Source organism: Parasteatoda tepidariorum, chromosome 6 (genome assembly GCF_982258835.1).
Source record: "Parasteatoda tepidariorum strain Cologne lab strain chromosome 6, Ptep-v5.0, whole genome shotgun sequence".
NCBI classification, from domain to species: domain Eukaryota; kingdom Metazoa; phylum Arthropoda; class Arachnida; order Araneae; family Theridiidae; genus Parasteatoda; species Parasteatoda tepidariorum.
In genome coordinates, this window is record NC_141760.1 from 99,660,743 (window position 1) to 99,764,210 (window position 103,468).

A 103,468-nucleotide genomic window follows, 5' to 3' on the forward strand; every position below is an offset into this window, starting at 1 on the left:
CACTATCGAACTGTAAAAAGGTGTGTTAAGCTTGATGCAGAGGCTAGAATAAAATATGTGAGCATGAAGCTAACCGTGAATATATCCGAGCAACACTAAAATCTAATTACCACTCCAAAAATTGGATGGTTCTTTGGGTAGTGTGTGGATGGAACTCGACGTGACCAATCCAGAAGACAAGAGATCTCCCGAATCGAGTATTTGCCTTCGTGGAGGACTTTTTTATGGAGCTAACCCGCATTTGCGTTACATAGAGAGGAAGACCACGTAGAGGAACCTCCCACAGTTAGCATGACGTCAAGGGGACTCTAACCCATGATCCGTCTACCACTGAGGATATTTTACGTCAGCACTGTGGTCGGTGCAAGCCGGATGCGGGAATTCGTGTAGACTGGGATTCGAACTCGATTCGCCGCATTGGAGAGCGAAAGCTCTATCCCCTGAGCCATTGCGGCTCGAGTTTCAGAATTGTACCGATATAATATTAGGAGCAAAGAGATATACTTATAAAAATTATGAAGAAATTGATAAACTTATGCTTTTTCTAAAACGCCTCGCGAATGTAAAAAATCAAATCATTGATCAAAATTTAATTCATTTAAGATATTTTCAATGGTTTGAGAGTCTAACTCATAATATATTGATTTACTTGCACATGCGATATTTTAAGCTACGAAATCACATTAAAAAATAGATTTCCTTTAAATAAACACATAATTCTTACAATGGAATTGAATTCTTGACTTTTAATTTATGAGAATATATCTAGAAAATATGGCACAAATACTTTAAATCGCTTATTATCATGGCGTAAACATTAATATTCAAAAGTTAAGCAAAACAAAATTTGGTTAACCACTAAATACGATTAAGTAGCCGAATTAGATATGTTCAGATCAAATTGTCAAAGAAAGATCAAACTATATTCAATAGAAAAATCATCAGAGAGCAAATCTAAGTGGTTTTAAATCCCTGAAAGATTAGTTTAAATTTAACACTAGTTAAAATCTAAATTTAACAAGAATATACAATCTATATCACTAAATTTTATAACTAGCTTAATTCCTGACTAAAGTAAAAGTTAATTAACTTTGACGCAGATGAGACGCCGGTGTTTATATTTTTTCCTGACTCAATTATTTAATTAATATATTTAATTAATTCTTAATGATAAAAATCAGTCTAATAGTTATTAAAACAAATCTCTTAGATAATTGCAATTATATTTGTGCTAAAATATAAAATTCAAAAAAGTAGTAGTTTTTTTTTCATTCATATTAAAAAAAGTATCGATTGATTTTGTAAATTAAAGAAATTTCAATGATTAATAACTGTTTCTCTTAGATCTAAATAACTACAAATAAATGATTCGGAACTGAGACGTCATAGAAGAAAAAATTTCTGATGTTATATTTCATAACCATAAATTATTAAAATGCTAAATATAATATTTTTCACTTATTTTGACCTAAATGAAAACAAAATAATGAAAAAAGTATGAAAATTCTGCGTCAAAGGGTTTACCGAAGGGTTTGCGGAAGGGTTAAATTCTATTCATGATGTTGTCTTTCGACAACATCATGAATAGAATTTAATTTTCTAGAACATATAAGAGTTTCGACATTATTAAAAAATTATCTAATTTTATTATGTTGATAAGGTTGGGAAATAAACAGATGAATGTGTTTAGATTACCCTATGAATTAATTCAACTTCAAAATAAATTCGGAATCAGAGATCGTAGCTTCCAGTTTTGTGCATATTCTAGCTGGGTATCATGTGGAAATCTACTATACTGGCATGCGTTGTGTGTTCTTTTATTGTTAGCTCTGCCAACACCTACTACCCTTGCGAGGGTTGCGGAGGTTTCCAAGATATTGACGAAGGAGACGGAAAATGTAGAAAAGATAGTGCATGAGATGTTTAGAGAGTATTCTATCTTTGAATTTACTCGTACGCATTGGAAAGTAATTAGCATTCTTAGAGCTGAAGAAGCAAAGTGCTTAATCGAAGGGGAGCGTGGAGTAAGAATTAAATGCATTTTGTATTGTTTAATTTAACACGAGATTAGCACTTTGATGCGGAATCTGTGGAGATTAGCACTTTGATGTGGAATTTTTATTAAATATGTTTTTCATACTTTTCTGTTATTTATTATTTCGTGTTATTTTACGTCAAAATAAGTGAAAAAATATTGTATTTAACATTTCATAATTTACGGTTATGAAATATTGCATGTATAAATGCATTTTTCTGCGTTAAAGGTAAAATATTGCAAACACGACTCACTTCTGAAAGATAATTTCTCAAATTTAAAGTTATTTAGATCTAAAGGAAACAGTTATTCATCATTGAAATTTATTTAATTTATAAAATTAATTATTGATAAATTTTTTAATTTGAATGAAAAAAAATGCATTTTTAAACTACGTTTTTTTTTTTTTTTTAGTGCAAATATAATTTCGATAATCTAAAATATTTAGTAACTCGTAGACTGTTTTTTATAATTAAAAAATACCAAAATATATTTAATGAATATATTAGACTTTTAATGACAGCGTCAGAAAAAAAATATGTAAAAAGAACACCGATGTTTCATCTGAATCAAAGGGTTAAGTTCAAAGCTTAGTATAAAGTGCGCAAAAGGAATTAAAAAATAATAATTAAAAATAAAATACCCTCCTAAATTACTTTTGATCTGATAATTAGATTTTGGTGTACTAATATTCAATCTTAACAGCTCGCCTGATTATTCCGAGTTATCTCGGGTACGCATATATTGCAAATATTTATCATCCCAAGAAAAGTCGGAAGTAGTAGAATTTGTCATTACATTTTGTTTTATCCCGTTTTTACACGATCGGAAGCAAAAAACATAACTTGCTGGGATTGGAAGATTGCCAAGTTTTATTTGGGAGTTTTGCTGTTGCATTGTGGGACGGCACACGTATTTTATGTCACTGCATATGGATGGTGTTTTCAGTAGATATGTAAACAATAACAATCTCGAGATGTATGCCTGCTCTAAATCCGGTTAGAAAGCTTACAGCCAGGGCCGGATTAAGACCTCTTGAGGCCCTAAGCACTGAAAATATTTTGGTGCCCCCCTCTAACAATTAGAAATACATCTGCTATTAAATCACGTGTTAATTCTAAATATAAAATCAAAATTTTTTTTAAAAGAAAATATTTATTTAAATAAAAAAAATTAAAATATGATCAATTGAAAACTTTTCAATTAATATAAAAAAAACTTCTGTTTGTGCACATGTACCATGTGCAAAAAAGCAAACACTTTGAATGACATATGATCGAAAGTTTGAACTTTTATATACTAAGACTCAAAATACTTTAGAAAAACAGACACATCTTTTTCTAAAAAAAGCATAACTTTTTTTTTAAATGTTCGAATTCTTGACTCTCGAAATATATAGCCATACCACTAGAATTTTTTTAAACGAACTAAAAAATTTTAGCGCACAATAATAAAATTCATTTTCTTAAAAATAGTTCCTTGTCAAAAATAATTTTTAAGAAGCATTAATTATTTTATATTATTTTATTTAAGAGAATAGACGAAAGAACTTTAAATTTAACAAATGTCATTTTAAATGACAAAATGTAAAATTTAATGTGTATTAAATCAGTCAAATACAACTGAATTATTCAATTTTAAAAAAGTTATATATTTAACATTTAATTTCTCAAGAACTATTCGACAGATTTCTTTCAAATTTTGTATTTTACCATTTACATTTATGTTCTTTAAAATTCTATAAAAATTTTTATATTTTTAAATTGAAAATTTTTCCGACTATTAATAATAAATAATTTAAAAAAAAACTATTTTTGTCGGGAAAATATTTTTAGGTAAATGAATTTTATTATTAGGTATAAAATTTTTTCAATTCGTTTCAGAAGTTCTCGAGACATTGCGAAATGCGTGAAAACTGAAATTAAATAATGGAGCCCAAACTTTCAACCTAAAAAAAAACTTTTGGGACCTTAATTTCCTTATTGCGAATATCATCCATATTTTGAGGGACAAATATCCAAATTTAACAACAACATACATATAGATATGTATATATATAGGTAGAGGAAGCACGTTTGCCTGACTTAAAAAAATATCTTCTGCACCATCTAATTAGCATATTTTAAGATTGGCCCTTAAACCATTTAGATTGAGATCTAGAACCTAAGTTAAAATCCGATCACTAAATCAAGAGTTATTCAGGTTTTTTACTTTTTTTATTTTACGCACTGTATGTAATACAACATACTTTTACAAATAATAATGCTTTTCATTACTTCTTTTTCCTTATTAAACCTAATATATTAATAATGATTGGAAGAGAAATGAGGGGAAAAAAATTGTGATGAGTAAATTTATAAATGCAACAATTATCATAAATGATCCTATAAAATCTGGATTAAAAATAATAAGTGAACTTATTTTATAATAACAACTCACTCTAGATTGCATCTGTGGAAAACAGAACTAATTACCTAATAAAATTATTACTATTTTGTTTAATATTTTGGACATTCTCTTAATTAGCCTGTCAAAGGTACAGAAGAGTTTAGGAGCAATAAATAACTAACAATTAAATCTTAATTTGACTAGTAAAAAATGACTTTTTAGAAAAAATGATAGAAATCACTTAAAACTACTCCATTAAACCTGTACATAAAAATGTCATAAGTGATAGCAGTAACTTTGGTCTGAAAAAGCTGTCTCAGTAAATAAACACTCTGTCCTCAATAAGTAAATAAATGCAAAAACAAAATACTTTAAATTACTATAAATTCAATTATCAGATTTTCGTTTACAAATTTTGAACATTCGTGTTTTTATAATACAAAACAAAAACATAAATAGAGCAACAATGAATATAATATAAAAACTAAACTTAATTAATAATCAGTAGAACATAACAAACCATCATTTTTAATTTATTCACTTTTTTTTTCTTTTGGTGTATGTTAACGATATTTTTTATTCCTGTATGCATACGCGTACATAATACCACATAAGTTTTATAGAAAATAATTTTAGGTTTGGAAAAATACAATCCTTAGAAACATAAACAGAGGTATTGTATGTAATTTTATTGAACCAACATTTATCTTAAACCAACCGAAATCTACTTTGCCTACTCAAATTTTATGTACTAAATATTTCACATATTCTTTACAACATTTAAAGACAAATTCATAAAATAAATCGAAATAAAATTTGTGTATTGTTACTTAAAATTTTTATTTAAAATCGAATAAATATTTAAATTATAACGTCATAGAATAAAATTTATTTCAATAAGATCAATTATTTAAAACAATTTAATTACTTCTTAAAACTTATAATACGGCATCCCCTCCTAAGAAATATGTCACATTGTATTTTTAACAAAAACTTGAAATTTTTTTTTATTACTTTTGAGTATTATTCTGTAATAGAATGCTTAAAATGTAAAAAAAATTATATAATTTTTAAAAATTGTAATTTTATTCTTTCATTTAGGTTTAATTAATTTTTTATTTTTAAAACATTATAATGCTTTAGAAAAATTAAACTCTTTACTTATATTTATTTAGACATAATCAATATTGATCGATAAATAATAATTATTGATAAAATTATTTGAGGGGTTTAGCTACTACCTGAAGCAACATAAGCTGTACACTATTACAGCATGCTTTCAAAAGCAAGAATAATGTTGATATAATGTTTATATTTAGAATAATGTTTCAGTACAATAAACTTTTTCTGTGCATTCACGTATAATTTTACCATTTTTTTTTTCCTTTCATGAAATTTATTTTTTTTCTTCTCATATTTCCGTAAAAATATCATAATAATTTTTAGAGTCACAAACAATAGTTTTATTTGTTCCTTATAAATTTTATATACAAGAAATGACTTTGTAAAAATAAGGAAAAACTACCGATACTATAATTTCAATAGCCTATTGCAATATTAACTATTTTAAAGATTAAAATGATAAAATTTAATTACGAATTGCAAATAAACTTTTAAGTTTTTAAGAAAAGATGGTTAGTTATTTTACATATTATACATTAAATGTTACATTATATGTTAAAATAACCAACTTTGAAATATCTTCTACTAGATCTTAGTACACATTTTAACACAAAAAAAGAAGAAAAAGAACTTTTGAATTTAAAATTTCGGTACAGGCAAAGATGATAAAAGAAAAATTTTGAAAATAAATATTTTCGAAGTGGAGAAACATCAAAGTTAATCATTTTAACAAGGCTATTTATCAAACACCTGACTTTAGCTTTTCCTAAAAATAAATTAGATTAATTAATTCCTTAATCCTTGATTAATTCCTTAATAAAATTAATTCCTTAAAAATGAAATATAACTTTAATTATAACAAAATTAAAGTTACATTTCATTAATCTGCCTTTAAAAACCTGTTCAAAATTTAATAATTAAAATTATTTGCCCAATTCCTAGATGATTCCTCAAGTATTGTTTATAAAAACATTTTCATTTTCAATAAACATTGGGAACAAGGAAAGGAATACAATTTAAATGGAATAAATGGTTACTTACGTCAACTCTAAAATTTCTGCAAGAGTCATGTTTGTCTTTATATGATCGTTGCCCAAAATAGTCACAAAAATCAAATAGTAAAATAATCGATAAAGTTAAATAAAAATTAAACAATGCGAAAAAGTAAAATAATCTAAACACGAACCAAGTTGAAACAAAATCCTGTAAACTAAGGTGCAAAGTGTTTACCAAAATGTTTAATTTGTGTGTATATACGGGGGTGTGTAAATACGGGAAATTAGTTACTGATTGTAGCTTAAATAAAGTTATTGGTTGAAAATTATGTCAATCAAGAAACTTTTCTTTTCCTAGACCTCCCACTTTCTTCAATCTTAAGTCATCATTTATTTGTATCTGTACCCCTCGAAAGGAAGACAATTTGAATTTTCTGAGATATGGCCCTTTCCTCTAAAAAAAGAAGGGGGAACGAGTCGACTATAGGATGCTTAAAGATATCTGAGATGAAAGGATGTTCTCTGTCTGTAGTAAATCAATTGGTTACACTTGTTTTGTCCTTAAAGTGGTTCTTCTCAGAAAATTTAGCTTTGTATTCTAACGCATATGTTGGGGACAATCACGGTGGTCCTTTTCAGGAACCTTCGAATTCATGAAATCGAATGCTGGCAATAAACAGCTTTTGTTGTTTTACGACGGGATTGTTTGTTACATGCAGAAAGCAAGATCAGGTTAAATTGAACCCGTTTCCCAGCAGTCTGGTGCTTATAATAAAATAACAGGAACAACAATATTTTTCCCACTCGTTTATGCAGAATGACCAATTTTTATTTTAAGAAAAAGTTAAATGGACAATGGAAATACCTTAATTAGTTATTTATTTAATTCAATCTGATGTACACACGAGCTGCAAGTAAAAATTAAAAGCAACGATAAAATTTATTTTTAGTGACAGAAATAATATTATTTTCAAAATATTTACATGTTCAAATTATCATCTTAATAAAAGTTGATGAAATTACACATATATGTATATATATATTCTCATTAATAATTTTGATTGGCTCTAACTTTAATCATAATCATTAAGGATTTTCTTTATTAGTTATTAAACATATTTTTAAATTCAATTAATAAAAATATCTTTATATCTTTCTTAAATTTGCTATTTAATTTTGATTTGAAATTTTCAGAACTTTTCTTATTTCTTAATTGTAATTTTTACAAATTTCGTTATAAGATGCACAAAATATAGTTTACTTGCACTAAACCCAATTCAATGATCGAAAATTTAATTTTATTGCTACTTATTTCATAAATTTGATTTTAATATTAAATTAGTTTTAATGGATACTCTTTTTAACGTATTTTTCACCGTCAACGAACATCCGATTCACATTGTGAATTTACACATCTTTTGTGCTCAACTTTTATAACATTTGTATTTATACAAGACTCTAAGGAACCTGTAATTTTTTCCTTATTAAAAGACTAGCTGCTTGCAATCATATTACATAGTATATATTTTAAGTTTTAAAATCTAATTTCAACATTCGCTGTATATAGATAAAAAAAATATAAGTAATGCGAAGTGTGTGGTCATATTTTCGCACATTTAACTTCTCCTCCACAAAGAAATTTCGAAAAATGATACTTAAACACAGCTCCTTTTTCTTAATTTAGTGAATAAAGAAATTATTTGACGAAAAATTTTGAAATAAATTTTTGTAACACAACCTTTACGTAATTTGATGACTTCTTTTTCCAGTTGCAATGAGAATATAATTAAAAATAAAGTGTAAGCAAATATTTTTGAAAAATGTGCAGCACATAAAAACAAAAACATGCACAAAAACTGCAAACATGCATAATACAGTTTTTTTTTCACATCAAAAATCACATATTTTGCATCATCAAATCATTGCATCAAAATGTTGTAAATAAATCTTTTTTTACATAAAAAAATCAAATTGACGAAGTATTAATTTTGCTACAACTGCGAAAAATATTATGTAAACATGAATCGTAGCAGTATGTTATAGAGTAATGGATAAATAAATAGATCTTTTATCGCATAGAAATTCGCTACCTAATTTAATTATAAGACCAAAAATTTTTGATACATAACATCTTTTGTTTTTTTTTCTTTTATTATGTAAAATTTCATACTTAGAAAAGCTTGTTATCTACTCTTAAAATGGAAAGTCAAAATAATAAATTTTTTAAGTAATGTTTCAAAAAAAAATTTCATTATATACTCCTAACATTTAGTCAAGCTTTGTGGTGCCCCCCTATCCCCTGGTGCCCTAAGCACGTGCTTAGTGTGCTTAATGGTTAATCCGGCCTTGCTTACAGCTGCTTACTACATGTTATTCTGCGAGGCGATATTTTCAAACGGATAATTTTGTTTTCAATAAAAGAAATAAATTAGATAATTTCCGAGCTCAAATCTGTCGTATTTCATAAGATATTAATGTTATTATGTAATTCTGGTGAGCTTGAAGCGAAAATTTGTTTTAGTTATTTAGAGATATATTGTTAAAAATGGTGATGTGTTTGCTAGATTTTGAATAACTCGCTTTTTTGGTAGTCTTGATATGGCCTCTTTCCATAAGTTTATTACTGTTTGTTCTTGTTGCAAGCTGTGCACCATCTTACGTTAGTGTAACACTTCAAGCATTGTAAACGCAAGTATTGTTAGCATTTTAAACACAAGTAATAAGTATAATCAAATACATTGTTTGTTAGAATCTCAAAACACGACGATGCCAAATAGCTTTAAAATACAACGGAAACAGTAATCCGGAAATTTAGGCGGTACCGAGCTTGCAGCGTTCCCTAGTGTAGAAAACACCATCCATACGATGGTTGCTGAATTTACACAGCAATAAGAGTAAAAAAAAATGGCACATTCCTTCACTGACGTTTGAGAGTTATCACTTTGTGTTGTCTGTTGTTTTAGGAACTATCCTACAAAGACTAATATTTAACTTTTTATCATTTTCACCAGATAATTCAGGATAGTAAACTGATGGTAAATTAAATGTTTTTTACGCATAAAAAAATTAAAATTTCAACTTAAAACTTGCGCATTATGTTTTGTTTTAGTTCCTTGTACTTATTAATTTAATAAAAAAAAATTGATTTTTTGCATTTTTTCCCCCTTTAAATAATTGGTAACGGAAGCCGTTAATGCAGTGATTCTCAACCACTGTGCAGCGGCACTTTTGTGTGCCGCCAAATATATATATATATATATATATATATATATATAATATATATATATATATATATATATATATATATATATATATATATATATATATAATATATATATATATATATATATATATATATATATATATATATATATATATATATTATATATATATATATATATATATATATATATATATATATATATATATATATATATATATATATATATATATATATATATATATATATATATATATATATATATATATATATATATATATATATACATATATATATATATATATATATATATATATATATATATATATATATATATATATATATATATATATATATATATATATATATATATATATATATATATACATATATATATATATATATATATATATATATATATATATATATATATATATATATATATATATATATATATATATATATATATATATATATATATATATATATATATATATATATATATATATATACTTTTTATAATTTTTCCACGCTTTAACCGCGTTAACATCTTTGACAATCTTAAAATAAGATGGAAGTGTTTAAATCGTATATGACATACAATTTTAAAAAATGTTGTAAGAGTTAATCATTAAAGTAAGCTATGCAAATAAACAAATTAACAAAGGAAAACTAAAAAAAAATTAAGCTAACAATTGATAATTAGTAAAAAAACTAGTTAAGAAGAGATCACAAAAAAATAACAGTTAATAATTATAGAAAACAAGCTAACAATTAATAACAAGCAAAAAAATAATTAACTGCTACTAACTAATAACAAATTGATGGAAAGAAATAATTAATTCCTTAATAAAAGTGCTTTTGTAGTACATATTATTTTATTTCACATTCAAAATTATTATCACAAACTATTTAACACAGTGTAAAATAGGTAATTAAACAACTTTATTCTAATTTCTTTTAATGTGTGCCTTCATATTTCGAAATCGTTAAAAGTGCGCCGCAACAAAAAAAAAGTTTGAGAATCACTGAGTTAATGGTTTGAGTTTTTAAACGAAATATGTTTGATAATTATTAAAGACGACGAGTTACGCAATCAGACACAAAAGTACACTCTTCTCTTCTTCGTATTTTGATTCCTGACTCAAAATATGAAAAGAAGCCACAAATCTTGAAAAATATGGTCCCCAAAGTTAAGGCGGAAAAGCGATAGAAGATTTAATTACGTTAATTTCACCTTTTCCGTATTTCGCTGTATCTGAAGAACTTTTTAAGCGAATTGAAATTTTTTTACACAAAACTTTGCATATTTATCTAAAATTGATTTCTCCTAAGAAAAAATTTTTGGTAGTTATATATTTTTTTCATTATTTCATTTAATAGTGGTATAAAAAATTCAGAAATCGTAAGCAATACAATTTTTAATATTTTTTTAAAGTTTGAAATTTTAAATGATAAAATACAAAATTTGCACTAAATAGTTCTAATAGTTCTCCAGAAATCAAGTTTTAAAAATTTGTATACATAAACTTGATTCTGTGATTTGACTTTCAGAAGTAACTTTAGACGGAAGATCGTTTACACTAATTAATTTTCATATTTAACATTTAGGTCCTTGAACCATTAAATGTGAAAAATCGATTCAGTCAAAAGTTATTCCCGGAATTCACTTTTTTATTTTTTGTACAGATATCATTATAATTTATAAAATATTTTGTGTTCCATTTATCTCTAAACAGTTCTATTACTCATTTTAAACTTATGAATTTGTATCTACAGAAATAATACCATTAAAAATATACATCCACTTTTCTGAGAGAAAAAACGCATACACTTCTGTTTGAACACTTAAATGATGGGCTTACCAAAGAAAAATATACTACTTAAAAACTATTCAAAGATTAAAAAAACAGGAAATAGACTTGTTAATTTCTTTTTAAAGACTTTTTCTAAACAAACGCACATACACTGCTCTTTTCATCATTTAAATGATGAACTTACCAAAGAAAAATATACTGTTTTAAAACCATTCATAGAATAAAATCGGAAATATACTTTTTAATTTCTTTTTTGAGGAAGGAAGATTCAATAATTATCCAAAATTATTGAATTTGTGCATTTTAATTGTGTGAGGTAATATAGTCAAAACTATAACAAAACAATTTTTTGTAATGATTTTCTGTTGTACGTTTATTTAATTTTGAGGGATTTTTGAATACACTATATTTTTTTTATCAGTAAACAGTAATTTAGAAATAACTTTATCGTAAGCTTCTACCCAGTAGAAGCTTATGATAGAGCTATTTCTGAATTACTGTAGAGGTTTACCCATTTTCTCAAAATAATTTGATCGCTTAGCATTGCCAAATGCAACATTAAATAAATAAATAATTAAAATTATTTATTTATTTAATGTTATTAATGGTACTGATCTAAAGTAATTAATGGGCGGTCTATTTAAAAAAGGAACGAAAAATAAAACATTTTTGTATAAAAAATAACAATGAGATAAAATTTTGTAAAACTAAGGGAGAGTGGGGTCAGTTGTAACATTTTTTACTTAACTATTTTTAACTAACAAAAAATCCAATATGTTATTAGTATTAATTGACAGACGAGTAAAGTAGACTATCCTCTACTAGAAAAAAAAGATACCTTATTTTAAATGTTATTACATTAGCTATTAACAATTTTTGACAGTCGTGCACTTGTTACAATTGTCCCCACTTACGGGATCAATTGTAACAGTTCATAAATTCAACTAAAACATAGTTAATTATACATATTATCATAGTTGTGATATATTTTTTTATTGATCAAAATAGTAGTGATATTTTGGGAGTAAAAATAATAATGAGCAGAGATTAAACTTTTAACTTTAAGGGGTTAAAAATTTCAATTTATGCTGCGAAAGGTGACAAATAAAATAATGCACATGCGACATAATATAAATGATATAGGAAACTATTGGTGGTTCCTAAAGAGTTAAGTAACGGTTTGTAAACATAAGATTATTTATTTTCAGTTGTTACAATCGTCCCTTTACTTATTGTTACTGTCGTCCCCAAGGCGCCATTTCAGCTTCATTTGTTAAAAACAATGCTAGTTAATTAACAAAACTAATCTTTTTTTTTTGAAATGTTAATTAAGCTGTCCACTTACATATTCGGTTAATAATTTTTATTAGTTTAAACAAAATTACTTTGTTACAATATAATATTCTAATACCAAAAAAAGTACTTACGTAGCGTGAAAATATCTTTTGTGATGCAACTCTTTCAAAAGTACATAAAAATGGTTGCCAGCAGGGGTGTACATGTAGATTTATTAAATACACCTTGTGCGCCACCTAGGAACCAAATCTAGAACCCGACACTCGAAATTTTTGCTCTGTTACAATTAACCCCACTCTCCCCTACTTCACAAAAAATGCACAAAATTACATTACAGTAAAAAAGTATATACTTAATTTCAAAATTAAGCATTCTCTCTACAGCCTATAACTTCTTATTTAAATCTTTCATATTTCTTAAGTCTTTTACTTTTCTAGCATGTTGAGTGCTACACCAGTCACCAGAAGTGCATAACATAATATAAAACTAAAAATTTACATTGTTATAAATTTAAATCATTAAGTGAAAAATGTATCTAAATCTTACCTTAACTTTTTTGTTACAAACTCAATCTTTGCATTGCTATAACAGGTTAGGAGGTCAGACGAGGATTTTCACAAAAATACGCATCGCACTTAATTGCATGATTTTCTCACCAGTAGCCTCAAACTGTCGGTTTGTATCATCTTTGTTCTTATTATCTAGTTTATTTACAGATATTACTGTTTTAAAATTGCTTTAATATGAGATTTGCAACTTCGATGATTTCAACTGATTGCATACATGTATCTAAAATTTGTTAAGCAAATTCACCAGAAAATTTTGCATACATTAATCTTATCATTATTCAAAGTTTTTTTAAATTATCTAAATATTCTGATAAGGTTGAGAAAGAAACAGGTGAATAAGTTTAAGCTATCCTATAAATTAATCTTCTAAAGGGACTTGGAATCATTGATTAATAGGTAGCACATATTTCTTTCTAGCATCGCAAAAGGTTTGATCTGAGAATCAATAAAATTCAACATGTGGAAATCTATTTTGCTGATATGTGTTTTATGTCCACTTATTGTAAGCTCTCATTCGTGTGACGGTTGCGATGATTATAAAGAAGTTGACGTAAGTGACGAAAATGTAAAAAAGATAGCAAATGAGTTATTTCAAGCTTTCTCAGATCATTTTTATGGTGCTTATCGCTGGAAAATTGACAGTATTACCAAAGCTGAAGAAGCAAAGTGCTCCAATGAAGAATGTGGAGTAAGTCAAAGAATTCTATTTAACTCTTTCGTATATTACTAAATTGAACTCTTAAACTTAACTTACAGATATGTATGAAATGTAAACGTTTTTTTTTCTGTGTCACATTCTTTTCGTAAAGGTGAATACTTTTCATTTGTGATATTACACTTATGTTCTTGTAGTGATTTTTTTAGTTAGGGAAAAAATACCATGATATAAGTACAGTGAACAGAAAATTCAATCAATTGAAACTCCTGTGGACAAAATGGTGGACAAAATGAATGGACAAAATGGTAGGTTCAAACGGCTGACGAAATTTGCGTAATTAATTAGTTATATCTATTCATTAAGTTGCTAAATACATCACAAAAACGTACTTTATGGTTTACAAATCTTTTTTAAATGACTTTTTCTTCTATCTGCAACGTTTATGTCTACTATTAGTTTTTTTTCCTCCTTTTTTTTATATATATATATAAAAGTCGTTGAACAGCCGACGCAATTTTGGGTTTACGACTACTAATGTTCAACTCCGTAGTCTTGTAATTTTGAACCTATCCAGAAAACAAGGAAACTCCTGGATCAGTACCCCTGGAGGTATGATTTGTTACTGGAACATGGAGGACTTTGAGACTGGACAGATTTAACGTGCATCAGTCACCATTTACTACACGGGGAGTCTTCAGCTGTGAAGATCGAACCCACGACCTCTTGGACATGAGCCCAGTGCCCTACCAACCAGGCTATAACGGCCCGTCTACTATTAGTTTTTATAACTGTCGTTGAACAGCCGACTCAATTTTATTTGTTTACGACTACTAATTTTTAACTCGGTAACCTTGTAGTTTTGAATCAAATCCAGAAGACAAAGGAACTCCTGGATCGAGTATAGGGAGAAATTTGCCTTCGTGGAGGACTTTATGATGGAGCTAGTCCGCATTTGCATTACATGGAGAGGAAGACCACGAGAACCACCCACGGTTAGAATGACGGCAATGGGACTCTAACCCATGATCCGTCTACCACGGAAGATATTTCACGTCAGCACTGTGGTCGGTGCAAGTCGGGTGCGGAATTCGTATCGACTGGGATTCGAACTCGGTTTGCCTCATTGGAAGGCGAACGCTCTATGTCCTGAGCCATCGCGTCTCTCTTCTATTATTTTGTCCATTTTCGTCTTTTGAGTTTCGATACTGAGGAAGGTTCTTGTTTATAGAACAGTAACTCTAGCAGGTCCTTTTTATTTATAGCTCTTTATTTATGCTTAATTCAGAAGTTTATTTTTAATCGACGTATTTAGATACTTGTCTTTCTTTAAAATTTTAGGGGGTGTAATCACAACCTGAAATATACTATCCCAAGAAATTTAGTCATGAAAATGAAAAGCTCCTTTAATCATGAAGTTTGAACCGCCTAATATTAATTTCACTTTTTGTAGATTTTGAAATATCTCAGTTACTATTTAAGTGATTTGCAAAATGGTTGCACTAAGTTGTTAAAATCATTTATCTAAAAACAACAATACAAAAAATAAGTTTTTATAATTATTTATATCATTTATTTTCCGATTCAAATAATTGTCCAAAAACTTCGAATTTCAATGTATTGTACTCCGAATTTGTTTTTATAGCATATGAAAGTGTAGATTGTTGGATGACCGTATACAAAATTTGAAAAAAAAATCAATCAGATTGTTTTTAAAAAATAAATTTTAATATGGGACTTTTTTAAAATTAACTACTCATAAATTATTTGATTAATTTCGCTCAGTATTCGCGTTATGTTACTTAAAATCACGTGGTTTAAAAGGGAAACAGTAAATTAAATAATAAAATATGAATAATTAAAAAGTAAATTGTTTTTTACATGAAATTACCATTGAAGAAACTAGTTATACTCATGTGTCATTTCGTAGCTTAATCTATAGTTATAACTAATTAATTATCATACTTGAGGTCAATCCTTTAAACTATAAAAATTGACATTTACGACGTTAGAATTTAGTGTTGCATTTTTTTAACTCACTGTGCAATTACATTGTAAAATATATGATATTTTTTTCGTAGAAAAATAATAGACGTTCTTTTTTGGTAATTTTTATCATGTTAGATAAATATGCGAGGCGAGGGTGGTAAATATTACAAGATATATTTTTTTGTTCACAAATAAAGGATCTTACAATGCAGATATTTATACGGCAGGCGGTTAAATAAAATATTGATATGTGAAAATTAAAAAATAGTTTTAAAGTAATGCATTTTTTGAAATTAGAGAAATTTTAAGGACCTGGTGAGAGTCAAAATATATTCCAATTTTATTTTATTTTTTTTTACTATTATTTCCCCCCATTGATGATTTGGATTGGAAAAAAATAAAAATCTTATTGCCTGATTAAATATGTACAATTAGAACGTTATGTGAAATGAAATATTATTCTTTAATAGGATTGGTTAACGTACATTAAGAAAAATCAATACTTATTCTCAGCTATTAAAAATGCATGACCCAAATTTTGAAGGGAAATATCTACAAATGTTACGAAATATGTTAAAATATATATTTCGCAGAAGTGGTTAGAATCTAATGACATTATAAACACTCATCTTTTAAAATAATATTTGGTGTCTTTAAAAAAAAATTTTGCCTTTAATTTTTAGAAAAAGAAACCAATTGATCATTAAAAGTTGAGTAATAAGTTTTATTTTTAAGGTATCCGAACACGTTCGGAGGATTTTTTTAAAAATATTAAGTTTCAGAACACTTTAATTATGTTATTATATTTATTATATGTAAAAACTAATATTAAATAAGAGAAATTGGACATTTATATTATATTTTGTTTTTAAAAGCTAAATAACAAGAAAAAAATGATGTTTTTTTCATAAAACTTGTGAAAGGATATACTTCACCAAAATTATTGTATCAAAAAAGTGTTATTATCAAAATAAAGAGCTGAATTTTGTCTAGTGATTTGACTACAATCATAAAAATATTTGGAAAATTTAATTTTTTATAGATAATTGAAAACTTTTTATGAGATTTTTGTCAAATTTTTTACTTCGTATTTCACATTTTAGACCAATAATAAAAAACTATTAAGTATTTTTAAACAATTGTAGCACAAGCACTAGAAAATATTATACATAATACACATACAAAGTTTTATTGAAATATATCAACAACTTTTTTAATAATGAATTTTGAAAGTTACTATTTTTGCGTGAAATTACATTCTGAGAAAAAGGCATTTAAAGTATAAATTATATCATTTCTATTTTAAAAATGCTTCAATACTTCTAAAATTCTCCAGATTTGTATGTGATACCTTCCTTTTTCTCAATTGTACAAATTTTTTGTTTTTTTTTCAACCCTATTTTTTTTTCTGACAATTTTTACATTAGTTAATGAATGGCGTTGAGACTCATACACACGCTCAAAATCAAGTTCTGTAAAACCTTTTAAAGTTTTATTGCCAGGGCTGACTCCAACTATGTCGAATATGCTTTTCAGTCCCAGAAAACCTTTATTAAACTGAGTAACAGCCAAATACACACCAAATTGTAATGTTTGCAATTCAACGAACACCTCCTTAGGGACAAATTTCCAAACAATGCCATTAAAGCTACTAATATAAAAGATAAATTGAGAGGTTCATTTCTAGCAACATTAAAATAATAATTATTTAAGTCAAAGAAAGATAATTATCCCAAAATAAAGATAAATATAACTGTTTTTGTCTCACTTCCGGTTTTGGAATGCTATTTCCGGTTTCATTTTTTAGTTATCGACTAATATTCTTTTAATCATAACTTTTGTTCTAATTGACGCACAGTTAAAATTTAAACTGTTTTGAAAACTAGAATAAACGGAGATTCGTAATATAAAATTAAAAAAAATTGTCATTTTAGGCTAAAATTCACTTTTTCAACGTGTACGGATACCAAACGAATTTGATTTTTAATTTTTTTAAAAAATTAAATAAAACAAGCTTAATGTCATTTTGCATCTTTTGTCTTTCTGTGTATTACTGCTATTTAAAATTGAAAATGACGTGTATTGATATTATTTCGTTTTCATTTAAAATTAAATTAATATTTATACCTGCTAAATTATGTAATATATCCCATATGTTTTATAGTACCTTTAACAAAAATTGATCTTTTACTAATAATATATCATTGTTATATTTCGTAAATGTCTCTTTTGTTTTTGAAGAAAGCATCATCTTATCGTATTAAAGTAACTGCTGTAATTACCAAGTGTTTGAAAGAAGAAGTCAGTTACAAAGACGCTGATGACTGTGAACCGAAAGAAAACGCTGTAAGTACGAAATTTTAGTTTATCTTGAAAAAAAAACACCGTCAAGTTCTAAAAAAATTATAATACAAATTACAAGAAAAAACAAATCAAATTCTCAACTGTTTAAAATGTAAACTAAGAGTGACGTCATGACAATAATTAACACTATCGAGAAATAAGGTTCAAGTTTTTTCTCTCTTAACCAATCAGCTTCTTAAGTTTTGTGACGTCAACAAGCATGCACCAGATTATGTCCTTTTGTTGTCCGTTTTCATACATTCAATCCAAATAAATCAATCTGTTATGGTCTATTCGTGCTATTATGATTTTATTTCAATTTTATTTAGTAATTTTGAATTCATGTAAGTATGATTTTAAAATGTTGAATATGAACAAAGCGCAGGTTTTCCATCCGACCAATCAGTGACATTTAAAAACTTGAACAGTGATTTGAACTTGAATAGTGAAGAGCCTGAATTCGACGAATCATCTAATTTCTTGGAGAGAGAAATTCCCCCAAGTTCTCTGAATCAAGATCTTGGACCGTTAAACATATTCCTGCCCTTTATAAGGTGAAAGGGCCCATCCACCTTGCGCTTTATATAAAGATATAGACAAAAATATAAGGGAACTTAAAGATATATATACACTCTATAACAAAAAAAATCGACGCACCAAGAAGGAGTTGTCCGATTGAAACGAAAATTGGTGGATAGGAAGACAATGTACGGAATAGTAAATGATTAAAATTTCAGAACAATTGAATAATTTATTGCAAAGTTACAGTAACAAGTTCAATAAGGTGTTGACCCGCCTCTAGCCTGGATACAAGCTGCCACACGGCGTGGCATAGACCGACAAAGCTCCCGGATGGTCTCTTGCGGTATTTCCTGCCAAATTCGATCCAATTGTCGAACGAGGTCATCAACATTCCGTGCCAGGTGCAATCGCCTTCCCATCATATCCCAGACATGCTCGATGGGAGAGAGATCTGGTGATCTGGCAGGCCAAGGAAGAGTTTGACAAGCCCGCAGACAGTTCATAGCAACACGTACCGTATGTGGTCTGGCATTGTCTTGCTGAAAAACCAGCCCAGGGCGCTGCAAAAGGAACGGTAGCAAAACAGGTCTTAGAATGTCGTCGACGTACAGCTGTGCAGTAAGTGTACCTCTAATGACGACCAAAGGGGTCCGGCTGTCAAAGGAAATGGCACCCCAGACCATAATGCCTTGTTGAGGGCCGGTGTGGAGTGCAATAGTGAAGGCAGATCCCCCCTCTGCCCTGTGCGTCTCCAAACACGTCTTCGATGATCGTCAGGACACAGTTGGAAGCGGGATTCGTCGCTAAAGACTATACGTCCCCAGTCGGCATCATTCCAGCCACATCTGTTCAAAACATTCATGCATACGAAATTTCAAAGCAATCGGATGATTGCTTCTTGGTGCTTCGATTTTTTTGTTATCGAGTGTATCTATATATATAGATCATGCGTGTATAGATCCCATGCATATGATAATTTTAAATCCAAGATTTTTAAGATAAGCACCGGTCCTGTCTGCAGATGAAGTCATCCTCTAGCTTAGTCTATTGTTTCGGCGATAGTGTAAACGTAGGTTGATGTCGCTCTTCATTTAATTTTCTTTTTAAGTGGAATTACATTCTCACTGTTTCAATAGCTATCATTATTGCAATGTTACGTAACAATACTTATGCAGAGTGAAGCAAGAAAAATCATTGCAATTAATTACTTTTGATTTAATGAATGCAAGGAATACGACGCAATCTGAATGGTTTTAACGATTAAATAAGTAAATTAGTGAGTTTTTCCTGTTAATTAAGCTATGAAACTTATTTAAAAATCTTTCGGAATAAAAATAATAGTGTAAGGTGGATCAGAAATTTTGTATACGAAATATGCGAGTTAATTTAATCCAAAATGGGTAAAATTAGGATACTAATTGTCTTTAACATTTGAGTTAAGTATAAAATGCAAGGTAGCTGTTCTTAGGGATATAACACAACACTGTAACTTCGCTTTCCTATTACAAGTTTGCGCAATTTTTTAATGTAATAGATTATTTTATGTTATCAAGTGTATAATTTCCACAATAATATAGTTTGAAGCCAGTTAACCGGTTAAAATGGTACTAAAAATAAAACCTCCTTATACCTTAAATTTCACAAAATATTTGACCATTACATATTAAGAAATTTAAAAAAAAAACATTTAAAAAATATATCTTACCCGGAATTACTGTATAGTTTACACGGAAACACTGTATCATTTTGTGCAAAATGTTTCGATATGTTTAAATAGCTCTACAGTTAAACTAAAAAGAAATTAACGTTAAGGAGGTTTAACTTTCAATTGCTCTCCTATCTAAACTGTAGGGACCATAACACTCAGATTGTTGTAGCTCCTGTAACGTCGAGAGTTAAAATTTCTATTTCAAAAAAACGTTTATGCAGCAAAAAAAAAAAAAATGCCCTTTTGTTATATAAAAACCCGTATTTACGTTTTGTCTAATTTCACAGCTAGCTTGAAATATATATCTTACAGTAATCGATTAGCATTTTTGCTGGCTGATTCACGAATCATTAAGATTGCATCTGAGTATGTAAAAATACAATCATTAGGCCAAAAAATATTAAGAACGATAACTTAAAAGTCATTCCGTTACTTTCTTTTTTGCGCACATTAGAAGTAATTTATGTTCAAAATGCATTGAATTTTAAGTTGCATTGTAATTCATGCAAAATGAATTAATTGTTTATGATAGCTCTTTTTTTGAAAATCATTTAACAGTTTTTTTTTCTTTTTTAAAATTTTAGATTTTAAATCAATAAGTTAGACTATTCTCTTCTATTTTAAACAAAATTTTTTTTTATTACTATTTCAATTACACACACACACCTAGTTATATATATTGTAAGTTAAGAAAAAAAGGATAAAAGGAAAAAATTGAAGAAAATAAGTTTTATTTACTGCGCATAAGCTGCAAGTATATAGAAATTTAAAAATATAGAGAAAACATTGAAAATAATAAAGATTAATGAAAAAGAAGAGGAAAAATTATAAACATAAAATATTTTTACAAATATTTAAAAAAAAAATTTTTTTTTTAAATTTTAAAAAGCTGGAAATTTTTTTTTTTTTTTTTTGGCTTTTAAATAATTTTTTATAAATAAAATTTTTTAATATTTTTGCAAATATTAAAAAAAAGTTTACTTAAATAATAAAAAACAGGAATTTTTTTTTTCGGCTTCTAAATAATTTTTTTTAAATAATTTTTCTTCTTCTCTTTTCATTAATTCTTGTTATATCATTTTCTTCCATGTTTTCTCAATATTCTTTAAATTATATATATATACGAAAGGCACATGGATACTCATCTTAAATGTTTTTGGTTACAATGGCTCTGTTACTACTCTTGTGATACTCAATAAGTGTACAATGCCGGACGTTATCCATTTCTAGTATTTGGCTAGAAATTTCATCACGAATTTCGAAAAAAAAAGAAGATAAAAAAAGAAATTCAATATTTAATAATTGTTTTCGAGTAAATAAGTGTTGGACAAATCTTTTAAAAAAAATTATAAGTATACAATGAACTTATTAATAACCAATGAACATCGAAATGAGTGGAAAGACATTACTTTCCAACTAATAATTGAATGAAATACCTCTTGAAATAATTATAATTATCTTTTTCAGGCTAATTATTACTGCAAACTTACCCAGACAAGAAATAAAGACGGTCACGAGATTTACACCGGTACAAGTTGTTCAAGAAAAGACATAGATTAGTGCATATCTTCAATGGGTGTGATGTGATATCTACATTATTAATATTGTTTTGTCTGATATTAGTATGTGGTGATCTAAGATCACATGTGAGTTTCAATAAAAACAATGAAGCAGAAGTGATGTTGGTTTGTACATTTGAAATTATTAAATAACTTTAAAATATATAGTTTCTTATTTTTTTTTCAGTAGATGATGTTGGACGAGCTGCATTGTAGGCAGAAATTGAACTCAGCCGTATCATGTAAAAGTAACTTCAAGAGTTACTTGGGGGAAAAAGATTTTAAGGACCTTTTCTGGATTTCGGTTTTTTCTTCACATATTCCGACTTATACAACTACAAGAGGAAGCATCGCGAAAAAAATTCATATTCATAAATTGAGCTGTGATATCTCAGGGGATAGAGCGTTCGCCTTCCAACGAGGCGAACCGGGTTCGAATCCCAGTCGATACGAATTCTGCATCCGACTTGCACCAACCACAGTGCTGACGTGAAATATCTTCAGTGGTAGACGGATCATGGGTTAGAGTCCCCTTGCCATTAGGTTCTCGCGGTTTTCCTCTCCATGTAATGCAAATGCGGGTTACCTCCATCAAAAAGTCCTCCATGAAGGCAAATTTCTCCCAATACTCGAACCAGGTTCGAATCCCAGCGATGGCTGGTCGATACGAATTCCGCATCCGCCTTACACTGACCACAATGATGGCATATGTATGAGTAATTGTACGTATGTTACTTATACATATATACGTCTACATACACACCAACTTACATGCATTGCACGTACATTAATAAATTGTATTTATATACGAACGTTCATTCTATGTACATAAAAATATACTAACTGTACATATATACAAACTGAATAAGCATATGTTGCGCAGTTGTAATTACTCGTAATCGTATATTTTAATTACACGAACTCGTAATTACTTGCAATCACGATTGCATGTAATCATATATTTGACTATTCAATCATAATCACTTGTAATCATTTCTTATTATGATTACAAGTAATCACAATATAATCTTATTCGTGTATTTATGTACGTATTTTCGTATATAATTCAATGTTTAAAAGTTTTCATTTAATAAACCAAACAATTCATTTAGTAATCTAAACAATTTATTTACATTTACAATTTATGCATTGTTTTAAAAATATACTATTACCTATTATCCCTATTACAATGTAATCAAGCCCACTTGAAATTATGATTACATCTAAATCGTGTTGTATTCATATATATATCACACTTATTTGAATATAAGATTATCTGTAATTGTTAGATTATAACTTGTAGTTATGATTTCTCGTAATCTTACTTTATGATTACAAGTAGTCATGATGACTCGCAATCCCGAGGGCTTGATTATTTGTAATTCTGATTATCTGTAATCACTTTTTATTGTGATTATAAATAATTATAAGCACTTGTAACGATAAATAATAATTATTTCCTACTTTGGTTACTTGTAATCATGATCATTACACATAGTTGATTACTGGGCAATCAACTATAATTAATTACATTTGAAATCGATTACTGTAATCAACGCTAAACTTGTAATGAAAATGCGATAATGCTTGCATTTTTCTCTGAAAAATAATTGATAAGATTTCAAGAAGTACACAGTTCATTTATGGTACATAATTCCTACCCCATTCACAATATACATTCAACATCATTTTACCGTATGGTAAAGTGATGCTTTTTTTTACTCTTCCATTTTACTCTTTTTGGTCTAATATTGTTCACTTAAATAGCAGAAAAATTCACAGCCCTCAAGGAATCATCACAAAAGTAAGAAGCTAGCACTTTTAAATTGTCATAAACATACTATTTTTGCATCATTAATCGATATTACTATCATATTTGGCATTATGAGGGTAACTTGGAAACTGTTCATGATAATGAACTTCACATTATATGCAGAACTCATTAAATTTTTTACTCTTCCATTTTACTCCTTTTTGTCTAATATTGTTCACTTAAATAGCAGAAAAATTCACAGTCCTAAAGAAATCATCACAAAAGAAGGAAGCTAGTACTTTTTAATTGTTATAAACATACTATTTTTGCATCATTAAGCGATATTACTGTCATATTTAGCATTATGAGGGTAACTTGGAAACTGTTCATGATAATGGACTTCACATTATATGCAGAACTCATTACATCAAGTTTTTACTGTGTAAAAAAAAATGATCTAAAAGCTTTCTTTAAAAGTGCGGCTTTGTTAAAACAGTGTTTTAAAGTTGCAAAATCATTTATTGTACGTCGGTATGCCATATTTCCATTTGTTTACTTGTTATGTAATTTAAAAATTGATCATGGTGTAGTTCTCTTTAAAATCATTCTAAAGTTAAACAATCTTATTTTAAATAGAAAATTTATCTTTTTCTCTTTAAAAAAGAAGACAAAAGAAAAACAGTAGAAGTATTGTTTCTTATTAAGCATTTTTTATTTAGTACATGAGGTTCCATCCTCTGCTCATTTTGCTCATCTATCCCAATTACCATCTTTATTAATTTCCATATTAAAACTAATTTTCTTGATACCCAAGATTTATAGATGAAATAATAGAATTTAAAAGTAAATTCAAGGATATAATTTTTAAACTAAAATATAGTTCTTCTCTCTCTATATATAGCTCTTCTTTTTGCTAAAAACATATAATGATTCGAAGCATGATTTCAAAGTAACCCAAAGAATACCTCTACAGTTTAACCATCATTAAAATCAGGCTTTTTATTCAAAGTTACCATTTCATTGTTCCCCAGCTGGTTTTTATTTTTTTTTATTTTGAGGCATATCATAAGTGGTAGACTGCATGGGAAACATCACTTTTTTCTAGCTCTCTCCTGGAGAAACTTTTGAATGTTGGCAAAGTTACTAAAAAATTCAAAAAAACTTTTGATAAAAAAACAAAGTTATATGCATGTTCTATAAATATATTTTTCTAAAAAGCATAGCAGTTGGCAGCTCTGGATCTACTTATTACTGGGTATTCGCTTACTCTACAAAATCCCAAGTCAGCTGCTCACACATAAAGTAGTACACATAGCTACCAACATGAATAGGAAAAAATCCAGTAGATTTTTTGAAATAATACAAATATCATGATAATTGTTGTTGCATAATGCACTAAATATTTCACACATAGGAAATTTTAGGCATTTTTTTAGTCGTTAAAATAGAAAAATGGCAATATTTTCCAGTTATGATTGACATTAAACATACTTGAAACGTTATTTATTATGTTTTCCCATAATTTCGAATATTAAAAGGAACATTTATAATATATATTATAAAAAGGAACATTATAATAGCTTAACAAACTGAGCAATTTATAACAAGAAAAAAGTTTTGAACGGATTTCTATAAAAGAGGATCGCTTCATTAACAGTAATTATTAGTATTATTAGTAATATTTATTTAAATACTCAAGCAAGCAAGCAATAATCTGTACAAAAATTCGATTTCAATAGGGAGTTTTTTGGGAAACTTACTCAATTTTAGGGAATTTTCTAAAATGCACAAAAACCAGAAGAACTTTAATTAAATCAGTAGACCAGAAGAAACTTTAAAAATCCTGTAGTCTACTGGAAAATCTGATAGAGTTGGCAGCTATGAGCAAATAGGCAGATCTCTAAAACCTTTAACTTTTGATAATAAAAAAAATAAATAATAGGCACACTATTTTTACACCTCCAGAATTGTTGGAAAATGTATAAAATATCAGAAAATAATCGTGAACATCGAAAATTTTGATGCCCTTATAAGCAAAATATATGAACAAAAAATTAAAATTTTTGAACTAATTTTTCTAGGTTTATATACATTTCATAAAAAATTCTAAAAACAATAAAAGTATCATTTATTTAATAAACATATAAACTTATTGAACCTAATTTTCTCTTATTGAGCAATTTTTCTTTTTAATAATTTCATCCATATTTACCCTTTATTTTTTATGAAAAATTATTAGTATCATAAATGAATTGAAAAATTTTAATATTAAGTTAAATTGTTATAAAATGTATAAAAAGGCTTACTTTAATTATTTTCAGTCAAAAAATATCTTCAATTAATAAAACATAGGGAAAAAACTAAGCTCTGATACGTTAAATTCAATCAATTAATCCTGAGGTTACGGTTTGACAGGGTTACAATCTGGACACCCTAGAGAATACATCGAAAACTTTACTCAGATGCAACGCAATGCGATGCACACAACACAGAAAATAAATTAGGCAATGACAAACGTGTGATCAAAATTTTGATTGCAACATTTACTTTTTAGATCTGCGGTTTAGATCTTTTTAGATTACGGTCTTGACATCGTAACTGTAACCTCACAGAATGACAGTTTGTGATTATAAACCTAGAAAAATTTGTTCAAAAATTTTAATTTTTTGTTTATACTTATAAGGGCATCAAAATTTTCGATGTTCATTATTATTTTCTGATATTTTATACATTTTCAAACAATTCTGGAGGTGTAAAAATAGTGTGCCTATTATTTTTTTATTATTATCTAAAGTTAAAGGTTTTAGAGATCTGCCCATATATTCTGGATTGAAATAGGTTATTCACAAACACCAATTTTATTTAAAAGAAAAAAACAATTTTATTACGATATATCTGTTACAATTGTATAAATGAAATAAAAAATTATTTTCACTTTATTGGACTCTTCCATATACAAAGGATTCCATCCTCACCTCCAGTAACTAGAAAACTATCCTAAAAAAGATGTAAAAAATATTTTAATAACCCATATTAGTCTTAGAGAGCATTCATTATAAGTTCAACTTTATGGCAACTTACATAGATGAATTAAAATATGAAAAGACAAACCAGTTAAAACCCATAATATTCAAATGTTCAAAAAATTCTTTATTTTTTTTAGCAATTCGAAAATTCAAGAATATGTGTATATTTCCATTTTTCTACATTATATTGGAAAAGAATAATCTTTCAAAATTAATCTTCATTTTTTCTTAAATTCTAAACTACAATAGCACAATAGTTAAGGTAAAAAAATCATTCAAAAATTTTTCTGTATGAATATATATTTTAATTTCACATAAAATGATTGTTACAGGTTTCGTACATATTGAGTATATGAGTCTTACTCACTGCTTATTGCTATGACTATTTCTAAGATCAGTTTTTTTTCTGGTTATTTATTTCTCAGATTAAAGAAAAAATTGGATTTATTTATTTATTATTATTTATTTACTCATTACTAATTATTTATTTTTTGCTAAAATCTGATTTATTGACATTTTTAGGTTTTCCAGATTTTAATTCAAACCCTGTCTAGTGATAATTATGTACTAATCTCTATGATGTGTATGTACCATCCACTTTACACCCTTTTTTTTTAAAAAAAAAATAGAGAATAAGTGAAATTTAGCACTTAATACCATAGTTTGTCTAAAATAAGAAATCTAGCCATTTGTCTGGATCCGTGGTGATGACTATGGAAACAAGGTAAAACTATTTCAAGTAAGGGTGTGGGGTCATTGATTAGGACAGGTTTTGGTCAGTGAGAGAAAGGTAATCTTTTTCTTTGGTTTACTGTGTCAGCCTTAGAGTGAAGAGAAGCTACTCTCCCTGAAATGCTTCATTCTTGTTTCCATAGCAGCAGACAGCCTCAGACTCAGTGGCGGGGGGAGTAGACAAACTATACAATAGTTTGAAATGGTTACACTGCACAAAACATAAATAATACAACTTACTGTAAATGAGATGATTGAAAACTGATGTAAACTAAATCTGACACAAAAGGTTTAAAAAGAATGAAGACACCTTGGGATGGCGGGCTATATATATATAAAAGTCAAACAGAGAATAACAGAATTGTTATCTGATTTTAATAATGCCCTGGATGGTTTGTTGGCTTAATGACACAAGAATAACTGGCAGTTAAGAAATACCATATTCAACTTAAATAATGTTATGATAATACAAACTCATGATAACACAATTAAATGGTGCTGACATAAAAATAAAATAATGAAGAATATGGAAAGAAACACGAGAAGAGGGGGAAAGAACACTAGATTAGCTTTTAGATTGTAAGCATATACTTCCAAAATTAACAAATGCTTAAATGAAATTACCTTTTTGCTATGACAAACTGTTCGGATAATATCTTTATGACCATCTCTTAACTCGCACATAATTTTCAACCCATTTTTATTGCAAGAATATAATTGTGCAGATCCCCTGAAAATGTATAAAACATATTTATCAATATTTTAGAAAAATTATGAAGAGAAAAAAAACTTATATTAGAAGCTATTAAACAGATAAACAGAAAAATACATTTGTTAAAATAGTTAAACGGTCAAATGCAAATTTCATTGGGCCAGGTATCCCAATACAAAAACTTAACAGAATTGCACCTTCCTACAATAAATAAACAGCCCAACAAATATAATTATTCAATAATAAATATTTATTTCTTCAGAAAATTATATTGGGCTAAACTTGCATTTTTTAGGGCTGTTCCAATATTATGTAAGCATATTTTAGGCAATTTCAGGCTCCCATTTTCCTCATATCAGCAAAAATAAGAGAATCACAAGCCCCCATTCTTACGCATGGAAGTCAAAACATTCCGATAGGTTTTTGCTTTTGAGTTTTGCTGTAGTATTCTAATTTTAGAATTAATTCAAATATAAGATTAATGTAATTATAAAATTTCAATTAAACAAAAATGAAGACCACAATTTAAGTAAAATACGTTCAAACGGAAAAGCGCTTTAAGCAACTAAAATTAAAATTGTCTTAAGAGGACACCATACCACGTGAGAAATTTTTTGTTGCAAATTCTCTTTTGCCTCCATGGCTAATTTAAAATTTAAAGTATAGGAAAAGTTAGTGCAGAGTAAGCCATGAAATTTCAATTACTGAAAAGAAATTTTTGAAATATAAAAATAAAATATAAGATATTAACTTAGGATTACGCAATGGATAAGTTCTTTACCAATAATTTGTTTTCATGTTGATTTTTTTTCTTCCTTCAAGCAACTGAAATTTTACGGCCTACTCTAGGTTTGCCTGAACTAATGTTTTCTTTCTTTTATATTTTAAATTAATAATGGAGGAATAAGAGAATTTGCGACGAAAAGTTTCTCCCGCAGTATGGCGTCCACTTAAGTAAACAATTCAAATAAAAAAGTGAGAATTTAAATTAAAGTACAAAAATTCATTTATTATTAATAGATTTATTTTATTTAAATTCTCACTTTTTTATTTAAATTGTTCAAATATAAGGTGTAACTTAGCATAAAATAAAATTTATATTTTTAATTAATTTCATTTTTAAGATTTGTTTTTTTTCTTTTGTGTTCAAAACTGTTGACCTCTGATATTTTTTGAAGAAATTTTTTTGACTAACTTAAATTTAGCATTTATCAATGTGTTATCAATTTTTGCTACATTTTTATCTTTGTTTTTTCTTCTTTTTTTGAAAATTTTGAGAGTTAAAAGATTTTAATGCCTTACATAAGCATTGCTCATAGCACCCCTTGCTTTTTGCCAACAAAAATAAGCAAATCACAAATTCCTTCCCCTTTAGGTACTGGTGTAATAATTAGACAGCCCTTTTACACAAACAGGGGTCTGTCTAGATTTTTCTGACAGGTACTTATTTTGTGAAAATTCAGATATAATTTGTGAAAATTAAAAATTATATTAAAAATTAACACAAAAATATGGATTTATCATTTCTTACAGGATACAAAATTTTTTTTAAAGAAAAAGTATTTTGTGAAACTATCATTTTCCATAAAGTTGAATGTGTGAAGGTAGCCTTAAATGGTAGTAAATTTGACCTGGACGGACCCCTAACAAACATTAGTAGACATATTTTACGTCGTACTTGAGGTGACAATCTGGGAAACATGCCTGAGGATGATCTGAAACCATGCATTCACAATTTTACACCTCTGTGGAGGGGATGGCTTCCCTGCTTGGTAGCCTGACAACCTGTGTACAAACTAACAAGCTTAAAAATAGATTTATTTTTTAAAAAAATATATATAAACAACTCCAACCCTTTTAAATTTTAGAAATAAATTTTCAATACACAAAATTAAATATGCTTTAAACTTTTTGGGCTGTGATACTCTTCAAACTAGGAGAATAGAAGGACTTAATAAGCTACGAGTTAACTGTTGATATCATATTTATTTCGACCCTTGCTTCTAAAGACACATCTGGAAAGACACTTAAGGACTCTTATTGTTAACCTACAAACAGTATATACGAACACAATTTCCTTATTAATAAAAGAATTAATATTTTGGAAAATTCTTTATTTCATTAAATTTATCGGAACACAATTATTGTAATTTAGAATCATAAGATTATAGCTAGAATTCCAAAGAGAGATAGAGGAGGTTACATGTTATAAATGTGCCAATTAAACACAACTGAAGTAATTAAAAAAATAGAAACTTTAGGACTTATGTAACTATTCATACTCATTAATCTCATAAGCCATAATGCTGAATAAATAAAAACTTGAATAATTAAATAACACAACTGTTAGTTCTTTGTTCCAAAAGCCAGATAGATAAAGTTATTAAAAATGAATAAAAACTTTGACAAAATAATTAAAAAAATAAATAAAAACTTTTGTACAAATGTACTTTTATTAATTTGAAGAAATCAGACTGAGTGAATAATAAAAAAAAAACTTTAATGAAGTTAATAAAGAAAATAAATAAAAATTTAGGTCATTAAATAACATAGCTGCTCTTACTCATTTGTTCCAGACACCAGATAAATTGAGTTATTTACATCAAATGTGTCTATTAAGTAATCCACATCACACTGCAAATAAAAGAAAAGGGATAAGTTTTTTTAATGTAATTCAAGAGAACTTTTATCAAGTATTTATAACAGTAGTGCGATTATGACAGAACATAGTAAGAAAAAGATTTGGGGAAAAAATGCTGTCTCAGTTTAGAATCAATGAGCAAAAGAAATTAAATTCAAATTTAAAAAAGCTCAAAATTAACTCATCTATTTTTTATACAAAATGTATAATTTTTTTTTTTAGTTTATATATTTTTATTCTTTTTTACTTTGTTTTCCTTTAAAAGCAAAAGAGAAAAATAACTAAGCAATATTTAGGTAATTAAACAGTTTCTCCTCAAAATGAAAATTGACAGTTCATTCAAATCAATTTAATTCATTAGAAGTCATGTAAATAAGAAATGGTAATGAATTAAAACAGTTTTTGGACGATATTCAAAGAACCGTCCAAAAATACTATTTTGAGCAATAAAACATTTAAATGCAAATTATAAGTAATGTTTGTTTGCAATTAAAAACACGAAAACATTTTCGAATAAGACTTTTCTTCATGTTGGAATAAAATAAAGGAAAATTATACTTTCAAGTAAAATGCTTTGAAAATATTTTAAATTATTTAATTTAATATTATATATTTACACTGGTTGGCATTGTTAGTATATAATATTTGTAGAAACCACAATTAATATTACTATTTCGTAAATTAAAAAAAATAATGAATAGATTTCATGGACTCAATTGACAAAAAGTTTTTCAAGTTCAAATTTAGTTATGATTGTAATACATTTTCTGTTGACTAAGTTCAAACATATAGTCATTATTGCCACACAAAATAATTCCAAGACGACGACAAACTAATCATAGGCCGTGCACATCGATAAGCAATCAAAAATGTAAATCCATAATTTTTTTTTTTTGCTTTAGTTAAGTACAATATGACCAGAAAATTTTTGAAAATGAGGTTTAATTTTTCAAATATTAGATTTAAATATGATCAAATTTTTTAACAACATATTACATATGAAATAACATTAAAAAGTTTAACCTTTTCACTTTTACATAAATGTTGGTAACCATTAAAGACATATATTGTCGAGTTTTTGAATAACATATTACAGAAAAAATTGCATTCAAGAAGAGGTTTAACCTTCTTACAATTATATGAAGTGATGCTATTTTTAGTTGTTTCTCAGAAAAACTACACCCATTTTTACATAGAATAAAACATTGATTTCCCTTAAATAAAAATTTTCTAATCATTGACAATCTTTATATTTGTAATAAAAATTTAATACCATAAAATCTTCAGACATTTGCTTTTTGTTTATAGATACAGCCGGTTTAACCTGAAATAGACAAACATTAACAAATTTTAAAATAGTTAATATACTTTAGTAATAAGTTAGTATATTTTAAATCTTAATTAACACTATATAGAACTACCAGAGCAGTCATTTTGACCTCAAAACAACTTTGAAAGGCACTGATTCCTAAATTATTATTTATATCAGCATACTTGACTTTCAAGACTTTTTCTAATTTTTTGAGGTCTTTGAAAGCGTTTAAGAAGATTTTTATTAAGTAAATATTAAACGCATAAAATGTTCTACTCCCCCCCCTCGAAAAAAAAAGACCAATGCTGTCAAAAGATTAAGATATAAAAGATTTGAGTGTATTACTTGGATATAGCCCTCTCCTTTTCCTCAGTGGGTAATCTTTATTTCATTTGCATACGCATTTGTCAAAATTATTTCATTTACTTTTACTAAGGAGATACATCTCCTGTTCACGATAGCTCACCAACCCTCGGAAATGCTTACAAAGCGCTTTTCAGATCGCTTTGTGATATGACTTCAAAATGGGTTTAGAAAAGACAAATTTGCATGTCTCTCTGAGAGATAGTAACATTTTGTGTCAAATTTCTACTCTACTTCATGATAAACTTATAAAATTTAATTTACAGCTCGCTCTCGCTGCATGAAGTACGATAAAAATTAATTCAGTACATGGAAAGTAAAACTGATAAATTAATTAAAATTCTTGCTGTCAGTAAAGAAACAGTAAAACATGAGGCCGAATTTTTTTTTAATAGTTTTATGAATCTAGGCACAGAGGAAGACAGAAGTGTACAGCTTGAAAATAATGGATACATTTAATTTTATTTTATAACCGTAGTTGAACGGTTGACCCAAATTTGGGTTTACGACTACCAATGTTCAACTCTGTAACCATGTAATTTTGAACCCAATTCAGAAGACAAGGGACCTCCTGGATCAAGTACTAGGAGAAATGTGCCTTGTGAAGGAATTTTTCAACAGAACTAACTCTCATTTGCACTACATGGAGAGGGAAACCCTGAAAACCTCCCACGGTTAGTCTCACGGCAAATGGACTCTAACCCATGATTCCTCTGCTGCTGAAGATATTTTACATCAGCATTTTTTCCTAATATTTAAAAAGAAATTAATGAAATATCATCCTTAGGCTTTTATTTGCTTTGAAGAAATTGCCTTATAGATTGATTAAATGCTTAGATGTTATTCAAAATTACACACATGAAAAATGAATATTGTAAAAATTCTAATTGAAAAAATATTTAATATAATCTTGAATTTGTTAAAAAATATAATCTTATCTCATATAAAATAATATTCTAAAATAGTAATCATAAATTAACAAAGAAAATAAGAAAGAAACAGTGAAACAAACTTCATTAGTTGACCAATATTGAAATTCTTCTGTACTGGTTATACAAGACAATGCATTAGTGACTCCCCAAGAAAACTTGTTCTGTTTTAAAAATGAATAATAGTCACTTACAAATGTTATCCAGAGCAAAACAATAAAAACAAAACACTGTAAAAACGAAATTATCTCAAAATTGGCGCAATCATACTATAACTAATATAAATTTTGAAACAATCCTACTTCACATAACTAGATTTTATCTTTTTACCAAACAAAGCAATTTACAACTCCAATGTCAATATTATAATCATTGTGACTTAAACTCTTAAAAATCACGAATCAAGGAAATTTATTTAAGGCATAACTATTTTAAATTAAGTAAATCACAATTGGGTATATTGTTATATGAATGTAAACATTCATTTTGTTCAGGGCTTTATTAACAAAACAAAACAAAAAAAAAAAAAAAAAAACAATTTTCATTTCAATATTTCTAGTTGATGTAATTAATTGGAGAATGACCTAAAAAAAGTTAGACAGAAAAATGTAACTTATAGTTAGAGTATCATTTAAATAATTAACTGGAGGGGAAGGTGATGCATTTGCTTGCAATAATATTTTAAAATAGATTCTTACAAATAATTAACAAGCAGTATATGCATATATTTAGAATTTTATGCAATAAATATTTTTTTAGCTACATCATTAATTGTTAATATTTAAATAATTTATAAAGTTGATAGAATTTTTGTATTACAAAGTTATGCATTGAATTTATTAAATATAATAAAATATAATTGAAAATAAAAAAAATATCAAACATCACAAGGGCCAAGTACCCTAGTTACACAGTAATATCAAATAGTAATAATAGTAAATAATAACGTCAAGTAAAAAAATAAATAGATTGCTTAGTGTAAAGATTTTTGCTAAATGGAATTTTGCGATTTTGCTGGAACCAAGCAAAATTATTTCCAAGGATGCTGTAAGGGTTATCTGTCTTTTTAAAATGAGGGACTACTATTTTTTACACCCTTCTCCCTTTTTTCTTAATATATCTGGTTTCAGGTAAGTGAAACAAAGTGTTGATTTTAGGGTGAATCTGCTGTTTAAGTAACATGGGATTGTTTACAACATGTGTTTGAAAATAAGAAGTCTCATGATGTTAGATCACTTTATTTGTAAGGACATAGTCAAAAAAAGTAGCCACAGAAATTTGCTATTTGGACCTACTAAAAACTAGAAGGTAATTAAACATAAATTAGAATTAATTACAATTTAAAATTTCAATATTAGCAGTGATTACATAAAGATGCAGATGCTGCAGTGAAAAAACTCTTTCGCCTAATCAATTAATATAATGTTGACAAAGAGTCATTTACTTAATTTTTTCAATATTGCTTTTGATTATACTTGAAAAAATAACTCTTAATGTGCTATATTTAAAATCATGCCAGTTAAATATGCACTTAATTAAAGGTAATATCGAAAGGTAATTAAAGGTATAAATTGTGTAAATGAACAGAAGTTGTCAACTTGGATTATAAATAAATAAAAAACATGTTTATTTTACACAAAATCAATTTTAAAAAACAACAAAATAAATTCAAGCTTAATCAAGTGAGATAATCTGCTTTAGTTAAATTTTCAAAATCATGCGCAAACCCCTTCCAACTGCTACTGGACACAAACAACAACAGAAACAAATAAAAATATCTAACATTTTTTAAAAAGCTATACAAGTTTTTATTATTTAAAAACCAATAAAACATGTACAGGAATATAATTAACAATTAAAAAAAATATAGGATTTTTTTTTACAGAAATACAGGGCAACTAAAAATATTGCTTTATGTTATGTTTTTTTTTTATATATATAATCATATTCTTGTCATAATTAAAATGTTAATGTGATCAATTTAACCTTAATTGTTCCAAGCTTTTAATTAAATTTACAGCATTAAATTTTAATTAAAAATCCCTTGTAATGGGCAATATGAAACATCTCTTAAGTTTATAGAGATATTGTTATTACAAAAGTTAATTTAAGTATAACAAGAAACTGCAAATATTTGCCTTAACTGTTTATATATTAAAGTTTAATAAATAAAATTTTATTAATCTAATGATTGGTTATGCAAAAAATTAAGGTAGATAAGTTAAGTATCTTTTTATAGTTATAATAGTTAGGAATAAAAGATATTTGATGCAAAATTTTTTTTTAAATATTTTATTATGTAAAATCTATCAAGCATTATTTTATAGTCATAATAGTTAGGAATAAAAGATGTTTGATGCAAATAAAATTTTGTTCAGATAATTTATTTGCATGTTTCGTTATATACATTTTCATTTACTAATTAGTCCTAATCAGACTTTGGTTTGTAGCATTTAATTTACAAAAAACATATCTTTTTTTTAATTAAAAAACTACAAATGATATGTATTTAAGTAACAAAAATTTTATTTAATTACTATTATTTACATAGGTTATGATGTCTAAGATAATAAATATGTAAATCCTTGATTAAGTTATTTAATAAGTTAAACATGCAATTTAAAATAATAGAAAAAAAAGTTTTTTTATTCTCTCTAGTAGATTTAAGCTCCTCAATCCCATTTAAATTTTACATGCAAAAATATTGAAACATTAGTTTATTTTGTAATTCTTTCAAAAATAATTTGAATATTAAGCTCTATTTTTTATTTTAAAAGACACAAATCAAAATATTTATACTCAATTTAAATTGCTAACACATTGGGCACTATTATTATTCAGGAAGATATCACAACTAAATATGAGGAATTACATATTATTCACATTGAGGAAAAGTTTTGTATGATAAAGTTTCTAAAAGGAATTATTTAAAACTCGAATAAAATTTTGCATTTTAAAAATATATTCTGGTAAAACTTTCCGAGTACAGAAGTTAATTTTAAAATCACAAATATTGTGAATTATTAAAAGAAAGGTGAATTTAAAGAAAATTAAACCACAAACACTCTCAAGTAAAGAAAATTGAAAAACTGTGATTTAAATAATTTACAAGTTCAATTGAATACATTTTTCTTCTTAGTAAATAAATAATTAATTGTAGACAATGAAAATAAAACTTAAAAAAGAAAAGAAAAAAAAAAGCATAGACATTCAATTTTCAAAAAAAAAAAAAAAAAAAAAAAAAAAATTATAAATACCCAGGTATTTATAAAGTTTGTGTATTCATCCAAATTTATGAAAATTATTTTACAGCTATAACTGTATCGTTGAGTAATCACTTGTAATTTTAAACCTAATTGGACAATGTAGAGGGTGTTGGAGCTGGAACCCCTCTCTACAACCAATGAGAGGACTTTCAACTACGACTATGATTCATTTAACATGCACGTTGCTATGTAAACATGCCAGTTGTTTTGTTATCTGCCAGAATCGAACTCACTGCCCCCACTTCTCCAACTGGCAGTGTGAGCGGTGCCCTAATTGACGGCACGAACAATAGATATTGTCAGACTAAGAATTTCAACGAATAAGGTTTGAGCAAAGAGAAAGGGGAGTCAAAAATCTTAAGTTTGAAAAACCACATAAAGGGGGAAAAAGATTAAATTGATTCAGAAGGGGAAGTTTAAGTTTTTAAACTCTGAAAAAAAAGGTGCTTTTTTTTCTCTTCAGGATTTTTTTATTTGTTTAGTTTATCGCGAACATTTAAAAATAAATTTAAACATTAAATGTAAGTGTAGTATTACATTTTCTTTCACCCTCATTATGCAAATATTTTTTGATTGGATGTTAAATATATGCTTGTATATATATAAGGCAGATTCAAATTAGATATATCAATATAGATATTAATGTATGGAATGACAATGGCTGTTTTATGTCGTGGAGAGTAAAATACTCTCTTGGATTATGTTTGTTGCTATGTCTTGGTTACTATGTCTTAAGTTATATGATGTTTAAGTTAAGTCTACTTTTTTTTCTTGCTTAGTAAAAGTTCTTTGTAAGTTTAAAGATGAGTGTTTTATTATGCTTGCTTTGCGTTTTCCACTACGCACTTAACAATTCCAACAGATATACAGAAAAGATTTCTTCCTTTTTTAAAATTACTTGTTGACCACCTTTATTATAGGTTTTCTCTTAGAATACTGCCACTTACTAAGCTTAATTAGTCGTATCAATCTATAGATATATATAGTAATTACTTTGCTCAGTGGAAAGTTATTGTGAAAACAGACAAAATCTCTGAGTGGCCACTTTGTTGCATTTGATTACAACTGTTAAACATCAACTAAAATCATGTATTTTAGAACTATCATAAAAACTTGAATAACTTACTACAGAAGATTCAACATTAAGGGTATTGTTCATGGCATCTTCTTCCGTAATTTCATCTAAATCAAAAAAATTAACCAATCCATCGACAGACGCTGATGCTAATTTAGATTCTATCGAATGATGAAACTGTACCTATGAAAATTAATTTAAAATTTAAGTTATATGTCATTAAATTAGAGCAATAAATATTTAAGAAATAAATGATTAAACAAATTAAGTATTCTTTACAATATAAATTAAACTAGTTAAAAAACAAATAAAATTTGGTTATCTTTGCACTGGAACAGATTAATGTAGAAAATGACACAAAAGCATAAAAAGTTAGAGACAAATAGTTAGATAAGTATCACGTTGTCGAGACATAAATTGGAGAAAAATACTGAAAAGAAATTATGCTCCTTTTTTGTGCTCAGGGTATTTGCATGTTAGTACTTCTATTTGAAAAAAAAAAAAACTGTCTGTTTAACTTTTTAGTTGATGTTTTTCACATTGTTTCCTACATTATTATGCTACAACTAACCGTTTAAAAAATTTCCAATGAAGAATTATTTGCCCAATTTTTATTTTTATAGCATAATTAATTAGTAACTGATTTCGTCTTTCAATAAAATACAATCTAAAAGTAACAAAATTTAAGAAAGTAAGTTCAGAGTTGCACTCAAACCAGGAAAAAAAATTCCCTATGTCTTCCCTGTACATATTATACACAATATATTAAAGGGAAAAATAGAATCACTGTGTATGAGCTGTATCGGGATACCTAGACAAGTCATAATTGCCAAAAAAACTTAGAGAAAAAAAGAACAGTTGAACATACTTAAAACAAATAATGCTATAGTAAATAAAATAGTTTAGTATAGCTGAAATATCCTTAGATATCCCATAGATTGCACTTTTAAAAAAATGAAAATAAGAAATAAAATTCCCTGCATTTTCCAAATTTCTAACGAAAAACTCAAAATTCTCTATTATTCTAGGTTATTTTTAAATTTCTGCATTTTCTAGGTTTTCCATGTTCTTCCTGCAGAGGGCCAACCCTGTAGTTACTTAACTTTTTTAAAAACAAATAGCAGGAATCTCATATAGGTTAACTAAATAATAACTATAGCGGGAGTATCATCAAAAGATATACTTTTTTACTATCTAGTGACTATAAAAATAGAAAATTGAATTTTAAACTGCATTTCTCCCTCATCACAGAACAAACAAATGTTTTATATTATCAGCTCTAATTTTCTCATGTCCAAGCTTTCCCAAGTTACGCAAAATATCTTTCAACTAAATTTTATACTTACAGACAGAAGTAAATTACAATACAGTCGAACCTCATTAATGCGAAATTAGCGAGACTATTATAATTATCTTATGTTAACCAGATTTCTCCATATCCAATACATCATGAAAACAATTCATTACATACTATTAACACATATTATGTACAACAGTAATATATGTAAACAATACTATTACATATCAAACAAATTAAAATAAGCTTAAAATTTTTAATTACTTTATTATTAACTATTTTATTCTTTTACCCATCTGCCACTACTAAACGATAAGAGCTTTATAAGAAAAAATAATTAATTAGTTAAAACCACTTTTATATTTGAATTAAAAGTTTTAAAAGTGATTTATATTACTTGAGTGATTTCATCAAAGTGGGAATCCCAGTATCCTCCAATAGCTTTTGACATTCTTTTATCCCTGAAAAGCAAACATATTTACCATATTTGTTGACATAATTAGTAAGTAACAATCCTAAACAGTTCGTAAATCCTGACACTCTTAATCAAAAACGAATTTTCTCTTAAGAAAAATCGTTAAAAACAGAAGAAAAACTATAAGCATTTAGAAAACAAAATATAGTATACTTTAAGCAAATACACAAAATATAATAAAAAAACCCATTATTTGTTTTTATTCATGATTCCATTACAATTTTTGAAATATCGCACTAAGATTTTTATTCATGTTATGTAGGATAGTCAAGGATAAGTTAGTAAAAAAGATTCTTAGAATTGGAAAGGAAGGAAAGAAAAAAAAGTAAAGACAAGTTTATCTGGTAAATGAAGACATTATGTGAAGAAATAAAATTTATGCTGATATTCCACAATTATGCAGGTAATTGTGAATTATGTGATCCTCTCTTTCTTTGCACAATTTGTAAAGCTCTAATCACAGTGCTATTTCAAGGGTAATTATGTACTCTCACACTTTCCAATTCTCCCTCATTCATTAATTTCTTTAGAGTTAATATGTTTATTATTATTATTTGGATTAACAACATGATTTCTTCAACTCACAGAAAATTCTTCTTGGACAGGAGATTCAAACCCTAGTTTGCAATTTTTCTTTAAGATATAATTTTAAAAAATTTAAAAATATAGGAATCTCATTAGCCTAAGAGTAAAGTAAAAGACTATAAATCTCAATGCTTTGCTGCTGTACTATATTGTTTTCAAAATTTAAAGGGGAAATGATATTAAAGGCAATGTGTAATGCTAATAATTAGGCAAATATTTTAAATTTTAACACAGAAAATACTTATTTTTTCAAAGAGTTTAAAAAAAATGCAATAATTATAATTTATAATTTTTCTCAACATTTATTAATTTTTAAAAATACAATAAAAATCATGAAATTAAAATTCTAAATTATTGCAAAAATAAAAAAAGGTTCTATTTATTTAAATAAGAATGCTTTTCATTTGGTTAAAAAAAAATTTTGTGTTTCAAGACATTAGAAGATGCTTTCAATAAGTTAAATATGTTCATAGAGCCTACTAGATCGCAACTGAATAAACTCATAAGTTAAAACATTTGGAGACAACTACATGCCTCCAAATAACAAAGACACCCAATGGATCCTTGAAATTCATACCAAAATACCAGGAAGGAATCTTCACGAATAACTTCTGTCCCTGCACAAATATACTGCTCTTCAGAATTATAATCAAAGCATGTCAATGGTTTTAGAGTCCCATCAGAATCATCTAGAAAATAATTGTGAGTAATCTTCTAAAAACAAAAATAATAGTGACAAATGAAAAGTGAAAATTTTATTAAAATAATAAACAGAAACCTTGACGTAACACAACAGGTTAGGATAATTACAAAAATTATGTAATTACATCAGGCAAACTGTTTAAACTTTTTCAAAGAAATCAAGCGCTTCAATGTTTAATCCATATTTTAAAATAACTATATTTTATTAACTTTTTATTATTATTTTATTAATACTAAAAAGCAATAAAATAAAAGATATGTGTGTTTGTAAGACAGCACTTCTTCAGTGGACACACTGCCTACAAATACACAGGAGCCTTTCTGTTGTCAGAGGAAAAAACTAAACTGACAGTGCCCCGAGGTCTCATAACGGATAGACAAATAAGAAAAAATCATTACCAGAATTGAAAAGCACAGAAAAATAATAAACCAGCAAACACTACTTAAAAGTACACATAGTAAGACTTGAAAATGAAATGCCAACTTATAAATAAAAATAGTTACAGTTAGATTAACCAAATCAAAATAAAATATAAAATATTTTATTTTGATTATATTATTTGTCTATCCATTATGGGACCTCGGGGCATTGTCAGTTTTGGTTTTTCCTCTGACAACAGAATGGCTCCTGTGTGTTTGTAGGCAGTGTGTCCCCTGAAGATGTGCTGTCATACAAACACACATATCTTTTTTTTTTTAATTTTATATTATTGCTTTTTCCTGCTTTAATGTTTGTTTAAATATCTAAATTAAAATAAAGCAAATTTGGTTTTAGCTGCTTAGGCACTTTTCCATTTTGATCTAATGTTTTGATTGTAAATTTACTTTTTGGTATCTTTTGCTTTTGTAATTTGGATTCATTTTCTGATTAGATAATAATAAAATAATAACAAACAAAACATAAGTGTAAAAATATGCAATAAAAAGAATCAAAACAAAGTAAAAACCTCCAATTTTTTATAGTTACAATTGTTTATAGCTACTCGTTTATTGCATCCCTTAACATTGCACCACCAGTGCTTATTAGTTTTGATATAATTCCATATTGTGGCCATTCACGCACATTTTCTTAGAAGAAATGATTCCATACTTTTGAAAATATGCTCTTGCACTGCCTTCGGTACTAGGCAAATTTCAAATTTGAATCATTTTGCAGCAGAGTAAAAATAACAATATATTTCAACACTCTAAAGAAAACTAATTTGCGAAGTCAATCATTACTTAGAATATTCGAGCAAAAACACTAACTAGAGAAGTAAAAGTATATATGGGTCATTCTCACAAAAACAGTCATTTTCATGTCCCCAGTATATTTTATGCTTGTTATACAGCTTACGAAAAAAAATAATTCAGGGAAAGTGTCCTTCAGAATGCAAGCTAACAAAAGAATAAAAATAAAATTATCAATTTTTATTTTTTATTTATTTTAGGTAATTAAAGTATACCAATATGTCATTCCCTCACTTGTCCCCACTGCTGATTTAAGAAAAGAAAAAAATTGTTTCTGAAATAAAAAATTTTTTTTTACAAATTCGTGTTTTTTATTTCAGAACACTGAAATATAGAATTCAGAAAATCAATTTTAAATTTAATTTCTGATAAAAATATTAACACAGCACTATTTTAAACTTTGTCCCCAGTGCTTCGCGTCATTCCCTCACAACAATGTTCTTATCACCTGCAATCTTCTTAGAATAAAAATATTTTAATAAAAACTTCAGAAATTAACAACTGGCATCATAGAACAAAATTGCAGTATGTTTCCATCTTCATCTTAAAGGAGCTTTGCTGTGGAAGAAATTTGAATGAATCAAACCAGGTAAAATTTTTCACATTTGTCATTCCCTCATGTCATTTTTTAGAGTAAAATAAAATACAAATTCATCGAGAAAGTGGATAATTATATGTTGCTTTCTTGTATGAATATAATTGTATGTGATTGACTTCAGAAATTAATTAGGCCTAACTGTTATTTTTAAATTTTATTGAATTCGTCATTCCCTCACTAGTGTATAAAGTGAGGGAATGATTCAAGACGAGTATATTATCAAATTTTTTTTGTTCAATCGTGCCAGCCAATTTTATTTCCCAAACCTGTAAAAACTATTAAATATATAAGACTAAATTATAATAAATTTAGATATACTTAGTATGTTATCATTTTCAAACTTTAAGTAGATGTAACTTAGATAAAAACATGTATTGAAATAAAATATCATTCCCTCACTATTAGTGTCATTCCCTCACTTTTTAAATAGTGAAAATAATTAATTTACTTATTATTTAATTTGAAAAATAAATTAAAAAATCATTGAATTAATTTATTTATTAAATTAATTAATTTATTTATTAAATTAATTAATTTATTTATTAAATTAATTAATTTATTAAATTAATTAATTAATTATTATAAATTAATTAATTATAAATTAATTATTTAAAAAATTAATTAATTTAAATATTAAGTATAATTAATAGGATATATACTTTCTTTATAATGCCATTACATATTTCTATTAATATAAAAAGTTTCAGAGCTTTTTATTCACTTTACTTTTTTGGGATTTTATGAACTGAAAAATGACAGTTTTCGTGAGAATGACCCATATATATATATATAATAGGTAGGAATTTGACAAAATAATTACATGTATTACATAAAACACAGGTATTTATTTATAACAAGAGTTTGAGTAATGGTGGAATTTAACAGGTGAATATTTTCAGAAAATTGAATATATTACATGAAGTTATAAAATATCTTTATCTTACCACTGTATGATTGAATAGGTTTTACTTCATTCCTGAGATCACATACCCTAGAAAATCAATTAAAATTAGTCAAAAATGATAGGTTTAAGTAAACTTAAATAAAAACTTGTATATGAAGAATAAAGTGTTTTAATACAATTTAATGAAGAAAATTGCAATGTGTAAAAATGTAGTAAAACATAACTATGTAGGATCGATTAAATGACTTTGCCAAAAAATGAATTATTATTTTTATCGAGAAGACTTTTGTTGTCATAATGGATTTAGAAAGTTTATGTATTTATAATCCTTCTAGAAAGATAATGATAATGTTGAAGAAACTTTATAAAATGCTTTAGTTATAAGATTATAGAAAAATTTACAAAACACAGTGACTAATTAGAAAATTAGCCCTATTAAAGTAGTATGTAAAAAAGGAATTGTTCTTGCGTACTTACAAAATTGTACCATCCATCGAACTAGAAAAAAGCAAATTTGGTTCTTTTTTGCTAAACTTGAGGTCTGTGATTTTGCTCTGATGCGCTAAAAGACAAAACGCATTAACAGTTTACTTTTTTTTAAATCAAAGTTTATTTTCACATATATTAATATTTTTTTCCAGTTAGAATTTTTATTATGAATCCAGAAAATTAAAACTTCTATATTACAAACAAAAAATCTTGTAAACATTATTCACAATACACATATATAACGAGGAATATTCTATTTGGTTATAAAAGTATAGTTTTCGAAACCAATGTATAGTGCACAGAATTTAATATATGATAAACTCACTATAAGTGAATAAACTATATTAATGTTTAAGAAACTGTTGACTTGCACTAGAAAAATTGTCACTTTTCAAGTTTCTATAAATCCACAAATAATCATAATTTCATCTTCATCATTGCTAATTGTTAAAAATGTCTGCATATAAAATAATGAAAAGTGGCAGATTTTAGAAAAATATTAGTGATTTATGAAAAACTGAAATTTAAGGCTGACATATCCATTTTTTAATGTTACAGACATGTAAAAGTAAAACTCTTTAATAACTTTAATTGTAAAATCCATATCATTAGGTCCAAACAAGTTGTAAATAATTGATACTAATTAGAAATGGTACATAAAAGAATCATAGTTTTTTTTCATATAATTTATTATGCTGTTGAAATTAGAAGCGTTGACTGAAAAAATAAGGGGAAGACCCAGTATTAAATGGTAATGAAATTAAAAAAAAATTAAAATACTTACTTTTATTACACCCTATTTTGGTTTGGCTTTCAACATCAAAAAGTATAATTTCATTTGAAGAGACAGAAATAGCGAGTTTTGATTGTTGCAATCTAGAATAAGAAAGTTATAAGCATATAAACTGGAAGAAAATCTAAAAAAATATACATTGAATTATCAAAAGAAACGAAAAATTAATTTTACCAGAAAATGTAGTAAAAAAAATAGCATAAATTATTTAACAACAGTATAAACTTGACTACATTTACCAACATCCTATTTTTGTGTAGAAATGTATAAAAATTTGGCAAAACTTAATAGAAACATTTATTTTGGTGTACAGGATAAACTAACTAAAACAGATTATGCTTGTATACATTTTTAAATGGATATATAGTTACTGCAGTCATGGAAACTGACCTAGAGATGCAAAAGTGGCTCGTTTATTGATTTTATTTTTAATTGAAATGATTTAAATGAAAAAAGAAGAAACTTACTCATTAACAGATGAATGAAGAATATAATCATCACATGCATGTAGTCTAGAAAAGCAATTCTTTGGCAGTGTTTCATCATTACCAACTTCCATTGGCTTGCTTCCTATAGGGGAAAAAAAGAAAATAATCTTTAAGATGACAAATAATACAAAACAAGAAATAAATCAGTTCAACAAATAAATAGAAATGTTCTTTTTTGATTAAAATAAAAGAGACTGAGAGCTTAATCAAAAAAATTTTACAAGCAGCCGATGCTATTATTTTATTTTATAACCGTTGTTAAACAGCCAACCGAATTTTCAGTATACGACTACCAATGTTCAACTCTGTATCATTGTAATTTTGAACTCAATTCAGAAGACAAGGGAACTCCTGGAGCAAGTATTATTGGGAGAAATTTGCCTTCGTGGAGGATTTTTTGATATTATTAACTCGCATTTGCATTACATGGGGAGAAAAACCACGAAAACTTATCACGGTTAGCCTTTCGGCAATGGGGCACAAACAGATTATTGCCGTCTAACACTGAGGTCAGTGGTAGGTGGTTAGGAATTTGAACCAATTAGCCACTGCCAGAATTCGAAACCGGTTCACCTAATTGGGAGGCGAATGCTCTATCCCTTGAACCACCACCGTTCAGCTTATACCATTGTTTTTATTTTTTATATCCGTCAATTTACAATAGAATAGCAACACATCATATACATTATACACAATTACACATAACTATAAAATGACTAAGCACAAAAGATATTATAGACGAAAAGAAAAAAAAAAGTAGTGAATTTCTCAGATCAGTTTTCTTTAATTTATGAAAGAAATCAATTATATGACTATAAGAAAGGGATATTTAAAATAATTATGTATGCCAAATGACAGTTTAACCTTATTAAGAAAAATTTCTTTTTAATACTTGTTTTGTTTTTATAAATCCCTAAGTTTCTCTTTATCATGTAGCTTAATAAGCAGTACAGCAAATGAGAGCTGAAAAACTTTTTTTTTCATGCTCTTATACTGATTTTCTAGTTTAGTTAATCATTTAAAAAAATGAAAGATTATAAGAATAACATTAAACTTAATAAATAAACATGTTCATTAAATATTTTAAAAAATATACCATTTTTAAGGGACATAATGTAAATATCCGAAAACGTGACTATTAAAATTGTTTTATACGAGGCTTGATTCACCTAATTCAAATGTTAAATACGATCAAGATATCGGTAAAAATGAATCATTTGTGCAATCAATACGAATGAAGACACAAATTGATATTTAACATCAGGCTTTTTTATTTTATCGAAGCCTTTAGAACACAATTTTTTTCTTTCACACACGTTTGTTTGTTTGTATTGGGTGAATGATTACTGACCGTTATGCAAAATTATTATATTTGCTTATAGCTTAGTTGTTGCAAAGAATCGATAAATGATGTTGTTGTTGTTAATTTAAGTCGCACTAGAGCTGCACAATGGGCTATTGGCGACGGTCTGGGAAACATCCCGGAGGATGATCCGAAGACATGCCATCACAATTTTGATCCTCTGCAGAGGGGATGGCACCCCCGCTTTGGTAGCCCGACGACCTGCGCGCGAAGTCGAGCACTTTACGCTAGCACAGTTTAACGAGGACCCATACCGCACACCCTCGGTCCCTACGCAGACTGATCCAAGTGGTCACCCACCCGCACACTGACCGCAGCCAGTGATGCTTGACTTCGGTGATCTGCTGGGAACCGTGTCTTAACGATCAGTCCACTGCGGGACATCGATAAATGAAAAATATCAATTAAAAAATTTTCATTGCTCTAATTTTAGTATTTAATGCCTATAATTTTAGTTTTTCCAGTTTTCTTTACCAGGAAATCTTGTAATTTGAAAGTTGCATTCATTGTTTATAACGTTCAGACGCATTTTTCATAATCGATTCTCGTTCGTCCAGACAACTGATTCGTTTTTCGTTAATCAGCTCTTATCGCTCCAGAAAATTGTTTCGTTTTGTATAATGACAAGCGTACTGTATTGGTATACAAATCATAATTTGTTTATGTTTATTTAGTAAACAAACGCTATTGTAAAAAGATAAACTTCAGAATAATATACTGCACTGATATTTATAGTTTGAAATTTCGTAGTAAGACGATGGAGTATATCCATACAATACTTAGTAAAAATTAATCATAATAATAAATAAAGGTGTATATATTTGGATACTTGACAGTAAAACTGTTTTCCTGCCCTTTCATTTATAGTGAGAAGTTCTATAAATCTCAGATTTATTATGAACATACGAAATAATGAATATGCCATAAATGTGCTGACATAATTGATTATATTGCCTAAAATCGTCATAAAACTGCCATTGTTTTTAAAAGCGCAGCTTCTATTTAGTGATAATTATAGATTAATGCCAGCTAAAGAATTTTAAATTAAAAATGGAATCTTTGGCTGAAAAAGAATGCAGTGCATTGGGTGGTTTATTTCAATACATTATCAATGATTTGAAGGTAAAGCTATGCAACTTTTCTATTTTTATGAATACACATATTGTGCATTGGTGATATTTAAAGCTATTTGATTATTTATTTTAGATTGCCACTCCTGTCTGGGAAGATTTTCTGGGAAAGGCATCTAAACTGCACACACACCTGAAGTAAATTTTTTTCTTTTTTAATTGAAAAACTTTTTGTTAGCCACTGAAAACTGAATAATAACAAATGATGCCATGTTTTTACATGCATTTAGAATTTTATATCAAGATGAACCCTCATAAATTTTCTCATATAAGATGATTTGAATAAATATTGGTTATTAATTAATTAATTAAGTTTTATGTGTATAGAATAAGTATTTTAAAGTATGCTAATAACTAAAATAAAATCATAATATTTTCAATTATAATTCTCATGATTTTCTAGTTATACATGATAATGAAAAATGATGAGATAAAAATAAATGAAAAAGTAGATTGTATAGTAAGATTATTTAAACAGCTTGTAATTTTTTTTCCACTTATCATAACAAAAAATAATTTTTTCTCTCTGACTTTAAAATCAATAGGTATCTTATAATAACTATAAGGTCAAGATACTCATATTTAAAGATGTATATACTATGATATGTGCTTTTAATTATTAGAAAACATGTTTTAAAAATAAATTATCTTAAATTTATCAACTGATTTGCTTCTTATATATTGATGAAAAAAACAATGTGTAATTAAAATTAGAAAAAGTCAATGCAGTGTTATGTAACTTAAGTTTAAATTTATAATTTTGAATGATAACATGAGGCTAAATTTTGTTTAAGTTATGGACTACTCAATTAGAAAAAATAAGGTAAAAATTTTAGGTTTTAATTAATTATCTTTGCATTTTTGAAATTTAATTATTTTTAAAAGTTTCATGTATTTAGGGTTTCTGTTGTAAAAATCTAGAAAAAAATGAAAAAATGAACATACATATAAAAATGGAAATAAAGTAAAAACTTTCTTAATTTATAACTGAAGAAATTCATTTATTTTTGAATGCACATATTTTAAGTGCATAGGTAATTAAAAATATAACCTTATAAAATTTGGCTAATTAAGTTTTCTAGAAGAAATTATTGGAAAGAATTCTTTTTATTTATTGGTAATATAAGTCAAAGTACTGTAAGATTGCCACTATTTTTAAGCAATTTTAACTAGTACTTAAACCTAAATTGTTATTACTATTAGTTTGATCTCTATTTTTCATAATATTGTGACCAGATATGTTCTTGTATATTAAAATTCTACTACTAACATTCAGAATTGCACACTTCTAGAAGTCACCATTTGAGCTTTATTGCTGAACTTTACTAAGTGTTTTTGAACTATCAAATACTGGTTGTATTTTTGTAAATATACTTCATATCTACCATGATAGGATGTTCAGGAGACAAATTACCCATCCAAATAAGATGCATTGTAAAATAAATAATATGAAATGTATGTATTATATGATATCATATTCCATAAATTTGAATTAAATTACAATTAAAGCTTTACATATTTTGATTTTAAAAACTAAAAATATTTTTTATCAGAAGATCAAAAGACGTTTTTAGAAAAGCTCTGTAAAAAGTACTTACTAAATCTTTTTATCTTTTAAATTATTAAAGCATATTAAATCTTTTTACCTTTTTTTACAACTTTGTACTAATTGTAATAGGTTTAAACTTCTTTGTTTGCATAAATGACACTGTAGCGTAACAGTGTGTGACAACTGAGCTAAAAGCATTAATTCCTCGAGAGGTAATGCTAAAATGATGTTGCTTGAGAGACTCACACGATAAGTGATGTTCTTTTTTGTGTTGTAGAGAAAGAGAGTTTTTTTTCTGAGAAGAGATATTTCTTTTGGGTAATATTTTGTGATTTTTCGTGTGAATGTTTAAATAAATTGTTTGGTACAACTCACGTCTTATTTCTGGTTGTTGTGACACAACAACACTGTTTATTCTTCACCATTGTGTCTCTAATTATTTATTCTGAAACATGCAAAATAAAATTTATATTTATGTTTTTTATTTCCCTCCTTTCTTTTTGTTTTTTTTTTTTTAGTAAAAAACTCAGTTAATGAGTTATACTAAAAAAATTCTCTATTTACTTTTAGGACATCAATTCAAGCATTAACTGCATTTTTGGATGCTTTTCAGAAAATAGCCGATATGGCTACAAACACCAGAGGTAAATTTGATTTTTTATGAATAAAAGTGCTTATTAAAATGTTAGGTTTAAGTTTAGATGTGAAATGTATTACTAGGCATTAATTTCTATTTGCTTATTTTACAGCAATTATTTTAACTTGTTTTACTTGTAAAATTGTGACTTTTTTTCAAAACTTATTTCAGAAGCTAACTTTAATAAATATACTGCTAGTGCACTACTTGTTTACAAATGTTGTGTAGTAAGTAGGTTCAAACTATGAATATACATAGGGGAGGAAGGCTAGCCGTTGGCATAATAAAAATCAGTCCCCCGAAGTTTGGTGTGGTCCCTGTGAATAAAGGAAAAACAACATTTAGGGACACAGCAGCTGAAGTTCTTGAAACCAGTGTTTTCATCATAGAAAAAAAATGGGTGAGAAAATCTCACCCTTTCTCAAAAACAGGGTGAGATTTCTAAAAACTAAAAAAACACAAAAACTCTTGGAAAAAAATCATTTCTTTAATTATAATACATTTTTAAGGTCTTCTATTTTTTAAAGCATTGAATATTTTTAGTACATCATCATAGAAGATTTTGCCCTTACAAGATATTTGTCCATTTTACATAAGTAAATAAAAAATTTGAATGTCTTACATGAAGAAACCTTACCCACGGTAAACACGTGGTTGCAGAGAAATGTGTTCTGAAAGGGGTTCCGTGGTTGTGTTTTGTTGTTCGAAAAGGTTCTGAAGAATACTGGTAAAGAGGGAAGCTAGATAATGGGGCAGATGTTGAAAATAATGAAAGATCCAGGAAGAAAAGTGAAACGGATTTTATTCTAAATGGCATAATTCGAAGCTTTTTCCAAAATGCTAGAAATTTGCGAATTTTGAAGTTGATTTATAGAATGCTTGAATTTCTTGCGGTAATAATTTTTTAATGCGAGAAAAAAAAATATGAGAGATTCTCGCGTTCTCGCGCTGTAGTGAAAGCACTGTGAAACGGATTTCCACCCTTCTCTCCTCCTAACCAATACAGGTGTTGGGGAGAAGAAGAGATTTCTCTTTTCATTTATTATTGTTTTTATTTATTCTTCACCTTTTTTGTAATTAAATATTTTTAAAAGGGCATCTATTTAAATGGTCTAAAGTGTGACTTAACTTTAATGAATTTTATAAATTATCATTTTTTAAAAAAAATAATTTTTGTGGTAACATTCATAGTACTTCTACTACATGTGATAGGATTAAAGTCATTAAAATCCAGTATGCTCAACAATTTTTTTAACATATCAGTAGGCTTAAAAATTTTATTTAATTTTCACATTTCCTACATATACTGCACATTATCCATAGTTTGTTCATTGTTTAGATAATTTCTGCACTTTAGCTGCAGTCTTTTATATTGATCAATACTAAAAGTAATTATTTAGAATAATAACTTTTTTTTCTTCGTCACTAAATATTTTATGCAATTTATGGAAATTAAAATTGCTGAGAAATTCTCTTTTAAAATTTCTCTTTCAGGAGCTACTAAAGACATAGGTTCTGCGCTTACAAGATTATGCTTAAGACACAGAAGCATTGAAGCTAAGCTTAAAATATTTTCTAGGTAATAATTTAATAATTTTCACTTATCTCTTTTATTTCTAACTAAGCAATTGATTAGCCATTTGTTTGAAATTTTTAATATTGATTAACACCTGTATTTTTTTGTTTAACTAAGAATGTTTTGTACTTAACAATATCATACTATTTATAAAATCTTTTTAAAGTATTTTCTTCGTGTTATTCATTGAATGTAGTAAATTAAATATTTCTATTTCTATATTATTTCTATTTCTATGTATGATATTTCTATGTATGATATTTCTATGTCATTTCTATTTCTATGTATGATATTAATTTTTGTCATCATGTATCAATCCTGCTTGTTATTTATTTATTACATATTTTTTAGAAATTAACAGCTTGAGCTCATTGTACTGATACAGCTTTTATGTTAACCAAAGAACTAACATGAAATAGTTGATTGCTACAAAATAATTATTCATTTCCATGCATAATGTTTTGGAGTTTTATTAGTCGATAATAATTAACTTAATTCAAATCCAGTTTGGTAGTTACATGTAACTGTTTAAGTGAAAAATCACTTTATTTTCAATTGATTTGTTAATTTTCCAATTGTGAGTTATTATTTGTTTTTATTCATTTTGTATTTATTTACTTTTTTTTATTTAATGATTTCATTACTAATGTCATTGTTTCCATAAAAATATTTACTTGTTTTTATTTTTATTTTCTTAATTACAATTTTTCCAACCAATTTTAACTAAAAAATATTTCTCATCTTAGAATCTTATATTCCATGATTTGAAATGAATATCCATGATGTTTGATCTATTAGTTTTTAAGTAATAAATCTTCATAGGAGTACTTCTTTTATGATCACCATTATTTTTTCCATTTCAGATCTTGTATCGTTACATTATTTTTACTTTTACAGATAAACATTTTATGTGATTGTCTTACTTATAACATATAATTATAAGTATTTTGCAACATACTATAAGTTTGTTAGAGTAGAACAGAAGTTAGTCTTGGAAAAATTTTAAGCACGAAAAACTCAATAATTTTAATAAAATATATCCTTGAATGAAACATTAATACATTTTTTAGGCAAATTCAGAGTTTTCTCACGGAGAAGTTGGGGGTAAATTGGAAAAAAGAAGCATTCAGTTAAATACCTAAAAAATTATGTAAAAGAACTTATTAAAAAAGAGAGATATTTTCATTTGCTTACTAAAATTTTTAGAAATAATTACAATTCTGTAATTTTTAAAATATAATATTTCACTCTCATTAATTTGAGATAAAAATATGTATGAATAAATAAAAGAAATTCTTTTTTTTTCTTTAAATTTTCTAAATTGAACATACTTTAAATTTAAAAATATACATAGTAATATTTTATTAGATTTTAATTTTGCACTAAAAGTTTTTAGGTGAATTACTACAAATAAATTAATAGAAAATTATATTTTAAGTATATTATTCAAACATAAATCATTGTTATTTTCATAATTTTACAAGATGAAGGAGAAAGTTACGAAATTAGTTGTTGAAAGTTAGTTTCACTTTTTCCGACAACTGCTTTAAAATAGTGCTAGATTAAAAAAAATTTATGAATAAAAAAAGATTTACAGTACCACTTTTGTGCTTTAAAAATAAGGATGAATTTTGCCTGTTCCGCAATAAATATTATAATAGTTATTTCAAAATTCGATCAAATGATAAAAATTTGAATAACATAATATAAGAATTTAGTAATATTTAAAACTAATCCAATCAAAAATAGCTGTTTCATTGACCTGTTTTTAATACATCAATTAATAAATAATATTTAAGGAGAATATTTTAATTTTTTTAGAAACTTTTGTGCAGATAAAATTACAATTGAATTTAAATATTTCCACCAACTTTTCAGTTCGCATTGCTAAATTCCAATATTTCATTGCTTCAAATATGATATTATTTTCATTTTTTTAGAAAAATTCTTAAGTTAGTGTTTATTATTTTAAAATTGAGTATTTATAAAAGAAGCTTCTAAATTATTCCATTTCAAGAAACCTGTATTCAGTTTAGTACTTAAATATTACTTTTAAAGGTTATAAGTACCCTGCAAAAACCTGAATCTAAGCAAATTTGAATTTAGCAACAAAAAGTTGCAATATTCAAACAGTCCTAACAGTCTTAAAAAATTGTGTTTCCTCATTTTTCTCTGTTTTGAAACTTACTTCAACTTGGCATTTTTAACCATATATACTACTTTTAGTTATAAATCCTATTATAATTACAATGGAACAATTTAATGTTAAAATGACTATTTTTTAAGAATTCCTTTTTAAATTATGATAATTTGTTTCATCTAAATTGTAACATGATTCTTTTTTTTTTCCATTTTGTAAAGTGGGTGTGAAACATGCCTCATGTATTGGGTTCAAGTTTATGGATTAGCAAGACTACCTTGCAAGCATTGCATTTCCTCATAATACTTATGGCTATGTTTTGTTGCTTATCATTAAAAGAAAAATGATTAAATAGTTTGTTAATTGGCAAATTAAGAAGTGTTTTTAGTGAATGATTTGTACCATAATTTAGACAAAGAAATTTATAATTGTAAAAGCTAAATTATTTTTGATATAATTCATGTTCAAGTTTGTAAAAGAAATTTTATTTTTAAGTGTAACCAAATATGAAATTTTTCAAATCAAATGTAGTCTATGTATTTCAAGAATGTGAGAAACCACTAGAAAAAGTCTTTAATGTAATTTTTTTAAAGAAAAAGTTCTAATTTAAATTAATAAGAATGTGTGAATTAAAAAGCATTTAAAACATTTGATTTAAAAAAGTATAATTTTTTTTAAAAAGAAAACTAAGACATTTATTTAAATGATGGTCTACAAGTCCACTACATGCCCCAGGCTTGAATGTGTGACATTCTCAGTATTCCTGTTATTTATGTTCTAGGATATGTTTTCCAAAAAATTTATAAAAGCACAAGAAATTGTCTCCCTGGGAAATAAATTTTTTTAATGACTTTGCCGTAATATTTCATTCCTTGTTTCTAGCTCACTGGTTGACCACTTAGTGATCCCTTTGCAAGATAAATTGGAAGATTGGAAGAAAGTAGCATATCAAATGGATAAGGATCATGCAAAAGGTTTCTCAATGAACCCTATCCATTATTCTAATCCCACATTATTATTTACGCCAGTTTATTTCCAAATTTTCTTTGCCTTCAAAATAGGCTTTGTATTATTTTGAAAAGATGTTTTCTGCATGCTTTTCTTTTACTTTTCGTTCATAGACTCCCGTTTACTTATTATTTCATAATAAGTTTCGAAGAACATCTTTTTATTTTTCCTTCCACATTTTTTCTTTGGCTGTGTGTGAATTGATTTTATATGTCTGTATGTTGATTTGCAGGTAAATACTTCTTCGTTTTGCTGTATTTGTGTTTTCCTTTTGTGTTTGCTTCCATGTGGCTTGTTACGTAACTATGTTTTATAAAAACGATGTATCTATAATCATTGCTTTAAATTTTGCTGTCTTGTGATGCAAATTATTTTGTCTTTATTGTATTGAAACTATATGTGTCTTGATTCAGGGCAGATATTGAACAGCAGATGTTACTATAAATTGTGCTATAAAGTGAATTTTTTTTTATTTATTTTAATTTTGAAGCTAAATGTTGCAGGAAAATTTGTTTGTTTTGAAATTTTCTACTTAATGTTGCTTTTAAATATTCTGAGATTCTTATTATGTTTATCCTATTTGTAGGTAACAATAAGGTCTTTAAGGAGATTTTTTTCGGATATTGGAGAAAATTTCCTTTTCTAAAAAGCTGCAGGCGAAAAAAATTGTCGCAACATTTTTTAAAAAGATTATGAAATATTAAGTTTTTAATAATACACTTTTTATTTAACATTTCATCCCAAATATTTAAACCTTGTATTTAAAAGAACCCAAAAATTTGGTATTTTTTGAAATATAATTTTATTTTATTTGATAAGATACAGTGTAAATCTTTTATTTTACACTATACCCAAGTAAAATTCAAGCATTAGAATTAGAAACATTGAAAAAAAAATTATGTTCATTATATGATTCAAAAATATGTATACTCATTTACTTTATTACATCTTTCATTAAAAATGTGAAATAATTTTTTTACAAATATTTTCTTTATTGGGAAATAGTCAATCAGTTTTATAAATTTTAGCATATAAATAAGAAATAATAGCAATGCAATAAAAGATAGTAATTGTTTATTTTTTTAATATTGTTTAACCTAATCCTTTCTCAATTCTTTTAATGTCAGAAAGTGAGAACTTCCAGAATCTAATTATAATATGATATATGTTGTGACATAAAGAGTACTGTGTTATTACATAAGTGTATTAAAAAGAAACAATATTTCTTCATATATATTGCTGTCAATAAAGAGTAACATAAGTTAACTTAGATTAACAGTCTTTAAAATGCAGCATCTGCAAAATAAGCAATATAGTGTTAGACTGCCAGTAAATTAATAAAGAAGTATTAAAAAAACTAAACTTGTTTTATATATATTAAAGATTAAACTTAACTATCAAATATTCCCTAAGGAAATTTCTAATTTTCTTTTATTATAGAAGGAGATGGGATTACCACCTTGCTGAGAGCTTCTTAGTACTTTTTACTATGTTAAATCTTTGATCATTTTACCAGATTATTTGAATGGTCCATCTTGTTCATTAGGCATCTAATATATGTTAATTAGTACTTTTTCTTTCAGAGTACAAGCGTGTAAGACAAGATATAAAAAAGAAGTCATCTGATACTCTCAGGTTGCAAAAGAAAGTTCGTAAAGGTAAGTGTTCTTTCTTAAAGCTTGTACTTTATATTGCATTCCAACAGGAACTGAAATTGATTTAAACCCTGCCTATTATTTCCTTCTATTATTAAATTTTTATGCTAGGCTTAACATTTCTTACGTTTTTTAAAACTAAGTTTATTTGATTAAGGGTTTATTATAAACCCTTTATTGAATGACAGAGTTGGGCATCGATTACAGTAATAAATTACAACTGTAATTGATTGCAGGTAATTACTGCTATGTAATCAAATACTTCTAATCATGATTACAGGTAATCGTAATTACAAGTAATTATATATTTTGATTACTTGTAGTCCTAATAACTTGTAATAATTTTGTTGTGATTATTTGGAATCACGATTACAGTTGTAATCAAAATTTTGGTGAATTGTAATCAAGATTACAAGCAATGGATTACTGTAATCAATTATTGTAATCATGATTACAAGTAATTGATTACTGTAAATGGCTGTTGCAATCACAATTACAACTGTAATCAAAATTATGTTATCTTGTAATCATGATTACAAGTAATCGATTACTGTAATAAAATGTAATCAATTGCATTTTCTTCCAACTCTGGTTTATACTGACTTATGCTTGTTATTTCCAGCTCCAAAAGCTGATGCGAAGAAGACTTTGGATTGTGCCATTCGTGATGTGAACAATAAATATCACCTCTTAGAGGAAACTGAAAAGCAGGCTTTGCGAAAAGCTCTTATTGAAGAGCGTTCAAGATACTGCCTTTTTGTAAACTGCCTTCGACCTGTTGTCGTAAGAATCCTTTGATTTTTTCTCCATTTTTCTTATATTAACTTTCATTCTGTCATTCAGGAGAATGTTAGTATTCATGTGTAATTAATTCACTTTATTTACTTTTCGATTTGTTTATTTATTTTTATTTTACTAAATTTCTTTATTACTAGATTCTCCTTGGAACTAGTTATAGTTTGACGTAATTATTTTTCAATATCGTTTATTAGTAGAGTCTTGTTATTTTTGTGACAATTCTAGTAGTTTATGTTATTGCTTAAGCTGTGAGCTCTGAAATATTAAATTTTAAGTTTACCAAATGTCTTTGTGGCAATAGAAATAAGCATGAAGAAATTTATCTTTTAAGAGAAAAAAAAGAAAATTTTTTCGTAACCTTTACTTTGTAAATATTATTATAACTGTAATATTTTTTCATTTATTTTTGTGAAAGGATGTGTCTCCTCAGAAGATTTATTTTTATTTGATCTTTTTATGGGTTTCAAGATCTTTAGGTATCTCAGTGATCTTCTCACCTTTCCATTTTATTTTCGTGTCAGACTCAGTTTATAAAACTGTTTAATTTTCTCATTGTTTAACATTGTTCAAACTTGGATTAGCACAACCTACAGGGCTTCCATGGGTCAGGGAGAACAGGGAAAGCCTGGAATTGTCAGGAATTTCATTTTAACTCTAAAAATCAGGGAATGCCCAGGGAGAGTTGCAATGTTTTACAAAAAAACCTGCAAAATAACCAGTCATAGAATTGTAAGCAACAGTAATCAGTTATTGAGATTCAAGTTAAAAAATTCTTACTCCATTACAATTATTTTATGAAATTCCACATACTAGTGAAGCTTTTCCATGTTCTCATTCTAATATATGTTTTTCCCCACAAAATTTAACTTTTGACACTACAAACTAAAAAATTCAAAGTTTTCAGATGAAAAATTGCATGGTATAGCTAAAATATAGTATGGATTTTCATTTAAATTTACCTGATATACCTGGAAAAGTCAAGAATATTTTTTTTTCTTTCTGAAATTGAGTGGGAGCTCTGTATTATTCTGCCGTCTAATTCTTTCTTAAATGTAATTAGTGTAACGTCCCATATCCGGACGTCCCTTTCCCGGAAGGGTCAGTTTCCCGGACACTTTTTCACAATCAAAATAAACAAACATCTCTCCATCTTCCCCTCTCCTAAAAAAAAAAAAAAAAAAATCTTTTGACACATTTTCTCTTTCTCTAGCTTGCACTGAACCTCTGATTCATGCATCGAACCCATAAATCACCAGAAAGGGGAAGAGTGAAGATCTACCAAGACCATTGAGTGACCATTAGTGATGCTCCTCCCTTGGAATGTAGGAAAAAGAGGGAAATTTGTTTTCAAAAGACCGCATCTGAGTCCCCCTCCCCCCTCCTTTCCCATGCAGGTGGCTAGTAAAAGAGGCATTTCCTGGAATCTTTTTATTGAAAGAAGAAATACTGTGGAAAAGGGTAAACGGGGCAAGCGTTAAGGTGTGGGGGGGGGGTCAGAATGGAAAATTTGAATAGGTCTAAAAGGATACATGTCCTTGAGAAACAAAACATTCCTTCTTCCCCATACCATGTAATATTTAGGAGGCGGGGGGAAAAAGGGGGTAACATTCTTTCTTTAGCAGATTCTTTTAGTCATAAAAGAAAAAATAAAGAGAACCCCATCAGTGTGTCCCACCTTTATGCTTGATTGATAGCCAATGATAGGAGAGAAAACAATAATTTGTTACTTCCCCACCCTCAACTTAAATGATCTCCTCTTTACACTTATTTTCTTTCACAAATAAGGAGGAAATGAATTTTTCTCCTCCATCTACCCACCTTAATGAATGACGGGAATTTCCCTTTCTTGCTTGAATCATTCTAGTTAAAAATGGCAGATTATTATTTTCATATGTCAATTTTTTTTAGTTTTCTATATTTTAAGCAATAATATTTTTTTTCTAATATTTCATGTTTTATTGATTAGATATTCTAATACTAAAACATTATTCCCCTTAAAAATAATGTTTATTTATTTTTTGCTTCTTAGATTTAGATCATTTTAAGCTTTGTTCCAGAATTTCCCCTTCCTGCTTGAATCGTTCTAGTTCAAAATGGCGGATTAATATTTTCGTAACTGTTAAATTTTTTTCGTTTTCCATATTTTCAGCAATAATATTTTTTTTCTAATATTTTATATTTGATTGATTAGATATTTTAATGCTAAAACATTATTCCCCTTAAAAATAGTGTTTATTTATTTTTTGCTTCTTAGATTCAGATTGTTTATTAATTCATTTTAAGCTTTGTTTACCTTGGGGGTGTATTATACGGAAAAATCTATTATACGGACTTCTGGAAGTCCCACCGATTCCGGATACGCGACTTTACACTTTATATAGTATTTTGGTTTATGTTTCATTGAAGAGTTATTTTGAAATTTATTGGATTTGTTAACCACAAAATTAACCTCCATGTTTCTTTGTCTCACAACAGATTCTTGCAGAAATGCTTTGGTTTAATTATTATTGCTTTGTGCTATATCTATGTTCATGATATGTAGTTAAAATGTGATTAAAATTGTACGTCATGAACTCAGAAAGATACATAAAAAATTTGTCGCCACAAAAGGAAATGTAGTGCTGTATGTTGCATTAAAAAGTAAACAAATATTTAACTTTGATTTAAATTTATTTGTTGTGTATATTCATTTATTATTGTATTTCTTATCTCTGGCAAACAAATAAATGCATGAACAATTTTCCTTTGTATATGTTTTTTTTTTATATATATATAATTACAGTACAGTATTTATATTTGAACAGATGACTTAAAATAGAATTTTGTTAAGATTTGGAATGTGACTGCCATTTAACCATTGGTCTTGTTTTATATTGACTGTCATCAGAAAGTAGTAGATATTATGAAGAATTTATAGATATTACCTGAAAAAAAAGACATTGATTTTTGCTTTCAACAACTTATTTTATTTTATAATTTTTATTTTATTTTAATGTTGCTTTACAAATTGTTCTTTAATACTAATTATGTAATTTTGTAATTTACGTAGTTAAATAATCTGTAATTAATAAGATTTAAATGACGGTGGGTAAGTTCTTAATCTGCAAAATTTAGATTGCAGTACATTAACTAAAGCAATATGATTTTCAAGTTAAATGTTATAATTATTTAAAAATTTTGTATTAAAAATTTTAATTATAAAATTTATAATTATTAAAAATTTTAAAAATAATTTAAAAATTTTCAAAAATGAAATCAATTTAAATTTGAAGATTTCTTTCCCCTTCAAATTAATAAAAACTTACCGATGAGGGCCATAATTTAAAATATCTTTTTAAATAATTTAGCATTAACAGCATTGGGAACAGCAGTATATTCTGTTTCCCTATTATAATTGATTTCACATACAGAAGTTTTTTCCCTTTGTAATTTAATTATTGTCTCTTCTGAGAACACTACAAATACAATTTTCAGTAATTTATTACCTAATTTTTTACCAATATTAACCAAAGCTATCATTATAATTACATGTGAATTTTATTTTAAATTTTTAACTGAAGTTAGTTTTGCTACATCTAAGTACAGGCTTATGGCGCTTATTATCGTCAATATTTGTTTTTTTTAAGTTGATTTATTTTTCTATCTGATTTGTTGAAAATTTTCCTGGCATTTTAAGCAGCACACTAAAAGCCTTTAAATGTTGATTATTTTTTATATAATAAATGTTATTTTTTAAAAAATTTCTACAAATGGGATATTTTGCATTGTTAATTGAATAGGAAGCTGAGTTAGCCACTATGTACGAGGTGACTCATATCCAAGAAGTTCTAGATGCCCTTGGGAAACTTATAGAAGACCCTCTAAACTTACCACCTGCTAGTGAACAAGTGATTCTTGATATCAAAAGCTCTGAAGCTGGTTTTTCTTTCAGAGTGAGTATATTATTTCATCTTTCTGATAATATGATCACTCTCACTCAAATAATAACTTACCTATTAAAAATCAAAACAAAACTTCATTAGTATTAATTGAAATTTTCAATTGAATTTCTTTTTTGCTTTAATTATTTATAAAAGGCTTTCACTTGTTTATTTCTTTGGTCACTAAACTAAAAGTAGTGATAGTTCTTAGCTAATAATTCAATTTGTGAACTGTGAATAAAACTAACTAATGCTAACTATTTTATTAACGTTAAAAGTAGTTGCCGGGAATGTTTAAAATGTAGCCCACTATTCTACAAACTACCAAAAAAATTAGCGATTACAAAAGTTTCGCTACTTGTAACACTTCTGTTTTGCTGCTTCTGACCACTGTTAAGAATTGTTGTTAACTTCCAGAGATGTAAGTAAAACATTTTGTGGAGCACTTTAAATTACATTTTTTTTGTTTCAATCAGAAAATAAATAATTTAAAACATTAGATTTTCATTTATATTATTAAAATAAACATGGTTTTTATCCAATTTCATTCCTAAAAAGAAGTTTTTATATATTTTTCCCATCAAATTTTATATTGCTTAGTATTTGTATTTTATGTAATAATGTTAGCAACTCTTAGAAGTAAGTAAGTAATTTTGTATTACTTAAATAATAATCTTAGGGTCTTACTTAACTAATAATCTAAAAAGTTTGCAAAAATCTTTTTTTTTTAATTTTATAATTTTTTTTTTGCTAATTATTTATAATTTTTTTATGGGTGAAAATGTGAAGAATGTATTTTTTTCCACTTCATTTACAGGGCAAAATAGAAATAACGTTTTCCAGTTTTAAATGTTAAATATAAATTTAAAAGAAAGTGGAAATTTTTAAACGAAATTCAGTTGCTCTCTGGATGAAAACACCAGTTGTAAAACACTTATGACGTCTCTGAGAATATTAAAGGGTCATAGTAACATCTAGATTTGAAACATCTGGAGTTAAGTACTGTTTTGAAGTTACTGTGCATCACTGGGTTCAAATTTCTTTCTTTTCTTCTTTCATTGGTGTGATTTAAACTTGTGAAGTATATTTTGTGAGTATTCCACAAAATATACTTCATAAATACTACTAAAATATGCTACTTTTTCTATTATTTTACGAAGTTATAACTCTTTGATCTTATTAGGTTGGTAAAAAGTTTCTCCTAAAAATACACTAAAAAAAGTCTCACAAGATGTAAATTAATTAAAAATATTATTTCTTTCAAAAATGTTGCTAGGAAACCTTTAGATTAAGATTTATTTAGTTTATTAAGTTCCCTTTAAAAAGAAAAAAAAACTGAAAAGGAAACTTCATTGCTGATTTAGTATTATTTATTGATGAATTGTGTGAACTCTATTTCCCAGACACCTCCAAGCTCTCCAACTTCTGTAGGCTCTAGGAAATCGAGCACTTGTAGCATCAGCAGTCTGAACAGTTCATCAAGTGATAGCACACATTCCCCGTCTTCTCATCAACGGAGCAGATCACTCTCTCAGGTAATTTCCCAATTATTTGTTCAAACACTCAGAGTATTATTTTTACTTTATGTTGAAAATAATATTTGATTGCATTCAAATAAAAGACTGTAAGGCAATATTAGTAAAAATATATATAAAATGTTTTCACTTTATGTGAAAGAATACTTTAAATTGAAGTAATATTGTTTAGCACCTATATTTAAATTATTTGACCAGTTTAATAGCTCGCCCCCCCCAGAAACATACAAGAATCACCACCCTTAATAATGCTGCTAAAATGAATACAAAAAGTATTTACTTTGGGACTTGCAAATCAACAGGCTTTAAACATCACAAGAAAAACTGGGAAGATTTAATATGAGCTTAAAAAATCAGGATATACTCAGAGAATTTTTTTTCTGGTTGCTGAAGTCATTGGGAAATTAACATTTTAGGGTCTGTTCTCTTTTCTGAATGTTAAGTTTTTAAATGTGTTACAGAAATTTTATAAAAAGATTATTTGCTATAATGATTGATTCACTTTTTAAGGTGCAGTTATTACGTAAATGAGAAGTTTGATTTTCTTAAAAATTTTTGAATTTTTTCAAAGTTTTTCTTTTTTTTTTTAATGTTTGTAGCTGATTGATGATAAACAAGTCTTTTTTTTCAGTAATTCTTTAAAATATTGGGAATCATTTAGGCCCAAGAGTTGGATCTATAGTTTTATTAGTATGTAAGAGTATATCATAGTACTGTGCAATGCAGCAATATACTATATAAAAATAATAATTTTCTTTTAATATTGATTCACATGATGTTTTTTATGGCTATAAGTTGTTGTTTTTTCTCATCAAAATTATTCTAATTTTTTTTTTAACTGATGCATTGTGCAGCTATGTGTATTATATCCACATTTATTCTAGATTATCAGGTAAAAGTTTTGGAATCTTTTTTCTACAAATTAAGTATGAAAATTGATCAATATTTAAGCAAAGAAAGAAAAATAAAGTCATCAATATTACGGTTACAGTTGAGAAAGAATCACTGCTGAGAAAACCTATTAAAAGCATCAAGATTAGTTTGTTAGCCTGACGAAACCTAAAAGTATTTTCAATAATCACTCTTCAATTTATATCTGCTTCTTCCAAAAATTAAAGTAGTTTTGATGTTCTGAATCTCACTTCACTCAATCTCATCACTCAATAGTGATGGGTCAAATTTTAATTTTTCTTTCATTTTCTTCCCTCGCTTAACTTCATACCTGGCAAAGATTCTAAAAATATTTGAGAGTAAAGATCACAGAACACCTTGTATACTTAATGTTTAAAAATAGTTGTGCAGTATTTTTTGTAATGAAATTATTGTAATTTTATAAATAAATACAATAAAGAAAAACGCATGAAAAAATAGCATGGATTTATAACTATTTTGGATTAGTGTCCATAATTTTACTAACTGTTTGCAATTAATTGTTACATAATAAATTTTATTATAACAACATATTTATTCAAAAACCAAAAATTGTAACATCATGCTCTAAACAGTTTCAGAGAAATACACCTAGAATCGTGTATTTTTTATGGGGTGAAAGTTTTTTAACTATGAAAATCAGTAAGAAAAACCTTTCCTTGTAAATGAATTGTCTTGGTTAATGAAAAACAAAGGCAAATGAATAAATAGTCATAACTTTTAGTTATACTAAATTCTGAGCATAAGTAAGCATAATCTAACTTTCTAGCATGATCTAGTATTGTCAATTAACTCACTTTACTGTTACAATCAGTGCAACGGTAATTTTCTCTGATCTTCTGAAAATGAGTTGAAATATTTTTATAAATTTTTTAAATATATATATATATATATATATACCTATATATGATATGATACAATGAACTAATAAGTTAAAAAAATCTGTTGTCAAGTTACTGCTTGCAACTTGAAAATTTGCAGAGATTTGGGCAGAGTGGCTACTAAACAGAGAAATGTAGGAGTACAGAGAAACGTCAGGAAACCATATTAATGTGGAAAAAAGATCAAGGAAATATTAGAGAGTTTCATAAAAAAATACCCAAAAATTCATTGAAAATGAATTCATTTAAATTTAAGGATCAATATTTTTTAAAAAAAATTGGACTTGTAGTAATTTTTTTAAATTCTATAGTAAGTTTATTTATAGTTTATGTTATAGTTATTATTATATATAGTTTACAATAGTTATTATATTATAGTTTACATTATAGTAATATATGTTATGCATAAGAATAAGACATAACAGAAAAATTGATATGATTGATGTGAAAAAATTAAATTTATGACACCGATTGTTAATATAACGAAATTAATTATCGCTGTTTGAAAATATCTGAGAGAAGACAGAAATTTTTTTTATCAAAGTTCGTGGCAAACGGAACACATTTTACTGTCTGTGTTACTGAACTTACCTAATTTTCAAGACTTAACTCTCTTTTTATTTTGTTCTTTCTTATTAAATACTTAAAATGAATTATTTTTGTAAATAAATTAATGTAAAAGATTTTTGTTTTAAATACTTTTGCAGCCACCCAGTGGAGCATTCCGATTGTCGAGTGTCTCATCCCAAGATTCTGGTTTTACTTCCCAAGACACACTCTTTCCGAGGCTTCCAACTCCACCACCTGTTGAGCTCACTGATCAAGTAAATTAACATTATTTTATTTTGGATAAATTTAGCACTTCTGCATTGTAGGGCTCAGATAAATTTTTACTAAATATTGAACTAAACATTGTCAAAATGGTTAGTCACAATTTAAAATTTAATCTCTGAGTTTATATATGCTAGATAAATAAGTCAATCGTCATCATAAATGGCTTGATGGCCCAGTATGGATCTTGGCCTTCCCAAGAAGTTTTTTTCCAGGCTAACCTTTTTGCTGCCAGCGTTTTCCAGATTTTAGTTTTTGAGACTAAAAGATGTTTTTCTGAGCCATCTATCCATCTCAAATTCGGCCTGTCTCTTTTTTGTGTGCCTGCTGGTCTAGCGTTGAAAAAAAAATTAATTAATCAATATAATTTCCTTCATTGTATATCTTTTGTCGCAGATGGGACACCAATACATCGTTTCTATGTTGTTGTTTTTTCTGATGCTCTAATTACAAACAGAAGTATATTATGATATTTTTTAATTATAAAAAATAATCTAATAGTTACTCAAAAAATGTGTTAGATTATCAAAATTATATTTGTACTAAAATATATAATCCAAAAACAGTAGTTTGAAAATATTTTCTTCAGTCTTATTTAAAATTCTATCAGTAAGTGGTTTTGTAAATGAAAGACATTTCAATAATGAATAATTGTTTTCTTAGATCTAAATAACTGCAAAAAAGTGCAAATTTGAAAAAGTATTGTTTGTAAGGGAGTCGGGTTTGGAAGATTTTACCTTTAATACAGATAAAGGCAGCTGTGTTTCATGCTGTATATCACAGCCATAAACTATTAAAATGCTAAATTTTATATATTTCACTTAATTTGTCCTAAATTGATACAAAATAATAAAAAAGGATGGAAAATATGTTTGATAAAAAAATTCTGATAATAGATAAATAAATGAGATGATCTTATAGCTCTATTATTTATTTATTTTTATAATTAATAAATTATATATTAAAAAAATAAATAATAACAATAAAAAACAGAGAAATAATTACAATCATGCAATATTAACACAATTTTGCTTTTGTGTTGAAATATTTAATTAATAATTTCTGAAATAGCCTGGTAGTCTAATGTCGTTAAATAAAATGCCAAAATTTGCTTGTCAACTAGCCTTTTTGGTGGTTCTTATTACGCAGAAGTATAATTATTTTTCTCATTGATTTTTTAATTCCTTAATCTACTTTTTATTTTAGGCTAATAATTCCTTGAATTCTGATGGTTCAGCAATAAAAGATATGTCTTCCCCTTCCTTTCCTGGTGCCCCTTGCGCCATGTCTACCTGGCCAAATCTCCAAGATACTCTGCAATTCGAAAAAGCAGCTGCCTCTATTGCTAAATCTCAGCGCCCTCATACTATTTCTTCTGGTATGCTTTATCTCTTGCATGTATGACTATGGTTATGTCTACAAACCATCATAACTGTCTTTAAAAGAAAGGTCTTTTTTTTTTTTTTTTTTGAATTTTCTCCTTGAGTTGTTTCGTTCCAAATTTTAAGCATTACGGTGGAAGAGAAACTCAAAGTTTTTATGAACTCATGATAAAAAAATTTCACTCATTCTAAAATTATGAAAAATAGCAATTAATTTTATATTTTTACTTAATAGTGTCTTTAAATTATTGGTTCTTATAAACGGATTAAAAAAGGATGGGTGTAGGTGTTGATTAAGTGGAAATTTTGAATTTTGTTTTTTCTGCAGTTAGTTTTAGAGAATACTCAAAAGTAAAACTAGAATTAAAAGAGTCAAACTTTTCACTAGAGCCATGGTGGCTCAGAGGGGTAGAACGTTTGCCTTCTAATCAGGTGGACAGAGTTTGAAATCAGCGATGGTTGGTCGATACAAATTCCGCATGGGGTTTGCACCAACCACAGTGCTGCCATAAAATATCCTCTGTGGTAGACGGATCATTGGTTAGGGCCCCCTTGCCATCAAGCTAACTGGAGAAGGTTTTCCTCTTCGGTAACACAAATGTGGGTTAGTTTCACCAAAAAGTCCTCCACGAAGGCAAATTTCTCCTAATAGTTGATCAAGAGTTTCCGTGTCTTCTGGATTGGGTTCAAAATTACAAGGCTTAGGAGTTGAATATTAACATTAGTAGTCGTAAATCCAGAAATTGGGTCAGCTTTTATAAGCTCAATACGTTAATAGAATAAAACACGAAACAAAATAAAATAAAAACTTTTAAGTAATCCTCTGCCTAAAGTAGAATGTCATATTTTCAAAATTGTGGCTTCTCTTCCTTTATATTTTTGAAAATCTAAATATATCAAAACAAAAAAAATTATATTTAGAGTCTTTATGAATATAATTTTATCTAATTTTGTAGGTTAAATAATTCTCTGTACTAATTAATTCAGGCCAGCTTAATGTCTATCCCCAACAATTAAAATTGCTTAATAGTCTGTATAAATCAAATTAGAATTTATTCAGTGTGAATAATTACTTTTTTCGTGTGTGTGGTGTTTATTTATACAAATTGCTTTAATCAACATATGAAATTTTCCTATTTTGATAAATTATGAAATTAAGTTTTATTTTGAACTGTAAAGATATTTTGAATTCCTGAAGCTTGTTAAGCACTATTATTTATACTTAATACATACAACCATATTCATTAAAAATACAGTTATATTACAGTTGCATATAGTTGTCGTTCAGAGTATTTAATAGGACAATTTATTTTATTTACTATGTGGTAAAAAATGTTCTGAAGAATGGATAAAAAAATTTTAAATTTTTACTGTTGAATTCTTTTATGCTTTTCTCTATTACCAATTATTGTATTAAATATTTCAGAATGTTTTCATTCATTTGTAAAGTTTTTATTTTTTTAATGTATATACAGTAAAATCCTGAATTAGCAAATTCCTAGGGACCAAAGCAATCGCTACACAATAACAAAAATTCATTATACTGATATTACGCATTTCAACATTAACTAAAACTATTTTGTTACATTGGAATTTTCTGCATAAAGAAGTAATTTAATATGGCATTTAATTACAGTTTTGATCTATTTGCACTCTACATGTAGAAAATATCAAGTCAATATTTTAAAAGCTCAGGAAAACAATTAAATTAATATGAACAATGGATTTATTATCACTTAAGGTCTGGTTTCTTAGGACAAGCGCCTTATCTGGGCGTCAGCGGAAAGTTGACGTAGAGCTGACGCCAAAAAAATACTTTTTTGTTAGCTCAGCTTGAGCAGTCGGTCCAACGCAGACATTATTTCTCATTGCGCATGCGTTAATAACGTAAACAAATATTTGTTTTGAATTTGTATTAATTTTGTTTTTGTCGACCAGTGTTTTAGAGAACAAATAATGACTTTGTTCAAGAAAAAACACATTATAGTTGAGCTAAATGAAGAGTGCTATGTTTAATGAAGAAGCTATGTTTAATGTCGAAATCAAAATCTTGGCTGATTTCAATGTGCTGTTGGATGTTGTCCGCCATTGTTTCTGTGGTTAACGTCACGTTGTAATCCAACTGCAGTTGAGTTGGACGGCAATTGTAGTTCAAGATGAGCGTTCGATGACGTATACTATCAAGCTCACAAATGGACCAATCAGAGGTTAGCGCTGATTTCCAGCTGACGGCGTCCTGTCCTAAGAAACCAGGCCTTTACCTATCAGAAATTATGGAATCTGTAATTTTTTTCTGTATAAATGATATAGTACCAGTAGAAATTACAAGAAATTACAAACTTCTCCAAATTATGCTCATTTTCAGATAAATGAACTGGAAATCGTTCTTTTAGAAAGCCGCATGTAAATTTATTTCTTCAAACATATTTAGTCTTTTCAGGATGGTCCCTTCCGAGTGATTCGTTGTTTTTAACATGCCCCTTTCATATCTGAAATTTCAATTTTGAAGATGAAAAAATATTTGAATTCTGAGATCATTGAAGAATGGAGAAGTGTTTTGATCGTGAGAGAAAATCAGAATTGTTGCTTATTTTTACATTTGTTAAATTAGATTATGAATTTCGTAATATCAGTATTTTTTATTTATTGTTTCTATGGGGATTTGGAAAATATTACTTAAATTGAAATTTTTGCTAAAACGAGATTTGACTGTAATTGAAAAATGAGTATTAATCTTATTTTGTTTTGAATTTCACATGATTTGTTCGAATACTTTGTATTTATACATACATAAGTAATTTTACCCTGTCTTGCAGCATACGAGAGGCACAATCGACCAGCAATAACATCCCATACTTTTCGACCTCTTCAGAATGATAGTGATGGTCCAATGGAGATACCATCCCCAGATTATTTGCCTGAAGATATTGCAGACGACTGCAGTGAAGAGGCCACCCCTACTCACAAAATATACCCTCCCCCTTTACCTCTGAGGTAAGGCAGACATATAATGTTTAATAAACATCATAATGTTTTTAACATCATATAACCCATCATTTCATCAACCAATTATTGATAATGATTGATTTTTAAAATTTTTTATTTAAAATATGTAATCTGATTCGTCAAATTTTAAAAGATGTTTGCGATTCGTTTTTGATTCAACTTATCTTTAGGTACCCAAACTAAAAAGTAAAATGTCGGTTTTAATCAAATACCACTAAATTACCACTTGAAATTTTCTAATTTGATTCTTTAGACACTTATGAATAACAGTTTCAAAGATTTTTTTCTTCAATACTAACAAAATTCATGTAATAAATGTAATAGCCAGTATAATAAATAATTATGAGTACCAATGACATTGAGCTATCTTTATATTTAAATGGATAACTAATCAGACCGAGGTAAATTAATAAAAAATAAATTCATGCAGAGGTCTTTTTCTGAACTGGGGCTTTATTGCCAACTTTACGGTATCTGATTCCAATTATAACGATGTTCTCATGACATCATTATTCCTTGAATGTCAGTTTGGTATATTATGAAAATAAATTCATGCAAAGGTCTTCTTCTGAACTGGGGCTTTATTGCCAGCTTTACGGTATCTGATTCCGGTCATAACGATGCTCTCATGACAATGGCATATTATGAACTCTTGATTCTGTTATGATAGAAATTCAAGGCAGAGTATCTACACTTCTCATTCTGACAGGTTAAACGTAGACAAAATCTATTCTGCAAAACGTTTATTTTAGAAGTAAACATGACATTATTTTTGATAATTCAGTTAGCTATTGATGGAGAGCATGATGGAAACACGATGAAGAAGAGGATTGATCGGCCTCAATGGTTAAAAGTCTTCAATTATCCTGACATTGAATTTAAAAACCAATTTCTTATGAGCAAAAGCATTTGGAATGAGCTTATTGCAAAACTTCGTCAGTGTCGGAGCCACTGACATTACACGGAAATGAAACAATGTGTTGTTGTCAGGTTATTATATATGAATTATTCTAAATGGTTAAAGCTCACTGCAAACCTCACTTTTGTTTGAATCGTACAGAATTTTGATTTAGGATTTCGAGATTCTCGAGTTTAAAAAAAATGTACTTTACGAAATCGACTATCCAATGAAAGTCAGTTTCCAATCAGAATTGCTTCACAACAGCACTGGTTCGGTTAGTTGGTATTAAGCCCTTTGGACATACATGAGAACCCTGAGGCAGCAACATGGTGACAATGTCGCAGAAGGTTACAGAGTTTTTGCAGAAAGATTTTTTATTTGGGAAAAGGAAAAACTTTAGTTTTCCTTTCTGCATAATTTTTCGAAAATGTTTTTTTTCTGCAGCATTTTTTTTCAAAGTTTTCTTTCTTGCACACCAGACGGGGAAGAAAATTGCGATTTTTCAGTTCTTATTTGTGATTTTTTTAAAAATCGTTAATGATTGGCTTCAGCTAGAATTTCAAATTAATAATATAAAATAAAAAATTCAAAAATCACGAAAGTTTAAAAGGTAGTTCGCTCTGGAAGTGATGTTCTTTCTTTCATTTTCTTTCCCTTTAAACAACACCATGTTTTATATACACTTATTTGAGTATCTCTTTCTTAAAGAGTTCTATTCGCGTGATTTCGCAGTCGATTTTTATTTTGGGGAGTTACAGCACAGATTTTAAAATTTTTAATTTATTATGGTTTAATTTATTTACGATTTTTAATTTGTGTAATGATTAACAAATTTTAAAAGTGGAAATAATTAGTGCATTTTTCCGCCTACAAAATGCGAGAATATCGTCTATAATATTAGAATGAAAGAAATATTATTTTTACAACTAAAAATTTTGATGTAATTTTATGCTATACTATTATGCACAACGTTTCTGTTACTTTTAATTAGTATTTGATGTAATTAAAAGTATATTAAAGCAAAATATTAGTGCTAGGGAAGTTTGTCGCAGAAAGCCCAAAAAAATTCTGCCACAGGGAATGAGAGCTGAGTATCAAATATTATTAATTATATCACTATATCAATAACAGAACATTTAATTATCGTACTCTAGGGCAGAAGAAATGGATATGTCTGCACCCAAAATTCCCCCAAAGCCAAGAATTATTACCCAGCACCACAGACGAAGTGATGTCCCCACCTCACTTTGTTCTCCAAGTATGTTTCTCAATTATTCTATATCATCTGCATATTGTTTATTTATTTATTGCTCTTTGTTGATGTCTATGCCTCTTTATTTGTTATACATTGTTTGTTTGGCTCCAACAATATATTTTTTGTTTTGTTTTAGGAGATAATCCTATTTATGTAAACACTGGTGATATCTCTAGTGCCTCAAATAAATCTGTTACCCCTACTGATGCCAATGTTTCAGATGAATCTGTCAAAGTAAGGGAGAATATCTGTCATTTATTTACTGTTTTTTGACAAATTTTTTTTTATTAGAGTTTCATTTTCGCTTTATGATAATAATATTACCTATTTATTTACTGACTTTAAAAATACATTCAGTTATTAAATGTACAACCATTCAAATTTGTAATTAATGTGCAAGGTATTCTTTTTTTTTTCTACTTGTCTTCTACTGTCTAATTATATTCAGTTTTTAAATATGCAATTTCTAATTTATATCTCGAATATTGTTCCAATTTTTTACTAAGGTTAATAAAATAAGTATTATTTCATGCATTTATTTGAAGACTTGAAAGAGATATGTTTCTAAATTTATTCAAATATGTACTAAATAACCACAGTATAGTTTTATTTCTTTCTTTTATTTTACCTATTTTAAAAATATATTCAACTATTGATTATCCATTATTAAAACTAAGAATTAATACAATTAAATTTTATTTTTCTACTTAACCTCTTAAATGCATAATATTTTAACTATTTCTTTGCAGACTTAAGAATTACATTCAACTTTTGAATATGCATTGCTGAAATTTGTATATATAATCGTTGAATATATTGTTAAATTTTTTTCATTTCATGTATTGTGATTTTCGCCTTATTTTTCTTTTGAAAATAAAGAAAGACGAAATTTTTCTTTTCTTATAATTTTTAATTGGCACTGAATTGTCGATTGAAACTATATGAGGTAAAAATTTAAAGTTTTACTGTTATTTTTTAACTGTTGCTTTTTAATTGTGATAAAGTAAATTATACTGAAATACTTGTTTTTGTTTTGTTTGTTTCGTCATGAAGAAAAAAACGTTATTGAATGTCTGAAAATAAAGTTTAAAAAAAAGATGAATCAATGCATATTATTAGCCTTAAGGAATGAAGCTAAAATGAGACATCATTACTTTAATTGCACTGAAAGTGTATCTGTTACAACAATGTCCTTGGTTTATAGTTTATTGTTTTAACCATTAGAACATTGACACAGTCTCTAATATTTTAAGTGATAACTCAGGAGAAAAGATGACACATTATCTTCTGTTCTTAAAATGCATTAAACTATATCTTCCTTACTTAGTTAGTTTATAATTAAGGCTGTGTTAAATTTATTCACAATTTTTATGCCTTAAAATACACTTTTATCCCTATTGAATAAAACTTTACATGCTTTAGAATCACTGACTTGTGTTATCATTTAAGTTACACAGCATTGGTACAAAAAGGTTTTCAAGTCAAATTAAAAAAGACTCAAGTAAAGTAAAGGAATCAATATGTATTAATTTTAACTGGTTTTTTTTATATTTTGAGAATGTTTTTTAAGGAATGTAAATGGTGTGCTTTTTTTCTTATAAAATGAACCTAGACACTATTTGTTGAGTTGGAAAAAAAGACAATTTCTTTAATATTCCTTATATTAATTCCATTATTTTGAGTTCCTCATTTTTTTTTCTCCTTTCCTTTCTTTTATCTCTTATCTTTATTGGATTAAATTTTTTTTTTGTTCTGAATATGCTAATTTTTTGCTTTTGTATTTCAATTAAATGTTTGTTTTCGACATATTTAAAGACAAAAATAATAGAAGCATAGCTATGTTAATTGTAGAAACAGAATATCCTGGGCAGCAAATTTAAAATTGTCAAAATGTTAGCACGATTTAAAGGATTATAAGCATACAAAAGGATTATAATTATTAGTATCCTTATGAAAATTTCACTGATTACAGTAATCAGTATCTCTTTGAAATTTGGGGCATTTTTGATAAGACAGCAATCATATAAATATTTATTTTATTCAAAAATTAGGTACCTAATTAACAAGTATTTTGATCACTATGCAAATAATATTTGCATCTTGATTTTAAACAAAATTCTTGTTAACATCAAAAATAAGAAATGAAAGTTTTTAAAATTGATTGAGTTTTCTCTAAGTATAGTTTACCTCCATTTTTAATACCTTTAGCAATGCTATTTTAATATCTGCTAGATGAGTGCATAAAATTTCCTATGGCAGCTGCACAGTTAAAAAAAATATTGTGCTCATAAAATTAAAGGTTTAGGCTATTTTGTGCATCTGTATAATTATGTTTCTTATTTATATTGTGTACTTATTATTTCTTTAAATTAGGAGTCCTTCCAAAAAAGTTTAGCAGCTACACTTGCGCAAAGTGCCATTCAGCAGAAACTTGTGAGAAAAGAAACAGCCACTTTACCTGTTGATCATTCAAAAGATATGAGATCAAGTAACGTTTTTCTTACTCTTTCTTGTTATTTCCTGCTTTCAGTTTGTATCCTTATAACATGTAATCGTTTTATTGTTCTAAAAAAATGACTGGTTTGCAAAGAAACAATCCATGATAAGGTAGATAGGTATTTATTTACGTCGCACTAGAGCTGCAAAATTGTCTTTTGGCGATGGTCTGGGAAACTTCCCTGAGGATGATCCGAAGACATGCCATCCTGATTTTGATTCTCTGCAGGGGGGGGGGGGGTTTGATTCTCTGCAGGGGGGGGGGGCTCCCCTGCTTTAATAGCCTTACAACCTGCACGAGAAGTTGAGCATTTTGCAGTAGAACAGTTTAGCAAGGACTGATACCACTCATCCTCAGTTACTACACAGGCTGATCAATGGGGTCACCAACCTGTTTACTGACCGCAGCTAGTGACGCTTGACTTTGGTGTTTTACTAGGAACCATATGTTTATGATCAGTCCACTGCGGGACTTATAATAAAAAAGAAACAATTTTGATGAATCAATATGTAAGAGCATTGAAAACTAAGTATCAAATTAAAAACAAATTAAATATTCATATATTTGGTATATGAGAAACGAGGAACAAGTATAAATATTCTGATTTCCTCTGCTACGGTTTTCCTATACTTTATTTTTTATAACAAAGGATGATATAAAATATATTTTGCTTAAGGACGCTTTTATTAATGCACATTATTCATGCATGTCAAATATTCTTTACATCTCTCATATAAATGTGTAATATAGGAAGTTTTCATTTCTTATTTATTTAATTTTGTATTTTACAATTAATGCTTATTCATATCAATAATTTTTTTCTTTCGAAATATTAGTTTCTTTTATACTAAATATTATATTTTTAGATGCACAAACTCCCTCAACACCCAATGAAGAAGGTGCATGTGGGGGGCATGCCCCACCGCCACCAGTAAGACGTTCCTCTGCTACAAAACAAGCTCCCCTCGTTCCACCTCATAGAACAGCCAAAGGTGCAGAATGTTCTGCTACATCATGGAATGTGTTTAATGACTCGATTGACGGATCAGATGCTCACGCACAGCTAATGCGAGCACTCAATGCTCGCTTAGATGCATTGCAACGGGAGGAGGAGATGGTGGTACCAGATCGTCTTCCGCCACCACCGCCTCCTCTAGAGGAAGTTGAGCCCGAAGTTCCCCCACGTATAAACCAGCGATCAGCCCCCACTAAGAAACTTCCACGTACTCCTGATAAAAATACTCTTTTGTCTGACTTAGAATTGAAATTCAGCAAGGTGGAACGAAGAGAGCGTAAAACAGAATCATCTAAGTTCCATACTGCTCCGAGACCTCTGGAGACAAAAGCTCAGCGGCGTGTCTCTCAACCTACTTTTAGTGAGTTGGTAGATCAATTTCCTAGGCAAAGGAACTCCATTGAAGAGGTGCCCCAGAAGAAACTCCCCCCAACCCCTGATAGAAGGAGTTCTCTGGATTTGGAATATGCAGGTCTCCACCAAAATATTCTATTTGAGACGAAAAAAGCGAGTGTAGGAGGGCGAAATGAAGCTGCCTGTAGAGTGCAGAAATGGTTGGCTGGCCGTGGTTCAGTTGATGTCTCGCGTTGCAGAGCTGATTTGCTCGGTGAAATTCGAGAAGGTGTCAATCTCCGGAAAGCTAACAGCGATGACCGCTCTGCGCCTATTCTACGCCATCCTAGGATGAAACTTCCAAAGCCTGTGTAGGATAATAACAATATATGCCCATTCATGGTTACAAGTGCATGCTCAATGAAAATTAGCTTCTAAACTAGAACCTGTAGACTAGTTAATGCTATTCTTATCATTATAAAAATTTTGTGGTTGCTCTCTTGTAGTGCAGCATCTTCAACAGGAGTGTCTGATTGCTCTCTTGTAGTGCATCGATTTGAACAAGTGTGTCTGATTGCTCTCTTGTAGCGCATCATTTTGAACAAGCTCATTTGTTCTCTTGTAGTGCATTGTTTTTGAACAAGAGTGCCAATTTGTTCTCTTGTAGTGCATTAAAGTGTTTTCATGGAGATTGTTCTCTCTGGTAATGCATCATTTTTACCAAGAATGCCCATTTTGACTGTTAAGTATTAAGGAGTAACATTAAAAGACTTAAAAGTTATTAGTGAGCTTCATAACTAAAAATGTATTCTCTCAATCCAGAATAGAATTTAATCCTCACTCTTGTTTGAACCATTTTTTTCCCTTCTAGTTTTGCTTTAAGAAACTCTTCATGTACTAATAGATTGTCACTTATTATAATATTTGATGTTTTATATGTGTTACAACTTTTCTGATTTCTGTGTAATATTTATTATTCATATTATAACTAAATCATTATTCATATGGCAGTTGTGAGTATAAGTGCAATATCTACCCATCATTACTATTGAATAAGCATAAAAATGTAAACATACTTCAAAAGGAAATGTATCACTATGAAATCTTGTTTTTATATGAAAATTAGGCGATTCATTTTTCTACGGAAATGTGTGTGGTTAATCGTATGATAATGTTTCATATTATTCAAGTGCAATAAGCTAATCATATATTTACTCATAAAAACAAAAATATATGCAATATATTGATAATTGTTAAATTTTAATGGTTATGTATTTTAATTAAAGCTTATGTCAATTTATTTACTACACTTTTTAACTAGTAGTTGGTTGATGTTTCATTGAATTTAAAATAATAATGTTTTTTATTTATGTTAGGTTATAATATTTTTTGTTCTTATAAAAAATTGCTCACAATATAAGCTTTTAATTGGAATTTTTATCAAAGCATCTGAAAGGTAATCACAACCTCATTAATTTTCTTAGCATTTTAAAATTTATAGAAAACTTTCTAATAGTATTTAATCAGAAATGTTGCGTATGGCAATCTTTACATTGCCTGAAGCCTCTTTTAATTTATGAAAATTCTGCTGATACAAAAAACATACAAATATATATTGAGTTTTTTTCTTCTTTAAAACTATTGATATGAGTGACTAAACTTAATGTAAAAAAATCAGAAACATTCCTAAATTTTGTACTAACTAACTTTTACATCAAAATGTAAGACATTTTATTATGTTTATGTCTCTACATTAAAAAAATGACTTGTTTTTGAAATTGTATTTTTTTTAATTACGTATTTTATATATTGTTTTAATCTTTTATATTTAAATTTATTAGTTGAGAATCACAAGCAAGTAATTTCTAGGAATTCTAAATTCATTCATATAATATATTTTTGGTATTTTTTATCTTCCTTTATAAAGTATATGAAATCATGAGAGATTTTTTTTTATACTTTAAAATTATTAATTGATAGAAAATTTTTTTAGTCAGTGTGAGATTCTAAATTTGTTCATGTGATATAATTTTTATCTTTTACAAAATCTGAAAAGATTCCCTGTGTATTTGCAATACTTTACCTGAAATTATTTATTGTTTTGCTAAATATATATTTATCTGTGTGTATTAAACCCCTGGTTGTATTACAACAAGGAATTCCTGAGTGTATACTGTGGTACTGTGATATTTAACAAAGTACCAATGATTTCTTTTTTTAAACAATCAGTATCCTTTACTAAGTACAAAAGTTGTTACTGTTTCCTAACTTTTGTGATTTCATAATTATTGGGATGGTATTTTAAGTGGGTATTGTCATGAAACAAGTTTTGTTTAGAAGTTAATATTAAAATTCAAAATTATTGTAGATTTGCTCAGAATAGCAAGCTTGCCTAACATACTCTATACATGTGTGGAAATTTATTTTATTTGTTTACTTTACATTTTTACACAGAAACATTTTTCTAAAACAGAAGCTGTTTGAGTTTTTAAATAATAATTGTATTAACTATAATTTTTTGTATTTCTTTCTTGATTATTTTGATATTCCTCCAGATTTGAAATATATATTATATTTATATCAAACATCATGTACTTCAAATAAATGTAAACCTTGGGCTTTTTAAAAAGAAAAATAATCTGATTTTATTTGAGATGTTCTTATTTAAAGAATTCCGACATCTTGTAACAATATTTTTATTTGAAGAAGAGTATTTTAAATGCATTGCTTGTTAGTTTTAAATTCCCAGATTTTTTAAAATCTTTTTCTGTTGATTTGTTTCTCCAAAATGTAATTCCCTAGTATAGAATTAATTTCGGAACTTGTGTCAATATTTATAAAATATGGTTTTCCAATACAAAGAAAAAGCAGCTGACTTTTCTCCACTCTATAGCCTTATTAAATAAGAAATGTAATTTTGTAATACTTTTATTTTAGGGGGGTCAAATTTTGATAACATTCTTTAAAATGTATGTGTAAAAATTTTTTATGTAGATATGTAAATTGTAGATAATATTGGTGAATTAGTGTGGACTCTTTACTGTAGTTATGGATCGAAGTAGCCTTCAATTATGAAAAAATTGGGCTTCTTTGTTGGCCCATCTCTAAAATGCACACATTTCGATGACAATACTAATTTAATTCAGTTAGTATCATCGAATAAATAGTTTTTTGTATTTGTAAACAAAATAATATTTTTATAATTCTCAAACTCAGAAAGCGTTTTACTTAATATGACCTTTTAACTAAGCTGGAAATTTCTGTATGTGTATTAAATACTTTTTCTCTTTAAAAAAATTGTTATTTTGTTGTTAAAATACAAGTTGATATTTTTTTTTATTCTATTTTCACTTTTCAGATATTTATATTATTTTTGTAAATATTGTATGGATTTTCTTTCTCTTTTCCTTTTTCTTCTTTTTCCTTTTGAAAATGTTTTTTTTTCCTCCTTTACCCTTTTGAAAATGTTTTTTTTTCCTCCTTTTTGTGAGAAAAACTGGTTTTCTAAGCAGGGAAAAATGTAGCTCAAAAAATTAGTTTTTAATGTGTTGAAGCATAAGCAAGTTAATGCCACATTTTGTTTTAAAAATATATGATACAATCGTTTTTTTTAATTTAAATTCAACCAAAGGAATTATGAAATAGAAATTCTCTTTCTTCAAACCACTGCCATATCTTTAAACTTATCTTATATATATATATATATATATATATATATATATATATATATATATATATATATATATATATATATATATATATATATATATATATATATATATATATATATATATATATATATATATATATATATATTATTTGAATACTGTAGAAGTATTTGAGACAATTACAAGAAAAATATTTGCTTAATAGATAAATATTTCACCATCACAGAAAGATTTTAAATATTATTTACAATAACTGCTCATTTGATACATTTTTCCTTACTTTCATACCCCATGTATATTTTCAACATGACAAAAAGTTTCTGAAGTAAGTGTGGGTAAAGTTGAAATTTTATGTTAGCATATTATAACTTTGATGTTCAATTCCTTTTAATCAAATTGCAAAGTTTTAAATGGGTCTGGTGTTCAAAGCAATAAAAAGTACAAGAAAAGCAGAATTCCTCAGATCCAGCATGCTTTATATATACGTGCCTATTTCATAAGCTAGGATAATTTTAATATCTGTCATGGTGTTTTCATTATGTCTTGGTTTACTATGATAATGATAGCTATATTCTCTATTTGTTATTAATATTTATTTTTAAAAGCCCAAATTTTTTTTTGTTTTAGACCAAAAAAATATTATGGTGTGTCAAAAGAAGAAAAAAAACATTAATTGAACTTTTTTGTATATTAAATTGGTAAGTTCAAATGTATCAAAGTTAGGTTTCTGTCATATAAATAAAAAAATTAGTTGATTATTTAATTTATTTTAATAAAATGTGAGAAAAGGTATTCTTGAAATTTTTTTTTTGTTCGTTAAATTAAAGATAAATGTTTTTATTAAGGAAATAGTTTTTTAATATTATGTATGTTACCTGTATTGGATGCTTATCCTGGTTGGCAGGGTGCTGGACTCGCGTTTGTGAGAGCGGGAGTTCGAATCCAGCCAGCCGAAAACTCCCTGTGTAGTAAATGGTGACTGATGCACGTTATATCTGTTGGGTCACAAAGTCCTCCATGCCCCTATAACAAATTATACCTACCGAGGTACTAAATGGGAAATTGATCATTACTGATTCAGGTCAAAATTGCGATCTGTGGATGAATGAATAGGTGTGCCCTATAAACGGGTGTGACGTATGGGTGTGGCAGAAGTTGAATTCTTGCCCGTAGATGACGCCACTTGAAAACAAGAATAATCACACACCCTCTACCTTGGTGGTCGACGACAACAACAACAACATAGGATGCTTAAAATCGAGTTGTAAAGTATAAAATATTTAATATTTCACACAATGCTGAGACTCTTTCTATAGAATAACTTATGAAAAACCTATACTTCTACAAAATGATTTTCAAATCTTTATAGTAATTCTCACATTTCATATTCTTTATAGTAATTCTCTTTCACCTAAAAAGGCCGGACATTTTTTAAAATGCCACCATTTACTACATTGTCGGTAACAGAGCTGACTTTAAATTTTCTTTGTTTCTAACCATATAATAAAATAATTTTGTAATAAAATTAAGTATTAAGCACATGAAATTTATTTAGAAACATTTTACCTGTTTTGTTGTTTATGGTCACTTACTTTTCACTAACTCCAAGTATTAAATAAAGTATTTGTTATAAAAATTATACTGCTGACAATACTGTTTAATTTAATATTTATACAGGTTTGTTTGTATATAATGAATTTTAAGGGACTTTTTATTCATGTTGGTGTATGAAAGTTCGAGTGTGAATGGCCTATTGAAGCACAACGAGTACAAAAGGTTTTTAAAGAGTCTTCAGTTTATTTTATATTTGTAAACAGCATTTAAATTTAATGAACAATCGATATTTTGTTAAAATAATAATTTTTATTTTTACACCTCGTTTCAATTTGTCTGTATAAAATAAAAATCAGATCCATATATTGCAACTTATTACCATATGCGGAAATTACTTCACTAAAAACTCTTTTGCAATTTTGATTGTGTGTGTATGCTGTGTAGATGTTCTTATTTAGAAATTACAATAAATAGAATTTTATTGTTTGTTTTGGGATTTTTATTTATTTATTTATTTTTTCTTCCCTATGCAAAGTGCCGGAATTGTAGCTCATTTTGCGTTGCCTGGTGAGTACCTAGTGACCAAATACGGAGGCGAGCAACATTACCCACGCCACACTGCCACAAATACCCGTTCATAAAGTGTTCACATCCCTGTATATCAGAGGACAACACACAGAGAGAAAAACCCATGCCCTGAGCAGGATTTGAACTCACCACAACATTGGCTTCGCAGTTAGGCACGCTAACCGCTCAGCCACCCGGCCTGCTTTGCTTTAATCTTAAAAGGATTTTTTTTATCGCTAAAAGTTACTCGAAGTTTTACTTATCCTTCCAGAAGCCTTATGTCAATATTCTGCAATAAAATTTGTTAATTACAAATGTTGTGTGGCTATTGTCAAATGTAAACAACTCTCGCTAGTTAGATGCCATTTCTTAAAATATACGTATGATTTTGTTTTGAAAACAAAAGTTGCCCTAATTATTTAAACATCATGTTATGTATCTTACATTATGAAATTAAAATTAACAGAAATTGAAATTTTCATCTTATTTTGGACATAAAACTGTTCTGCTTGGACGTGGGCAAGTTCTGCTCTTAACATAATTTTTTCCGTTGCGATTCTAATTGTTCTGCGACATACGGCGCAGTTTGGGGCACTTTCAGCTTTACAAATTAGGAGTTCTAATTTTTTTTAAAAATTCTTTTAAAGGTTAAGAGTGTATTCATAACTTTTTTCGCCAGGGAAAATTTAAAAAACAACTACAATCTTGGTGTCTTAAACTCGTGGCAAAGCTGTCTCCTCGAAAAAAAATTACATAGCTTTATTATTCAAATTTATTCTATTTGATAAACTTTACACAATCGATACTATTTGACTGAGTTTCAAAACAGACATGTATTTACTATACTTACTGCAAAACTCAACCCAAGATAACTAAACATTTGTCTAATAAACTATTTATCCCTTGTAGTTATTGGAAAGTGATTACTACGGTTGTCTGCAATGCAGTACACTTGTTCCTTATCGAGATTTGTTGTAATCGTCGTCTAACAATCGAATGTTTAGTTCCATCATAATAAACATAAAAGATGTTTTGAATATCGAAAAGCCCACAGAAGATTTAAATTTAACACAAGTGCAAAAGTCGTACCAAAACTAAAACTATTTTTTGAATAGTTTCAAACGTAACTCTAATTCTGAGTATGGTTGTGTCGAACATAAATGAGTGTTACCTCGCTTTGGATGTTTGATGAATTTGGCTGGGTCTGGGTACTCAGTACAGAGTAGTGAAAATCTTTTGCAGGGTTTGGATACTTACAGGGTAATGAAATTTTGGTCGGGTACCGGGTAATTGCCGAGTTCCTAGTACATCCCTAAAACCTATCCAAAAAGTATGACGTAAAGTTGTCACCCTTAGAAAAGACTGTGGCTTATCATTATACATATGCTCAAGCCCTTCATATTAACACTCAAATATTGAAAAGAAATGTGTTGAGTTTTTAAAATAAAGAGATAACAGAAAAACAAAGATTATGATTTTTAATAATTAAACAATTTCTCATAGAAGTCTGAAGTATCAAAAGACCAGTTTCTTATGATTGACGTAATATCGGTCTATTTACAAAAAGCGTGTTTCAGAATTTTGATGAACTTTCGAACACGGTCAGAATTCACATAAGCCACTTGTGTGTTCCATTAGCCATTTTCAAATGTTCAGCAAACACTTTCAAAGGATTATCTCTAGCTTTTGAGACAAAAGTCATCAATATATCAAATAATGTTTGGTTCTGATGATCTACGAAGAATAGGCTTTTTCTGAAAAATTTGTGGCACAGTTTCTCTTACTGGACTATCTAGAAGGCGCTTAGAATTTTTGTCAACCACTGGTACGTGTTGTTCTTCAGCCAATTTCAAAGCTTCGGCGACACTTTCGGACAACTTTAGCAAACGGAGAATCTGAGGTTTCTCCGTTGGTAAAGGTGGTGGCAGAGGTGGTACGTATTCACTTTCCGAGTTCAGTACATCCTCATACACTGTGTCAGATCTTGAGGATTTAGGAACCATATCTTCATACACATGCTCATACATGTCTGATGTTTCATCCGAATCCTCATCACTTTTTGCTGTCGGTTTGAGTTGATCGTTTAGCGACTTTGATTTTGCCAGTGGTAGTTTAACGAAGCTCAAACTGGCATCTAATAAATCGCTGGAAATGTTTGTCGAGAGGAAATTACTAGAATTAAGTTTGTCATTTAAGGTTTTGTTTGTACTTTCGTCTTTGACTGAGTCTAGTTTGTTTCCTTGCTCGTTTTCTAACTGTTTGGAAGCTTTTCTAATGGTTGCGTACGCTGATGTATCATTGCCATTGACGATGATATCGTTTTGTGTTTCATCATTGCGAGATAGTTCCTTAGTATTTTGTGATTTACTATTTGTTGAAAGTTCTGTGGAGTCTTTTGCACTTGATTGGAGCCAATCAATTGCAGATGTCGCAGTATTACTGTAGAAATAAAAAGTGCGTGTCTCAGTTTTTGAACTAAAAAAAAAAGAAGAAACATCATTAATTTAACATTAAAAAAATGGTATACTGCTAAGTTTAAAAGTTATTAACTATTTATTCTGTTATTTAAAAAACTATTAACTATGAAAATAATGACGTATTCATTCAATAATTTAATTCTTTTAAGCTTTTTCATTATATCTGATTATCTGAAAGTCCGTGTTGTAAGCTTAATATTTAGTATGGTGATATCTTGTCAAAATTTTCAGGAGCTTTTAATATTGTTTTATTTTAAATTAAATGCAAAAATATGTATATAATATTGTAAAGAAATGCAGAGTTTCATAAAACATTTAAATTAAAAGTTAAATTTAGCAACTTAACAATTAATAAGTTAACAAATTATTTAGTTAATAAGTTAGCGAGTTAAACTAAACTTAACTTAAATTCAACCTATATTAAGCAGGATTTAACAAAACATTTTAAAAACGCTCTTTATTATCATTGGCAATTTTTACATCATTTTTATTCATTTTCTTGTCTTTGTCGCTAATTATCTAATAACTATTTACTCTGCTTTGCAGTACTTTTGAAATCAATAAAAATAATTGGTTATCGTAAAATTTAAATGCGAAAAATTGTGCAAAATATGTATTTTTTAATTACACTTTCTGAATAATTTAAATACCTGACATTTAAAATAAATTTTGTACATGTGTAACTAATTTCAAGAATCCAAAGTTTTTGCACACAATTATAAAACCAGCTTTGCCAAAAATAATTCTGATCAATTTATAATTTGAAGAATTATTTGTTATTTTTCGTAGTATGGTTTAGTAATAATTAAAACTTTTAGATTGTTATAGACGAAGTTAGTGTTCTTTGAAAGAAATCAATAAAACAGTCACTTAGTCATAAGACTCAACCGTCGACTGTTAAATAACTATTCAAACAACTCCACTTAAATCCTAGATAATTTTAAAAAAATTTCTCCATCGTTGTTGACTTTACAACTTTTATATTTTGCAATTTTGCAACCGTCGTTGAACAGCAGACCCAAATTTCGTGTTAACGACTACAATGTTCAACTACGTAGCCTTGTAATTCTGAACCCAATCCAGAAGACGAGGGAACTCTTGGTTCAAGTATTGGGAGAAATTTACCATCTTGAAGGACTTTTTTTCATAGAACTAACCCGCATTTGCGTTTCATGGAAAGAAAAAGCACGAAAACCTCCCACGGGCACTCATGATTCGGCAACCACTGAGGATATTCCACGTCTGCACTGGGGTCGGTGCAAGCCGGATGCGGAATTCGTATCGGTTCACCTCATTGGAAGGCTATCACTTGAGCCATCGCGGTTCATCTTCGTTGATTTGTTAAGTTTGGAAAATATTTCTTATTCAAAGATAGCAAATATTAAAATACGGTGATGACCAGATTCAGGCACTCCCAGTTGAGGTGTTAAACGAAAAATTATCTCGTTTGAAGCTATCAGAGGAGGACTCGCTGTGATTTTATATTTAGCTATGCAAACTGGTTTGGTTTCTACATATAATTAATGTGCCAAATATAATGTGACATAATAATTTTTATTCAAATATATACTTTCATTTTTTCAGTTGTTAGGATTAGTTTTCGTGATTTTTTTGTTTCTTGCGATGTCAGAGCAAAATATCAGTATATGCATTACGGATTAGCTTTGGCATTTTCATCCTTAACAATAGCTGTACATTATTATTAAAAATAATAGGATAAATAACAGTATGCCACTGCCCACTTTACATTTGCCTTGTAATCTCTGTGCTACAAAGACTGACCGAAATCAAGAAAATGTCAACTTTCACCTGTGAATGTCGGCAATCACATACTCGCTTTGGTGAATGTCCAAAATATTCGTTATATCCGATTTGATATTGATTTATTCGTTGATAATTTTATATTTATTCGATATTTTAATATCTAGTGAGGATAGATTAGGAGAATGATCAGTGTTCAGATTACTGGATTAATGTACCCTCGGCAGTGGCACTGAACCTAAACATTGATGTTTGGCATACCGAGTAAATGAATACCGGGCAGGGGCACTTAACTGGACCTAGTACATATTTCGGACATTTATCAAAGCGACTGTGTGATTTTATGACCATCGTTGAACGACGGTTTATGACTACTAATGTTCAACTCCGTATTCTTGTAATTTTGAACCCGATCGATCCAGAAGACAAGGGAAATCCTGGGTCAAGTATTAGGAGAAATTTGCCTTCGTGGAGGACCTACTAAATGATTATCAACATTCACCGGAGGAAGTCAACAACCACCAATTTCGATCAATCACAGTACCACCTTCACTGATGATTTAAAGTTATTGCCACCTGTACTAATATACCTATTCCCATGCTAATATTTTTCCTAATTTAGCGTAATATGTTACTGTTACAAATAAGCCCGTTAAATGGGAATTGAGGTTCCATAAAAAGTCGATTTATCAATTTATCAAGTAAGGCTTGCTCTTATAAGCCAATTATAATCTCTAGAACCAAAAGACTGGAATAATCAACATACTATTTAACCCACAACGTCTGAAACTGCGATTACCGCTTCAAATTGAAAACTTCGATTACCGTCTCAAACAATACTAAACCTACAATACAAATTATAATTCCTTTTGTTTACCTTTTTAAGGTAATTTTGAAGACACCCGATGATTCTCCTCCAACCTTTCTCACAAGTTTAATATTGACCACATCCTCTTGCTTCCAACGAAGTAGAATCCCCTGCCAGTGGGGATGAATGATGCTGGTCATTCCATCTGGGGTTTTAACTAAGCGACCATACAGACCAAGAATCCCAGTTGAAAATGTCTTCTCATCATCAATCAACGAGACGTCATGCGATTTTTCTAAAATCAAACCAGCACTTTAAATTTTAACACATACGTATATGCAATTGATGAACTGGTTGAAACTAATTTTTTTTTTTTTTATTCTTATAAATTTTAATGCCAGTTTAAACTGAGCATTTAGGTTGACTCCCGATGGCCGGTTGTGCCTTATATTTCTGGAAACATTTGACGCTTGATGTTAATAAAAGTCGTTATTCTTAAATACAGGTCGACCCTCGTTAACGCGAAATCTGTGGGACTATCATAGTTATTTCATGTTAACAGCAATTTCGTCTTATCCGATACATCATGAAAACAATTTATTACGTACTATTAATGCATGTTATGTACTATATTAATGTATGTAAACAATGCTATTACGTACCAAACAAATTAAAATAAGCTTAAAAGTTTTAATTATTTAAAAGTTTTAATTATAGAAACAGTGTTCCTCGAAATGAATAATTAGCACTTCAATCACATAATTCTTATCCGTGCTGTCTCGTTTATTTTTATATTAAACGATAATCAGCATGATTGTTGTTGTTGTAGTTAATTTACGTCGCACTAGAGCAGCGACAGTCTGGGAAGCATCCCTGAGGATGATCCAAAGGCATGCCATCACAATTCTAATCATCTGCAGAGGGGATGGCACCCCCCTTCGGTAGCCCGACGACCTGCACGTGAAGTCAAGCACTTCACGGCAGAACAGTTTAACGAGGACCAATACCGCACACCCTCAGTCCCTACGCAGACTGATCCAAGTGGTTACCCACCCGCACATTGACCGTAGCCAGTGATGCTTGACTTCGATGATCTGCTGGGAACCGTGTCTTAACGATCAGTCCACTGCGAGACATAATCAGCTAGAAAATTTCATATCAAACATGTAAAATAGAACACTAATTGATTGCTGACTCACGGAACCAAACATGTGTTTCATGTAAAGCGATATTTCACGTTAAGTGATTTCGCGTTAACGAGGTTCGACTGTAGTATATTTGATGAAACAGTTTAATTTTTAATATTCTACTATTTTTTGGAGCTAGTAAAAAATAAATTCATCTTGAAATTAGATTAATTTGAAATTACAAGTTCTTTAACTCTTCTTTATTGCGGCACAATACAACTGAAAGTGTTGTATTGTTGAGAAATCCTCTAAATGTCATAAAAAGCATGTGGGAGGAGTTCCTCGACAAAGTCAACTGTCATCTATGAAAAGGTGCCCCAACTGAAAATCGAGTTATGTTTTATGTATGTACTAGTGAATGGGAAATGTATTTTTGTAGTGGTAGCCACACTACAGTACATCCTCCCCAGAATTATATATGGGATAGAATTCTATGAACTGATAACATGAGGTGATTGTTGTTGTTATAAGAAGCCGGGAGAGCTGTATTAAGAACACCGGCCTTTTTAAATGCTGATCATGAAGTTCACGGGCGTGGTCGCTCCTGTGTTTGCCACTAGGAGTCGAGTGTATACAGGCCGATGTTGTGCGCGATCTTGACTGAGTAGCAACGGCCACAGGATGTGGATAATGTCGCAGTCACAAGTAGCAAGTCAATGTGGAACATCCATCGAAATAGGCGTGTTCAGATCAAAGTGGGCGTGGGATCACACAATCCAATATTGAATTTACTACTGCTAATGTTCAACTCCGTAACCTCGAATTTTGAGTCTAACCCAGAAGACAAGGAAATTCCTGGATCAAGCATTAGGACAAACTAGCCTTCGTGGTGAACTTTTTGATAGAACTAGCCCGCATTTGCGTTATATGTAAGAGAGAAAAACCACGAAAATCTCCCGCGGTTAACCCGAAAGCAACCTATGATCCAAACCCATGATCCAAATACCCTATGATTCTAACCCAAGTTCCAAATACCACTGATGATATTTTACGTTAACACTGTGGTCAGTGCTGCCGGAAGCAGAATTCGTATGAACCCGCCACCGCTGGTATTTGAACCTGGCTCCCCTCATTGGATGGTGATATCAATAATATAAACATTAAAAAAATAATGAAAATAATTATAAATATTACATGTTAACAGTTTTAGCACTATTTTAGCTAATTCTAAATGCGTCAAAAACCATTCCTCCGTGCAATTTTAAAATGGAAAAAATATTGTTTTCGCAGTTACATTAAAATAAACTTATTGTGATAGCAAAAGTTATTCTCTTTTAGCAAAAGTTATAAGTACTGTTTAAAATTACCTGACATGTTCTGAATGGTAGGCCAAAGTCCGTCTCTGATAGTTTTCATCCAGCTTTGTGTCTCTTCCTCGTTTTCGGCTGCCAAGTATACTATCAGCGAAGTGCCTGATGAGAGTGCCCATGTCTGCAAAGGTCTAGAACCAGAACGACAACGGAACAAGAGAAGGCCATCGCGGGACACTTTTAAGGATTGAGATTGCTTGTCCTCGGCATTTCGAGTGACGTTTAGGATCAAACTTGGTTCTCTTTTCAGTGGTTGTAGCACAAATGCTCGGATCCACAGCTTTCGCCACGCCTGAAATCATGAGACATTTCGTTTTTGTATAATTTCCATCACAAAATAAATTTCGAGCCACATGGTCAATCACTTTGGTAATGACACTTAACATTGGTTAAGGCACTAAGCTGTGAAGAACTGGAAATTAGCAGCAGTTTGAGATCGGACAGAAGGAACTTGCTGCGAAAGTTATAATAAGTTATGCGCAATGCAGGTTTAATGGACAACTAGTGAAATTTTCATTTTGTCACGTAGCTAAATTAAAAAAGTCGCATATTTAAAGTTTGATTTCTCAGGAGCTATTCAATCGATTTTGCACAAATTTTGTAGTTTGCCATGTGAAATTATATACTTTAAGATTATGTAGAAATTTATATACTTCACAATTCAAAAGTTATACGATTTTTATTAAATAAAATGTAATTACAAATAGTAAATATTTACTAACATTTTTTTTTTGCATGGTATTATCTTTGGATAAACGAATTCTATGATTGTATGTAAAGATTTTTCAGTTTGCTTTAAAAGTTTTCAAGATATGGGGAAATACGCAAAAAGTAAAATTAACATTAAAGGGTTCAAACTTTGCATCGCTCTTCTGCCCAAACTATCGGGACCATATTCCCCAGATTGCTGCTACCCTCTATGTTCTGGGAGTCTGAAATCCTAATCTGTCGGAAAAAGGCATGTTGATTCAGATAAAGTGCGTTTCTATGTCTGATTAACTTAAAATACCGTCTGAAATAATTAATTAGCATGTTTGAAGTCATCCCCTCGAGCCATTAAGATGGAGTTCTAGAACGTGAAGATCCGATCATTAAATCAAAAGTTATTCAAAGCAATTCGTTTTTTCTTTCTTTTTCTTTGCTCACTGTACATTAATGAAATGCTTGAATAAAATAAAGTTTTTATTCCACTTTATTTGTTTATCGTTCAATTTTTTTTATTTATTCAAATAAAGGCACTACATACTTTAATAGTAATTTAAATTACAAAATTTACTTAACATAAATATTTTTTTTTATCCCAATTTCAATTTTAGGAAAAATATTCTTACAAAATTAACTTGCCCAAGTTCTAAAATGTCCCAGCAATAAAAAAACTGAGAATGAATACATAAAAAAAGAAACATATAATTTAAAAATAAATAACCTCTGAAAAATATGTATACCTTGTGCAAAACCCTTTCTGGACTATCCGGAGGAAATTTGACATCCAAAAAACCTTCACGCAGTAAATCACATCGCTCCGAAGCCATTGTTTTCTATCAAATTTCAAGTCCTTTATTACATCGAAGTGTACCTTTCTATTGATGTATCTGAAAGGGTCTTTTTTTCCATGGTTTCAATTTCCTTATCTGATGTGTGAATTATTCTTTGTGAGATAATTGTAATGTTTATCGCCAATATTCCTCTCAAAGTACAATGGGACAGATTAAATGATACAAGATAAGAATTCTATAAGTAATTCATTTTTTTTCTATGCGACCTTTGTTTTCTAACCATGTCAACAATTAATATTATACTTTTATTCTTTCTTTCGAATCTGTCTTTCTGCCATTCATATTTTTCGTCCCACTTTTATAGAAAAAGAGGTATTTTAACATAATTGTTAAGTGCGGACAGAATGAGGAGAGTTTTTGGGAAAATCAGTTTGGGATTAAGCTTTTAGTATATTAGTAGAAATATCTTATGGATGCTTATTTCATTAAAAAAAATACAGACTACGTATTGCAAAATGCTTCAATCATGAAAAATATATGACCCACGTATTGCAAAATTCATAATTAATAAAAAATATTTGACTTCAAAATAAAACATTAAAGGTGTACATGTATATCTTGTATTAAAAATGATGCTTTTATTAAAAAATGAATTAAAACAATTAAAAAAAATAAATGAAAATAAATGAAAGTATTAGAAAAAATGCTGAAAAATATTTTGGTATTATACACATGAGTCACAATTAAACGACTGTCCAAATTAAACGTCCGTCAAAATTAAACGACTGTCCAAATAAAACGCTTAATGTCCGAAATTAAACGACTTTATTATGTGCGCACTTACAAAAAAAATTATATAAAATAAAGCGATATTTTATTTATGATATTTTACATATTGTAAAAGAAATTTTTTTTTTTATAATGTTTTAAATTTGACCGCCGCCTGTTTTCGAACCGGCGACCCTCTGTGCTAGTAGCTTGTTGCTTAATACCTTTAAAAACTATGGGACCAACTCTCTGCCCGGTTTAAAATGATTTTTTTAAACTTTTTCTGCTGCTTGTCAAGGTAACCATGTTATGCTGATAGTGGGATCCCTAATTTGTCAATAATTATTTCCTTTGCTATGGCACTATAGTATATATATATATATATATATATATATATATATATATATATATATATATATATATATATATATATATATATATATATATATATATATATATATATATATATATATATATATATATATCTATCTATATATATATATATATATATATATATATATATACTTGTATTATGTATATTATAGTATATATATACTCACATATATATATGTACTTAAATGCATATATGCATACATAAATTTTTTGCCACATTGTGGGTCTCTGAATTTTGACTGAGTTTGAATATTATCGGTCAATATTAAGGGAAAATATGGGAGCAAGTATTTATGCTGTATATAAGCAGATATTTCTTTATTTTAACGACTTTTTTTTATATCACGTACTTAGAAAAGGAGAAAATAATAATTTTAAGTAAAGGAATACTGTATTTATCCTACAGCATTGTAAAATAAAAAAGTAGTAATCTGAAATACAATTCTTAAATATTGACTCTGTCCGGGGTTCGAACCCGGACCTTCGGGACTAGTTTTTGTTGCCTCCTAGTTCTTTAACTTACCTGTCACACTTGACTGGCCGACATATAGCAAGTTTTATATGTAAATTGCGATTTTTCAAAGGAATCATATTGGGCCACGCCTCCTAATTTACAACTGTGTCACATTGTGGACCCCCTAATTTGCGTATAATAATTTCCTGTGGTATGGTAATATATTAACTATCGAATACCAGACAGGCTATGAAATTAATTTAAAACTGTAATTATCAAACATTACTTATCAAAATAGTTTCGGTTATTATTCAATGAAACAATAAACAGTTAATCAAATTTTAAAAAATATTGGCAATTTGTTTAATTTTTTTTTTTTTTTTTGCTATCTAGGATAATGTTATATACATTAAAATAATTGTATTATAATAGCAATAAACAAGCAAATATTGCTTTATTTTTTTTAAAAAATGCTTCTGTTTAACTTTAAATGTATAAAAATTGGCAATAACGTATTTCTGAAAAAATGAATGTTAATGAATAAAGTTAATTGTTCCTAATTAATTAATTAATTAGGAACAATTAATTTAAAAAATCGAAGTTTGGTATATATTCAAAATTTTTAATTTTGGGAACGTTATAAAGCAACATTTATAGAATTTCGATTCTAAAAAAAGTTTTTGTTTCTGAAAAACTTTTTAATAATGTAAAAAAAAAGAAGCAATTTTGGAAAAGTAATCTATTGTGTGAATGTAAATAAATGTCAAATATTTGAAATCACATTTTAACGTATTATTGTGAAAGTGTAAACATTAACTCTAATTATTTGAACAATTACTGAAAAGCTTTATAAAACAACATTTATAGAATTTCGATTCTAAAAAAAATTTTTGTTTCTGAAAAACTTCTGAAAAAAAGAAACAATTTTGGAAAAGTAATCTATTGTGTGAATGTAAATAAATGTCAAATATTTGAAATCACATTTTGACGTATTATTGTGAAAGTGAAAACATTAACTCTAATTATTTGAACAATTACTGAAAAGCTTTACCTAGGTAAAAAAAAAGAAGAAAAATATAAATAATTCTGCGATTTTTGAAATGTTATTAGTGTAACGTTACTTTAACCATGTTACTTTAGCGTCACTTTAAACATGTTATTAGTGTAACGTTATTCAGAATTTTCATATTCTTTTCTTAATTGCTCATTCAGTAGTTTATCATTAAGTTAATACGTGTCCCACGAAATCCCCTGATAATTTTTTATTTTGTTTAATTAGTTTTCCCACTTATTTTAAAGTCAGATGTACTTTTTAACATAGTATGAATTCATTGCATTAATATGGAATAACATATTGATCTGAGCAGTATAGTCGTTTCTGGCTCTTCAGTCATTAACATATTCATTCAATCAAAACAATTCTATTAATTATTTCGTAAATATTTAGGCTCTGAAATCTCATTAATTATTTTGAAAATATTTAATAAACTAATAACGAATGCAGTTTCTTCATCGTTTCGTTTCATCAATACTGGTCTTAAAATTTTATTTTATATCAATCAGTTGAATTTACAGATATGGAGCCGGCATGTTCTTAACTTAATCTTAATGTTTATGCACAAGTTAAATATAAATGCACTAAATTGTGACTTTTGCTGAAATGAAAGTGAAAACAAAATGTTGAAAATGCTTATCCTGAGAAACATACTTATTCTTTGCTGAATTAGATTATTTTTAAAAAGGGTTCGTGATTTTTTTGTTTTAAATCAGATTTTTTTAAATTTAAATCAGACTTCTAATTTTTATTACTAATTTTTAATTTAGTCAAAATTAAATTAACATTAAAACTATATTATAACAATATTTTAGGAGCTCTAACTAAAATAATTTTTCGTTGCTTAGAATGCATGGCAACCATTTTGGAACAAATGCTGATTGAAATTTAAAGACTAGATGAAATAGAGAATTTAAAGAGTACTTCAGGGGTCTCTGTAGGTTTTTCTGAGAGTGTTCTATTTTGTGAAAATTTAGACATAATTTGTGAAAATAAATAATAATATTAAAAAATCAACACAAAAATATTGTAAAAATATGGATTTATCGTTTCTTACGAGACACAAAAATAAAATTTTAAGAAAAAATATTTTGTGAAATTATTCTACAGTTTTTCCTAAAGTTGAATTTGTGAAGCTACCGCTTAATGGTAATAAATTTGGCTTGGACAGACCCCTGTACTTTAACTATTAAGGCAAAGTTTCAATTAGCAAACTATAAATTTAATTTAAAATCGTGATTTCTTTTTTTCCCTCTTCATTTTTAAAATGACAAAATAAATGTAACATTGTGTTTATAAATGTAGTCATTTATCAAAAAATAAATAAATATTTAATGTAGGTTTTAATTCCATGCTTTTACAATTAAAAGGTAGAATTTCAATTAACATTATTTGAGTTTTTTTTGAAAAAAATTCATGTTTATTAATTACTTTCTACAGCTATGCAAGTCTATATTAAAACAGCATTAAATGTTTACTTTAATCTGTACTTTCAATCTCAAGAATCAATAGATTTTTAAAAATGTAATTTCAAATGCGTTGGACACATGAAAAATTTTTTTTTAAAAAAAGTAACACTTTAAAATAAATGAAATGGAATAATGAAAAGTGATAAGTTTTTAAAATGTTCAAAAGCATTGCATTCTCTTAACTTACGATATTTTATTTTATAACCGTTGTTGAACAGCCGTCTCAATTTTTGGATTTACGACTACTAATGTTCAACTCCTTAGCCTTGTAATTTTGAACCCAATCTAAAAGACAAGGGAACTTCTGGATTAAATATTGAGATAAATTTTCCTTCATGGAGGACTTTTTGACAAACTAAACCGCTTTTGGGTTACATGGAAAGGAAACCCACGAAAACCTCCCACGGTTAGCCTGATGTCAAGGGTACTCAAACCCATGATCCGTCTACCACTGAGGATATTTTATGTCAGCACTGTGGTCGGTGCGAGCCGGGTGCGGAATTCGTATCCATCAGAGATCGCTGGGATTCGAACCCTGCTCACTTCATATCTTGCGATATTATATAACTATTACTAATTTGCTTGATCTCGTGTTTTTATTCATATTTTTCACATTAAATCATGAATTTCAAACTCGTGTTGCTTCTGTTAATTTACTTTATATCAAAAACCAATATATTTCTTTTGCGCAATTGTTAAAGTCGAGTAACTGTTGAATTGAATTTTTGTTGAGAAAATCAAAATCGATGTGAATTAATGTGCATCTCTTCGTTGGTATTTTTTTAATCTATTTTCTAAAGTTATCAACAGATGGTTGTGTTATCATAAGTGGGCAAAAAGTTTCAAATCGACATTTGGTGGGAAGTATACTTCCCACGGCTTCATAACAGGTAAAAAAGGAAATGTCCCTTGCAAGAAGGCCACATGAACGTTGTTTGTATATAGGATGCCAGAAAGTTTGGCAACTTTTCTCGGGGTGTCGTTTAAGTTGAGTTGTAAAAAGTTGACAGTTCTCGTAGCAGATTTGCTGGGGCAGTTTCGGACTGCAGGTCGCGTAGCGTCGGCTGTCTCGAACGCTGATAGCATCACGATCAGACCTCTATATAAAAAAGGAAATATTATAAAGTCATTCTTGAATTATTTTTTCTTTTTTTTTTAGGTTTAGAAATCTTAAAAATTGTCTCAAAACAGGAATGTAAAATTAATTTTTAAAAAAATGCCTTAAAATTAAAAATACCATCTTTTTTTTTTAATGTCGTAAAAACATTTAGGAGATCTTCTCAAGTTCCCGAGTTTCTTCTCAAGAGATTACCCCATCTAAGGGGATAATTTTTTTCCCGTACTCGATTTTACTTTCCGAACTAAGTTAAACAAGTTGGATATTTTGTCTGCATGAGACAATAGAAAGTTCATTGGGCGGTGTACGATGGTGTCCCACCTCGTAGAGGTAGGGTGACTCAGTGAAGATTTCAAAGGATTAGGCAGTTCAAAACTCTCTTCTGTTATTATTTAAGCTCTAACGTTCCATCATTTTTTCAAATATTTTTTTTCTAATACGTAACTTGTACCTTATTTGATCCTCCCTTTCTCACCTCTTTTTAATTTTTATTTTTAATGCTTTTTTTTCATTCTAGTAATATCTACTTTGTTGCTTGCAATGCGTTTGTCTGGGTGAGACAATAGAAAGTTCATTGGGCGGTGTGCGATCGTGTCCCGACTCGGTGGAGGTAGAGTGGCCCTCTGTTACTTTCAAAGTATCAGGCAGTACAAAACTCTCTTCTGTTATTATTTAAGCTCTGACATTCCTTCATTTTTTTAAATATTTTTTTTCTAATATGTAGCTTGTACCTTATTTGATCCTCCCTTTCTCACCTCTTTTTAATTTTTATTTTTAATGTTGTTTTTTCTTTCTGCTAATATCTACTTTGTTGCCTGCAATGCGTTTGTCTGGGTGAGACAATAGAAAGTTCATTGTGCTGGATAGCGTCGGTATGCTTGCTTCTGCCACGCTAGATAAGTTCCGTATGCTTATATCTGCCCTCCTAAGATTGCTTCCATACACCTATTTCTGCTCGCCTGTGATAGCCTCTGCATGCTAGTTTCTGATCTCGTTAGATAGCATCTGTTTGCATATTGCTGCCCATGTAAGATAGCTTCTGTATGCTTATTTCTGCTCATGTTAGAAAGCTTCTGTTTGCTTATTTCTGTTCACGTTAGATAGCATCGGTATTCTTGTTTTTTCCTACTTTAGAACAACATCGGTATGCTAGCTTCTACCCACTTTAAACTGGATTTACATGATTTTTTCCGTCTACGCTAGACAGCTTCCATATCCCTGCTTCTGTCCACGTTAGATAGCTTCTATATGCTTACATCTACTCTTGTTAGATTGCTTCCGTACGCTCATTTCTGCTCACGTGAGATGGCGTCGGTATGTTTGCTTCTGCTAACATTAGATAGCATCTGTATGCTTATTTCTGCCTATATTAGACAGGCTCAATATGCTTGTTTCTAACCCATTTCGATAGCTTCCGTGCGCTTGTTTCTGCTAACTTTACATAAATTCCGTATGCTTGTTTCTACACACTTTAGACAGCCTTGTTATACCTGTTTCTGCCCATGTTAGGAAGCTTCTGTTTACTTAATTCTGGTGACGTTAGATAGTTTCTCAATTCTTATTTCTGCTCACATTAGGTAGTTATATTATACGCTTATTTTACTTTCGAAATACTTTTTTCTATGCCTGCTAGTTACTATTGGTATAATTAATTCTATCCTCGTTAAATAGGCTAAATTCTGCATTTGTTTGCTTAAGTGCATGCTATATAAATCATTAAACGTATGACAGCCCACATTCGTTTCGAAAGGTTTATTTTTAACCTTGTTAGATAAACTTAGTAGGTTTCACGCTAGTCTGATTAAATCTATTTCTATCCACATCAAATTGAACCGATTTTTGCCCTTAAGTTTTGTTCAGCTGATTTATGACCTCATTATATAGTTTTGTTTGACAACTTTCTGCCCACATCACACAGTTTTGTTCGGCTCATTTCTGCCCTTATTGCATAGTTTTGTTCGGTTCATTTATGCCAGAGTTAAGCACTCTGTAGGTTTTTTCTGCTAATGTAATGTAGTCTCCATTATTACTTCCGTTGACGTTATATTGTTTTTGACTCCGTTTGATAGTCTTGTTTAGCTTTTTCATCCCACATTAGAACATTATATTTTGAATTTTCTCGGTAGATCTACCTTTACTTAGTTTCACAGCTTATGCATTCCGATTTCTGCCAACGATGGATAACCTCGAAGTACTTATTTCTGCCCATGTATGCCACGGTATGAAATTTTAGACCAAGGAAAATGGCAACAATATGCTTGTTTCTGCACACTTTAGACAGGCTCTGTATGCTTGTTTCTGCCCCTTTTAGACAGGCTCTGTATACTTGTTTGGCTCATACTTGGCTTATTATAAGCTTTTTAAGTAATTTTTCACGAGACTTTCTAAAGAAACCATATAGGGACAGTTCCCCCAATTTTTATATATATATATACACACACACACACGCACGCACGCGCACACACACACACACACACACACACACACACACACACACACACACACACACACACACACACACACACACACACACACACACACACACATATATATATATATATATATATATATATATATATATATATATATATATATATGGTCTTTATTATTAAACAAAAAGTTAAAACTTGGTCAGGTATTATACTATAACATACTGCACTACCATGCCAAAGTAAATAATATATATAATAATTTGTCTATATAATATTTATAATAATCTGCTATAATAGTTTCCTTCAGTATGGTTCCATATTATTTTAAAATCTAATATCTAACTGAGATTGAAAGTTATAGGATAATATGCGTTTATGCAATGCTCATAGAAAAGGAAAAATAATAATTTTAAGCAAAGGAATATTTTGTATGCGTCATAAAATTGTTAAATCAATAAAAATTATTTTTACTAAATATAGTTTTAAATATTGAGAATGCCGTTTTCCGTATCCCGGATCTTCATTACTAAGGATTTATGGCTTCTTATCACTTACCCCGACCGGTGAGATCTCGCCCTCCTACTTATAACAAGCTTTATAAGTAATTTCTCCGGTTCTACGTTGTGGTCCTCCTAATTTGTCCCTAAATATTTCCTGTTATATGGTAGTACATAATATAACATCTGACTGAGTTGAAATTTATATGTTAATATTAAGGGGAGCCATGGGGCCATATATGTAAATACAGTATATGAGCAACACTTTCTACATTAGATTACGCATTTACAAAAAAATAATAATATTAGGTAAAGGAATATTTTTTTACGTTACAATGTAGCGTATCAAATAATTTCTGTGGTTTACCAATGTAACCATACTGTGTAATATCGTGGGACCCCTATTATAAAAATAGGTTAACTATTTCTCCATTTTAACGCTATTATACACTCTTAGAAATATATACATTCTTTCATATTATACCCCCTAAATGGTTTATATTTTTTATCTTTGATATGCTATTTCAGTACATTACAATCTAATATCTGACAAAGTTTGAAACTTGTAGGTTAATATTAAAGGGAGATATAGGGCCAAATATATACAGTAAGCCAAAAATTTCACCATTTCAACTCTTTTATCAATATACACACTTAGAAATGGAAAAATAATAATAAGTAAAGGAATATTTTATTTACGTTAAAATATTGCAAAATAAATAAAAAAATTTTTTATTAAATATGGCTTTTAACTATTGACCATGTCCGGGTTTCGAATCCCGGACCCTCAGAAATAGGACCCTCTTCATATCACTTAACGCTACCAGTCCACTTGACCGTCAGACTTGTTTTTCTGAATTTGGTAAGAATTTTTAAAATGGTAGTTTAAATTTGGTGTGATTGCCCTATTCTGCTTCAAAACGAGAAAGACAAAGAAATTTTACTGTTTATTTAATATAGGTATATTTATGATTTGAGTTTGAAAAAAGTTTTTGAACATTCCAATCAGTGAAAGTTAAAAAGTTTGAATTTGACTAGATAGTAATGTCTGCCAACCTAAAAGAGAGGAGGTTAGAAAAGTTGAAGGGGTGTTTTTAGAATTTAGCATATACAAGTCTTTTGAATTAATGAACTCAAGAAAGCTTCCTCCATTTTCATCAGAATTATCATAGTTCTGAAATTCATGGTGGGCATTATGGTCACCGCATATTAGTTTGTCCGAGGTTTGTGAATATGTAATGTATGTCTAGTTCTAGAATTAATTCAGTCATAGTACTAAATGCATTGTAGGAGAAAATATTAGTTAGGGGTTTATGACTACTATATTGTTGCAATACCACGAACTTGGTTAATTGAATGTTTAACGCAGTTCTAGCTTTTTAAGTAATTATTATGTGGCCCCTAATTTGTAATTTTGAGGCAAGGTATGGTAGTATATATAATTATTACAATATATTTTCAGCAATTATATTAATATGTATTCAGAGCATGAGCTAAATCTTTCATATATATATATATATATATATATATTAATACTCTTTTTATGTTTTTATGCTTCTTTCTCCTAGATACAAATTTTCCCCTGTTGCTTATGCACGCGGTTATTTGTTAAAGAGATATTTTTCTTCCAAATTTTGTATATTTTTTTATATAATTTTTTGGTCCCCTGCTGATTCAGGTTAGCACCCTGCTTCAGTTTAATCAAATTGCTAATAATTCCAATGATTATTTTAAATGTAAGGATAATCGATGATTAACCTGCAAATCGCTCGTCAGTGCTAATTCTTCTTTAAATTCCCCTCTTTGAAAGGCTACCAACTGTATTTATAAAATTAAATGTTTAATTTGTGATGTTATATATATTGGACAAACCTCCCAACCCCTTCACAAAAGAATTAATTTACATAGGTCTTTAACAAATAAGTTTAACTGTAATAATAACAATAGCCTTGAAATTAAACATTTTTCTGAACACGGGTTTAAAAATATTTCAATAGAGGTTCTGGATTTCGTAAAAAACCCTAAAAAACGTCTTGAGGCTGAAAATAAATATATGATTATTAATGAATCTATTTTTCCTTACGGTCTAAATACTAACTTCAATTTTAAATCTTTTGATAATAATGAGTGTATTTATAATATTTTCAAACTTTTTAAAAATTACAATAATAATAATAGAGGAAAAAGAGGTAACAGTAAAAATAAAATTAAATATAACTTAAAAGATTTTGTTAATGATTGCATTAATTGTTATGATGAACCCAATGCTATTAAATCTATTAAAACTAAAATTCTAGGGGTTAAACTTAATTTTCACAACAAACTTTTAAATTTTTTAAAGTTAGATCAAGTAAAAATTAATTCAAATCAATATTTTTCTAATTTTTTAAACTTAGTAGAAGATCTAGCTAGATATAGGTTTAAGAATAATTATAAGCACAAGGATTTACCCAAACCAGATTATTTTGTTTTAGATTTTACCAATAAAATTTTTAATAATCTTAACATAAATGCCATTATAGGTAAAAATAAAAACCTTCTTCCTATCCAACTTAGTTGCAAACCAACTTTCAGATACACTAAGAGTCTAAAAAATTTAATCTGTAATTATAGGAATATAGCTACAGATAATTTCAACTATGTATGTAATTGTGATGATTTTAAAGATACTCCTTTTTTTGATAACTTCCATAAACACGTTATTACAGGGGATTTAGATATTATTGACAACGATAGTATTAAAAAATTTATGTCTTTAGGTTCAAAATTTAGACCATCTTTTCCAACTTCAAAAAACAAAGTTATTTCCATTTTTATTAAAAATCTCGATGATTTTATTTTAAAATTATCTTACAAACATAATTTCCCAATTGAAGGTTTCTTTGAATGGAGAGAGAATATCATTAAAGATTTTAAAATCAATATTAAAAGGGACAAATTAGTTTTTCAAAAGGATTTAATTTTTAACTCTGTTTTAAGACAAGATATTAAAAATATTCAAAATAAATTTTGTATAACCACTGTTGATAAAGCTAGTAATAATTTTGCAATTATTTGAAAATTTTTTTACAAACAACTTCTTTCCAATGAACTTAATAGCAATATTACCTACAAAAAACTTAACACCAACAGTGATATTATTATTAATAAAATTAATGCTATCTATAAAAGACTTAAAATTAAACCAAATAATATTAACAATTTTCCTTTTCTTTTTGCCAATCCAAAATTCCATAAGACTCCAACCAAATTCAGGTTTATTGCAAGTGGCGTTAATAGTAACATGAAAAAAAATCGGTATTTACTTTGAGAACATTCTTAAAAAAGTTTATAACAAAATTAATAAACTTACTAAAAATAATAACTATTTAAATTGGAATATTAAAAATAGCATTCAGGTTTTAAATACACTAAAAACTTTAAAAAATGTAGATTCAATTCACTGTTTTGATTTCGAAAACCTCTATACTTCCCTTCCAACTAATAAAATTCATGATGACCTTCTTCAAATTCATAGCATGTTTAATCTCAGTGATATTATTAATGAAGATAACTGGAACTTTCTAGTACATATTAACCTTAACAACAATTATATTCTTTTCAATGACCACCTTTTTCAACAAATTAATGGTATTCCCATGGGAAATAATTTTAGTACTAACATCTGCAATATTTTTCTTTTTCTACAAGAATATAGATTTGTAAAATCACATGTTAATCTTCCAATTGATTCTCTCTTTCTCAGATTCATTGATGATCTATTAGTTATTAATTTTAATGATTTCGATATTCTAGCAAAACATATTTATCCAAATGAATTAATTCTTAATAAAACAAATAATAGTAATTCTTCAGCAAATTTTTTAGATTTGACTCTTAATATTAATGCAGATAAAAATATTACATTTAAACTTTTTGACAAAAGAAATGAATTTAAATTTCCAGTTAAAAAATGCATAGATTTCAACTCTAACTTAGCCAATAAGGTTTTTTCTAATATTATTGCCAATCAAATTCATAGATTTTACAGGAATAATTCTAACTATAACGAGTTTTTATTAGATTCTGATATATATAAAAACGATTTAATTAATAGCCATTTTCCTAGTTCATTTCTTAATTTCTATTTTAAAAAAATCTTAAAAAACTTGGTACATTAATTTTTAATTTTTATTTAATTTTTCTGTTTTAAGAATAAGCTCTGATTTTTTCAAGGTAGGAACTAACTATGATAAACTATTCCTAAAGCCACTGGACGGAATAGTTTGGATGTATGACCTTTTATACTGGATTAGTTAAATATTTTTTAGTTACTTTTTAATATTTGTAGCCTCTTAAAATTAATTTAATTTTAATTGTCCAGTATAATAAACAGTTTATTTATTTATTTATTTATTTAATTATTTTTTATTTTTGTATAAGTGGAATGGGCTCTGGTTCATAAAGAACCACCCCAAATAAATGCAGGTGATACGTGTATACTTTAAAATTATGTAAGGTTGTATGAATGAAGAATAAAACCTATA

The 103,468-nt window shown here is 28.1% G+C and overlaps 4 protein-coding genes across 4 annotated transcripts; 2 read left to right on the plus strand and 2 right to left on the minus strand.

Annotated features, from left to right (window-relative positions):
• Positions 1–13,806: 13,806 nt before the first annotated feature.
• On the plus strand, positions 13,807–22,332 carry LOC107446903 (uncharacterized). Its single transcript, XM_043048423.3, has 3 exons — positions 13,807–14,130; positions 18,328–18,432; positions 22,127–22,332. The coding sequence occupies exons 1-3, from the start codon at positions 13,900–13,902 to the stop codon at positions 22,217–22,219; spliced, it is 429 nt and encodes a 142-aa protein (XP_042904357.2). The 5' UTR covers positions 13,807–13,899; the 3' UTR covers positions 22,220–22,332.
• Positions 22,333–26,827: 4,495 nt separating this feature from the next.
• On the minus strand, positions 26,828–46,947 carry LOC107446786 (WD repeat-containing protein 89). Its single transcript, XM_016061546.4, has 13 exons — positions 46,685–46,947; positions 45,568–45,670; positions 45,092–45,183; positions 44,296–44,380; positions 43,859–43,905; positions 40,962–41,073; positions 39,722–39,785; positions 38,079–38,210; positions 33,770–33,850; positions 32,356–32,406; positions 31,005–31,075; positions 28,354–28,459; positions 26,828–26,968 (listed from the first exon to the last, which is right to left on the minus strand). The coding sequence occupies exons 1-13, from the start codon at positions 46,698–46,700 to the stop codon at positions 26,903–26,905; spliced, it is 1,026 nt and encodes a 341-aa protein (XP_015917032.2). The 5' UTR covers positions 46,701–46,947; the 3' UTR covers positions 26,828–26,902.
• A 372-nt stretch (positions 46,948–47,319) lies between these two features.
• LOC107446784 (uncharacterized) lies at positions 47,320–78,559 on the plus strand. Its single transcript, XM_016061544.4, has 16 exons — positions 47,320–48,073; positions 48,158–48,219; positions 50,201–50,274; positions 51,762–51,846; positions 54,866–54,957; positions 56,575–56,649; positions 57,269–57,429; positions 61,224–61,376; positions 62,768–62,899; positions 65,418–65,534; positions 66,748–66,919; positions 69,740–69,917; positions 71,985–72,088; positions 72,222–72,319; positions 74,459–74,573; positions 75,449–78,559. The coding sequence occupies exons 1-16, from the start codon at positions 48,002–48,004 to the stop codon at positions 76,303–76,305; spliced, it is 2,547 nt and encodes an 848-aa protein (XP_015917030.3). The 5' UTR covers positions 47,320–48,001; the 3' UTR covers positions 76,306–78,559.
• A 4,621-nt stretch (positions 78,560–83,180) lies between these two features.
• LOC107446783 (uncharacterized) lies at positions 83,181–90,898 on the minus strand. Its single transcript, XM_043048421.3, has 4 exons — positions 90,708–90,898; positions 89,260–89,554; positions 86,835–87,060; positions 83,181–84,194 (listed from the first exon to the last, which is right to left on the minus strand). Exons 1-4 carry the CDS (start codon positions 90,792–90,794, stop codon positions 83,429–83,431), a joined length of 1,374 nt encoding a protein of 457 aa, XP_042904355.2. The 5' UTR covers positions 90,795–90,898; the 3' UTR covers positions 83,181–83,428.
• Between the last annotated feature and the right edge of the window lie 12,570 nt (positions 90,899–103,468).

What these genes read in the sequence shown, in the direction of transcription:
- LOC107446903 (XM_043048423.3), top strand. Translation starts at nt 13,900, where the DNA reads ATGTGGAAATCTATTTTGCTGATATGTGTTTTATGTCCACTTATTGTA. An exon ending in GCTCCAATGAAGAATGTGGA is followed by an intron (nt 14,131 to 18,327) that starts GTAAGTCAAAGA and finishes TTGTTTTTGAAG; the next exon opens with AAAGCATCATCTTATCGTAT. An exon ending in GTGAACCGAAAGAAAACGCT is followed by an intron (nt 18,433 to 22,126) that starts GTAAGTACGAAA and finishes TATCTTTTTCAG; the next exon opens with GCTAATTATTACTGCAAACT.
- LOC107446784 (XM_016061544.4), top strand. Translation starts at nt 48,002, where the DNA reads ATGGAATCTTTGGCTGAAAAAGAATGCAGTGCATTGGGTGGTTTATTT. An exon ending in GGATAAGGATCATGCAAAAG is followed by an intron (nt 54,958 to 56,574) that starts GTTTCTCAATGA and finishes TTTTTCTTTCAG; the next exon opens with AGTACAAGCGTGTAAGACAA. An exon ending in TTTCAGATGAATCTGTCAAA is followed by an intron (nt 72,320 to 74,458) that starts GTAAGGGAGAAT and finishes TCTTTAAATTAG; the next exon opens with GAGTCCTTCCAAAAAAGTTT.
- LOC107446783 (XM_043048421.3), bottom strand. Translation starts at nt 90,794, where the DNA reads ATGGCTTCGGAGCGATGTGATTTACTGCGTGAAGGTTTTTTGGATGTC. An exon ending in CAGAAAGGGTTTTGCACAAG is followed by an intron (nt 89,555 to 90,707) that starts GTATACATATTT and finishes TCATGATTTCAG; the next exon opens with GCGTGGCGAAAGCTGTGGAT. An exon ending in TACCATTCAGAACATGTCAG is followed by an intron (nt 87,061 to 89,259) that starts GTAATTTTAAAC and finishes GTTTGATTTTAG; the next exon opens with AAAAATCGCATGACGTCTCG.
- LOC107446786 (XM_016061546.4), bottom strand. An exon ending in CAAAATAGGGTGTAATAAAA is followed by an intron (nt 44,381 to 45,091) that starts GTAAGTATTTTA and finishes TTTGTCTTTTAG; the next exon opens with CGCATCAGAGCAAAATCACA. An exon ending in GATTCCTTCCTGGTATTTTG is followed by an intron (nt 39,786 to 40,961) that starts GTATGAATTTCA and finishes TTTGCTTTTCAG; the next exon opens with GGATAAAAGAATGTCAAAAG.